General features: G+C 41.1%; 5 protein-coding genes and 2 long non-coding RNA genes across 17 annotated transcripts in view; 3 read left to right on the forward strand and 4 right to left on the reverse strand.

The window, feature by feature from the left end:
- Positions 1–1102: 1102 nt before the first annotated feature.
- sptbn2 (spectrin, beta, non-erythrocytic 2) lies at positions 1103–58903 on the reverse strand. Of its 4 annotated transcripts, none has more exons than XM_085470039.1 (40): positions 58430–58903; positions 36857–37044; positions 17484–17635; positions 17065–17238; positions 16676–16767; positions 16506–16586; positions 15366–15481; positions 14929–15041; positions 14644–14831; positions 14419–14536; positions 14159–14317; positions 13756–14058; positions 12493–12646; positions 11982–12376; positions 11634–11897; positions 11340–11551; positions 10898–11035; positions 10571–10790; positions 9887–10423; positions 9413–9615; positions 9213–9303; positions 8969–9115; positions 8540–8803; positions 8115–8339; positions 7924–8013; positions 7255–7533; positions 7036–7166; positions 6727–6931; positions 6237–6611; positions 5896–6140; positions 5643–5781; positions 5440–5524; positions 4986–5182; positions 4705–4832; positions 4525–4600; positions 3910–3984; positions 2698–2876; positions 2398–2571; positions 2231–2273; positions 1103–2137 (listed from the first exon to the last, which is right to left on the reverse strand). In XM_085470039.1, the coding sequence occupies exons 2-40, from the start codon at positions 37011–37013 to the stop codon at positions 1925–1927; spliced, it is 7137 nt and encodes a 2378-aa protein (XP_085326165.1). In that variant the 5' UTR covers positions 37014–37044; positions 58430–58903; the 3' UTR covers positions 1103–1924. The 4 variants fall into 4 exon arrangements, with proteins under 4 accessions (XP_085326165.1, XP_085326164.1, XP_085326167.1 ...); XM_085470038.1 differs by having other exon boundaries at positions 3910–3987; XM_085470041.1 differs by lacking the exon at positions 3910–3984.
- On the forward strand, positions 48907–53745 carry LOC146700037 (uncharacterized). Its single transcript, XR_014922504.1, has 2 exons — positions 48907–49781; positions 51693–53745. It is a non-coding gene; the product is annotated as an uncharacterized LOC146700037 (long non-coding RNA).
- Positions 58904–61539: 2636 nt separating the features above from the next.
- Positions 61540–64731, forward strand: LOC146700038 (uncharacterized). Its single transcript, XR_014922664.1, has 3 exons — positions 61540–61701; positions 63530–63614; positions 64610–64731. It is a non-coding gene; the product is annotated as an uncharacterized LOC146700038 (long non-coding RNA).
- Positions 64732–71505: 6774 nt separating this feature from the next.
- On the reverse strand, positions 71506–112284 carry ltbp3 (latent transforming growth factor beta binding protein 3). 4 transcript variants are annotated; one of them, XM_085470042.1, is made up of 29 exons: positions 111232–112284; positions 96402–96674; positions 96156–96319; positions 95960–96065; positions 93723–93809; positions 91602–91718; positions 91309–91461; positions 89515–89613; positions 89402–89415; positions 89250–89316; positions 88993–89070; positions 87974–88102; positions 85938–86069; positions 85728–85856; positions 85445–85564; positions 84012–84134; positions 83744–83866; positions 83442–83561; positions 83087–83215; positions 82682–82852; positions 82486–82566; positions 82107–82235; positions 81855–81992; positions 81626–81766; positions 76731–76859; positions 73143–73301; positions 72971–73060; positions 72713–72841; positions 71506–72529 (listed from the first exon to the last, which is right to left on the reverse strand). In XM_085470042.1, the coding sequence occupies exons 1-29, from the start codon at positions 111467–111469 to the stop codon at positions 72378–72380; spliced, it is 3720 nt and encodes a 1239-aa protein (XP_085326168.1). In that variant the 5' UTR covers positions 111470–112284; the 3' UTR covers positions 71506–72377. The 4 variants fall into 4 exon arrangements, with proteins under 4 accessions (XP_085326168.1, XP_085326169.1, XP_085326171.1 ...); XM_085470043.1 differs by lacking the exon at positions 88993–89070; XM_085470045.1 differs by lacking the exon at positions 87974–88102.
- A 6324-nt stretch (positions 112285–118608) lies between these two features.
- LOC146700040 (uncharacterized) lies at positions 118609–123609 on the reverse strand. Its single transcript, XM_085470046.1, has 2 exons — positions 122481–123609; positions 118609–122401 (listed from the first exon to the last, which is right to left on the reverse strand). The coding sequence occupies exons 1-2, from the start codon at positions 123187–123189 to the stop codon at positions 121449–121451; spliced, it is 1662 nt and encodes a 553-aa protein (XP_085326172.1). The 5' UTR covers positions 123190–123609; the 3' UTR covers positions 118609–121448.
- Positions 123610–127635: 4026 nt separating this feature from the next.
- LOC146700041 (LRRN4 C-terminal-like protein) lies at positions 127636–129577 on the forward strand. The gene is made up of 2 exons (XM_085470047.1): positions 127636–127811; positions 128553–129577. Exon 2 carries the CDS (start codon positions 128566–128568, stop codon positions 129280–129282), a length of 717 nt encoding a protein of 238 aa, XP_085326173.1. The 5' UTR covers positions 127636–127811; positions 128553–128565; the 3' UTR covers positions 129283–129577.
- Positions 129578–141326: 11749 nt separating this feature from the next.
- klhl13 (kelch-like family member 13) overlaps positions 141327–144179 on the reverse strand; it is a 44059-nt gene continuing 41206 nt past the window's right edge. For 4 of the 5 annotated variants that reach the window (XM_085470050.1, XM_085470053.1, XM_085470051.1 and 1 more), the window contains one exon: positions 141328–142477. In XM_085470050.1, coding sequence (XP_085326176.1) covers positions 141990–142477 — 488 coding nt within the window. In that variant the 3' untranslated portion in view covers positions 141328–141989. Of the gene's footprint in view, positions 142478–144179 lie in introns of all 5 variants that reach the window. The other variant, XM_085470048.1, reaches the window with a different exon arrangement.

Raw genomic sequence — 144179 nt, forward strand, 5'->3', positions numbered from 1 at the left:
CCATCTTCATTTGAAATGTACAATATGTGAGGAGACTAGCAAACCTAACACCTATCATTTGTTTACATAATCCATAGTAGGTCGCCATTTGATTTATTTTCACCGCCAACTGATTATTACTTGCTCTCCAATTATCAAGTCCAATGTATGTGTATATTAACACATGTAGATGGCATAGATTGGACACTTGGAAGTATAAATCTAGTTGAAATCATGCCACATATTCAAGAGTGCACGGCTGATCAAAGAGAGTTGAGGGCATTCTTCTATTTCTGGGGTTGGTGCCAAATCAATCCACTGACATACATGAGGTCATTGCCACAGGTCACTTTTTAAACAAACTTTCGTATCTTTTTATAAAACTTCCTTGACAACTCAATCGTTTGGTGAGTAAAAAAAAAAAAAAAAAAGTGGGTTTAGTGTATTTGTAGTGGGTTCAAGTAAGGCTCAGGCTCATATCTCTTTGTTGTAAAGCACACAGCGCATTCCTCAGTGCCTATCCAGTGTCACCTTCACGCACCTCACTTCACCGGTAAAGCCATCTGTCAACCCTCCTTTTGTCCTGCTCAGGTCCCTGTGCTTCAGTTTTTTATCTATACACACTGCCCCCGTGCCTTCACATCAGTAGGTGGAGAACGGAAATAGATATCAGATGACTAAAACAAATAACAAATTGTCTCGAAGATCATCGTTAGTGATGTCAGCTGAAGATATTTTCAAACCAAAAGAAAAGCACAGCTCTGGGAAATCATTCCAGTGATATTAATTTCTGTTTCTGCCCGGTTTACCGATTCTGAGTACCGAAAAGCAGCATCCATCTGGCCACGCTTGATCCGAAAAAACATAAACATGCAAAGTCCACAGCACCACAACTCACACAAACGCACCCACGCACACACACACACATGCACACGCTAGAAAACTAATCTTCTCTGCTTTGTACAGAAAAAAGAAAGAAAGTTGAAAATCAAGCAGAAAAGATCACTCAAAAAGAAAGAATCAAATACAGGCAAAATTAGAGATAAAAAAAAATAGTAAAACCACTTATTAAATATATATATTATTTTTCCAAGGAAAATTGTGATCACTTACTGCACACTGCTAAAATTCAATGAGCTTTATTTTCCTGTCAGAACACCTCATAAACTGTCATTCCTAAAAATAAAAAAAAAGGAAAAAAGAAAACAAAGAAAACAAAAAGATATAGTACATACAAGGGCAAGCTGACATTCTCCACAAAACCAAATTTGCTTCTCTCAACAACATAAATCAAGATTATCTACCATCAAATTAGTCTTTGTCAAGCCAGCAACTGAAAAAGATAAATAGTAATAATGATATCAATAATATTGAGATTAATAACATCAATACCAAGAACAGAAGAAGAGATGTAATGTGATCCTTTCTAATAGAGAGCAGTTAAAACTGGGCAAATGAATCAAAATGCAGCAGAGTGGAAAACCATCATCTTTTTTTTTGTTTTTTTGTTTTTTAGAGAAACAGTATCACAACAAGGTTAGCTAATCAAGACTCACTGAAGAGCAAATATTCCTACAGAGGAGGATCCGGTTCACTAGACTGGAACTGTCTCTCTGCTAATGACATCCACCCCCGGTTCTGACTCACACTAATGACCTCTGTTGGTCAAAACAGGGTGAGGGCTCTGATTGTTGGGTGCAGTTAAAGTGAGATGTGGACTGGATGAGTAATAAAATAAGTGACACATAAAACCAGCAAAGAGGGAGAGAATAAAAGAGAAAAAAAAAAACTTTTCTCAGCTACATGACGCAGCTGTTAACAGATTCCTCGGGGCTTGCACAGAGAGCAGTGTGTTTGTATGACCTGTTTGTACTTTCCTTTATATCTGCCTCAGTTTTTTGAAATTTTGACAAATTTAGTTCCCATCCATGATTTTACAAATGTTTTATTTCTTCTTGCCGAAGAAGCTGAACCTCTTCTCGCGATCCTTCTCTTTCCCATCCTTGTTGCGCATGGTAACGCCTCCAGCTTCACCCGAGCTGGGCGAGATGGGCGGCATCGTCATGGCACGGCTGAGGGGCCGTGGAGCTCCAGGCGAGTCTCCTGATCCTTTTGGAATGGAGCTAAGGATGGACTGGATCCAGGAGCTCATCTCCGCCTTTCAACACACAAAAGAGGCTGGTTATGTTTTATATTCCCCTAAATGTGTTTTAATGATTTGAGCAATATAAACCTGTTATGTACATCTCACCTCATCCTTTGCTTGGAACAGGTACTCTTTCCCATCCCCTAACCTGCAGTCACAGGGTTGAAAGGGTCAACACTTAGTCAGGGGTAAATTTAACGTCTATTACACCAATCTTACTATTTCACCGTGGCCTTTAACTTTCAGACACTTCATGCTGTCCGTCTTCTCACCTGAGCTTGAATACGTGTTTCCTTTTCTTATAGTCATGGGCTATTTCACACACAGCCTCTCCCAAGCTGATGGGAACTTCTCCGTGGTATGGAATGCCGTTGCTAGCACTCTTGCCGTCTTTATAGAAACCAAGACTTCCTTTTCGTAGGACACAATACACATTCTGCCAGGACCTGCGGGAACAAATGAACAGGATAAAAGTTAAACTGTTCTACATACAGATTGATATCGCTAACTAAAGCCACGTCAGCATTTCTTTCTCTTTGCACGTGAACAAATCTTCTTATAGCAACGCTCACCTGGTAGCTGCCTTTTTGATGTGAGACTCCATCTCCTGTTTTCGACAGAGCATCCCCTCCATGGTCTCTGGCTCCGAGTCTGCCGCGCCTCTGCTCGGTAAAGTGGCAGACGGATCGACGCGAGACGATGCCAGTCCGCTGTCTCTGCCCGGTCCGTTCACTGACTCAGACTCTGAGCCCTGTGGTTAAAACCAGGACATGAATGGTGGTGAGGGGGGCAGAAAAAAAAAACACAGCTGGATGGAAGTGGTGATTAGCAAAGCAGCCATTCACAGCCATACACGAAAAAGCTATGATGACGTCTGCTTTGACAGCACTGTATGATTACCTGAGATAACAGCATAGCGAGGGTTCAGGAGGTCTACATAATCACACAGCATTCTGACATTGCACAGACTCTTACTGGTAAAACACACAATTAAAATAACCAAACATACAGGAAACAGGCATGCTACACTAAACTAGATTTTAAATTAATTTAAACTGCTCCAAAGAGACCCGAAATCCAACTTGTGAATACATTTAAATATTATTCTAATGCTAATCTCAGCTTCTTCAGTCAAATAAAAAATATAAATAAATAGTCCTACACTATTGCTCAATTACAGTTCACCTCTAAGACTGGAGATGTTGAGATCTTAGAGATACTGCAGCTTAAGTGTTGTGGCTTTAATTGATCTTATAAACCTTAAAAAACATCCACAGACAACAGGATTTTGCTTCTAGTACTGCGACTATAGTACAAAACGGAAACTCAGGGCACCTTTTGTGTCACGTACTTTTCTACAAAGGATTCTCACGTGACTCCATCAAAAGACTGACACTCAAAGGCGACTCACACACATGGATAAAGACTAAAACAAACTACATATAAATTAGCTTTGAACAGCTACATTTATCACCACATTTACTTTGGGCTCCACATTTACAGTCACTCCTGTCCTGGTCAATATGAGCACATATAAATATATAACTGCATATTTGATCCATGAAAATAGTGTGTTCATGAATCTGCATCATGCCTTTAAACAGCGATGGGGCTCGTTAATGATAGCTGTAGCTCATGAATAAATAAAGCGATGGTTGCATCTGTGACAGAGAGCAATAGCTTCTCAGTAGAAGGAAAAAGGCACTGCAGTTGACCAGGAGCTGAGCGGAGGCTGTGAAGGGGACGAGGGGTAGCTACAAAGCTGACCGTGACTTGGTACTCACACGCTCCTGCTGCTTTGGCTTACACACACGTTTAGGCTCTGATTTCTTTCCCACTGACAACGATAGCGATAATGACTGCTGGCAAAAACGCAATAAGAAATTGTTAAGAAGTCTGGGGCAAAAAGATGAATGTCAGGATATGGCTTGCACTTCTAGAACTGCAGAAACACAGAAATAGTTCTCGTTCATTTAGTGATTTTCTCTGTAGCATCAGTTGCAGAGGTTTGCAACAGTGCTGCCCACAAGCAGCCAATCCATCACCTCTGACACATGAAGTCACCGGGTACTTGTTTTCATCTGCCACTGAAGAGAATCACTCATATAACATGTATGAATTTAAAGTGTAACACAGTTTTCTTTCCAGAACCTAACCCAACGAGTGGCTACATATAATAAACATATCTGTCAAGCAAAACACAACTGCTTGCTAATATACAGCTTGGCATTACACTTCACAAGTTAGATCAAACTGTCTGATGGATATGAATTTTAATGACCTATCTAATAATGTGTGAGATGAAGGAAGACAACACGGTGGACTACATGTTAAATTATGCTGGAAACTCTGTAAAAATCAATGAAGCACTTGAAGCATACACACAAAGCGTATCTTACTTGTGATGTGTCATTGTCGCTGTGTACTCCGTTCACTGACACGGACTGATTGAGAGTGGTCTGGTCCAGACTGGTTCTGTGTTACAGAGGGAAAAGAAAGCATGTTAATTTTTCTCTCGTAGTGTGTTTTTGCTTTACACGAACACTCTTGTGCTCTACCCAGTCTTCTCTTTGGCATACCTGGCTGCAGAATCATGTGGTTGAGTTTCTGTCTCAGACTGTGGCACTTCTTCTACTGGTGGAGGAGTAGGAGGTCGCCTCGCTCTCTCCTCTTCCTCCCGCCTCCTCTGATTTTCTTGCTCTTCAAGCTAAACAGTGGAAAACAATTAGCCATTTTTTAGTGTAATACCAAGGGAGTCGGGTTTCTATTGTCTAAATTATAGATGATGCAGAATGTACTATATCCTACACATCCTGCATTTACCAGTGTACTCCAGAACAAGCCAAATCTCTCTACTTACTGTAGTGAGCTTCTCCAGCTGCACGAAGCGCTCTTCCCAAGCCGTGGCGAGTTTCTCAAAGGCTTCATGGCGCTTAATTAGGCTCTCTACTTCATCCACATTTGAGCCCAACTCTGCTGCGCGCACCAGAGGTTCTTGCCCAGCCAACCACGACTCTGCCACATAAGCATCACGTCCGAACTGCAACACCTCCAGCACTGATATGAAGATGACCAAAGGCCACAATATAGAGAGAAAAACAAAGAAAACACAGAGAGGATGAGAAAAAAAGAATTATAATTCAATGTACAATGCTGCAGTTGCATAAAGAGACCTTTAAACCGGAGGTACCGGTTTGCATGTTATCTACCATCTCTTGCGTGTAGCAACTTGCCTACAACACCATGCACTTTTGCCACGGCTCTGTTGGCCTAAATGCACCCGTGTGCAGTCCAAAAATGTGAAGCATGCATACCAATTTGTAAATGGTCCATCTTGTCTTGCCATTTTTTGTTGATCTTATCTCTTTTTTCCTGGAGTTGAGTCAGTTTTTCTCGGATCTGTAAATAGGTGAACAGGTTCAGATATCAGTTCTTGAGTCAACATGGTTTTTTGTTTTTTGTAAACATGCACTGTTCTCTCTCAAGACAACCGTAAATGTGACCCACTGCAAAATACCTCATCAGATGCATAGTGGTTTTTGTTGATCAAAGTATTTCCCATCTCAACACAAGCAGTGAAGCTGTCTGTCCTAGCGTCAATCTCTGATCTGATGTCTTGATGATTGGCAATTACTAACCCTGCAGAAGATACATCCCTATAAAAAAAAACCCCCACAGGAGATAGGAGAGGCAGGTTATATATGAATAAACAAGTTATTGTTGAAGTTATTTTATAGTAAGTGGAAATTTAAGCAAAAAATGACATTTACCTTGGGCTATCATGTGCGTCAATCTGCAGGTTCACACCATCCATCCAGAGCATGAGGTCTCGCACCATGTTGAAGAAGCGGAATTTCTCCACGGTGTCCAGCAGGAGGAGCCTGCGAGCCTCGCCAGCCTCGAGCAGGCCCTCCCAGGCAGAAGTCACAGCATGTTCGCTTCTGTGAATGTCATCCGCTTTCTCACCAGCGTAGGCCTTCTGCAGGCGTGCAGCATCATCCTGCACTTGATTCACCTAGGAGTTCAAAGGAGCAGAGGGATATTTGGTCTCGTATTCACATATTAGTTTCGCCATCTAAAATGAGATCACTTTTAGCAAGTGATAACTGACCTGTCCGCTGAGGGCCTGGATGTCATGTTCAAAAGCGGTGTGCTGTCTGTGCAGATGCTGGACAGTGTTGAGGTCACGGCCAAGTTCAGAAGGCAGTGCTTCCCTCTTCTCCTTAACACGTCCAAGCACCTCCATGGCATCTTGATGGAAGCGGTGCAGCTCATAAGAGGCTGCCAACATTTGCGTGCGTGTGTCAATCAGCTCCAGCAGGTCAGCCCAGGCCTCGTTTAAACCGTCTTTCCATTCAGCAACACTGGCGTTCTCAGGATGACCCGACTCAATCAGATCATCTGCCAGCGCATTTACACCATCCACACGCTCTTGGCCGATAGTGCTGGTGTCACGAGCAAACTCCCGGAACTTGTCCCTCAGCATCTGTACAAAGAAAAAGAAAAAAAACAGGGCAAAAGGGAGCAACATAATTAATTCAGCTAAATCTCTTTGAGCTTTCATGTCTCCAAAGTATGCTACTGAGAGGAAAAAAACTCACTGTGACATGTTCATAGTCCTGTCCTAGTTCATGGGAGCCAGCAACCACCTCTCTCTCTGCAATCCACTGTTCCAGGTCATCCACCTCCCGCTTCAGCTGGGTCAGCCTCAGCCTCTCCTGAAGCCGTCCCCGACGCTCCTCAGCAAGGTCCTTCAGACCTGCGTACAGCTTGTCAACTTGGGCTTGTCGTAAGGTGATTCTTTCGCTGTTTAATTGAAAATGAGAGAGATGAGGTTATGGGTGTCCTGTTCTATTTATAGAAGGTGAAGTGTGGCATCTGAAAATGTTCACAACGTCTTGTGCTCTCACCTCTCTGGGTGTTCATTGTTGACCATGAGACGACTGCTGTTGGCCAGTTGGTGGATGGTTTGGGCGTAGTCTTCAAGTGCCTGCTCAAGGATCTGGTGCTTCTTGACCATCACTAGAGCATTTTGCTCATCCTGAGAGAAAAAGAGAAAATTATCAACTTTCTTCAAGCACAAGATGTAGGAAAAAAAAGCAATTAAATCTCACTTTACACGAGCTTACCTTGGCTTTTTCTTCTGACATCATGTGCAACTCTTGCTCTCCCATCCAGGCCTCTGCCTCCGCAGCATCGGCATAGAACTGCTGGGCACGATTAGCCTCTATTAGACGGGCATGACGCTTGTCTGTCTCGGCGATCAACTGGTCCCAAAGGCTCTGCAGTTCAACTAGGCGATCCTCCAGAACAGACTGGCGTTCACCATCTACCTGGGTCTGAGTCTTGCCTCGTCTGTGGATGTCATCAATGCGAGGCTGATGGCCTTGAATCTCCTTCTGCAAAGTCTGATTCACAACCAGAGACAATATTCAACTTTCTTAGTTGGCTAACATTCCCTACTCCTCAAAATCTCTCTAAACTCAGTCCAAGTGTCTGTTTAAAGTATTTAGATTCTTGCATGTCAAAGTTTGGAACCTGATTACCCATAAAATTACGTCTTATCTCTATGACTGTGGTCAATGTTCAATAAAGACATAAAAATACATTATTTTTGTACTGTAAATTTATTCAGGCTGTTCTCGACTGTGACTGTGACTTATATGAAAATGAGACCACATTTTATGAGTAATCAATACCAAACCTTTGCCCTTTAAGCTACTTACAATGCAACACCTAAAAATAATACTGAAAATTTGTAACTTTTTCAAAATATATTGAAAAAGCTGCAACTTTACCTGGTTCTTCTTGATTAGCAGCTGTACAGTGGGCAGGTCTTTTCCATGGTCTGTGGAGGTTGCTAGGGGCATCCTTTCTGTCACCCACAGCTGAGAGGCAAAGATTGATTATTAATTATCTTAATGTCAGGATATATTTTGTCAGAAACTGTTTATTTTATTGATGGAATCACTAAGGTTATCCCACTCACAATTTCATCCTCCAGGTCTCTGTTGAATTGATGTGCTTCTTTGGAGGCGAGCAGCTGCTGTCTCCTGAGGTTGAGTGGGTCTTGGAGGTTGGCGAAGCTGTCGGTGACACGCCGTTGCTGACCATCTATCTCAGCCAGTCCGGCATCTTCCTGGGACAGAGCCAGAGCCTGAGACTTCAGGGCCTGCACCTCCTTCTCTCTGACCTCCATTTGATGCTCCAGCATCTACATAGAGAGAGCACAAACATTAAAGAAACAAATGCATAACATTTAGCTCCACTAAGCAAACATGGCTACTTGCACCACATTCATTTGATTATATGTAATATTGAACATGTTTAAAAAGTGAGACTTTTTTCGCCCATTTTAAAAATGTATTTGCAAGACTAATTTTAAAAGTGCTTTTTCTGTACTATGTAGTGTACCTGGTGCTTCTTGAGGAGGATGTTCACACTGGTCAGATCTTTTCCATAGTCATCACTTTGCAGCTGACCTTCAAGGTTTTTCAGCCAAACATCTAGAGCGGAGCAGCTCTGTGTGAAGAGCTCTGCTCTGTTAGCATCAAATAAGCACTGAGCCTTCGTACGAGTTGTGCTCTCCAGCTCCTCCCACTGACGCTGCAGGTCCTCCAGGGTCTGCTGGACAACAGGTTTCAGCTCAGGCTTCTCAGCAACCAGTGCTTGACCCTCCTGTTAGAGATGAGACACAAAAACAAGCTTGAACGTTATTAAATGTCCCATTTGGTCAAAGTCAGTGCCATTTTCCAGTTTTTCAAAAGGGAAGCTAAATAAAGAAATTAAATTATAATGACATGGATGTTATGATTATACATTTACTGATTTAACTGGCCACACCTTATCAATTTTGTCGAGCCAGTCTTTGTTGGAGGCCAGCTCTGCCATGAATGCCTGGTGTTTCTGCCACTTGCTGTGAAGATTTCTGGCCTCATCATAAGACATGTCCTGAGCCGTCAGCATCTTCTCATTTATCCACAAGGTGAGCTATGAAAAAGACAACAGCATAATGGAAGTTTCAGTTTCAATGTAAATATCAAGATGCAATAGTTTGCATTAGTACTCAACTAAGCCATATTCTTACCTCTTGTCCATCTTGGAGGAAGTGCTGAAGTTCCCGGTTATCCTTAAGCTTGGTCAGCAGTTCATTTGCAGCCTCTTTATTCTTAAGATGTCTGGAGAAAATAAACGGGAAAAAATGTTTAGCCTTCAAACATCTAATTAAAAATGTAAATAATAAAAAGTTATATAAATATCAGTTTTTCTTCCTTCTTTTACTCTAACCTTTCCTGGATTGAATCAACCTTTTCCTGGATCTTATCAGAGTTTGCATTAGAGTCATTAATGAGGCGTCTTCCAGCTTCCACCACACCAGTTATTTTCTCTTCACTGGCCTCTGTGGTGGTGAGGAAATCCTCGTGCTTCTTAATGGCCTCCTCTGCTGCCTGAAGACTGGTGGGCATCTCTGTGTGGGACAGCACGTACTCCTACGCAGAGATGGACACAAAAGGAATGTTAAACATCGTCTCACATGCAGTTTTCATAGGTAATTATCGAATTCCAGTGATTTTTACTTTTTTTTTTAGGCCTTTTTTCCTGTTTATTTATACAACAGAGTAAGACATTTAAAAATGTGGGAACTGGTAAAGAAGAATTTTTCATAGAATATCAGATCCATTTTCTCTGAAACGTGCAGTTATTTGCTTTGCACCAATAAAAAAAAATTGTTATTTCTTTGTCGAAGAGTATTTTCCTAACCTGGCTGTTAAGGAATGCCTCTGCCTGCTTTGCATCTCTCAGGAAAGTCTGGAAGTCGAAGGCTTGGGCCAACAGGCTGTGCCGATTCTCCCACATGCGCCGCAACTCATGCCAGCCAGTGTCCAATGCCTGGAGCCTCTGGGCCAAAAACATGTGCTGGGCATCTGTCTGACCTTGGGTGACCTCCTCACCAACCGCACGCATCTTTTCATAGTCCTCCTTATAGTTATCCACCTCGTTCTTGATGCTCTCATGCTGGGCTAGCAAACTCTCAGCCTCAGGCAGAGAAGTGGGAATATCCTCTGAAGCCACGGCTGTCTGGGTGCGGGACAGCCAGGACTGGAAGTCATCCAAATCCCTAAGGAAACCCTGTAGCTTGCTAGCTTCCCCCAGTGACTCTTCCCGTCGCTTCATGGTGGCGTTCAGTTCCTCCCACACCTCTTGAATCTCTCCCAAGCGTCCTTGGATCTCTCCTGCTTGATCTGGATGTTCCTTGGCCAACTTTTCTGCCTCATTTCTCAAGTCATCTAATTTCCCCTGAAAAGATAAAGAAAAATATTTAAATTGCATATATTATACTAAAATACCTCATCACAAAACCCTAAATAATACTATATTCATTTTGCCTTGTTTCACTGGTGTTCTGGTCCCACCCTCCACCCATTACATTTACACCTCCCATACCTGGATAGCCTCAAGGTCCCTCTCCATGCCAGTGAGTTTGCGTTGTAGTGCCATCACTCCCGCCAAGTCATTGCCAAGACCCTGAGTAGATTCAATAACTTTGGTCTTTTCCTTCATCCAAGTCTGGATCTCATTACACTCGAGTTGGTAGTTCTGGATGTTGAGAGCCGACTCAAGATCTTGTTTCTTTTGTCCAGCCAGTTGCTGAAACTCCTTCCATCTAGAAACAACACAGACCGAGCTTAAAATGCTACCTGCACGCCTTTTAAATAATACACATTCCTCAGCAGAAATAGGGTTACAATAATTCATAAATGTAGCTCTGACCTGTTGTTTAGTTGGTCTGCTGTCTGGTGGATTTGGTCTTTGTTACAGTTGTCTGAGCTCAGCAGCTGCTCTGCCACCTGGTTCACATCAGTGACACGGGTTCCTAGGTTGTTCATCTCAGGTTCCAGTGTCTCAAATCTATATCCATAAATGAAACACCATGATTAATTCACTCATTCTATCTATCATAGACATTTCTAGACATTATAGTAGATTTAAAAACACTGACTGTTTATTTTTAAGATTAGAGCTTAGATCATTATAATGTACAATTTTCATCTTTGCTTTATGTCATCAACATTAATTTCCGCGATTACATGTAATGTCATTTCACAACTACAAGTGTCCGTCTTAGTCTTTCAAACATGAAAAGATTTTGAAGAAAAATAATTAATCTGTCATCATCTTTGGCATTCGAACCTTCCCTCACCCACAGACTCACCTTTGCTGTACGACCTCCAAGTCCTCCAGCTTTGTAGGGATCTCCATGCCATGTAACCACTGTTCCTTTTCCTCCACCCAGAGCTGACAGGCACCAGCTTCACTGAACATGCGGTAGAGGGCCAGGGCACCTTCCAGAGCCTGGCGTCGAGCTGCTGACAGGGTCTCCAGTTCTTCATAACGTTGTTCAATAGCAGGCAGACGACCATCCACCTACAGTCAGCAATAGGCAGTAATTTAGTACTACAAACAGCATGCAATCATTGAAGAAGTATGAAAAAGAAAGCACACGTACTTCAGGGTAATGTACATAGGCCTGTGGCAGTGCTTGGACCTGCTCGTGCAGAGAGTCAATTAGGGGGTGGTGACTCTGGATCTCCTCTTCTATCTCCCTCTGCTTGCGAGCTAGAGTTTGGGTAGAGAACTCATCGTGGCCCACCTCCTGACTGGATACCTGTCTAAGTGTCTCCATGATCCATGCCTCCATGTCATTGGCATCCGTCTGAAACTGATGCAGGGCCACGGCTTCCTTAAGGCTCTGCTCTCTTTGCTTAGTTGTCTGAGAAGCATCAAAAATAAGAATATTATGGGTAAAAATGCAATATTTGAAGAAAGCACCTTAGAATTGATGATGAACATTTACCTCCTCCAGATGGGCCCACTGTGCATGGATGTCTTGAATCCTCTCAGTTACTTCCGAAGCTCCAAAGTGCCCTTCTTTAACCAGATCTTCTCCAGCAGCAATACTGTTACTCAGGGGGCCATAGCGGGCTGCCATCTCATCCCTGAAAGCCTCATGTTTACTGAGTAGGTGAAGGGCAGAAGTAAGGTCACGGCCACAGTCTCCACTAGCCAGGATCTGTTCCTGCTCTCGGATCCAGGCTGCCTCCTCTCCGAGATCCCACAGGAACTGCCACAGACGCCGTGAGTCCTCTAGGCGCTCTCTGCGATTCACAGCGAGCTGACCAAGTTCTTCATAGGCTTGACCCAGCAGCTCAACCTTCTCACTAACTAGTCCAGGCTCACAAGGTTTATAGGCTTACAATAAAAAAAAAAAGGCAGAAATACACAGAATTTAGACAGTGTGCACAAAGGGTCAGACTAAAATGCATACTCTGTACACAAAATGTGCAAGACCATTTTTTAAGACTTACCCTGCTCATGGGAAGTGAAGCGGTTTGCAGCTCCTTGCACTGCCTTGATCCTCTCTGCCTGAGCAGAAATATCAGCCTCTACCAGATTGTGCTTTTGCAGTAGGTCTAACACATCATGCAAATGTTTTCCGCTGTCCTGAGACTGCAGACGACCCTGAAAACAGAAAGCACAGTCCAGTAGAATATTTCCCAGTTTTATCTTGTGAAAATCGACAATTACCTAAGTATATATTCAATAAATAACGATTGTTTTTCAACTTGCCACAACATAAACGTCATTTTTAAATATAAAAATGCTAATAAATCTTTAGTGCTTGGTGACTTCTCACATATTGGGTTACAAACACATCACTCAGAGCTATAGACAAGTCACATCCAAGTAGCTGAGATTTTATACTACCCCATTCTATTGGTTACTTATAATATCCTTATAGGGTCAGGTCAGCCCAAAATTATATCTATAAATTTTATCTCTTGCCTTCAGTGTGATTTATACATTTAAATCTGCAAAACCTGTGAGTAATTTCATTTTAGAATTACTTTACGTTTTACCAACCACAATCTCTCTAGAGAAGAAAGCATCTGTTTATCAGAGATAAGAAGATGATGCTAGTGACAGCATGACAGAATCTAAGCAGCTGGGCTGTAACGTTAGCTAGCTGCACATATGTAGACAGTAAAAGGAAAATGGTTCCCACAACTGCTATTCCCATTGCTACTGCCATTCATGGAAGTCAGGTTTTAGTCAGTTTGGATTATACAGTATAAATTACATAGCATAAATGATACTTCACACTGTTCAGCTATTTAAACCAAACAAGGGGTCTGATATATTGGCAAATGTGTCAGTGGTAATCAGGCATTACTGGCGCTTCCTTTGGCCAATCAAAATGTGAGCACATTTAAGATAAGTCTTTATTGCCATTGCGCAGTCATTCTTAGTACAATAGTACAACGAAGTTGGAAAACACAGAAGAAAGGTGCGTAATTCTAGTCACTGGAGTCTACCTCAGTCGACCTCAGTAAAGCCAGCAAAGAAAGGTAACACCAATCAGGCTAGGCCTGCACAAAGCTAATTACTGCTATAAAGTGCTGACACTAAAGCTGTCAGGGACATATGTGAAAAACAATTATGTTAATTGAGGATTAGGAAACTCATTTTTGCTAATTAAAACCTCAAGAGAATGCAGGAATCAAAGTAGTAATTCAACACAAAGCGCAGTCAAATTTATGTAAGCTTCTGTTTCTTTGTGGTAGCTTTACCTTCTCATCTGCCATCCAGTCCATGATGTAACGCATCTCCTGAAACAGCCTCTGTAGGTCACGGTGGGCATTCAGACGCTCTCTGCGTGCAGCCAGAAGTTCTTTCAAGTATTCCCAGAGTCGAAGCACATTATCCCTTCGTGCGAGTATGCGCCGCACATCATGATATCCCTCTGCCTCCAGCTCTTTGGCGACAGCCTCCACTGCGGCCACACGCTCCCAGTATGCTCCAATGTCTGTCTCAATTGCCTCGTGTTTACGAGTGGCAGCTTCCACTGCTCCCAGGTCGGTTCCAAAATTATCCTAATATCAGAGAAAAAGAAGCACATGATTGCATTATTGTAAATCTATTTACTGCATTCAAATCAGGAATTCAAATTTTGTTTGTGTTTTTTCAATTTACCTGAGACACCAGTCTCTGGTTCTCGCTCAGCCATGTCTCCCGCATAGCAGCTTTCCGGTCAAAGCGAGCAGCGAGCATCTCCAGTTTCTCCTGGCGAATCAACTCATTTCTCAGTGCCAGCTCACGTTCATGTTCTGCCTTTTCCAGTCGTTCCCATGCCTGCCATGCAAATATAAGCCAGGAAGCCTGTATCATCCAGAATCTACAAAATGAACATTGAGTTGGAAGGCTGTACTTGCCTTTTCTAGAACAAGCCATACCTTATTTATGTCAGAAATGAGTTTTCCCTCTCTTGGCATGTAAACCTTCTGATTGTTTGCTCTCATCTTGCTTTGGATAGTAAAAAGAAGAACCTCCAAGTTTCCTTTCTCTGTAAATCTGAGGACATCAGACACTGATAGTTAACGTACTGCATAGCGTCACCATTTTGGATTATAATTGATGACCAAGCACTGACTCATTCACTTAACCCAGCTGACACTCACTTGGGAGGTTTCTCCACAGTCCTGTAGGAGTTAAAAGCTTGGAGCTGGTTCTGTACAGCACTCAGAGAGTTAGCTAGCTGCCGATCATTGAGTGTCACTATGGTCTGCTCGATCCACTGCAGCAGCTCAGAGGCCAGGGTCTCATACTTCTCTATCAGCTGGTCGGCCTCAATAGCATAGTCGAGCACCTGAAGTGCAGAGAAATGTATTATTTGAACTGGGGACATAAAGTCAGTGTACATCTACTCACTTTCACTCACATAAATGTATACACACAAAACTAACCTTGCCAATTCGTTTGCCCTCCACTGCCAGGGCTTTCATCTTGGAGAAGTAATGATAGTAAGTTGCCACATAGGTAATTATAGACTTTTCATCAGGCTGATCCACATTGACATCTTGAAAAAAATAATAATAATATGGTTAATATAAATATTTACATGGTATTTATATTATATATACTATAATATTTGCATCAAAACACTCTGAATAACACGTGGGAAAGTGTTTATATCTTTAATCATGCTTTTTGTTATGTCACTATAGCTGACTTGCTACAGTGATGCAGTGTTGCCTAATCTAAAATTTATTGCAGTAATCCTTTATAGCCAAACTCTCGCCAATCTGTTTCAGGCAACAGCTTAGTGCCTTAGCAGACAGATCAGGCCATCAATGTGACTTACAAGAGCGCTTTTGTTGTTGTTGAGGCTTTAAACACTCACCTTCTGGGTCCAGCAGCTTGGTAAGCCCCAGTTCCTTCTCAGCCACATTGAAAGCATTTTGGAGATTGTAGTGAGCGTTGGACCTCTTCAGGTTGTCAAACTCAATCAGGTCGGGTCTGCAGAGGATTGGAAAAAATTGTGACTTTAATGAGAAGGGGTTACAGAAGAGTGCAAGGTGCAAGCAAATACGAATATCGGCTGACTTATTGCAACTTGTTGTAGTACAGAAGAAAATGTTTTCAATCCAAGGTGCATAAAATGTTCCTCTAGAACTGGATGAAGTCATCTGCATGAAAAAAGGCTTCTGATCATGGATGAAAACCACACCTGCAAACTAATGCCTGAATGATGCTTTCATTTACAGTTGCTGGTTGGTGGTAGAAAAGTATGAAAGGCGTTCGGGTGAGTATATTTTATTAAAACCTATAGGATATTATAGCATGAATGCATTCACAAAAAATAAAATGAGGACAAAAAGGACTGAGCATAATGTAATTTCTTGCATGATAATGTAAACAACAGACAGCTCAGTGGTTTGCGTAACTACCCTACGGCTCACTAACTGCTCTGAAAGCCATGTTGGCTTTCATCTATCAAGTATCACCCTTATCACCCTCACAGTATGCAGTCATTGTAAGGAACAATATGCTCTCCTCTGTTTGAGTCATATGTGTTTAGGCTACACCTTTGGCTTCTACTTTACAGCTCCATTTAAATGTTAGCTATTCATGAGTTACCAGCAGAGTGTGCAACTGGGGTATCAAGGATGGCTCTTAATAGAAAATAAGTGGGTTATAATTTCTGTGATCTAGGTCATCTTATTCCCTATTTATTTTCATCCTTTCAGGCATACTGCAGACTAAAGAATGGGAGGAGCAAGTGGAGACCTAAATAGAAAAGGGGATAAAAACACCCCAGAGATGGGAAATGGTTCTGCGACAGGTGCTCCTCATTACGAAGGGAATGAAAACCATTAAAATACAACACTCCCTTTTGATCTGGAGGATGACTAAGTTATCTAAAACAACCTTATAGTAAGAAACAAAAACTGCAATTACACTGAATAAGTAAATGCTTAAAAAGGGCAGCTTTTACTGTAGCTGTTATCAGTGATGTGAAATACATGAAGAAGTCAATGACCTGTGTTTGTGCACGATGGCATTGAACGCTAGACCATCTCTCCAACTGGTAGTGAAGTTGTGTATATTCACATTTGGGTATCTGAAAAGGGCAGATAAGAATTCATTAATCATTAGCTCAACAAAGAAAAATTCAACCCTTCTGGTTCTCTTTTACTGCTCCTTTCTTACCCAGCAGTTTTCATTTGGCACCAAAGCAGCAGCGCATCTTTAGCTGATTTCTTCTCCTTATTGTCCTCAGTTTCCACACTGATGTCTTGAATCTGTAAGTATGGTACACATCCAGTCAGGTCGGAGCTTCAATAATAACTGACCTTCAAATGTTATTGCAGTAGTGGGGTGTATAACATTTAAGGAAGTCAAGTAACAACAGTAAGTTCATAACTACAATAATGGCATAAAGAATTACTTTTTAAAATTATGTTAACTTTTAATAATTCAGTTTTTCTGGGCATGGCTAAATCCAGAGACCTGACATCCCAAAGCCCAAGTTCAGCAACATGGTGACTGAGGTGAGAGGGAAAATCTGTAGAGCTCATCACAGCTACTTTATATATTACCTGGAAGCGAAGGATGATGGTCCAGATGAGACCCAGGGTGAGACGGTGATTCCCATCCACAATGTCATGTGAGCCCATATTTTCCAGATGAACTTTTTGCTCCTTAAGAAACTGTAGGGCTTTGTCAACATTTTCAAGGCAGTGGATACGCATGCGGCCCTTAGTAGGTTTTGGCTAGGGGAAGCAGCAGAAAAATACAAGTTGACATAGGTTGACATTGTTGAAGAAGACAGGGCTTGGCAGGAGTTTAAAAAAAGAAAAGCAAGTAGAAGCAAAAGAAGTAAATCACATATTTTTTTAAAAAACAAAAAACAAGAAATGAAGCACATGATTTCTCCTTCCTCCTGACTTGTGAGGGTCATCCTGAGGGTATGGGTCAGGATTGGGACATAAAGCATTAGTTCCTCTGTGATACTAACCAGCTGTTCTCCTGAGAGCACTTCCAGAAGGCGGATTAGCATGCGCCCATCCCGTAGGTCGGTGTACAAGTCACCAATGCGACAGGTCACTCGGCCTAAGTGAGAATTTACCCATTTGGTAAAGGTTTTCTTCTGTACTGCTTCACGTTCATCTGCAAAGGATGAAAGAAAGAGAGGGGGGTTAAAGCCTTTACACATTACAACAACATAAACTTTACTACGAACTGTCTTCAGTGCCATTACTCTGTAGGAAATGCATATTTACAGTAAAAAAAAGAAAAACAAAACAAATGTCTATAGTTTTGATCACATCTGAGCTCAGCCAGGAGACAGTAAGTCATAAGGACTTAAGCCCCTACCCTGTGCAGTTCATTTCACAGACAAGCTATGCCATTAAGTCTTTAGAATCACTAGTGACAGCTTAGTGAGAGGTGCTCCCCCCACAAACCACAGTTTACCGATAGCTCTGCTAATGTGTGCATTGCTAATTACTCTGAAGACGTCAGTTTAGAAACAAGACTGTGCAAAACCAGCATGAAGTAATGGCATTTAGTGAGTACTTTTTATTGTTCCTTTGAAAGAGCAGGGCTGAAAAAAGGAATCACAATAAATTAAGCTGTAACAGCAGCTGAGACATATGGACCGGGGGAGTAAGAAGCTAATCCTGCTCCACCACCTAACAAGGTGACCTCATTTCTAGGATACAAGGTCTCCCTGCCTTTTCAAAACACTATTCTAGCACTGTACTTACAGCACTGCACCTAATGCAAGAACAACTTAAAATTAGACATAAAACAGGGCAGAAGTGCAACTCAAATCTAATGAGTCAAATTTAAGAAACTCTCCATTGCAATCTTGCGCCCTCTCGCTAGTGAGGTCAATCAGTTTGTTCATAAGTTAGTAGTTAATTAGTTAGTTAAAAAAAATCTCAAAGGCGTTGCATGTGGTGCTGTTCAGGAGCACTGTTTGTTTAAGAGACCGTATTAGTTGCTGCATACGCTGAATTTGCATTTTGAAAACATCAACACTTGTTCATTTGTCAAAACTCCCCAAGCAGGAGGTAAGGCCTGGCAATGCAAACTACTTTATTGCTCTAATGAAACATTATGCAAAGCTGAGACTGCCCACTCAAAGACCTGTCCGATACCTAGTCAGTTCATGCAGGAGTGAGAGGCTGCAGTGAATAAGCTTAACAGTGATCCGTGAGATTAGAGGTCAGCATCCCTATGGTAACTTTAGTGGACTAAAAAAAACATATAAATACATATTAAGCTGACTTCATAACCAATTGTTTGCACGACATTTACTGAAATTGACCGAAATACAATAAAAGAAAGTAGTGGAAGGATTACTGAGTCACTTCAAGGTTTAGTCATTTGTATTTCTGATTATTAGATGGATCCTAAGCTACTCTGGAATCAGTGAACAATCTAAGCTGAACAAGCTGCAGTAACCAAAGACTGCTGTTGCGTAATCAACTTGCATTAACGGTAAACTCAAAAAGCAGAACATTTTGAAATCTCATGCACGTCTCCATGGGTGGAACATCAAATCAGTGGTATAATTATTTCAGACTGAAGGTGCTTCATCCACACTGCAGACAGCGCTCTTTGTTTCTTGTAATGTTGCGCGCACAGCAAACTTCAAGTAATCTGTAATTAATTGTCCATTTATAAGTATTTTCATTTAAATAAACCTTTCATTAAGCATGACCTCTCGCAACCAGGCCCATGTGGTGTTTGTTAATATTATATTAACATGGTATCAATGATGTATATAAATCCCATGAGCATCTGACTTGCCAGACTGCCAACTACAGAAGGACAAACTTGTCGAGTCTCATTCTGCCCACTGAGACTCATGTTACAATGTCTTTCTAGCCATTTCACAACCTTGAAATGAAATCTCAAGGACTGATCACACTGCCAAAAAAACATCACCAAGAGAGCCTAGAAAAGACTCTGCATCAGCCTTATGGCGTATGGACTGCATGCTCAACCTAGTGAGCTAAACAGCCACTCCAGTTTTTATACATTTTTAATTAACTAATTAACGTATTTATGTTTTGAATACATTCACTTAGATTGTTTTACTGAAACAGCACTGAACTGAGTGTCTCAACGAACATTTCCAAATAACAACAAGCACTTATCATGTCAGAATTTCACACAAAACCACACAGGAAGATGAAAGGAAGTTAAATTTACATACAACTATAAAGTATTATTTACTGATAATGTTATACCCTGTTGGGTGGGGCAGCAATTACTGAGAACATGTGCATAGAGTCACTAGAGTACCAAATAAATAAACCACTGAGTTAATACTCAAAATTATAATGCAGAAACCTTGGTACAGATTGCCATCTGACTGTGTTCACTGGATGCACAAAAAACATTTCAGTTAACAGATACAAAGATACATATAGGAAGTCAGCAGAAATTAAATAAATCAACACACTGAATGTTATGACAAAACCAAGCCAAAGAGTTTGTAAAGCTGTGATTGTTCCTACTACCACTAGAACTGTAGTAGTACTAGGTCAGAGTAATACTAGTAAAGGAATAGTACTCTATTGATCAGGCCATTGTCTTAGAATGGCTAAACAGAACTCACTCTTAAGTTAAAGATATGACGCGTGAGTCCATTTAAAGGTTAAAAAAAATGTACAAAACTTCATTTAAAGCAACTCTGATAGTGATACTTGACAATATGTGCAGACACCTGGCACTGTTTATTACATGGTTAGTACCATTCTTAGACTAGTCAGAACTACGAGGAGAATGCATTCTGCCCAGACACACAGGTTCCTTAAAGAATACATGCAACCAGAGACTGCGACCACCTACGAACATGACGGTGAACAAAAACATACAGACAGCACAACACCAGAGCAGCTTCAGGACAAGTCTCAGATTTTCCCTGAGTTGCCCAGCCAGAGCCGAAACAAAGTCAACACAATACTCATATTACACCTATGGAGAGAAAAGAAAATGCTTCCCATCCAAAGTAATAAAGGTCTTTACTTTTGTAATTTAGAGATTTAAGTTTTAGATTTTTAAAAACCCCAAACCCCCAAAACAAACAAACATCTTTACAATTAATGATACTATAAAACTGAATGAATGATAGAATGAAGAATCTAATTCAGTTTAGATAAGACGTGAAATGTTTGCTTTTTTTTAAACTTGTTAAATTTTTAATAACAGAGTTATACAAACAAAGACAAAAAAGCAGGTTGTAGAAAGAAATGTTAACTCAAAACAGGCGACAGGGCCGGCTACAGCCATGGCCTACAGGCATATATGGTGAATAGCTGGAACTCAGGCTACCATTTCAGCTATCAGCCCGACAGTCCTGAGGATAGGTGTGTTTTTACCAGTTTTACTGGAACTTAAGAGATACGCTGACAAACAAGGAATAGCATTGTCATCAAGCAGCTACTCAGTCAAAGAGCTTTAGTATAGGATAGTTCTCTAGATGTTGCCATGGGATGAGCTAGTAGTGGATTGTGGTTTGGGCTTTGGTTCTTACACCTTTTAATAATAGACTCTAACAAAGCCTCCTTTATTTGTTTCCCCATATTTCTCGTGTCTAACAATGACAGATTATTCAGTTATTAAAGGATTGCTAATCAGTATGAAGTTGTTTAATAAGCCAGAAAATAAGGACTTCTGTTGCACAGGAGCGCTGTGGAAGTGGCTACATTCCTCTTAAGGCTTGGTCATGTTGTGACATAGCACCCAGCAATGAGGAGGAGGCAGTGGGTTGGTGGGCAGGGGTCCTAAAAACCCCCATAAAATGCTAGTACCTACCTCGCCTGTGCTACACTCCTAATAACAATGCTGCCGAACAAGAAAACCAGACAGACAAACACAGACATCAGTCTCTGACGTGTTTGCTCATTCAAAGCAGTCAAACACAAACCTGTCATCAGAGGTGGATATGGTAGATAAGTGTAAAACTACTGCAGCTGTTGCTTTTGCAAGTGCAAAGCATGACACGTCAACTGTAATGTTAGTTCGTTCACATCTAATTGAAATTTTACATTTTACTAACCTGCTTAGCTTCCACAACAGGAAGTCTGGTGATGCACTATGTATTTTGAAAAGTGTGAACACTGATGCATGATGGTGACAAAAGATAAAGAAAGCTCAAACTATGCTCTACTTATAGTGTCAAATGTCTCACGTCATGTGAAACACCTTCAGGGTTTCCAAACACTGTTAGAGAATTACACAACAGACAATATGAGAGAAGAGTGAGAAAACTGGGGCTTTAGAAGCCAAGTCTGATAATTACTAGTTTGTCTTGCATTGTCTTAGCTCTCTTCTTCAAATAAAAACACTAAAATAAGTCCGCAAACTTCACAGTTTAAAATAAAAGCTCTCACACTACTATTCATTGTGATAACACCGTTGATTTACTTGTGTTTACATACCTGTAATTAGCACTAAATAGACAGATAGTGCTCTGGATGTTATATAAATCCTAGCATATACCCCATGTCAAATGAGGATTCAATCTACTACTATACTATTTATTTTTAATTCAAAAACATATTAAACTGGATACCCTACCACTAAATGATTTCACAGCACATGTGTCTGACATAAGAGTAAAATGTACCCGTATTTAGGTATCACTAAAACGAACATTATAAATGTAGATTTAAGATCCTGCCTATCATGCATTTCTTGCTCACTCTTTTGGAGTCTCTTTGTGCAAGGTAGAAAAACAAGTAATTAAAATTCTAAATGTCATGTTTTTCCTCTATAGTTTACTAATAACAGATCAAAACCTGTGGTTAAAGTCATCGCTAAATGTTTCAAAGGCACATTCGGGCATGTCCAGCCACTTTGAACATGTTCGTGTCTGGTAGTAAGCTTTAAGTATATGTCAGAGTGAGGGAGGTGAGGGCCTGTCTCAGCCAGTGCCCTCTTTACAATTGAAGGTTCGGGGGTTTAGTTTGCTGCTGCTTTTCTATTTCACTGTCAAATGAACTTGGGCACTGTTGATAACGATGATTATCTGCAGGTAATCCGAACCAATATGCCGCCAGACTTAATCCTGTCTGTGTGGCTCATAGTGCCCGGGATCATGTTTGGTGATAACATGGAGACAGATACAACACTAACACTGACTTAGTGGCCCAAGGCTCAGAAGGAAAACCATAAAGACAACAGTCTTTATCAGCAGTGGCAGTTTATGGGGTCATATAAAGTTTAGGATATCATTTGTAGGAAGTTATTGGTTTTTTATTTATTTTTGGGGGGGTTTTTTGTTTTGTTTTTTAATATGCCAGCATATAATGTGCTTTTTTAATTCAGTGGTCACTGCTGCATCAAGGTGTAATAAATAATGATCACAGGTAAAAAAAAATCACATGACTGTGTACATTAAAATATGTTTTTTTTACTTGCTGTGACCCCGCAGTGTGCAGTGTAACTGAGACAGAATATTGTTTGGCTGGAAATTTCACACTCACACACACTGTGTTCAGTTTGCAAAAAACAGGACTATCGTTTCAAAAACATGTTTGCTGCAGCACAGCATGTGATCATCATGATGGTTGCCATCTCGGCCTGTCAAAAAAGCATTCATACAGCAAAATGTACAAAACATTTAAAATAACCCTGAAATACGAGGCAATAAATCAACTGAACAAAATCAGTAATCATCACTTTTTGATTAAGACTTTGAGATTATTATCCACTGCTGACAATGTCACTGATAAAATTAATTTCCTTTACGAGCCCACGTCAAGGTCAGAATTGTTTGTGTGTGTTACTGTATACACAACAGAGACTGGAACAGGACTTAATGCCAGCACTGTTTCTGCCCGCGTCGCTCATCAAATCTTGTCTGTTTGTGCTGTACATCACGAAGACAAAGCATTAGTGAGGGGGGGGGCAGAGGGCAACTTCTAATCCTTTGTTTCTTATGAATTCTGCATCCATGCACTGCGTTGGATGACAGTGCATTCTGGACTCCCAGTGGCATCACTTCTGCACGCTGGACAAGGAGCGACGCCAACCATAAATAACTTTCCACAGTAAGCACTTCAGATAAAAGGAAAAAATGTACACTGCAGATTTTCTTCACCTTTTCTAAGTAGGATCACCCACTGTCAAACACACTGGGCCATTGTGTTGCGATTTCTTTACTTACTCATAAATTCAGGCCCCTTTTCTTTGGAACCAGCTCCCAGTTTGGATTCAGGACACAGACACTCTCCCTACTTTTAAGATTCGGCTTAAAACCTTTCCTTTTTTGATAAAATATTTAGTTAGGACTGGATCAGGGGATCCTGAAGCCTCCCTTAGTTATGCTGCAATAGGCATAGGCTACTAGGGGCTTCCCATAATGCACTGAGGATTTTTCTTCTGAACTCACCTTTTTGTACTTGCTATGTGTTTGCACACCACTCTGCATTTAATCAATAGTTATTAGTAACTTCTTTTCCACAGTGTGTCCTGTCTTTCTCCCCTCAACCCCAAACTAGCTGTGAACCAGGCTCAGCCTCCCTGAGCCTGGTTATGCTCGAGCTTCCTTCCTGTTGAAAGAGAGTTTTTCCTTCACACTGTTGCCAAGTACTTGTTCATAGGGGGCCGTGTGATTGCTGGGTTTCACTCTATTATTGTAGGCTCTTTACCTTATAGTAGAGCTGGGCGATAGAACGATAACGAACGATCTGAATAACTTTTTCTCGATAGAAAAATTTAACTATTGCGATAGACCTCACCGCTCTTGTCCTCTTAAAAAAAAAGAAAAAAAAAAGAACAGCCAATCCAAATTAAGTAGCGCAGAGCTGAACCAATCACAGCGGCTTTTGTCAGACTAAAGTAACTGTTAAAACTGTTTGAAAAGCTAAGCTATACAACAAGGAGAGATTGAGAATTTCCTTTTAGTTCTCAGTTTATTTGATATTGACAAAAGTTAGTCAATTTTGTCTGTTCTTCTGTAAAACAAACTAAGATTTATTTTTAGAATTAATATTTTGTTTCTAAGTGGAATTGACAATTTAGTAGTCTGTGTTTTTTGTTCTATTTTGAAACTTAAACGCTTTAGCGGCTGCCTTTTGTGTAGTTTGCAATATTTGCCTTTATTTATCTGAAAAAGTCTCATGTTCCTTAAGTACATCTACCCTGTTGAACTTATTATGGGAAATAAATATTTAAATCAAAACAAGCTGCTGATTATTTCACATTTTACTTGTGAGCAACGGCACATTTAAATCTTACAAATATAGTTATTTGGCTTATATCATGATATATATCGTTATCGCCTGAAATGAAAAAACATATCGTGATATGAAAAAATCTTATATCGCCCAGCTCTACCTTATAGTATAAAGCGTTTTGAAGTATGTGTTTGTGCTCTATAAATAAAACTAAATTGAAACTGTATATGTAGAGTAAATGAAAAATCAACACTATACTACATCAGGATTGTTGGGTATGTATAAATGCATATTACTACAATATGCATACATTTATTTATGGATGCATGTCAAGTTTTATACTTGATATCTGCCTTTATAACATACTGCATATTTAAGTAATTCTGCATGAATGTATAACATGGCAGCTTCTCAGGAGAGCAGGGTGGTTAGCACTGTTGCCCCACCTTCTATGTGGAGTTTACATGTTCTCCATGTGCCTGTGTGAGTTCTCTCTAGGTACTCTGGCTTCCTTCCACAGTCTAAAGGCAGAGTTGCTGATGTTAGGTTAATTAGTGATTCTAAGCTGCCTGCAGGTGTGAATGTGAGAGTGAATGGTTGTCTGTGTTTTGGCCTTGTGATAGACTGGCGACCTGCCCAGGATATACCCGGCCTCTAACCAAATGACACCTGGGATTAGGGCTGGGCGATATGACCCAAAATTCATATCTCGATATTTTTTAGCTGGATGGCGATATAAGATATATATCTCGATATTTTTTTTAAAGCCATAAGTTGAGAACAAAAAGAGAGTTCTTAGTCACACTGTGTCCCAGATGTCACACGGGCACTTTTATTTACATACAGCGTAGATGTACATGAAGAAATTACTTAAAAATAAATTATCAGCATTTATTAAATAATCATGGTCCATAAATAAAAGAAAACAATGTTGTTTTTGTGCATAACAAAAAGCTCACAATTGTGCAGTCAAAATGTAAACTAATAGACGCTGAGCATAATAACAAAGAGACAGATTTCACAGCTGCACCACGTCTCTGAACAGGTGCCATTTGTGGTCCTTATACACACACAGTACTATCACTCCGCGAGGCTCCTCCCCGGTAGCCGTAATTCTCCGACAATCCATCAAGCGGTGCAGCTCCGTAGCTTAGCAAAGTCATATTAAAACATTTTTTGACAGATTGCTGAGCGCTGTGTACCACATAAAATCGGTTCGCGGTCAGTAAGCACAACCAGAATTCATACATAAGGCGCACTGACGATTTTTGAGAAAATGAAAGGATTTTAGGCCGTGCAGCCCCTCCGGGCTGCATGTCGTTAGCGCGGTTAGCTCGCTAGCGCGGTTAGCTCGCTAACACGTTGACGCCGTCCAGCCCCACGCACGGTAACTCGCTAACGGAGATTTTCCGCTTTCATCTTGTCATTGCCTGCAGGTGAAGCTATGAGGGAGGCGGAGTTGTGTTCAGTGAATGAGAGGCGAGGCAGAGTAACATTGCGTAGAGACAAAAGTGGACGAAAGAGAGGCAAACCTGCGGCTCCACAAGTATAATTATAACATAACATAGACTATATCGATATAAACGATATTGTCACATCTTATATCTCGTATGAAAATATATCGATATTTTTTAAAAACTCGATATATCGCCCAGCCCTACCTGGGATAGTTATTGGCTCGATCACAACCCTGAACTGGATAAGCAGTTAAGAAAAATAAATGTATGGATGGGTGGGTGGGTGGATGGATAGATAGATAACTTTGTGCTGAATCCATTATGTACATAAAACAGCAAGATATTTCACATTCTGTGTCGAATGGTGACAACCATCTAAGGACAAAATATTGTTGGTTGCTGCAAATAAAATCATAAAATTGCAGGTTTTACCACTGAAAATTCTAAAACACACACACAACAATCACACTACAGCACTACACGGGTCATTTGGAACTAATCTGGAAGCGCCATGAAGCTCAGAAATCTATAGTCAGTGATTGGCTTGAACTGTTGGCTATCTGAAATTACAGAGTAGACCCAAGGCACTCATTAAAGAGATACCATGAAGTACTTAGAGAGAAAAAACTCCCACAGACAAAAGCAGCTTGTAATCTTTGTGGTTAGTGGTTACCATTCTGCACTGACACCAGTGGGTGGTTTCAATCAACACTAACTATGGTGTGGGGTGCCATGAGCAATGCAATCGTTTTACAGAAGTTGTGGGAGATGTTGGTGTTTGTAAATATTTTTCTACCAGTACGGGGAAAACAACACATGATGTACTCATTACCTGGAGCCACCAAGCTAAAAATTAACGCCACATTGGCAGAAATCTTTCTCAGTCCCACGCTAATCATTTTTCCACTGTAAGTGAAATGTGTTTCTACCCGTCATTTCACCACTGCTTCTTCAACTTAAAATATCTATCTACTTGGAAGTCAACAATTTGTGTTGTAAATATCTACAGTGTTATAGTACCCTGCCACTGTTTGTGTTTATTCAGTGCCATTTTTATATTCTGGTTTGATTTCATTCTTTGCATTTTTGTGTGAAATAGAAATGTCTTGTCTGTGCAAGTGAGTGAAACACAGATGCGCATGCTTTCACATTCTTCTCCCTATAAAAGCGGAACTTCCCTTCCTTCACTTATAACTTTGAAACTAGGGCTGTAGTAAAACCGCCGCCTTGCCACATGTGGCATGAGTTATTCTTGCACTTTTAGCAGCTTGAGGTTGCAACTTTAGAAGCTTGCCCAACTTTAACGGGTTTGTTATTACAACTGACAGGGAGGGTATGACAGAGAGACCTCCTCTCCTTTTTAAATCGTACTGATGGAAGTGATACCCTCCTTCAGTCACATTTCTTTGTGGAACTTTCAGCTGCACGTGATAATAAAGGAAGATGGGAGAAATCTAGACTGGGCAAGGCCAATCCCATGAGAAAAGAAACATAAATAAGCATCCCTTAACGATAACTTCTGGACCCATGTGGCATGTAACATGTAAATAGGACAACATTCATTATACCATTGTTGTCTAATGACCTCTTTCTTTCTGCACTTTACAAACAAAGAAAGTTATTGTGCATGTCTGCACCTATGTTAAATCTTCACCCTTGCTGATGTGACTCTCAGTTACAGCCAAAGGCCACAAGTCACTGAGCTTTCACTGAGACTTTTAGAAATATCAGGTTACAAACATTCAAAAGTGTCTTGCTAGATTTGATATTTGAGCAAAATGCACCACTGATGTCCCCCAGTATTAATTCATTTTTTTAATTATGCAGAAAAAGTAGATAAACACAACAACATTAGCCACTTCTTTATGGAGAGTCAACAGATTATATGAACTAAATTAGTACAGGAAATACATATCAGGCTGAGAATCAATTATTACACACTACAGTGAGAAATCTGTGGGTTCAGTTCAAAATAGCCTATGCTGCAAAGTATATATGGACACCTCGTCACTTTGTCTATTTGAAGGCTTTAGAGAAAAGTACTTTCTGTTTGAACAATGCCATGCTGCTAAGGCCTGCTGAGTGACAGTACTGCCAAAGTCCACAGTGGCTAAGAAAGTGACCCTTTGGACCAACACTCTGTTGTCTAAATGCCCTTTTACACATTTCCATTAACCTCACAGCATCTGAACCTGTTAGCTTCAGTCTGACTGGGCACCCTGATCCCTTCTCTAAAAGCAGTCTTACTTGGCTGAACTTGGTAACACTTGTATATCACGTTCAATACAAGCACAAGTTACGACGGCATGCAGCCACATTAAACAGGGGCATACAGTTCAGAGATAGACACAAGATTGCCACATACTGATATACTAAAGCATGCAGACGATGTGACTTTTGAATGAAGCCAGGGGTAACACTGACGTAAAAACAAAATGAAATGAATGAATGCTGTCACTAAAACAACAAACCAAAACTGATGAAACAATGCCAAGTATGGCTGTTTGACAAATTATAACTCTTACCCTAATTACTGATGAATTGGGATAGTGAATGAAAAAATATTCATCTTGGCTCTTGCCTGAAGTAAAAGGCTGAACTTTGGTATAGATTTCCTCCAATGTACTTTACACACAAAAGGAATATAATACACAGTGTGATCTGGGCAACAGGAAAAAAAACTTCCCTCCAACCTGTAACAGAGACTACTGACAGAAATGGCGTAAACCACTAGGCCTGGTTTTTCATTAAACATGTCTGCTTTGACCACTGTAATATAGTTATTCAGTTTAACTTTTACCATTTAGCCATCACTTACACAACAGCCAGAAGATCCTAAACATGACTTCTTGTTGGACTGGTACTGGGCCCGATAAAATATTTGCCCTTGTCTGTGTTAAGATTTCTAAAGTAACTGTAGCATATTGCACAACAGAGATGACGTTTGTGTTTAAAATGACAAAGCGCTAATTTAATCTTGCAAAAAATGAAAATTGCAAATGAATGGCAAATATTTCTAATAAAATGTAAATGATGCAATGCAAAACCTTTTTGCAAATTGGTGCTATGACAAAACTATGTGAGTGCACACCATATCCTTCAATTACACCAGCTCTCATGATTCAACATGAGGGAGTGACACAAAGAATGAGCCGCAAGGGTAGTCAAACTGGAAATGCAAGTGGGTGTTGACAAGATGTGCTGTGCATTTAGATACATGTGTATCATTGCATTTATGACAAATTTTACCCAAAACACATCTACGCACAAACACGTCTATCAAAGTAGAGGTAGATCATGTGTAGCTCATAGTCATCTCTCCAACACATTAGACAGAAAGTATCTTTGTAATAGGGAATCATTGCTACTAGCTTGATGACTAATCTCTGAACCCATACATTTGCCTGTGAGTTACAGGCTGAAGTTGAAGAAAAACATGCTGGAATGTACCCCTAGCTTACCAGTGAATGTGGGTGCAGTTTAAGAAAATGCAGCAACGTTTATATATTCTTAAGGAAAGTGATACCATTTGTTATGTGGCTCTTATCTCCAGTGAAAACTAGCGGTGTTTTGAGTTAAGATGTAAACATTACTTCACAGATAAGAAATAAACCTTCTTTCAACAGAAACCGTGTCTATTTCCACGATAATCTTGCGATAATGTAGATATTGGCCAACGTGTTGGTGTGCAACAAGAATGTCAAACCTGCAAAGAAAGTAGAAAGTAGACCTGCCCTTCAAGTAAACTTGAAGGCAGTTCTCCATCCCAGATGGCAACCAGGAATAGACTGATCTTCATGCACACAAATGGCAGGCCAGTGTCCCTCACACTACACACTTTCAAATACTGTAAACCTCCACACTTTAAAAACTGTTTTCAGGTAAACATATTAACTGCTATTTAGCACAAGCTTTTACAGACATTAGTTAAGAAAGTAATTGGATTAGTGTAGTTAAGAGATTAATTTTAAGGGAACCCTGTAAGTTTCAGCCTAAGATTCTTTTCCCATGGCCTCTGATTTCTATAAGCTAGATCTCATAGACTTGGCAGGCTTCAGTGAGTAACAGAGCTGTGTATTGTAATAAGATAAGAACGGACAGGTGGCGCAGTGATCAGGTACCAGACTGACTGCCTGCTTTAGATATGAGCCGAGAGCCTACTGTATCTCTTCCTCATTTCTCTCCTAGCTCAGAAAAGGTTCATAAGTAAGAAGAATTATTTCAACCTCATGCTGATAATTACCTCATCCAGGGGAAAAAATAAAGTCTTTTGCGGCCTTAGTTACAACTCGAAGCACCTGCACCCACAACTACTGCATGCCAAGTAGTAGATTTCTACTCAATATTTCCTGTTTCAACAAACAACAGAATACGTGTTTGCTGCTGGCTCTACAACTGCTTTATCAACATTAGTAACATTAAAAACGGTTTTCATAAGCAGCACAGAGTTATACGGCAGAGTTATCAAGGTTATCAAGTTATCAAGGTATCAGCTCAGTTAAAAAAAATGTTTAAAAATTAAAAAAATAACAACATCATAGAAACGTGTGGTAATTAAAAAGGATCTTCCCTTTCAATGAGATCTAACTCTTACCTTGCAACTGTTTAAATCTTCCTTCGAGGATGTTAGAGTATTGCACCTGATTAACAAAAGCTGCTGGGGACAAGCAGGAATCTCTTTCCCTGTGGTCCCACTCCATGTTTTTTTTTTCGTCCTCAAGCCGTCTTTGTAAAATATTCCTCTCAGGCACAGAATGAATGGGTATTCTCCCACATAGCACAACAGAAGCAAACTTTGCGACTTTTAAAAGAAAAACAAACCAAGATCAAATCCTTTAAAAGGTTATCCAAAAGATACTTTTAGTGTACCACAAAAGCCTTGGTATATCCTCCTCTTTTATTCCCACAACACAAGCTGAGAACTGTTGCCGCCTTTTCTTCTCTTCATCCACCGTAAGGTCCACCTTGTCCAATGACACGCAGAGTGAGTGCAACGGTGGGGGATTTTTTCAAAGAATCATTTAACCAAAACTGAGGAGCAAAAAGTTCTCTTGTTTCATTCATTTCACCACCCCTCTGGCCTCTGAGCAAAGTTACACTCCCTTGTGGTTCTGGTGAGAGAAGAAAAAAAACCCTGGGTATTCCTTCCCTTCAACCTCTGTGCATTTGCTGGAGCAGAACACAGGAGCTGCAGGCAAGCTAACCGGCCATAGTCGGATAGCTGTGTAAACAAAGCCTGCTGGGCTCTCTAAAAATTGTGCCATTTGCATAAGGTGTGTTTGAAGGAGGAGCACATAGATAGAACATGGTGGAAGCGAGGGAGGAGGTGTGAAGGCGGACTAAACCATTAAAGTCCTCTGCTCAGTGTAGCCCTAGGTGGATTATCTAACTCCACCTTAATTCCAGAGAGCACCGGGGTGTGGCTTGCCTGAAAGGTGCGTCACAAAAGTCCTCATCATTTTACATGATCGTATGTTATTTTGTAAGACAACGTTTAATCTTTCCTTTACTGTATGTGGGGGCTGCGTTATGAGAAGGGCGTTAAGACAGGAAGGAAGCTGCTGAGAAAGTCTCAGAAAGGCAGCAAGTGTTTCCTGCCATAACAAGATTCAAAATCTGTCAACTTGCGTGTTACTTCATGAGGCAAAGGGGGTGGAAGTGAGTTGTTAACTCTTAAAAACTAAATGGTTTAAGCAGATCTGACTTCTTACTAGTTTAGAACCAAGTACTAAAATGATTCCCGGCAGCTCTTCAAGAAAATCATTAAATTAATTTCATTATAATCAATTTAGGCGTTTTCAAGCAGTTAAGAACTGATTCTCACCATTGTATAGTTGCTGAATACATACTTGCCATTATTTCCATTAAAGAGTTTAATCTGTGTAATACAGAGTAAGTTCACTGTTAACAAAGAGTATACATTAACAGGAGATTATAAATATAAATTCTTAACAGTAAATAGCATTGAATGGAAACTTCACCTTTAAAATGTAATGTATATTTAATAAACGCCAGCTCAAAAATAACACAAAACTATAAACACAGTGAGGACAAAGGTCATATTCTTTCAGGCTCTTTTAGTCTGGTCAGGGGGGATCATCGTGGTCTGGTCTGTGTTTGTCCTGATGAGCTGGCAGCATCTGGATTGTTCTCATTAGAAGACCAAATGCCCCAGGCTTTCTGTAACTGGGTGTTTATGGAGGGGGGACTGGACTAATGAGATCCAAAGAGGACACACTTCCTCTTGAGGAACAGCGACTATGCTACAATCAAATGTAGTGAGAAAAATAGTGCACCAAAGCTATCCCACTTAAAATCCCATTGGACATATTTTAAACATCGCAATCACATCAAAAATAAAAACCAGATAAATGTGAGCATTACCTCGCTATGCAACCCACGAATGAACAAATTAAGAAACAAGATTAGAGTTACTTTTGTGAAACATGAAAACTGTCTAAATGACATCTGGGAGAAATTCCACACTCAACAAACTACAGGCAGTGACAATGAATAATGAGCTTGTGTGGTTAATTAGCCTGATAAGACAGAAAAACCAGAAGCTGCTGGGGGAGTAAGCACTAAAAAAGGGGAAAGAGTAGACATCTCTTGCTAAACATGTATATTTTATCTGTCTCACAGCACAACCCCAGCTGAGCACCCATGGGAGGACGGAAGAATGAAGTGTACTCTAAACTTTGATCTGAAGGGGAATTCCCCTAAAGAGAGTAGGGTGAACTACTCATATGAGTCCATAAATGTGGCGAAATTTACACAAGCCAAATACAAACACACGTGTCTGTTTTATGTTTCAGTTGATTATTAAAAATATCCTATTAAAAGGCCTACTTTAAATACAGTTCAGGTTTGTTGTGTCTATGATAATTATGCAGATCTATTACAAAACTGAACACAAAGCACACAGATATTGAGAAATCACTCAAATAATTTTCAAAGGCCATGTGTTGTAGCTGTGGACGCGCTCTCAAGTGAACACGCCTAACTGTTTGCGTTTGAAGCAAGCCGTTGGTTTCAAAAAATGCAAATTTGCACAGCTTGCCTTGCTGCCCACACGGTACAGTACAGTCGATAAGTGGTTATCTGTAAATGAAAATGATCTTAAAACAAGAGAAGCTCTCCACTGTAAGAGGTACGCACTGCTAATCATGTTACATAGAGACAGGCACAAAACGTTTGACAGAAATTGAGAGGAAGACGTGAAAAGAAAAAGCACCTTAGAGACTGCACAAAGTCTTGACATTTGGGGAGAAGTCATAAACGGTGGGCCTAAGCTAAGCCTGGGGGGAATAGCTGCTAGAGCATGTCAAAGAATGTGCACATCAAGTCCACACTTGTAAAACTTAGACAGTATTTAAAGACATTCACATAGAAGCGCACACATACACACACAAGTTCTTGTTTGATCACAAGTGCAAACAGTATTACAGCATACTGCTATATAATAAAAAGTTACCTGACAGGACATGACTGTATATAAAGTGCAATTTCTATATAACGGCAGCTCCTAAAGGAAATGAACTGTGGTGCACTCCTCCCCAGTAAAATGAGGTGTATATCTGACAAACACATTGACTACAATAGTGCTCAAGATCATTATAGCGTGTGGTTTCGATGTGTGCGTGTGCGTGTTTGTGCATGTATATATGTGTGTTGGCGACTGCCTGTTGCTCCCCTCTGCTGGGTTCATTATGACACTGCATCTTGTTTTTAACAATAGAGGTTTTAATAGAGGTGAAGCCAGGCCAGGCCAGTTAAATAAACACACACAAACACACCTCCAGCAGATCTGATAAAACAGCCAATAATGTGTCACCTTATTTGACGCTTCCAACAATGGCAGACTGGCCTGTGTTTGCACAGCTTTGAGGCTTTGGAGTAAGCTACTGAATAAAACTGTCATCGAAATTATTATTATTATTGCACTCTTAAAAAGGATAGCATTAGGGCTGAACGATATATCGCATTTGCGATAATATCGCGACATGATCAAGTGCAATTTTCTAACCGCAAAGGCTGCGATTATACTCTGGACATGTCCAAATTCATGGGCTGCATCCTCCTGAGGCCGCATTTGTAGACCGATTACGTCACAGCGACGCGCCGAAGGCTGTCCAAATTACTACCATATCCCAGAATTCATAGCGCGGCCCAGCCAAACTCCAGTTTCCAGCAATGGCGGCCGCTACTAAGTTTTAAAATTACTCATACTAATCTTTCAGGGTCACAAAATAAACTTTTAACATATTTTCAGGCGAGAAAGTAGTTGTGTAAACATCAAATATCTGCTCGGTTTATCAAGATATCCCATATTTGCAAAAGTGCTTCGACGTTTTCAGAGGCGTCTGCTACCCACCAGCTCGACAGCTAGCCGGGAGCTCGAGGGTTACTGATGCGGCCGAGAACGGCACAACTCCCGGCACATCATTTTCAGATCACCGCGGAGTTTCGCTGCTCGGGTTAAACGTAATATATAAGTCACTTAGACAACCTAAAAATGTTATTGTTGGGCTTTTTTCAGTGTTTTGTTTGTTCGTGAGTAAATCGGTTTGGCTGAGATTAAAGTTATTAGATTAGATAAAATAAAACTTTATTAATCCCCCGGGTGGGTTCCTCCTTGGTTTTCACACAGCTGACTAAACGTCAAACAGAAAACTTATTAAACAGAAGTATGAGACAGTCGAGAATTTACACCAGTGTCTGGTTATATTTTAGATAGCAAGAAGCAGACGGCCGAGTTTATTAAACTCCACCGAGACAGCGGTGACGCTAATCAGAACTAGACCGTCCAATTTCACGCCTTTAAATTTTAAAGGCGTGTTTGTGTGTGTGTTTATACAATTGCTATTATGTTTGCACTTTATGTGTAATGTTACTGACTGCAGAGATCAGTAAGATGTGTGTATTTTTTATTTATTAGTTTTATTTATTTAATATTATTTTTTTAATTGAATGACTGTCTAGTAGTTCACAGATGTCGAAAAACTGAGTGTGGTAAAGCCACTGATTTTGTTTATGTATATTTCTGCAATCTGCACATTGTACTGACTTTCATTTTAATGTTTACACCAGGGTTCCTTGTCAGCACTTTATGCTCAGATGTTTGTAAGCTAAAAATAAACTATTGTGTATGTTCAAATATACTGTTGTGATTGAAGAAGTTAAATAAAAATGTCAGTCATCAATTCATGCATCACCTCATGTCATCATAACAGAGGTCTGTCTTCCAGGAAAGAACAGTTTAAAATTAATGTAATATAGTATTGGCCATGCTATATGATGTATTGCTTGTCTTTGTTTAATAATACAGAAGACAAAGACCTTAAAAAATAATCGCATATCGCATCGCAATCGCAATATTGGGGCAAAAAATCGCAATTAGATTATTTTCCATAATCGTTCAGCCCTAGATAGCATCTTAATTCATTTCAGTAAGATCACTAATCAGACATAACATGAGTTTAGATGCAGAAGCACTGGTGTGAAAAGAACCTGCACAGAAACAGATCAACCTAGCCACATTTCTCTTTGCTCAACAGACTATACAGCTTCCTCGTTTTGTCCTCCTTTTGGAAGTATTTCTGTCTTGCCCTATAAAGACAGAACTGAGCCTTTGGGGACAAAAAATAATGAAACCTGTTCCCCAGTCTACAGAGATTTCTGCAGTGTTAGTATCAGGACTGATCTCAAGTGAATATTGCTAAAACTCTTGTTGGATATTAAAACGCATGCTTTACAAAACAGTTACAACATTGGGGTAAGTGCAAAACGATCTTTCTCATAACATATTGGGAATAAAAGAGTTTTCTTAAACTCAACTTAAAAAGCTCAAGACTTCACTGTCACAGGTTTTCTATTCTCACCTTCTCACCAATTGTTTTACAAGTTACATTTGGCATTGCTTTTAGCCATAATACTCCTCGGAGTAAATGTCTTATTTTCCTCAATGAACCTTCTTTCCTCTCCCGACTACTTCACCAAAGAAACTGGTAGGATAAAAAACTCTGTCATGTCAGAACATTGTGAGGGCAAAAAGGAAGCGCAGAAATATCCCATAATAGGTCTGTTTGCAGACCTATTATGGATAGATTTAAACTGCCTGCTAACCAAATCTTGGAATACAAGAGCATCAGCATGTGTGCAGACACTTGATCTATAAAAGTCTTGGTAAAATTCGAAAGATTTTCTAAAAGCTAATAAAAAATTTTCCCAATCATGTATGTAATGTATGTATGGAATGTCACCATCTTTAAATAAAGACTTGTCATATGGTAGCATTTCGGTATTTGAGACCAAACGTCATTATTGAGTTGTATCTTTTGTTTACTTTTTTATGTCATTTCGTTGTACTTTTTTAATCGTCACACAATTTACATCACACTGTAAAGCTCAGCACACTTTAATGGATCCATCAGTGCAATTTTAAAACAATCCATTCAACAACAACCTTAGCTAGTCAAGCCTTCAAAATTAGTAGAATTTAATTCAAGTCTCTCCTGGGCAATTTTTATCCCTGGATACCTGGCATGCACTGGTATACTTAATAAATTGTACTTACAATTTAGCCTTTAGTGTTACAGTATCCGGCCTCTAAACAGACATGTGACACTCTTGTTTTCAATTGTGACAAAATGTTTTAAACAGAAAGAAATGCACGTACATGGGTGCACATTGACAAGCAACACTGGAAGAATGTACACTGATGTGTAGCATACCTGCGAGGGCCTTAATACGAGACCGTTCAAAGAGACGTGCCGAACTGTTCTCATTGTCCCAGTCAGTCTCTGCTGCCAGGTCCCAGCGATTGTTGATGTCATTGTACTGCTGCTGGATCTCCAAGCTGTCGAAGTCTGTTGGCGAGATTGTGCTCATGTTGTCCAGGCTGGAGAAAAACGCATTCAACCTACAGTTCGGACACAGAAACACAGACAGTCAGTGCATGGACAGCAGGGAGAGGTCATTGCATAATACAAGAAGCTTCACAACACTAACCCTTGAAATATTTGAAAGACAAAGTTTGAAAATTAAACTTCAGAAACAAATGGTCCACTTCTATTTTCCATATAAAAAAAAGAAAAGACAATGCACGTCAACCACACACTGAGCACACAAAGCCTGCCAGCTGCACTCTAGTTTTATATGCTCAAATGTAAGTCATATGCAAATGCAAGCTTGGACGGTGCAACTGCCAGTGTGTAACAGACTTTGAGATAAGTTTAGCAACTGTCACGAAGTCATTATGCTAGTCGATTAAAAATGAGAGCTCCTGTAACTCCAGTAATGTCATTGTATGCTGAGTCATAACGGCACAGCAGTGTCAACCTACTTAGGTTTCAACTTTTGCGAGTATATAACTATAACCTAGCAACCAAAAAAGATGAAGACATATGGCAGTATAAATACACTTACACAGTGTCATACTGCATTAAACCAGGGTTGTAATGACATAAAAGCTGCACATAAAAAAAGCACTCTCTCATCGCATGGCTTCACTTCTAAAATTAAATAAAGGTAAATAAAAAACTGCTTATCTGCTAAAATGTCAATACGTATTGTATCATTGCAGCAAAACTAAAATTGATTGTTTTTACAAGATACTTTAATGGAAAAGGGTTTATACCAGAAATCTACTCCCCTGCTTTTGTAGTCTTTTTATGCCATTATTGCATCTTTTGTAAAGAAACTGCACTGAACTAAAAAATCTTTCCTTATGTCAATATGATAACAGTTCAATTATTATATATATTTACTGAATTTCCCAGAGGAACTGACTCAAGGAATTAATAAAGTTCTGTCTATATATTTATTTACCCATTATTGTAGATAAATAAGAAAGGTTAGTTAAATGGCACCTGTTAAAAGAGAGTCAGTCCGTTAACAGGTGTGGAGTCTTGGAACTGAAAGACATTTTGTTAACATTTCACAACATAATTATGAGATGTGTGTCATTCATGCATTCCTGTGCAAGTGCTGGCAGATTATATCACACAAACAGTAAGGGGCCTCATCAAAACATTGCTCTACATCGCCACAGCTCGCAAAGTGGTCTAAAACCTCCTCAGAATAAATTAGTCACCTCGGTCCTTTAATCACTGCTAAGAACGCAATATCTTCCCATCCTGCTGTTTGTACGAATTCAGCATCCAGTTATAAAAAAAAAAAAACAAGGCTTCCTAATACGGCAACAATCAATACTTCAAACAGAATGAGGTCAATCCCACCCTCTTTCTCCAGCTGGCTAGCTCTCAGAGTTTGGTCGAGAAGCAGAAGCATCTTGTCTTTTCTATTCAATTGAATCCTGAGTGTGAGACAATTATTCTGCACAACTACAGCACAAGAACTGCTGTACAGGCATGGTGACTCACACCTTAACCATTTGACATGGTAAAAATTCTATATGTAAAGGCTTAACTGTATATACAGCACTAACCAGACACAGCTTGTCTTTAGTGTTATGCACAAATACACACAATGGGGGACCTACATTAAGATTAAGCCCCCTGCAATAGAGATCCATTAGCTAACTGAAGCCATTTGCTTAAGAGCATTGAACAGATTAATAGACATGGTTGAGTAGTCAGTTTGTTAATACCTGTGAGTTTAGCTTTAGTTGTGTCTACCAGCTGTGGCTAACCTAATCAGAGCCATTAGATGAGGAGCAGTGATGGGAAGAAATGACAGATTTTTACAAAAATAATTGTGCTGTTAAAAGTAAGTAATTAAAGGCTAAGCATGACTGAGAACTGCTGAGCCCTGTCCTTTTGTTCAAGGTTTAATTTATTCATTAAAGGATGCAAACTGCCCTTTCCAAATATGGACATAAATACTGTCCATCAGGTTTATGTTTTAGTTTGGTCATTATTAGATCATGTTATACTGCAAAGAATAATCAGGCCATATTACACACAATTAGTATGCAAATTCAATTTCTGAGTCACCCAGGTATGACTTAAAAAACCTGATAGCAGCCAATGGAATAGATTTATCTGGTTAAATGTAAAGCTGCTGTTAATATATCTGGGAGAACTATTCTTGAACTTGTCATGCTTTGCCAAGTTGATGTATCCTCTAAATCACACTGGAAATCAATAACAGACAGCTACCAGATGGGCCCAATCTGAGTGTACACAAGAAATACAGGGCCAGATTGCATCTATACATGTTCCTTCCATCGCTGATTCTAGAAAACACACAACAGGCAGGCTATAACATCCCAGAGCAAAGTATAATAAAGGAAAAAAGTGCACATTTTAAAAGCCTAGCATGAACTCTAAAAGGAATCAGAACTGAACCTTTGTATCTTAAAATTTTAAAGAGTGTTCACTCCGTAAATATCTGTGGCTACACCGTAGCAACCTACTGTGTGACAGAGCAAAAGTATAAGGCTTCAGTCAGTTTTGTATTTTCTTTACAAATATATTTTTCCTGAGCAAATTGTACATTTACCAGTTTTTAGTATAGCTTAAGACAGAAAAGAAGAGAAGAGATGCTGGTGTTGCACTTTCTGGTGCACCGTTGTCAGTACTGGGATATTGCTAATTATGATTTTTATCTTCGTTTTTAGATAGTTTTCTTCAAGTCATGCACAGCCATTTCTGTTGTGCAGCAGCTGCGTACTTTAACATAAATTTGATTTTGTAAAATATACATAGAAAAACAAAACAAAAACAAATGCTTGGAAAATCCTATTAGTGGTTGATTAAGAAAGTGGATGGGAATAGAAACTAAATGCATGGATTAGAGAAGCAGGAAATACAACGCCTTGGAACTGCTCCTTGATTTGTCACCTATCTGGCGCCCTAGGAGTGACTTGCCTTTTCTCTACAACTCACTGTATGCATAAGTAGTCAGGTATATCACTGAGTCTTCAGTTGAAGATTGGAGCGATGTTAAAATATTTGTACTATGACACAGTGGTTTCAAAAACATCCAAACACTGCTCTCCTCCTTTTCAATTCATGCTTTCTTCTTTACTCTGGCATATTATAGGACTAATAATAATAATAATAATAATAATAATAGAAAAACAAAGACACTACTACACTATGTGACTGGTATGGTATCAGTCTAGCGTTACTGATAAGTAGCTACATTTAAGATTTCTACATAGCCCAAATTATAAAAATGCCACAGCATGGAAGCAGGAGTCACACAGAAGACAGACTATCCAGGACAGGCCTGGCAGTAATATAGTCCAAGGCAATCTGTTTGGGGGATTGGCAGGAGCTGGAGAGGGGCAGGACCAGTGAGGTCACAAGAGTCTGGCAGCGATAACAAAGCGCCAATCCTCCCCTTGTTGTGAGTATGAAGAGGCTTGGCTCAGTGTATGGACTAATCGCTCCTCAATGGATCAGACTAACAATCCCCTGACCTACTATGATACAGCCTACTGTACTCATCCTCCCACACACACACGCACAACACTGGGTGACATAAAAACTGCACATACAAGCTGACCTGACCTATTACCGCACACCACCCCCAACAGCCCTTCTACATACAGTATACACATGATGCTTTTGAAAGTGACACTTACAAATCCACCCACGCAGCATGCAACCATATCAGCACTCAGCACACAAAATAGATTGGTCCAACACCAACAATTATGCCAGCCTGAGTGATGTGCAGCCACCTCCCCCAGTCCAGACAGAAACAAAATCAGATAAAGAAATTAACCCATAAAAATGCCATGCAGGAGCCTTCAACCTGATTTTTTTCCCCTAAAAAAGCCTATTTTCCAAATCTTCAGACATAAGATTTAAGCCCCAAAGCTACTTAAAAATAAATAAATAAATAAAAACACAGCCTGGCAGACAGATGTGGCACAAAAAGGTCACATAAAAGAGTTTCTATGAAAGAAAATCCCCCCAAGGTCTAATCCACAAATACAAAACAAAGACAAACATTTGTGTATGAAATATTTAGAACCTGTCACAGCCTTTATATCTTAACATGCTTTTGAAAAATTATTACTGTAATTAAATCAAAACAATATACAAATGAAAGGCACATGACACAGATACATAGTGCTTCTGTACAATGGGAAAAAGATTAAAGTAGGGCACAAAGAAATGCCTCGTGGCTAAATCGAGCTCTATACTGGGCAGACACACATCAGGCTATTACTCACAACAGAACGACACTGGTTAAGAAAGGAAGGCAGAGCTAGCAGTATGATAGGCAGCGCCACCACCTCTGCCTATTTTTTCTTCTGTGTCACCCCACCTCCCCTCCCAGAGCTGCCTCCCTTTGCCCAGCTGGGCTGTTTGTCACTGCACCCGTTAATCAGGGAGAGAGGAAAGAGAAATAGAGCCTGCAATCAGTCACCCTCAGGGAATTAGGCTTGTGCACATTAACCAGCCAAACTGCTACCTTGCACCAGGGGAATAGGGTAGACGGTCTCACACACACACACACTCCTTATAATGGCAGACAAAGGGGCGATACAACTCATAACAAAACCATGTTAAAACACAGTCATTCAAAACACACAAACATAAGATTTTTAACATTTTACCAATTTCATTGTAAAAATCTTTAAGTGAAGGAAAAAAAACTAAAATTTAAGAAAATGTTTTGCTGGCATTCTTTATGAGTATACCGAAGCCATGAGCTTTGCATTAATGAATATTAATATATTCAAGTGAATGTGGCACCTCTGCTTTGCCCCAAATCAAGCTGCCTGTGATACTTAGTTGAGCCTGCAGGGTGTGGAGGCAGATCCCAAAAAGCAGAGGACAAAGCGTGCCCTGCCAAAGTGGCCCCACACAATGGAGAGTCAGCAGAGGGATGAGGCCAGCCGTTCAAGCCTTTCCTGTTTGCAGAGATGAGGCAGCCAGAGGCACATATGCATCAGAGGCCCTTCCACGGCCTGCTGATCCTGGCCTGAATGCCCTGCTGAATAGGACAGCAGAGATCCTTTGTTGACCTGTAGCATCACATTTATCAAACACTCACGCAGCCAGCATGCCCTTCACATATCGACATAGATATCAGCCTAACTCCAGATAATATTTTGTTTTGATGTCATTTTATTCTACATCCGTATTATCTTTTCATTTTCACAAATGACACACTAAATTAATTTTAACAAGTAATCATATTAACAGTCAAACTAATTTATTAATCAATGCAACATGGCAAATACAGAAATTGTTTTCCAGAGCTGAATTACTATTCACTGCAAGAAGTCACATTTCCCTGTAGTCTTGGAAAATGTCATCAAACTCAGTGACGGTTTACAACTTTCTTATTAGTCTGAAAACACAGAAGCGCTACTATATACTTTAGGTACTTAATGGACAAAAACATAACGATCTAGTTTATAAACAATGTCAATCCTCCACATGACCTCTATATTATTGAAATCTGTATTATCTGACAGAAAACATGGATGCCTATGACCTACATCTTCTTCAGTGATTTGTCACATTTACAACAAAAAAAGAATAATTAATAGTCCCATTGGTATCATTAATGTTCAGTACAGAGAGATGCTGCTATACAGGCAAGTTAAGGCCCAGTGAGAATACTGGCCCATCCACAATATGGCTTATTAAGACTAATACTAAAAACAGGCAAATGCTATAGTGTTTGTGCTCCCCTCTTGCTGCTGCAGCTGAATGAGTCCTGGGCTTAGCCTTCATTTCTAAATACATTTGGCTGGGAGTTACAATAGCATCAATCTCCCAAGCTGCCAGAAATCCAAATTAAAAACATCAGTGAATTAATTATTCATGCCATTTTAAAACACACAAGAACAAATGCAGGCACGAGCTCGGGCATCACGCCTGCATGTGCTAATACACAGTGCTTCGGATTCATACAAGATCATTCATATCAGTGAAAATAGCTTCATCCAATCAGAAAGCTTTACTACTTGATGGACAACTGGCCAATACAAAAATACCTGGAACCAACAACACTACCCAATATATGAATAATGTGGCTGAATGTGAGCTATAATGAGAAAATAAAAAACAAAGCCTTGCTCTCAAACATTTCAGTTACCATTAAAAATCCTAATGCGCCAATATAAAAACACACCAGGATTTTCTTTTAAGATTTCTACCAGTGGTGTGTAATATTTTTGTACCACTTTACTTTTTAGTTTCTAAACCATCTGAAATGTAAAGTTTTATTTAGCAACATCCTCTCTCTGTAGGAGTTTGATAATTGTTACCCCGTGATTAACAACAACCTCATGAAATATGTTCATCTGGGTGACAGAAAATAACACATATTTAAGGTCTGCGGCAGATTTAAATCACCACGTTGGTGTTACTTATAATGGTGGTGTCACACAGCTGTTCTTTGAAGTGTTTTGAAAAGGACTAGCAAGCATTCATTTAGCAAATTGCAACCTTTGGCAAAAACGTGATCACTTTAGTCAAAAAGCAGTCTTGCTGCACTAAGATGCTGTAGTTCCTAAATGTAATTTCAGAGTACCCAGAGAAAAGCAAGAACTGATAAGCTGAACGCATACACTGAAAGGTATTCATTTAATTTTAAGATAAGTGATTATCAGCAAATGCTCCTATCCAAGTACTTAACCACTGTCCATATCAGTATTGCTTGCTAGCTCTATGATTTGAAGTGGCAGTGAGACTTTGCGCGTTCAGATTTCTGTGGGGGTGTGTAACACTTTGTGACCTTGTGAAGCACTGGCGAAACAACTGTTCTCCATCTAAAAATCAGCCCCCATAAGTGGTGCTGACAAAAGCCTTCCAGACCTCACCTTTAAGAGAGATATTTATTCATTAAAAGACTCTAGATGCAGGTTTAATAGAGTACAAGCTGTCATAATAAAAACAGCTGGAAAATGTCATGTTAAGAGTTGTGTTTTCCCTGTTTTCTACTGCATCTACTACAACATCAATGCTTCTGGCAATATTATAAATAATATAAAGAGAGTGCTGGTACTCGTTCAGTTTACATAGTTGGTTTTCATAGAATCTGAGATACTGTGTAAAATTTAACTGAAAACTGTGCAAGCAACACATAAGGAACGCAGGTTACTAGCATTCCTGATGCTCCTAATAACCTGGAGCATCAGGTTAAAGAACATCTGTATCACTGTGGTGCATCTTAAAAACAATCTATAAGCATTAAGTTCAGTCAAGTTCTTGACTACAGTCTGGTCGCCACATTGTACCAACCACACCCAAAAGCAAGCAAGCACACAACTAAATAGCTATGCAAATGTGAATTTAATATTTCTTAATGAATCAAAATAGCAAAACCAGCAGATCATCACAGTCAACACCTATAGTACACCCATGTGATGCTGCCTTGTTTCTTAGCGCAGGGAGCTAATTTTTATTAAGCAAACCACTGGGTATACATGACATCATAAAATGTTTCAGTGTGAATCCTCAGTGAAAGAATGGAGTACCAATGTTAGGCAAGACCAATGTTAAATGCTTTGGCACCATAAAGACAGCATAAATTTATATTACCCTCTTATTAACTGATAGTTGCTGATTTACTATAATATATTGCTTGATACAATAAAACAATGGTCATGATCTGGTCATAGAGATATTTATAAATCTGGTTTTTATAAGAGCAAAGTGCAGAGCTGCTATTGTACTGAGTCCGTGTATAACTTCAAGAGCAGAAAATGGCTGTAGCCACTTGAAAAGTGATAGAACTGGAGCATCTTTAAGTGCTACTTCATACTGGCTGCAAAAGTAAGTCAATTCCCAAAGAGCCCTAAGTTAAAACTATACAGCGTTAAAAAGAATGTTTAGATCCTGGTACAAAAAGTATTTTGTTCTCTATGGATGGCTTCATATATCTAGGCAAGGTGAATTTTATTAATCCATCTGGACCCTGGAATTTAGGTTTTCATTAACAGATATTCCAGCACAAAAAACACTGGGAACTAATCAGCCTTTTCTAGGCTTCATGTTCACTAACTAAAATCACTGAACAGGACCTTTGTAACTCGTTTGTGCTACTGATACATTTTTATGGCTTGCAGTGTGGCACAGACTGTCCAAGAGGTGTTTCCCTCAGTTTGGTGAGTGAAATGTTAGTGTTGTGAGTCAAAGCAATGTTGTCCATTTCCAAACCTGTTAATCCACATTTAAAACTGAATTAATGCTGGAAGTCCACTGTAGAAGCACTTCAGAAGGTTCAGTATTGATGGTGCCCTCACAGATGTGCACATTACTTTTCTACATGAATACACTTCCATTACATCACCCTTGCTTCTGAACCCGCCAAAAGCACATGAGGCCTAAGCTGACACTACACATTGGCATAAACTTAACCATATGTGAAGATCTGTGAATAGTTCTCCAGCTGTTATGTATCTGTGCAAACTCCTGTTGGAAGTGGGGATAAAACTCCCCGGTGTCCATTTCTCCCTCCTCTTGTGTGCAGAGTAGCCACAGCTAAATTAGCAATTAGCATCCACACAGCAAAAAGATGGACAGCAGTATTAATTTGTATAATTTCACTCGATATAATAAAAAAATTTTGGAAAAAGGGTTGGGAGATAACACTAAACTTTATGTAAAACAAAAAAGTTACAGCTTGCGAGATGCTTTTAATGATTATAAAGTCCACCCAGAAGCACTTGACAGTTATTTTGAGTATTAAGTAAATTAACTTTAGTTTTAATGGTCACAGGGACGTTAAAACTGCATGCATAGAATCACCAGCCCGATCTGATTAAAACAAATAAGTTAGGCAATTCTAGTTTACAATAATGTTTTAACAACTTTTTCCCTTAGAAGTTAAAACTGTCATTATCTTGGTTCTTAGATAATTCTCTCATAGATTTAAATTTAGAACCATTTCAGTGCTACATCTTCAGCTGATAATGTCTCTGGCTCTACACACCACATTTCTTTGTTTTAAAATACTTTAAGTTGATAATCACACAGTTGTTCAGAGAAGCAGCTATATTCTAATGAACGGAAACCTCAATTTAACCTTAAAAATTTTAACTGCTTAGGTGGTTTGCATATGACCCAGAATTTTTGCCTAGTAAGACCGACTCGACATTTAAAACATGGGCTAATAAAGTTGAAAGACGGAAAAATGATGAGTTTCCAGGACCTTAAGAATAAGTATGGGTTGCAAAATCAAGACTTTTTTTAGATATTTGCAACTGAGGGACTTCTTGAATAAAAAGCTAAAACATCCCCAGTTACTGACTGGGAATGAAGAAATTCTTTACATATTTGAGAATGCATATAGAGATGCACCCTATCAAAAAATTATTTCCAAATTATATCGTTCACTGACCAACCCAAGGGGTCATGATACAAGATATGTTAAAGCAAGATGGGAAACAGATGGTAATCTATCCCTAACAGAAGAGGATTGGGATGGGATCTGTATGCAGCAGTGGTCGGTAACAAGCTCCCCCTCATGGAGGGAATTCAGTTGGAAGAATATAATTTGTTATTTTAATACCCCGGCTCGAAAATCCAATTATTCCCATAAGACAACATGCTGGAGGCAGTGTAGACATGCAGCAGCAAATCGGTTCCACATCTTTTGGGAATGTCCTCTTGTGGCTCCATTTTTGAAGGAAATACATAAGGTCCTGGAAACAATCTTCCAAAAGAAAATACAATTTCATTTTGCAGTATTGTACCCAGAGATGGGCAGTAACGCGTTACTTGTAACGTGTTACTGTAATCTGATTACTTTTTCGAGTAACGCGTAAAGTAAGGGATTACTATTGCAAAAACGGTAATTAGATTACCGTTACTTTCCCGTAGGAACGCTGCGTTACTGCGTTACTAAAACCGTGATTTTTTGCGAGAATGTCTCACGACAGTGACGTAAGCGAGTGCGCCGTTAGTGACAACAGCTGTGTGCAGATCAACAATGGATCACATATCGATTGTGGGAGAGAGTATGAGCGTGCAGCGCGTTTAAAGCGTGGAAGTACTGACCTTACTTTGAGTTTGATTCCATAAAAAGTGACAAAAACATTAGCGTCCGTTGTGCATGGGAAGAAAACTTCTTTTTACAGCGAAAAAAAACCCCTAAACTTCCAAGCAAGTACCGAGTGCGCAACGACGTAATGGGAAACTCGCAGAGAAAGTCGCGGATTCTTCAACTGACCGCGGCACACCTGCACCAGGGTAAACCTCCGCCTACCGCAGTGCTGCTTAATAGGTGAAAATAGAGCAACAGGACCGCTGAGTCTTTGACCTTATTTATGTTCTGCTGTGTTTTACTTGCATCTATTTGAAAGACTGAGTGTAAACACAAAAAATATTTTATTTTATGTGCTGGAATGTGTAGAAAATAGGTTTAAATGTTAAACTAATTTATTCAACTCAGAGAATGTTGCATATAATTAAATTTTTGCTTGATGCATAAAGTTAAAAGATTAAAACTGATAAAACAAGTTTAAAAAAAGAGATTTTTCCATTTGATTACATTTTGTATGATGGATTATGCAGAAAAAGTAGAATTGGGCTGAAAGATCTATCGCTTTATCACCTCTTCAGGTTGTAAATCGTGTTTTTAAAAAGTAACTAAGTAATTAATTACTTTTGAAAATAAGTAATCAGTAAAGTAACGGGATTACTTTTTGGGGGAAGTAATCAGTAATTAGTTACTGATTACTTTTTTCAAGTAACTTGACCAACACTGATTGTACCTAGGGAACTTAGAGAGTCTTAATCTATGTAAACTGGATAAATATTTGTTCAGTGTGCTGAAATGTGCTCATTAAGCCAACCCATTGTTGGCTTAATGAGGATACTCCTACTATAAATGAGTGGATTGACGTGATATATACTATTTTTGTTATGGAAAGAAAAACTTTTAGGCTAAAGTTGCAGGCGGACTCATTTGACGAATACTGGTCAAAATGGTTGAACTATGTACAAAATGGGAGGCCTGATTTTGTATAATCTCGTTGTATTTTCTGGTTTGCTTGTTTGTTTTTTTTGGGGTTTTTTCCTTTTCTTCTGTATCAAACGTAGAAAGACTGGATAAATGAACCACAATAGATAAATAGATTATATATTAGTACACTATATCATGAGATGCTCCTGTAGTTAGACCTATAAATATGAATTGTTAAGAGATACACATTAGAAAGCAGCCATAAAAGGCTTAAATTTGGTTAGTAATATGGTTCACTGCCGCAAGATAAAAGCGTGAATAGCATGAATTGAAAAAGGCTTGTCCAAGAGGGATTTTGAGAATCAGCACTACAGGGGGCCCATATTCAAAGTCCCATTCTATTGTTGAATGCTGTTCATCAAGGCAACCAGCCAGCCAGCTAATAGCAATTTCTTATCCATCTATATCATCCTGTCTGTGTCTCCATCAAAAAAAGCTCCACATTTTTTGGGTGTTTTTCGTATGATCTGGATTCCACGAGGTTTAATTGGTCAACAAGCACATTTTACTCCAATGAAAGGATTTTAGTGCATTAATCTATTTTGTTTTGTTATTTCTTCTTCCAGGAAACAGGATATAGCACTAAGTGAAACACTAAGCACAATGTCTAATTACACAATAATTGAGAATACTTTGACCACAACAACACACACCTCTTTCCTGAACATAAATGCTTATTCAGCTGCCAGGAACATGGCACTTTAAAAAATATTTTTAAGCTCACACATTAAATGATATATATAGAATTACTGGTTAGTTATATCAGTTGAACTGAATCTATAACAATATGCTAATATAGTTTACATATATATGTATGCTGATATTTTCTTCAAGTCTAGTCAATGCAGTGATTACAATGTGTATTAGCAGTTGTCGAGGAGGGAAATTATTTTACTGCTATTGTTAAATAATTGTTATTGCATTAATAATATAATTTGCAGCATGGATATTGCATTCCAAGGTTTAGACAGTGTCTCTTTCAGAAAGACTGAGTTGCAGGCTGACAGGAAGTTGTATGCAGAAAGAAGCAGGAAGTTATTTTGAGCCGCAGGCTAAGACGAGGCTTTAACAATGTAACAGATAGCTTTATCATTTTATATTAAGGTTTTAGTAGAGGTTCTTGGTTAAAACATTTATTTAGTAGAAGACATACACATAGTCTCAGTGAGCTTCTGGTCTGGTAAAAGGTCAGAAGTGTGAGAGGTGACACAAAGAGCATGTGAGGTCGTGACACACACACATAGAGTTAAATTTATTTAGAGGAACCGTCCTTGTTGTCTCGGCAAGAAAGAGGAACAATTCATTTTAAGATAAGAACGGAAAGTACCAAGCCATGAAAATAGGAGATGATTTTCTAGGTGAAAAGTCATGATGTTGATCTGATCTATGTATAAAATGTATCTGTGACGTATGAAGGGGCGTCAGTAAATAAACCCTGATGCTATAAAATATCTGTTCATGCTTTGATTAAGTTGAAGACTACTTCCTGTCTGCGTACAGAGTTGTCTTCCCACACGTGTGTTCATTAAAATCATCGTTTGACTTCACCCGGCCGGATCGGTGTGGTTATTCTTCGATCACCTCTTGTACCCTTCCTCAATACTGAATCTTAACATTTGGGGGCTTCGTCCGGTTATTGAGGAGGGAGAGTTGGAGGTTTAGACGGAGAAATCCGGGGTCTTAGGTGGTCTGACGGGCAGACATGAATTCCAGTGGTCTAAGTGAGTGGGCATAAGCCGGCTTATCCAAAAGGTAAGGCACTACCTGTTGAATTATTTCCAAAGTGTGCCAAATTGGATATGATAAAATTTAAGTCTACTCACTGAAGTTACTGGTGGATGTCTGTTTTGATTTTGATGAGAATGTCATGACAGTACTGAGGATTTAAAGCAGTTGGACTGCTGGAAAGGATTTAATGCGGTTAGACCGCGGGAAGCAGTTGGACTGCTGGAAATGATTTTAGTATGTTAGGGAATTTGGTTATTTTTTGGTTATAAGGTTGGACCTGCTTCAGTTATACACTTGTTTTGGGTGTTGATTGTTGTTTCAAAGTATTATAAATTATTCTAGAACGCCAGTTGGACTGGTAGGAAGCGCAGAGCCCGGAGGTTACGCTCCCTCCTTGTCGTGGACGCGCGACATTGACCTCTCGGCGAAGAGGGATAGTTCAGTGTGGTTTAACTGTGGGGTACAGGGCATCCTGGAATTAAACTAGGAGTTAGAATCTCCTTACCGTTTGGAACGGTATCTGCGCTTTTTTGGGCAGCAAAGGTTGGACCTTGGGTGTTGGACACTTTTAAATTGAGTTAGGGACTTTAGAGATGAGGCCAGAAACTGTTGGACAGATACTGGTTAATTGATTACAAAAAAGTTGGACTTTTATCGGTTAGACCGTTAACTTAAATTTTTCGAAATTCGGTAGGTGTTAAAAGGCATAAAATCTGTGCAGTTGTAAATATAAGACGTCTTTGTGAATATAAAATAATAGATCTCTGTGTGAAAGGAGTCTGAGGCAATACTGGAGCTATTTTCAGACGGTGTGTGTGTGAGTGAAAATGCAAATGAGTAAGCAGTGAACTGTTTAAGCCACAGTTGGTTTTACAAATACTGCTGCAAACATTGTTGAGTGTGTGTTTCAAATGCCATTTATGTTTATTAGAGGACTATAAATAAAGTTTTGAGTTGCCGTAGTGGATGTATAGTAATTGACTGAGTTTGGATGTAGATATATAAATATATTGAGTGCACTGTATATACTTAAGGCTAATACATCACTTTCAGTAGTAACTGTTCTCCAGCATTAGTTGCTGGTGGGTTTTATTTTTTCAATTTCTTGTGTGTGCGGTGAGAATTAATGGAGGTTTCAATTTTTGTTTGTTTGTTTTTTACTTGCTCTTTTTGATTATGACAAGCATGTCTAAAATACTCTTAGGAAAGTGTGTTGAGTTATATTCCTTAACTCTAGTCACAGTTTAAGTGTGAATGCGGTGACTAGAAGCTTTGACATGATGAATAAAGGTGTGAGAGGTATTTCTTGGGTGATGTAAAGTAGGACGTTTTAAACTTTGAAAGTGTTTTTAATTTGAGAGAGGCATGAGTGATGTTATAAGAGTTTAGTTTATTTAAAAGGTGTGTGTGAGAGGATTATGAAATCATTGTGTGAATGATGCTACATTTTAGGTCAAAAGTTAGTAGAATTACAGAGGGTTTGTAGATTGTAAATACAAAATAAGTTTGATTAGTCTGGAGAAACAGCAAAGCAGCTTGAGCTGCTCTGAGCAGCTGCGTGCGGTGTGTGTAACAGGAAATGGTGTGGGTGACAGGAAGTTTGCATGCCCATATAAGGTGATGTGTGAACAGAGGAAGTCTGAGAGAGAAGTGTGTGCGTAGGCAAAAGGCAGAGTGTGTGCGTGAAATAAGGGAGTATTGTTTTTATATCAAGGTTTAGTAGAACTAAAGTAGAATGTCACAAACAAACAAAAGAAAATAAAATAAAGAGAGAAAATAACTGATAATTACATTGATGAATAAGAAAACACACATACACATAGTGCCATATGTGAAATTATTCTAGGAAGGAGTCAGAATTGAGATAGCTTATTATAGAGATAGTTTAATATAAGATGCAATGAAGGAAGCAGCTTACATTCCTTTAATTCCCAGAGCCAGTGTGTTCCCTCCCCTGCCCACTTGGGCCCCGTATCAGGCGAGTATGGAAGGCTGGATAGCCCATGACGGGTAAGATCCCACCTCGAAACCCTGGGACAACCTAAGGCAGGCACAGTCACGATTACTCTCGGCTTCAGTAAGAAGACGGGTCCTGACGGGTAAGGCCGCTGGGCTAGGGTGGAGGTGGAAAGTGGCAAGTGGAGCCCTACCTTCTGGCTGAGGACAAGGAATGCTGCTATTTAAGGTAGGAAATCAGAATTTGGGTTAGTAAATTTGGGGTGGAGAAAATTGACTGTTTAAAGGCAAAATTATGAAGGAGTCTGACACACTGTGAAAGCACCATATGCAAATTCACACACACAAACAGGAAATGCATTAAACTTATAAAGACAAGACAAGCTCATGGAGTTTAATGCATAGACACTGATTAAACCTGGCTAAGAACACAAACATAGGCAATGAAGAACAGCTTGCTATTTTGTATGAATGATACAAGGGTGTGAATGCTTAATAAAATACATTTGAGTTTGTAGTTGAGGAATAGAATAAGCCATATGACGAAGGGAGTTATGAAAACGAAAAAGGGATTAAGGTAGTTTTAAAAAAGAGTGACTTAGGAGTGCTCTCGTACTGAGTGATCAACACTAGTGATCACTGTTGGAAGAAATAAAATGATTTAATGAGTTGGGAATGTTTAAACATATGTTTCTGTTGTTACAGCTTCTTGAGAGATGACTCAGTATGCAAATTAGCTGGAGTGTGTGGTGACGAAGGAACTTCCTGAGTGTGTGTGTGACTGTGGCTTTCAGGAAGAGGAAGCATAGCAGAGACGAGAAGTGCAGATTGGGGTAGGGAATTTATAGTTTAGTGATTATATGATGTCGTAAGGGGTCTTATGCTGAATTTAAGAGTATAAGGGGGTGATTTTTGTGTGCAAATTGAGTGGTTTTAATGAGACTTTTGGTGTATTGAGGAGGTGAAATTATGTGGTGGCAAATACTTGTGTGTTTAAGGTTGTTGAGGTTGTTGTGGTAATGGGTTGATTCGGTCAGTTAGGTTTGGGTTGTTGGTGTTTTTGTTTTAAATAGAGGGAGTTTTAGGAAACATGGACATGTCTGGGAGGGGCCCATTATTTTGTAACAGTGCACTTAAAGAAAACCTGTCAGGTGATTTTGTTTTGTTTTTATGAGCTACCAATCAGCTCTATTTTTCATTTCTGTTTTAAGCAGGCCTGCAATAGCGCTGAAAATTCTCGGGGAGAGCAAATACAAGGGGGGCTTTCCAGATTACAATTGGCTGAGGAGAGCTACCTGTGGGGACTGCTCAAGGTCGTAAGTCCCTGTAAAAAGGATTTTATGCGGGTCAATCCAGTCCAAAAGCATAAAGAAATATTTTCCTATGGAAAATAAAAAATGACGGAGCTCATTTTGCTGAGGGTGGAGTATCTGATCGTGCGGGAAGCTCCACTATCAGCAAATATATGGTGTGACTGCATGTGAGTGAATGTGTGAGTGAATGTGAGGGTGAATAAATGTGGACAAACAATTTGCTTTTACCAGAAAAATTTTTGTTTTGTTGACTGGGGTTAGATTATGGGATTATAGTATATTGTTGGGAGAATGCCAAATGCTAAAGGGGAAATATTTTTTGATGTAACTCAGTTACCATTAATTGTAGAAACACATGACTGATAACTGTTCTGTTTTAAGTTTATTTTTATGACATAGATTGGATCATGAGTGGGGAAAACTGAGCATTTTTAAGTTTTGTATAGTATCTTGACACATGAAATGTATCAAGATAAAGGGGGGTTTAGGGTTTAATAATTTAATTGTTTAATAATTTAGGATCATTTTAGGACCTTTTGGGTTTTTGATCATTTGGATATGGTAAAACTGAAACTGTTATTTTTAAGTTAAGGTTAAAGGATTAAAAGTGAACTTGTCACGGTTTGCGAGGCAAGCCGTGTGGAGTTGTAGAAAAGGACCCAAAAGGCGGCAGCTCTGGTGCAGGTGAATATTTATTTACAACGGTGGGCACAAAACAGCACTGGTGGAAAAACAAGAAACCGGAAACCTAAACTGGGTAAGCTAATAACACAAACCAGAAACGAGACGCAGGGAGACCGAGGGGAAACAACACAGACAAACCAGCAACTACCATAACAGAAGACACAACTTAAATACACCCAGAACACGGGGAGAACACAGACATAACAGGCTGGGGGAAACATGGAATAAACACAAAGAGAGACGAGAGCTCATAAATACACAGAGGGGCACAAGGGGGTAAGAGTCACAAAGGGAAAAAACACTTAGGGAACACCACAACAGGACACCTCAGAAAACCTGGCCTAAATAAGGAGCGAAAATACAAGGAACCAAGAATGCTGGGCCAACATGGCCCAGGACCATGACAGAACTGAATCCTGTTTAGAAGATACAATGCCGGTTTTTCAAAGCTGTGAATAATTGTTAGAGGAAAAATTAGTGAGGGTTGAAGGGGTAGAACAGCTTTGATTTCTTTTTGATTTCTAGAAGTAGTGGTTATAATGTAGGCTTACACATACAGATATTATATAGGAGGTATTTTTAGGATAAAAGGGGGAGCTTATAAATAGAAATGATTTTTATACATATTGCATTTTGTGCTTTTAAAGGAGTTGTGGCTCAAATTTGTCTCTGGAGGGTCACGAGCCTTTGGCTAGCGCTATGATTAGCCAATCTACTGTGAGGATAATATGAGTTCATGAAGGATTGCACACGCTTACAGACACAGAGTTAAGAAACACACATGACAGTATTGATTCCAGGCAAAAGGCCTTAAATTCATTTAGCTTTTAACTGAACTTAAAGAAGGACCAAAGAGGAAGGAAAGCATATATTTTGGTTAAGTCTGATAAACTAGAATTAGGAGGTATTGTTACATTAAAGGGAGCAAAATGAAATAAAAAGGCTATACCAAAACAGGTGATAACATAGGAAATGTGAGGTTTTAAAATGAAGTTAGTGTTAACACATAGGAGTTGTTTCAAGGCAGCATTTAGCTATGATGAAATGTATACAGGAGTAATTGCTTATATGCTTAAACTTAATTGATTAAAGTGGTTGTTTTCGTTTAGAGTAGAGGAACTTGCAGCAGCGACAATTTGTGCACAGGATGTTGATGATCAGATAAGGGAAAAATAGAGCGAGCAACTGGACGTGAAACCAGCGCTTAAAAGAATTTTAAAGTGATGAGTAACATTGAAGAGTATACATAAATACAAGTCAATAAGTTAAGAAGATAATTAGGATCAGGCTTTTGATTAAAGAGTCCCAGATAGGATAAGTTAGGGAGATGCAGGAAAGGTGTTTTGTTTCCTTTGCAGAAGATCTCGGCGACCACAGGAGGGGCGAGGATCCTGGAGATCTCGAGGTTCGAGACCACCAGAGAAGGGTCTGCGTGAGGACACAATGTATTGTGACCTCTGGTTTTCCAGAGGTCAAAAGGGGGAGTGTCGAGGAGGGAAATTATTTTACTGCTATTGTTAAATAATTGTTATTGCATTAATAATATAATTTGCAGCATGGATATTGCATTCCAAGGTTTAGACAGTGTCTCTTTCAGAAAGACTGAGTTGCAGGCTGACAGGAAGTTGTATGCAGAAAGAAGCAGGAAGTTATTTTGAGCCGCAGGCTAAGACGAGGCTTTAACAATGTAACAGATAGCTTTATCATTTTATATTAAGGTTTTAGTAGAGGTTCTTGGTTAAAACATTTATTTAGTAGAAGACATACACATAGTCTCAGTGAGCTTCTGGTCTGGTAAAAGGTCAGAAGTGTGAGAGGTGACACAAAGAGCATGTGAGGTCGTGACACACACACATAGAGTTAAATTTATTTAGAGGAACCGTCCTTGTTGTCTCGGCAAGAAAGAGGAACAATTCATTTTAAGATAAGAACGGAAAGTACCAAGCCATGAAAATAGGAGATGATTTTCTAGGTGAAAAGTCATGATGTTGATCTGATCTATGTATAAAATGTATCTGTGACGTATGAAGGGGCGTCAGTAAATAAACCCTGATGCTATAAAATATCTGTTCATGCTTTGATTAAGTTGAAGACTACTTCCTGTCTGCGTACAGAGTTGTCTTCCCACACGTGTGTTCATTAAAATCATCGTTTGACTTCACCCGGCCGGATCGGTGTGGTTATTCTTCGATCACCTCTTGTACCCTTCCTCAATACTGAATCTTAACACAGTCCAGAAAGAGTCTATTTATGTTGATACATCTGAAGAAAAGCCACTAACAAAGACAAGAAGACTGACCTATTCTTCATATTCATCATGTGAAAAGCAAAATCTATTTGTAGCAAGAACTGAGATCAACTCCACAAAGAAAGAGACAAGCACAATAACTGGCTAATACTGAATAATTCAATTAGTGGCTCCATATTTGTCTTTTGTTTTTTTACAATATAATGGCAGGTATGATCCAATTCTGAAACGTTAGGTCAATGCATGTGTTTACCTTTACAGCTTTCAATGGGTGACAGCAATATCTTTGCTTGTTTTGTTATTGTTGTCATTCATCTCTGTTACATACCACGAAAAAGTGACGAAAAGAATTTTTTTAGTCTTATTGTGATTGTGATGTGACAAAATTGTCAGCCACTGCCATCTGTAAATGTGTTTCATTTTTTTATAAGTGGCTAGTATTGACTGACAACAGCATAAAGCCAATATATCAGTACTTCCCTATTATTTAAGTATGCAGGATTGGTCCTGTTTAGTTTTCAAGCAACAACAACATTTGTGTTCATCAATAGCCATAAATAACAGAAAGTGCAGAGATGTATGTTAAGTAAAGTAGCACAGACTCATTGCCTCAGCTACATACAGGCCAGTCATGTTTATGTGCCTAGTGTCACCCTTATGGCTTATTTCAAGCCATAAAAAAACCTTAGTATGGCTATATAGAGACAATAGTTGTACAAGCCTTAATACCAGGGATAGAAAATATATGAAGTAGAACAGTAGAAATGGTAGAACGGCACAAAATCCGGCACTGTTTCATAACACACTGCTGAATGTGAAACATACACTCACTACCAAATCATCTCTGCCATAAATTTGCCTTTTACAAAGCTTTAACATATTCGAAGTTGTCACAGTAAAAATCATGATTACGTTTATTATTGAGGTCATAGTGGGTTTTAATGATGTACTGGACTACCCGGCACTGGAAACTGTCCCTAAATTTTTTGTGATGAATATGAACTGAGGACATGCAGAATGATTTCAGGCCTAGCTGACAGGAAGGGTCTTTACCAATTAAAACAACTCAAATCCTACATGAAATTAAAATTACATTTTAGAATACATTTTACTTATTTTGTGTTGACTTTATAGACATGAATTCAAAAACAACAACAACAAAAAAATCATACAATTATATCAAACATTAACATCCGAACCAGTTTTCAGGCCTATGATACAGGAAAGGGGAGGAAAGGCAATGGAAATATCACAGAATTAATCTGCTTTCTAACCTACTCTGTAAAGCTAGAGATTCAGTCACTGAATATAAACTGAGCCACAAACCAGAGCTGTACTGTGCTGAGAACAACTGGATGACTGTCTTCTAATGAAGAGATCCTCACTTTGGTTTCAAACCATTTCCTTGCAGACTCTTGTAGCCCTAACAGCAGTTAAGTGACATCAACAAACTCCTTAGCTACTGTGTGGTTTACAACACCTAAACGTTTTAGCCCTGCATGACTAATTTGTGCTTTAAGGTTTAAAAAAAGAAAGAAATACATACATAAAATCAACAAAAACACCCCATCATGGGTGTTACCCAGTACCAACATTAGACAAAAACATCAAATTGCAAATTCCTCATCAAGAATACTGATTACAATAAACCATAAACCAATCAACCAACCATGTGAGGTTTTTTGTTTTCCAACCATTTTCAGTGCAGACGTTTCTGGGCCAGTGAAACATGGATCTACACGTGGTGGCCAGTAAATGCCAGCTCCGTGCTATCTGCTAGTTAAAAAGTGAGGCGCTTGATGTCCATATAGCAAACTTGCACATTTCAAAACAACGTGTTAACTGGCTTTTGATTGCAATCATCTCTTCCCTAGTGAGCCCTCATTTTTACTTTTACCTGATGCATCCCAAGCTATGACTCACAGCCTAGGCCAGGCACGCAGAATAAATCTCAAATGTCATATGATAACATAACATAACCACGAAGCCCACAGCTTTACAAGATGCCAGCACTGTAGCATATCATGGTATGGTACGTAAAAAACATAGCCAGCGGCAAGGCTTGGTTGGTGTAGAAGCAGATGCTGAATCAAAGATCCACAGGCAGGCTGGCTGACTGGCTGTGCACAACACGCAGATAAAATGTGGCTGCATTTGACATCGATTCAAACAAAGGCAAGAAGAGGCAGACGTACACAGAGATGTTCCCAACGACTAACACAACGCGCTGCAGTTGGACACTTCCCAACCAGGCAGCTAACATAACAGAAATGTATGCAGGCTTATCTCCAGTCACAGAAATGTAAAACAGAAAACGTTGTCTTTTGGCATGAAAAGCTCATAGCAGTGGCAAGCTAACAGCAAGTCACCTGAATATCAGACTCCCCCCTCATTAGCTTTGTTACGGGTTGCTAGCCTGCTGGTGGCGGAAAATAAAGAGACAAAAAAACCCCAACAACACACACACTTACCCCTTATTTTCTCTTCTGTTTAAGAGGCCCTCGATGTTTTGTTTTTTGTCCTATCGCGTCGCTATATGCGAAATTTAACCAAACATGTGAAAAATCTTCCTTTGCTCTCGGACGCGTCCGGCTACGCTAAATTAGAATATTAACGGTTTAACAAAAATCCCAGGTGACACTGGTAACGTCTTCCCTTTAAATCCGCATCCTCGAAAAACCTCTTTCCCTCCGCGCTGCTAGCGGTGCAGCGCGTTACGAAACCAAGCCAGGCTCTCTCTTTATTTAGCTTTCACACAGCAAAACGGTCTGCTGGGGGGGGAAAAACATATACAGGCTGAGAGGACCCCGTTTTGAGGCAGGTATGAGACGGATATCCGCAGCAGCTTCTTCTCTCCCCCCCCCCCCGGCAGCCGAGCATCCGAAGGACCGTCCGTACCTCACTGACTCCAGCTCCCTGTGCTAACGTTCAACAGGGAGAAGAAAGAAAGAAAAAGTAGATGTGGTGGTGGTAGCTAGGGATGTGCGTGGGAGGGGGTTAGGTGGCGGGTGAGTGGGAGGGTGTGTAGGTTGGGTTCTGACCCTTCACAGTCGCGCAGTATTCTCACAGTATCAGTATTCTCAACAATAGCAGGAAGATAATGCTCTGTCCTTGTGTCTGGTGCTGTCCCTGGTGCTAAAACTGAAAGCTTTCACTTTCATATACCGGTACCGTGGTTTTAATTAGACTCTGTCTATCTACAGTGCTGTGCAAGTGTCAAACCAGCCCCCCATTTCTTTATATTATGCTTGTAAAATTGTAAATTGGAGCATTTCATTGAAACGTGCAATGGTTTTAATTCTTCAACAGCGTTTTTTAGGCTTCTTTGACTTCCCAGTGCTCTTCTTTGGATGCTGGCTGCTTTTTGTTGGTCACTCTGTCACGATGATCCCACACTGCTTTGGTATTGAGATCTGGGGAGGCCAATCCATGACTTATAGTGAGCCATGAAGTTTCTATGTAGGTTAGGTATGCTTTTTTGAAGGGGCGGGGGGGGGGGGGGGGGGTAGTTTATCTTTATTAACCCCAAGTTGCTCTCTGATGGGAGTGAATGTTAGATGTTAATGTTAGGAAGCACATAAGCATAGAAAGGGGCTTAAATGGATGGGTGAATGACGCTAGTTGTATAAAATTCATACTTTATACAACTTTATACAACATACTTCTCATTATGATCCTTATATAGAACTTTTCTAAGAACTTTTTTATAAAAAAAAAAACCAGTTCATTAACCATTTACTGTGCTGGCAGTGTGTCTGAGGTGTCATTGTCATGCTGAAATATCCCAGTCAAATGTTCTCCAATTGACCTGACACTATTTGCTTTATCAGTTCTGACCGGATCCCCACCACGAGCTGAAATGCAGTCCCAAACATAACAGAGCCTCCACTGTGCTTTATGGCTTTATGGCTGTAGATACTCACTGTTGTACCTCTCTCCTGGTCTTCTCCATGCATACCAATAGCGGTTTGAAGTAAAAATGTCAAATTTCATCACTCATTCATCACTCCACAAGACCAGCTGTCACTGATTTTCAGTCCAGCTCTTGTGAAATTTGACACACATCAGCATTTTCTCTGTTTCTCTTCCTTAAGAATGGCCTTTTGACAGCCACCCTTCCTCTGAGACTGTTTCTGATGAGGTTTTGGTGATCAATAAATGGATCAATTGAAGGGCCAGATGCATCACTCGGGTCCTACGTTGGATCTTTGCTGGATATTTTCCTGTTTCTTAAGGACATGACTTTCAAATGCTGTTTATCTGCTGTAGATAGTTTCTTAGGCCTGCTCTGTGTCAAAGCCAGAGCATACGAACTGAACAGGCAACCAACTTTGACAAGAGGGCATCTGGTTCAAGTCACTTTGCTATTCCATTAAAAAAGTCAGTCCTCTGTGATTACTAAATCTATACACTGTGTCAGTCTACACAATAAATGTAAGAATAAACGAGCCACTTTAAACTACAATCACAAACTGGTATGCATAATAACAACCATAGACTCATAGAAACAGGAATCCACAGTTATAAAAGTGTAAAAAATATCTGTCTTAGATTGCAGAAGCAAATTAGGAGACACGTTTTCTCTAGGAGCAGAAGTGGATCAATAAATCACTCATGCACAGACACTAGGACAGCTGACTGAGAGCACAGACTATCTTCAGCGCATTTCCATTTGTTTTAGCAATTTTCAAGGGAGTTACTTGTTTTAAAACTAGCTGCGTAAGCTGATGAAGGCCCCTTTTTTAGTTTCAAAGACACATGAAGGGTACTTCCCAAGGTTTAACCTGCACAGGTCCATCCGCACAGTGTTCTTCATTCTGGTTAACATGATTGATGCAGAAGCACTAAACTACCAGTAACTGGATAAATGAATTGATTTCTCACTGCAATAATTTATCAGCACTGTGAGTGTTTAATTTTTTATAACCATTCTGTAGGAATTAATGTAACTTATAGTTGAAGTATGTTAATAGAATTCAGCTGAGGGAGCACTGTGACCTTTATGGATGGACCTCCATCCAGTGTTTGTCCATAATGCCAAGTACATATCCTTAAACCAAAGCAAGTAATATTTTTTCCTATTAAATTCAAGACAAGAAAGTTGTTTCTACTGTTGTACAGCTGATGCCTCCAAAACTGGGAAACTCATACAACAATAGAGGGGATGTAGCTACACTGTATTTTTTGAGTGAAGTGCCCTTTTAAGGTGGGCTTAAATTCCTTTTATAGCTCTGACAATTCTCCAGTCATTAAGCAAATCATTTCATGACAAAGGGTAAGCATATTCAAATTTATTTTGGTGTATAATTCTCTTATTACTTGAAATATGTAAAATATCGTTAAATGCTTGGAGTATTAAATGTATAACTGGACCCTAAAGCTTCAGATTCTCAAACTAGGCTCCTTCTCCTTCTTTGTCGGGATTTCTTAGGATTAGGATTTCGTTCCATATTAATGCACTATACTGCAAGAATACATTTTACACTTTTTGAAATGAAAGACCTATCCTCAACATCACATTCTTGATCTTTATTTTTATACATATTTATTTTTTCTTTTCAGATTTTACTCCAGATTTTACTTAAGTTCAGAGGGTTATCTTTGAGGAACTGCAGTTCTACTAAATAATTCCTGAGACACTATGCAGCACCTGGCTGGTGTGCAACATAAAGCAGGTCATTGAGATCTGGGTTATTCATAAAGCCCCGGAAGATGGTCATGAAAGAGTGTCTCAGCACCATGGGTAAGTGTTTTCCTGTGTGCTTTTTCTCTGCTGCACTACAGTGTGTGCAGTGTCTTAATGGTTACAGCAGTTAGAAAAGATGAACACTCTAGGGAGCCATTCATTCATGTTGGTTCGCTATTGGCAGGAACTGAGGAAGGCACCCAAACTGACACCTAAATCAGTTTTGAGTCTTGGTCTAGGTCCGGCCCATCGACGGGTGTAGCGAAACCAAAAAAATGGTGGTGGTGGTGGTGAGGGGTTTATGGGATGATGGGTCTCTTAGGGAGGGCTCAGCAGTTTGAAGAAAAAAAGCATGCTACTCATTAAAGGCAGTTAGTGGTAATGAAAAAGCTCTGCTGTGTTGTTAGAGTGGTTTGAACACTTTGCAGTGTGGACGTATTATTGGAGTTTTCCAAACGAGCAGCCTCTTTACAGCTGCAGCTAGAAAGGTTGTTTTTGATTTGCAACATCTTTAACTATATTTAATGCAAAAAAAAAAAAAAGTGTGAAAGGAAAATTGGGAAAAGTTGTTGATTTGAAATTTGAAAGAAGAATGGGGATATAAACCATATGGATAATAGATTTGCCTGTTTAATGAGGTGGCAGTGGGAAACCATAAAACAGTTGAAATGTGTTCAATAAGTATTCAAGTAGAATTTGATTGGCTTAAAGTAATTATTTTGTGAATTTGGAACATTATGATGTAAGTTTACAGAGGTTTGAGCTTTAACAGTCAGATTTATAACAGAAAACTTATTGTTAACCACACAAATGAGACCATGTCACATCTGGAATGTAATGTAGGGTAACCTTGAGTAAACTGCTCCCTTCTTAGGATGACCGAATAACACAGATAAATGTTACCAAATATTTACCTATTAATTAAAAGCTGTGAACAGGTTGGATATAAAACTGCTAAGCTGATAATGCTGTATATACAAGCTCATCATTGACACCTATCAGGGCACGTTTCTCTTTATCTCTAAAAAATTTTTGGCTTGAAAGAATGTGACTTGTAACTACACAATGATCTTAATGAGGCCTTAAGACACTAGAGTTAAGGTGGATTTAAGTGTGTAAAGGAAACCACGAGTCTTTGACCAGATGCTACACAGCAGTGTTTAAGAATAAAAGAAAGCCCCGGGTCTTCAAAAATCACTCAACTGAGCTGCATGCTTGTGCATCAGGAACGATAGCTCTCTCTTTCTCTCTCTCACACACACACACATGCACAGAACCTGTTTACGCCCTCAGTCCTAGTCACCCACCTCTGTTTAAAGACCCACACCCAAGCAGACAGCTCAGCCACAATCCACCATGACAAAGGAAAAGAGCTGAGCGTGGGATATAAGGCTGCCACTGGCTGCCAGAGTGTGTCCAGCACAGTGATTTCTGCAGATTGCAGCAGTTTGAGATAAACCCCCTTCTGTCTGCTCACTATAGATGGGACCTGGGTGGGTGGGGTCATCATTGGTGCGTGCAGTGAGCGGGGTGGTGCTGGAGGGTGGTGTCTGATAAAGTCTGTGTATACACCACCACCCCCATCCCCCACTCCCCATCCAACCTCAAAACAGTCTGTGTGTTTGATTAACACTACCCTCATTAAAGCTGGGTAATTGAGAGGGGTCTCTCTATGCGCTGCAGCCTTTATAAGCTGAAGAAACAAGACTGAGCATTTATTCCAGATAGATCATGTCAAACAGATCACAGATATGATATGTACTGCATAGTGTCCATTTTGCAAATTAATTCAACAGCCTCCCAATTAATTGAAAATATAAATTGTAAGAAAAAGGTATATTTGCAGGTACTAATGCAAAATAAGCCTGCAATTCCTGCCCTACAGGTGCCTTCCTTTTATGTCCTACACAACATGAAACATGGAGTGGAGTTGGGTTGCAAAGAGGCTTGCAGACATGGAGCAATTGTAGGTAAGTTAAAGCAAAAAGTAAAAGTAAATGTATCTCATGAGATTCAACTGCTGGTAGAATGATGAGCTGGGACGCTTGAGCAGTGGCCTGCCTACGCCAATGCTATTGTCAGTTTATTTATATTAAATCTTGAAAGTTTATCTATTGATAAACCTAAAACAAAAAGTATTTTTGCTGTTTTTAATCAGCGCTAGTTTCTGCCTTTATGTAAAATAGGAGGAAAAGAGGAAGACCACAGTGAAGACTCATCAATATAGTGAAGGTCATGCCGAGGGTTGGTGTGATGATGCTAGTGACAGGGTGACATGGAGGCAGGTGATTCGCTGTGCCAACCCATAAAAGGAGTAGCCAAAAGAAGGAGTAATAGCTGCCTTTATGTGTGACCAGTGTTGAAAGTATATACAGTAGATAGAGCGTATAAATCAACCAGCGTTTATCCACAACAGTGCAAACAGATTCTCCAGACAGGTAACAACACATTTCAACCTAGATCATCTTCCCCTTTTTATTCTCTCTTTGCATTAATCAACCTCTAGACTTTGAGCATATTGACGAGTAAACCACCCTAAATAGCCTCACATACTGACATAATTATCCTGAAAAATCTGGTGAGACTTTATGACTCAGTCTTTATGAGTTTTCCCAGTAAATGTTAAAGAAAAAATGCAGATCGTCTTGCTCTGTAATTGCGAAGTGGCAGATGTGAAATTTGCTTGTCATTTCCAAGCATCACCATATGCCGTATTTGTCTCTCCGCCTCCAAAGTCAACCAAAACTGTATTAGACCAACAAAGAGGAAAGTTTAGTAGCTGCAGTCTACAGCCAGCGACACCCAGCGGGTTATACTCCGGTCAGCATGACCCACTAACAGATATTTTTATCTCCAGCACAACTTTTTGAGTTTTCTCCGGAGAACACCTATGCTATTTCTGGTTCGGTTCTTGCTCATCTGTCTTTGCTGTCCCTTTTCTTATCTCTGTTTCTCCCCAAACTAGTTGCTGGAGGTCACCCTGCTGTTCCAGTTTAAAATTATATAATAATTAGACAGAATGAAACCAGGACACCAAGGAACTGTGGTGCCACTATGGTGCAACGTGACTCACAGACCGCACAGAAATTGGGATTGACTACAGGTCTGGACAAATAGGAAGCAAAGCTGAGTGGGGGAGTTGTGACAGTTTTTTGTGGTTTGCAAATCAGAAGATGAGCTGTTTTACAGGCAGTTAATGTTTATGAATCCCATGATAATACTGTGGATCCACTCACATTCTTTAGCGTTTCATATAATTTGTGTTTTTAGGAGGTCACAGCGGGCATGGGAGTCTACACATGAGTCAAGGCAAGTCATGATAACTGTGTACTTTTTGCAACCACTGTGTTTATCAGACCAAATCCTTTTGCCAGACAAGCAGACTGAAATAAATCAAAAACTGAAATCGTTAGTAACATTCAAGTTGATGTTTAATTTGTGAATAAAGCACATACAGCATGTTTCCCCCACAAAAATCAAATTAACAAGTATGCAGGAGCAGCTAGACTGAAGATTACTGAAAAAAACATTCAGTGCTGTACATGTACTAGCAGCTCCCTCTAGTGTGGGTTTTATTTGAGTTTATGTTTTATTTTTGCAGGGAAGGGATAGTCAAAAGTAAACTCTTTGTAAATGCAAACATTTTAGGAATTAATTTTTGATCATAAATCAAAAAAAAAAAAGTCAAATGTCAAAGTAATAATGCAATGCAATGTCAAAGTTCAGATTTGCATCATTTATTTTATTGAAAAATAATTAACTTCAGTGACTAAATGAAATGAATAAGTATGGTCTTCAGTGCATATAGTATTCAAAGGTAGAGAAGTAGGATAGTCAGGGAGATGAAGAAAATAGTGGCAAAGGAAAAGGAGAACTTGGACAGATGGAGGGAATGGGGAAGGTGGGGAAGAGCTGTTGCTTTAAATTGCGCCACTAGATGGCACTGCTCCTTTTGAGGTACCGCTGTGAGTGCAAAGAACGGTAGATTGCATTGACGCCTAGTTTATGAGCACTGGTGTTTGCAGGGAATATAGGCTCATTATCTTGAGATAATATCCTTTCAAACTGTGTGTTTTTTACTAATAAGTATTCAAACGCGTTGAATTTGGGACATACTTGGGGTTCTGTCCTTGAGTGTAACCGTGTTTGGGTGGATGTTAATAGAAGTGTGGAAAGCTGAACATCGGTTGTGAAAGAGGCCACCCTGACCATTTGTCCCTTGTGTAATCCCCTTTCTTGATCTTCTGCATTGCTGCACTGTTGAGATACTTTTTTTTGCATCCTGACTTAGAATTAAGCCTCACGCAGACACTTCACTTTGTCAGACAGAGACGATGGTGACGACCAGGATTTGGGGGAAACTACAGAAAGGGACTCTGTCACTGAGCTTCAGGCCAAAGGATCAAAATGGGTAATAACTGTTTTGAGTTGTGGAGCTAGCAAGTCATATGTTTATTTGCCATGGGTGCACCACATCCAAGAGCAATGGATGGACGTTGACGAGTTTATTGATCAAGTACCAAAGCCTCTCAAAACTAGAAACCTAGGCAAAGATGACCAGGTTGACTTCATCCTGTCCCCCCTCAGGGGTTCCACACTTGAAGACATCTGTTTATGCACTAAGGGAGAAATATTGAGTTTTCTCAGAGAAGCCCAGTATAGCACAGCTGTTGGGTACCTTTCATAGTCATCCCCAGCTGGAAGGTGAAGATTTCTTTGAATACTTGCACACACTGACCCAGATTTTCCACTCATCCCTTAAACAGAAGCCTGACACAGTATCTGATGCAAAGATGGCAGCAAGAGAACAGTTTGTGGAGGGAATAAGAAGTTCTGCACAGTGAAGGGAGCTTCACAAGATGGTGAGAGACAAGACAGAGTGAATGCTTTTTTATGTATTTCAGTGAACTGTTGCTTGGTCTCTAGAAGACAACAGTCTTCTAGTGCCTAGTGGCACTAGAGGTGCTAAGAGCATGACATCACTGGGTGAAAATGTAGTTGAAGGAAGTCCGTCTATGTATGGAAATCAAGAAAAGCCATCTGCTACCTTAGATAAAATTGTTGAGGTGGTATGAATGTGGTAAGGAAGAGTGTTACACTCAGACAAAGATCATACAAAAATCCCAGACCAAAGTTTCACTCCACAGACGATCGAAAGCCTTTTTCAAGTGATTTTCTTCTGAAAGAGTAGTTAGTATATGTCCAAAAGATGAAAATGAGGGAGGTAGGTAAAAGGCTAAGACCTTTTTTGATACAGGGATCAAACTTAGCTGACCTTTTGGTGTTTGCAGTGGTCTGGCGACTTTGGAAAGACTCATGCATGCCGCTGTAAATGCCTTTTAGTCTTTTCATGCTTGTATACTAAAACAACATATTAGTCCACTCATCAACATTTGAATACCATTTGGCATGTCTTCAGACAGTGTTGCAAAGATTCAGGGACACCGGGTTAAAGTTTAAGGCTGTAAAAATGTTACCTCCCCTGATCTAGTATACACTTTAGAATCAGATCTCAGCTGAGGAGCTAGGCATGGACCCAGCCAAGATAGCCGCTGTGAAGCAGTGGCCAGTACACACCACAGTAGAAGACTGGGGTGAATCTTTGGACTTTATGTCAAAAAAGTTATTACAGGAGGGTTTTTGTAGCTTGCAGGCACTACATGAATACATTAATGTGAGTGTTCGGGAAAATACCCAGCTAAATGTAAAAAAACCAGTTTGAAAGTTTGAGGACACCAAGAGTTTTTTGAATAGCTGAAAGAGAGGAGGCTTACGAGTGCTTCTCTCCTCGCTTTTGCTGATTTCTCGCTCTCATTTATATTTGAGATGGATGCCAACAGCTTAAGACTGGGAGCAGTTCTTTGCCAGGTGCAGGGTAGCAGAAAACATGTCATAGCATATGCCAGTAGGAGACTGAAGAGTGCAGAAAGAAATAACAGAAATTACAGCAACATGAAGTGAGAGCCGCTCTCAAATGGGCTGTCTGGGAAATGTAAGAAATATCTCCTGGGCTGCAAATTCACCGTACAAACAGAAAACCACCCTCTGCTCCACCTTTTGGGAGATGAAGAGGAGTTTGATGGCTGTATATCCATTTGTAACTTAATCAACTGAGCAACAGCTTTAGTGCCAGAGATAGTAAGCGTAAGGCTTAAAGTGTTGTCAGGTCAGGCAAACTCATGTCATGGCAACTGAGCAAGATAGTCACCTTAGAGACTCCCAGGGCAATACATCCACTCTGGCAGGTTATGCTAAGTAAGAGCTGCACAGTTCAGGCAGTTTTGAGCCCAAAAGAAAAAGCTTACCCATCACCAGAGAAAAGGTTTGGCTAAACCTTTGACTTCTCTGCTCTGACAGTGGCCCCAAGTCAGGAAAACTGAAGGATTGCTGTATTAAGTAATCAATGATGGGCATTTAAGAGAGTATTGTTTTGTTTACAGGAAGCTGTTCTGGAGAGTGTACAACAGGGACTGGAGTGCACGCAGAATCTGTTAAGACAGACTTGAGTTGGTATGTATGATGATGTGGATAAATGGGTATAACAGTTACAGAGGTGTGTGCCCAGTAAGTTGCTGCAGCCCAAAAGACGTGCTCTCATGAACCCTTTTCTAGCCACTAGACCTGTTGATTTGAAGTTCACGCTGACTTTCACATGACCAAATACTGGTACAACTGCCAAAGTCCTTCTCTGAGAGTGGTTTATTAAGTGGTACTGTGTGCCTGAGAGCATTCAGTTCAAAACAGAAATTTTGAAAATGGGGTATTTCAGGAGCTGCACAGGTTATATGAGGTCAAGAAAACATTGAATCATCGTCAAGGTAACGCACAGTGTGAACGTTTTAACAGGACGCCTCACGGCCTATCACGACACAGCTTTCTACTGGAGAAGAAACACTGTCGGCCTGAGTATTTTCAAGAACTATTAAATGTGCACAATGGAACTCCCCATGAAACGACAGGTGACTCACCACATTACCTCTGGCTTGGAGTGCAGTCACACCTTCCTGTAGATGCTTTGCTAGGTGAAAAGCAGGTATAGAAATTAGGAAAAGAATTATGGCTCATTTATGATATCATATTGGTTTTTAGGCTGGACATAATTATTCCACAGGTAACTGGCAAGAGTGTGGTAAACGGGCTGCAAGGTCACAATCTTAGAGAGGGGGTGGCCAAAATTCAGTCCCTCTGGGCGCTGGGGTGTGAGGTGGTAGCAAAGAAAAGACAACTTGCAAGGGAGTGTGAGGTCCACAGGATTTGTTCCTTGCCGTGTTGTCTAATTTGTCCAGGTTCATTTGTCCGGCAGCTTATTATGCAGCATGGAAAAATGAAGTTTAAATGTTAGTGCTCTTTGATTTACTGAGTAGAATGAGTTCCTTGTGTTCTCAAAATAATGATCTGTCAAAGGTTCACAGTAGCAGTCGGCTATCCTAGAAAAAATATATTCTAATGCAGTAGTCATTCAATGTAAGACATGTAGGACACTGGGCTAAGAAGATGAGGTTCAACACTAAGCATGTGGCAGTGTGTGACATTCTCTCGCCCATCTTTCGCTTCATCATCCTACTTTCTCTTCCTGTGTGTTGCCGATGCTGATGTAGAGGGTGCTGACAGTATGCCTTCTTCATCAGAGTCATTCCCACTGCTAGAGGTGGTGTCTGACAGTTCGCTGGAGGGCCTGAATCAGTTATTGGTGATCTGGTCATTGTCATCATTATCATCCTCTTTTGGCCACTTCCAGGTACCAGGCTAGAGAGCACTAACATCATCCTCAGAATCATTTTCAGTGTCACGTTCAGCTTCAGATTAATTCCAAATTGGCTTCTCACCATTACTACCCTCTTCATCGGCCTCTTCTGCAGTATTTTCATGATTGTCCTCAATAATTATGTTGGAAATGGCATTGTGCTGTAGTTGTTCAGGAAAAAGAGAGTTCAAAATACAGACCATTTCCTCATGTAACAGGTCACACATTATACCAACCCACAGCCAGCTGACCAATAGACAAATTTTGTCAATTTCTGCATATCGTTTCTCTAAAAGTAATGCCTGGAATATCCTACCCCTATAAAAACAAATAGATAACTATTTTACTGTTTTAATGCTCAGATAGTGGGAAAACACTTTGTGAAATCTGTGCAAATCTCTGTGAAATCCAGTTGTATCTGAGAGCTAAATCAGTTTAGCTTTCACATTTCAGCAGCAAATTTCCCTTAGTGGTGCCCCTGGCAATAATGTCCACAACACTGAAGGAATTATAGTGACACAAAGAGACCACAAGATGGTGCCATTATTTAAGTAGCTGATAACATTTGTGGGCTTTTAAGTTTAGGATATCATTTTCACCACTAGTTTAGCCCTAGTTTAAACTGATTGTGTTTGAAACTTGAGATTAAGATTTAGATAAAAAATTAACTTGTAGAAAATGATTATGGACAAGACTTTCAAGCTTTGATATCCAACATCTGTAGGACCTCATTTGCAGCACTTAGAGGAATGGCTACATTTGTCTTGTGTTACTACTTTAAACTTTTTTATTGAATATAACAAAATCTATCTATAAACACTTCCTGATGCTGCAGAATGTTTAAGCCTACAGTATTTAAAATCTCACCACTAAATATGAGAGGATTGCAGATTGCAATCAACTGAGTTCTGCTGTCTTACTTACCAGTTGAACTGCATAATTAAGTTCGTAATCCAAGCTATGGTAGCCACCGTAGGACAAACACTCTGGCCACCATTCATCTGTATTTACTCTGGAGGACACTGTAAACTTTGTGAAAGGTGCAGGATACAAGTCGAGGAGCTAGTGAAGCTCACTTCTGCCTCATAGCGATACTGAGGGGAGTTGTTGAGGATATCCTGAACTTGTCATTAAGCGCTGCTGTTTCTGCTACAGTTAAGTGCTGTTAGCCTCTGTTAGCTGCTATTAGCCCCTGGTAGCTACTGGTAGCTGTCGTTAGTAAACTGCTGGACATTGTTGAACTCACACACTTATTGAAAAACTTATTGAAAAACAACAATCTTAGGTTATAACCAGCTTTTGTTGTAGTTAAAATGGCTGGCCAATGAAATTATCAAAATATTTGTAAAATACAAAACTTTAAACTTAAAAACTTATTTTGTTAAATATAATTCAGAACATTTGTTCCAATTCCAAGGAGTTACTTCTCCGTCGTGCTTATTTTGTGTGAGGATACAATAAAAATCTTGCTCGTGCTATTGAAAATGGTATTGAGTATTAAGCATTTTCCTGGTTTACAAGTCTGAAATTCTAGTATCGGGAAAACCCCAGCTAGATCCCTGACTTTAACTCACTTGAGGTGAGGAGGAAGAAGATTGGCAGGTTTGTACACACATATAAAAATGCATTTAGATTGAACTGTATTCAAGTTGGTGGGGCAGCATGATGGCTTCCACAAGCCCACTCCTATGTTTTTTTATGAATTATTTCTAAGCTCATGAGAATAAGCATGTAATTACACACTAATTAAGGTGCATTTATGAGTACAACATTCTATTTTTCTTTTTAAATAAACTTAAAAATGATCTGACTGTACCTTTAAAATGTGAAATCAGTACTGTGTGTGGAGGAAAAAAAAGCACATGAACATAAATCTAATGGAAGATCTTGGGAGACTCTGCCATCCACTGGGTTTATTTGCTTTCTAGGCGTGCTTGAAAGGCAACACTGAATCATCCACAGTCCGATCCGGCATATTTCTGAACATGACTGTGGGAGAACTTTGTGCCTCCTTGCCTGAATGTGTCTGTCTGAACTTAAAGCATTGCTGTTTTCCACATATCTTCATATGTGTGGAAAAAAACATATTTCCCTCAAACAGAAGAAAAACAAATGCATGAAAGGGTGTCATTTTTTTAATCAAATTCTTCTTATCACAACAGCATCTTTGGCTTTCTAAATACTTTAATGCAGTGTTTAATGGCAATAGGTGTTAAACTTGCTTGATTTCTTTTTCAGAATAAGCTATATTTCGCGAATATTTCCACTATATTTATTGCTAAGTGCGTGAAATGTTTTTATCAAGCTTAAGTCCACTTAGGTGCACATGTCAAATTATACAAAAACCTCAGGTTTCTCATATTTTACATAAACAAATAAAGAAGGGGAGGACAGGGACCAATCCACGAAACAAACTGTACAAAAAAAACAATGTCAACAACGTGTGGCAAAGAAATAAAATCCAGATGACTAAAACATGAAAGAATGTGGATGCAACTGGGAATGTAAATGGGAATACCACAAGGCACTGCTACAATATACAACTACTGAATAGGTTAAAGACAATTATAATACCATAGAAATGTCTGAAACTCATTTCCTCATTGTTTGAATCAAAAATTCAAAAGAAGATAAAAGCAACTGGGAGGTCACAAAATGCACAATTTAAACTACAAAAACAGTTCAAAATAAAAAAATAATTACAAAATACTTTTAGCGCACAAATAAACAAACATATTCCTTGTCTGTGTTTCAGATCTTTTAAAATGTGGACAGGCCAATGAAAAAGGGGCTGACAATGATATGTTTTGTACATTTTATATTGTTATGACGTGGCTCCCGATGACAACATGTTTGTATGTTTACTGCGTTCACACAGTCCCATGTATGTACCATGAGAGAGGAGTGTAAGAGCTGCACGTGCTGGTTTGTTTGTGCACGCCGCGTAGATGGGGAGAGACGTAGCGGCACGCAGAGCAACGCACAAAGGTTACCGAGTTCTGCGACGGATGCACACGTTTGGCCTACGCGTGTGCACAAAGCCTTGCTTGCACAAGCACTTGTACGAGCCAGAAGTGTTCACACAGCGAGCGTTCTTGCATGGACTAACACGGACATCTGGTTCTGCACACTCGTCAATGTCTGGAACAAAGAAAAACAAGTATTCATTAGTGACAATGAGCCATAAAACAGAAATCCAAACATTACTTGACAGAACAAAGTTATAATCTGCACATTGGCTGCTGTACATACACTAATAAGAGAATCTAGGACTCTAAAAGAATATGTGTATTTGCATTTTTGTAGTGTATATGTAGGACAGACCTATACAGCGAGCACGCGAGTAGTCTAGCCTAAAGCCTGGGTTACATTCACACATAGTGCCCAGGTAGGAACGGACACAGCGGCCATGTCCGCAGCTGCATTCGTCGGAATCTTCTTCTGAACTGTCACCTTTTCACAAAAAGAACCAGGGGAAAAGAGAAAATAGGGGCAGAAAGAGGTAAATAAATAAGCCTTGTCTGAGGGCAGGAATGTTTCAGCTATCACTGATTTTTAACAAAAACTGTCATTGAGTGTTACCCGGGTTGTAGTTGGGAAAAGCTGCCTGCAAATCCTGTTCCCCGTCTGACTCCGTCTCAAGATGCATCCCACACAGATGGCTGAACATTGCTGGGTAAAACAGATAAAATTCTTGCTAATTCAATAAATGGATTAAGTCCTAAAGAGGTCTGGTAAATTTTCAGTAGCTCACCTGAGTTTCTGGGAGGGCAGCTGTTACACTCGGGCCCCCAGCCACGACCGAAGTGACAGCAGCACTCTGAATACGTCACCACCCGGTTCTGGGGCTCGCTGCAGATCCAGCCCTCCTCAATTCGCGTGAAGCACACATCCTTGTGAGCTGCAGTCCGATCTAGAGATGGAAAAAAGGATAAAAAACAAGTCATGAAATTTTAACTGATCTCAGTGTTCAAGTGTATTTAATAAGAGAAGGTAAAGAATACTAATCTTAATATATAATATTTGAAAAAAGTCAGATTGGTTCACATTGCAAATTACACCTAAAAACAGTAAATGTACATTTTTATTTGTACTACAAAGTAAGCACACAAATACTATTTTTTTACAAGCTTGTAATATCTGGGAGTAACAAGCATCAGGCGCCCATTCAGACATGTATATCCATCTACACCATATGGACAAAAGTATCGGGCCACCCACACACTTAGGCTACGTTCACACTGCAGGTCTTAATGCTCGATTCCGATTTTTATGTCTGCTTGTTCACACTACAAATAAAATGTGACAGCAAACGCGCTCTAGTGTGAACCCTCAAAGCGGCCACATGCGCAAAAGAAGACGTCACACACAACGCGCTCTGTTTAGACTCGAACCAAACAGTATTGTTTGACTGACGGCCCTTAATATAAAGACTTGTTTCGGACTTTACGTTTCCCAATTTTGCTTTAAGTTATAAAGTTATTTTGTTATTTACATATGGCCTAATAATTATCCTTATTGCTGTTTTAGAGAGGAGCGGTGCTTCAAAGGATAGTTGCAGATTTCTGTCAGAATCTGCAGATTATATAGTACAAATGAAATGTTCATGTTTCTCCAACGTTGTCTTCCCAACAGTTTCACTGACATCTACATGGGATGGCCAGGAAGCGTTCGCGATGTCTTATCGGGCGCTTCTCCGGCGCTGATAATTGTCATCTGACGGATTTAATGCAACATGACCGTTCAAACAGCAGTCGCTTTCTAAAACATCAGATATGTATCGGATTCAGTACCACATACGAAAGTGACCCAGATCGGATTTGAAAATATCGGATTTGTGCCGTTCACACTGTCATACCATGATCGGATATGGGTCGCATAGGGTCAAAAAAGTCGGATTTGATGCGCTTTCGCCTGCAGTGTGAACGTAGCCTAAACCTACAGGAGCTGCTCAGCCATGAAAACCCGGGCCATGAAGCTCCCAGCACACAGTTTTTGTGCTGTTGTTAAGGCGGAGGAAGTTAGGAACTCTGCAGTTATTCAGTCAGCAGGGTGTTGGTGACATTTACACACAATGTGCCTCAGCACTCGGCCACACCGCTTTGACTTTACATGGTCTGCCACTTTGTGGCTGAGTTGCTTTTGGTTCCTAAACTCTTTCACTTCATAATAATACCGCTACTGTTGATCATGGGATCATGTAAAAGGGACTTTTTGTGTCATCACAGTGGCATCCTTGTAGTACAATGCTTAAATTCAGGGCGATATTTAGGGAAACCCATTGTTTTGTTTGTAAAGGCAGACTGCTTCTCTCTTAAGAGAAGTAAGAGGTGTGGCCAAATACAATTGCCCATACACAGTCAAATGAAAATAAGACTGCATGGAGTCCTGTGAAAAACTAAATACACCCCATGATTCAAACTTGTAAAACAACTTTCGGCCCACTCTTCTTTATGACATTGCTTTAATTAACTGAAATGTGTAAGCATTTGTTTATGCACAACTCTCTTAACGTACCGCTACAGCATTTAAATCAGGTTGAGGTCTGGACTGGGCCACTGCAACTCCTTATTTCTTTTCTCTTTATAAAAAAAAATTGCTTGTGTAGTTTTTATCATTTTCCCCTACATGACCCAGATTCAGCCAAGATTTAGAGATTGCCTCACATTTGACTCTAAAATACTCTGCAATGATTTCACGGCCAACTCAATGAGTGAAGGTGCAGGCCCTGTGTCCGCAAAACAAGCCCAAATCATCACCCCATCCACCACCTTGCTTGATGCTTGATTTGAAGTGTTTGTGCATATGCTGTGTTTCATTTTAATCAAACGTGGTGCTGTGCATTCTGGTCACAGTTCCTGTCGTCTTGTGGTTTGTTAAAATGCAAGTTTGCAAATCTAAACTAAATCTAAATCTTTTTAAAGAGAACAAGAAATGCTTGTTTATTCTTTCTCTGATTGTGCTTGTCATTGACTTTAACATTACCATGGTAACTGAGCATGTTGTCTGAGTTGAGGCTCTTGACTTCTTGTATTTTCTCTGGGCTGTCTGACATTGTGATGAATTTGCTAAGATGTCCACTCCTGGGAAGATTGTGGCATTATGTTAACAAAGACCTGAATCCTTCTGGCCAGCAAACATCCAAAACCTCTGCTTTAATAGAGGTGCTCACATTTGCTGATGATCAGTTAATCAAGTGGATTTATTTAGAAGCACCTGGCTGCTACTTACCCTCTTAATACATGTGGAAGGGTGTACTTAGTTTTTCATTGGACTGCAAAGAGTCTTTTTGTATGACTGTAGTGTACGTCTCAAACTACATTTGGAGGATGGAGACCTGATCACGCTATATACTTCAAACAGATTCAGTTATTCTGTTCAATTATTCATAACGTCTTATATCTAGGGATACGTGATAAGCATTGAGTTACCAAAACCATAAAAACACCAACAATTGTTGCTTTTACTAAGTTATTCATATGTGCAGGATACTGACAGGCTGACAAATAACAATTCCTGCAGTGTCTCTGTTTGTAGTGACAAATGATGGATGTACAAGTGTAAGACGCTAATACGATGAGATGAGAAGGCTAAAATATATTATAGTTCTGCAGAATTATTGAGAGTGGGTTGTCAGCCTTTCATGCACTGTGTTTAATAGGAAACAACACTCTTGTTGTTTGCCAGACAAAAAAGACAAACGGCTGAAGTTTAGCTTCATTAGGCAAAAACCGAATAGTTACAGATCGTTTGCTTTTGGATCTGTTTGTTCTCAGCCTCTACATTCTTGGAAATAAAGTATTATAATGTTTACTTTTAATGTTTGTCACACTTAAAAAGTGCAGCGGTGTTAATTGCAAATATTAAATGACTCCATTGGCATTGAAAACTAATGCTGTGAATCGTGTATCGTGCAGGCCTTTCTCCAGCAAATGAGAAGCTTTCAGATGCTGACTAATTCTGTAACCTAATAAATGCAATTTTCATCCACAATTTAAAAAACCCAAAACAAAAAGGATGCACATGTTTCTTTGTTGTTGTTGTTTTTTTTTATTTAAAAATGCAGACGGAGTTGCGCAAATTATATGGTTACTGTCACACACTCTGGCATTGTTTGTGTGCCTAAATAAGTATATTCACCATATTTTTCATAACTACACAAAGAACAGGAAACTTTTTCTCTATAAATTGGGTAAAATGCCAGATAGAGCCAGTAAAGGCCAGATGGGACACAAATTGGAGGAATTACAGTCGGGAATTACATAAGCGGCAGATGACGAGGTAAGCCAAAGCTCATTTTGAGTGGTCAGGTTCAGGTGAGCTGACGCTGCTTTGTACCCACCGTCATAGACGCACTGTTTCAGCGCTGCACTGAAGGTGAGGGGAGGGTCACAAAAGCAGTGAAAGGAGCCGGGCGTGTTCTCACACCTCCCGTTCTTACAGTACGAGGGGTCCTGGCACTCATTCACATCTGCAAAGGGCACCACAGACACTGGTTACAGTAGGAACATCTGCTTGGGGCCGGCTATTAATTCCAAAAGAAAAAAAAAACACATTACGATATTCAGAATAATTCAGTCTGGCAACTAGTATTTTTTCCACTTATTTCCTAGAAGATGTGAAAAATACATTTCCTGCAGATGTTGCTTTTTGTTAAGGCTGATGTGAGCTCTTTTTGTAAGGGTAAGGTTTATGTCTTAGTTACCCTGTATGTCATATTTGCTACCTGTTTACATTTTTATCATAAATACTAAACATGAGGTTTTTTGTGATAAAATTTAGCCATGCACAGTACAACACCTAGAACTCCTCTGATGTATCAGAAAGTTTAAAATAGGAGGCTCGGTTCCAGCTACATTTCAGTCTGCCAATAAATTTAAAGACACTTTAAAAGTAAGAATGTACTGTTATGCACAGTGGCTGAACTAGTTCTTTGATCACCTGCTGTATTTGTAAGTTTGCTCACTTAATAAATGAACAGTGTCTAATTTTGATGGTAGTTTAATTTCAATAGAGAGAGAAGGAATATCAACCAAAAAGCCAGAAAAAACACATTACATAAAAGTTAAAAACGGATCATTGAGTGAAATAGGTATTTGTTCCTCAAGCAAAACATGACTTAGTTCTTGAAGGAGTAGCACTGTTGTCAAGTTTCTTGTAGTTGGTCACCAGGTCTGCACGCATCTCAGGAGGGATTTTGGCCTGCTTCACTTTACAGAAACTTTCTGAATCCTTCAGGTTTCTTGGCTTTCACTTAACTTCAAAGCTTCAACTCCCAGCAATGAGTTTCTATAAGATTGACATCTGGAGACTAGCTAGGCCACTCCATATGCTTCTTCTTTAGCCAATCCTTTGCTGTTTTGGTGGTATGCTTTGGGTCGCTGTTGTGCTGGAAGACCCATCCGTGACCCATCTTCAGTCTTCTGGCTGAGTGAAGGAGGTTCTTGTCCAAGATTTTAATTTATACGGCCTCTCAACGTAGTAAAATCGTCCTGGATCCTTAACAGAAAAACAGCCCAAGGCATAATGTTTCCAACTCCTTGCTTGAGTGTGGGAATGCATCTCCCAAGGCTTCTCTGAATCATTTAAGCTGTTCACTGGCAAACAGCTTGTTTATGTGGCTTCTTGAGCAGAGGGACCTTTTGGGCGCTGCTAGATTTCAGTCCATTAAAGCACACTGGTGGTGTTTTTGGTAACTGTGTTCCCAACTGCCTTCAGATAAAGAACCAGCTCCTCCTGTGTAGTTTTGGGCTGATTCACCACCTTTCTCCTCATCATCCTCACCGTATGAAGCAAGATCTTTTACGGAGCTCCAGACCGAGGCTGACTGATGGTCATTTTAGATTTCTTCCATTTGAATAATGAATAATAACACTAAGAGCTGGCAGCTTCACACCAAGCTTCTTACTGATGGTCTTGTCGTCCGTTCCATCCCTGATGTCCTTTGACAGCTCTTTTGTCTTACCGATGGTAGTGGAGAGGTTTGATTGGAAGAAACTGATTTTGTGGACACGTGTGTTTTATACACATAACGAGTTGAGATCAGGAGTATCTGTAATTGATTGACTGATTGCAATCTGTGTGTACCATAAAAATTAGAGACTGTTCATTTCTTTCTAAGTAAGGAAACTTATAATAATTATTTTCCCCACTGTAGGCCATTTACCTGGATTGGAGTTCTGCTTATTATTACTTTAAATCTCTGTTCTTTTCCTTGAAGCTTGAATTTAACAAAATATGGTGGGACTACTGTAGACTAGAACCTACATAATAGGGTTTTACCAAATACTTAGATGTCATTCTTAAAATAGAGACCTAATCACAGTGGATTTTCACAGTTTTCAGTTTCATACGCTTGATTTCTATTTTCAGTACAGAAGTACCAAGGATTTTGTGAAAAGCATACAGTTACAAACTATTTTACACAGGCCTTATGCTTTCCAAAATTAACATTTTATGACAAGAGCATATGTAGAAGTAAGTTTATTTTAGACTCATCAGTATCCATCCACCTGTTCCTGAGTAATTTATTTATGTCGTGGTTGTAGTGGTAACAGGCAGACCCAAACCATTTATACTTCGTACTCTCATGAGTCCGGGTCCTGTTATCTAAGAAGCTTTCTCTATTTTTGCAACTCTAGCATGTCAGCCACAAAAAACTGAGGTGGACTTTCCAGGAGCTGCTAGAGCCTTGTTTTGATGACATGATGCAATGGATTGGTCTTGGTAGAGTTCTTTTAATTTTAGGGATTTTGACTGCTTGTATCCTGCTTGAGGTTTATGACCACTGGTGGGACTTAAATTGACAATTCATGTGCATGTAGCATTTTAGTTTTGTTGCTAACATGAGAGCTGGTCAGCTTTATAGGAGCCGATGTCCCGAACCACAGGTCAGTGCCAAGATTCTTAATATGATCCTGTGTTACCTGAACTCCTCCACTATGAGCTATTGCTTCCCATGTCACCTGTAAGGTGTAATCCTCCATTCTGTGGGACAGAACCGATCTGAAATTTGAGGCAACCATCTATGTCCCAACTGTACCTTATTCAGCAGCAAAGTGCCTCTGTGAACTTCATCTGCACATCTGCAATGGTGCGTCATTGCTGCAACATGAGACACACTCCAAACCCACAGTTTGGTTGTGTGCATAAATATAGTATAACAGATAAAACAAGGATACACATGGTGTTGAGAGCCCACTTTAAAAGACTGACCACATTTACACAGGAATTCTGGCAGTATGTTCATCGTACTGCCCCCCTAAAGTCATTCTTCACTGCTGAATTTCAATACGACTTTTTTACTTCATTTGCTTTGCAATTGTAATTCTAACTGCAAGGCCTCAGCCTTTGGTCATAATGGGAAAAAAAGCTATTTTCCTGTATAACACAGATTTTTCCACCATGATATTAGCAAAATTACACTCCATGGGACAGTTAGGCCTATCTGGTAGCTGATGCAGCTCAGCACTGAGTGATGACCAGATGAAAGCCCAGTTATTTTTTCCATCCACAACATTAACTTCAAGATTTATGAAACAGCTACATGATAAGTCATTCTTTTCCAGCGTTGTGTAACACCAGGAACTCAAAACCTTCTTTTTTCCAGTATAGAAAACAAAGCGACTACTTCAAAAATCTCATCAACATGCAGATTTCTCCTTAACAAATGTAATATTTGTTCAATGTTTGACACTGATGAGCCACAGATCCAAGCAGCAATCACACTGGACATCACAAAGACAACCGCTGACTGGAGTTATCTAGATTAGAGAACATGTAAGCATTATTAAAGCCAAACCTAATACTTGTAGAGGAAAAGGAGGCTATTTTTAACAACTCTGTCTGTTACAGCACTGGACTGAGACTGAGTCTACAGTCTAAATATAACATTTTTCCATCACAAGCACAACTTCACAGGTTGTTGTGAAATTCACAACTGATTTACGTGGACAGCACAAGCACAAGGTTTCAATCTTTATATGCTTTAGCTCTGTTGACTTGATAAAACATCGCTCTCATTATATCACCATTGCTACATGTAAAAAAACAAAACACAGTCAGACAACTTACAGTATTGTGCAAAAGTCTCGAGTCTCATAACATTATATATTTTTCTAGAAAAATGGGAAATGGTTGTAGCTAATTATTGAAGCGTGTGTTAACATAACTGTAGAGTTGGCCACCTTTATTCTTCAGCATAGCCTGAACCCTCTTAGAAGAGCTTTCTTGTAATTTCTTCTCCTTACCTCCAGCGAACACAGTGATGATGATTTGAATCATAAATTTTAAATTTGGATTTATTATTCAATCAGTCTGGCTTCTTGATAGAACTGAGACTGATTCTGATGAGGCTTCACTCAGATGAGCCATATGCATCACTGTGCCAAGTCTTTGCTGGATTTTCCCCCCCATATTTATTAAGGCCGTGAGGTTCAGATAACGTTCATCTGCTATAGACGAGACAGAAAAACTTGTCAAGTTTCTTCAAATATTTTAAGGACACAGTGCACACCATGCCAAAATACATCAAATCTTTGGCCAATAGCTCTTTAAGGATCATCTGGCTGGTGCAAAAATACAGGTTCCTGGTAATAAAGTAAATAAATATTTAAACCAATTTAAAATTGGTTCTGTAAACACAACAGTGGTAGATCCCTTGAGTTGGGTGCCTTTTTATGCTTGATCAGTGTTAAATGGCTTAACAAATAAAAGAAACACTTCTCTGAAAATGGACAGGTGCAAGGACTGGATTGAAAATAAGTGAAAAAGCAGCTGATTAGCCAAGAAAAACTTTGAAAGACCTCCTAAAAGGTCACTACGAGAAAGGTCTGACTCCTTGCAAACAAAGCATAAAGAAAGGAGGGGTGAGTCAAGACTTTTGCACAGTATTGTGTGTTTGAAATGACACATTTATTACAGCAGCAGAATATATTCGTTTTGCACCTAGGCTCCAAGACCATCACTCCCTACAAATATAATATACAAAACTTGGGGAGTGAAGCGTAAATATAACCCCCCCAAAGGCTTTCAAAGTGTATTATTGATATATGATGTGAGGAGAGAGTGGGGTTTGATATGTGCATGATGCAGTGCAGCTGCAGTAACCAGCTTAAAATGGCTCACAGACGTTATTCATTTTAACCAGGCACAGAAATATTTTGTCTTACATAAAACACTTACGTAACATATAACACTGATCACTGGTCTCTCCCACTGCAGGGAGTCTGCACTCACCAGCCTGCTCCTCAGGAGTCACACAGCTGTTGCGGTCAGTGGCCAGGGTCCAGGGTGGAGAGCAGATGCAGTAATAGGAGCCCGGGGTGTCCACGCAGCGGCCGTTTTTACAGTTTTCTGGGTTCTCACACTCATTCACATCTGCGCAAAAAACCCAAAACAAACAGTGTTCAGGATTATTCCTATAGTATCCTGATAAATGCAGTTTAAGCTGGGCGAAGATACTAACCTGCTACTGTTACCATTACGCACTTTTTCCTGTTGGAGTCTGGGACCCAGGGTTGATTGCAGTTGCAGTAGAAGGACCCTTCAGTGTTGATGCACCGGCCATTAGTACACATAGACTCATCGTGACATTCGTTCACATCTGGGGAAGAACAAGAAAAGAATCCATCAAACATCTTTTAGAAAGAACCTAAAAATCTCTGTTTTGATTTTTCAAAATGAACCTTTAATACATATTTTTATGGGAGGGATTTACCAATGCACTCAAGGAGGTTGCTATCGTAGTAGAAGCCCTGTTGACAGTAGCACTCGTAGCCTGGAAGCGTGTTCTCACAGCGACCCTTCTTACAGATTTCTTCAGCAAACAAGGAACACTCGTCAATATCTGTGGACAAGGAGAGAAAGATTGCTTCCTGAGCGGCAGATTCACAGCTGATTCTCAGAGGGATTAACTGACAACTGTGACTAACAGCAAACATTAGAAACTGTCAGCTTCTTTGGACATGGATGAAACAAAGGCTCTGCAGCTGATTAAAGTGGAGCTCAGATTGTTTTAACATCACAGAATGGATTAAGCACTGTGTAATTCTGGTGTGCAGTATGTGATCTTGGCTCTGACTTTACACAATACCTACCCTGGTAGGCCGGGAGGTTGTACTGGAGACTCTCTTCATAGTAGAGACCCTGCCCATTTGGACAAAGGTCGTGGAACTCGGCTGGGTTGGAGAAGTAAAAGTTGAATTCACAGTACATGATGTAATTTCCACGTGTTTACTGAACACAAATATAAGTTGACTTGCTTTTTGTGTACATGGTAAGGTTCACATTTACCTGAATGGGAGACAGGACAGGGATAGATCTCACAGTGATCTCCCCATCCCACTCCGATGGAGCAGCAGCACTCCTGCTTGGTGACATTGGTGGCCAGGACGCTATCGCAGAAAACGGTGTCATCAAGGTTCAGGTAGCACTCTTTCTTCTCATCCATCACCACTCGAACAGCTGCAGCATGAGGAGGGTTTAGTGTGGATTTCCAGCGACTTCACTGGGCTACAAACGGCCTTGGGTTTAACTCGGTTCAATTTTATTTATAAAGCACCGAATCACCACAAATCACCTCAAGTTAGACCCTACTATAATGCAAAGCCCAGATGCCCTTTCTTTTTGACCTTAACAGCTCATACATATACAGAATATGATGATTTATGTCTTCTGAGGAAATCAGAGCAGACTTACGCTCACAGTAGTGTCTATCCTCTGAGAGGATGTAACCGTGATTGCAGACACACTCGTACGAGCCCGGTTTGTTCCCACAAAAGCCGTGGGGCTGGCAGAGACTTCTGTCCAAGGCGCATTCATCAATGTCTGAAAGAGAAATCAGACGGGCTGCTCTAAATATGGGAATTCATACAACACCTGAGTTGTGAGTAAGGAAAAAGTGTGCTGTTTGTGCATTAAATGATCCACAAAAATGATGACCTTTCAAAATTTTAAATAAAAGGCCAAACGTGGTGTTCAATCCAATTCACAACATTATCATTTATTACACACAATCCTGTTTTCTGGTTAAAACACGACGTGACCGACTGACCTTGGCATTCCCTGCCTCCGACCAGTTTGTACCCCTGCTGGCACTCGCAGTGGTATGTACCCATCTTGTTGATACAGCGGCCCCCATGACAGCTTGATGGATTTTTACACTCGTTGATATCTGACGGGAAGGAAACAAAAACAGCGCCAGAATGTGAAGCATGTGATGGGAAGCTGGAGCTCTGTTCTTTCCTCGAACTGGTCAAGGCTTCACTGAACTTTTTTTTATGTGCTCTTAATAAAAGCAGGTGGTTAAAAGATTGCATTTCACTGTCAGCGCTATCTGAGTGTATGGTTTCATGCCTTCACAGTGGCTGCCCTCTTGTGTGCGCTGGTATCCTGGGTAGCATTGGCATTTGAAGGAGCCGTCAGTATTGATGCAGTGGCCGTTAGCGCACAGCCGAATGTCCGCACACTCATCGATGTCTGCGTGGGAGAAATCATTTCAGTGAACCCAGCTGGTGCAAACACACCTTCTTTTATTGACAACTCCTCATTAAAATGCGCTTGTGGGGATGAGGTTGCTCAGTTTTAAGACAGGCTTGCTCCAGGTGACAAAAGCATTACTTACCAGTGCAAGCTTTGCTGTCTACAGATGGGAGGAAGCCCTCGTTGCACAGGCAGCGGTAGGTACCAGCCAGGTTCTCACAGTGACCGTTAGGGCAGATGCCAGGCTTCTGACACTCATTAATATCTGGTGAAACGTGGGAGAGATCCAAACAACTTAGTGTGATGCAGTAGCCACAGATCGCTGCTGCTTCTTTGGATTCTTGCTGAGTTTACCTGCGTATTATCTTGATGTTTGGGTTTGACAAGACTTGATAACCGTTCCTGTCACTCTACTACAAATTCCTGCTACTGGAAGTATTTGCCACTTATTTTGGGGGATTTGACATGTGATTTATGTTCAAGTTCTATATTTAGTCCTTTGACTATGATATCATTTCCTAGTGCTTCAGAGCTTTGTTTCCTACGCTGCTAGTTACCTTTCCTGTCCATTCTCTCCTAGCCTCATCTCTGTGTTTTGGCTTTTAGCTCTCCTTTGGGAAGTCAGCCCTGTTTCCATGTCAAGTTTGGATGTTTGAGTCTGTGTCTCGGTGTTATTTATTTCCTGTTTTATTTTGACAATCTCTTGTCTCCTGTGTTTTGTGTTTAGTTCTACTTCCCTCAGCTCGTCCTCGGCCCTCACCCCTCATTATCTCGTGTGTATTTATTCTTTGTTTTGTATTCCCTCGTGGTAGTGTGTTCCTTTGCCCTGTATCTCCTGTGTTTTACTTTAAGAATCAAGTTCCTGCCCAGTAGCTGTTTTTGGATTTGTTTTCCTGTGGACTTCCAGCAGTAAAGCTGTGCTTTTGAGTTCATTCCTGGTTTCCAGAGCCCTGGATTTGGGTCCTAATCCTGTCTGCCTCACTGCCGAATCCTGTTGTATGACTTCTTGTCTTATTTTGTGAGTCTCTTGTGCCTTGTTCTTAGTTCTACTTCCTGTGTCTTTGATTAGTTTCCCAGGTGCTGTCACTTCCCCTAATTGCCTTCTGTGTGTTGTGTATTTACTGCCTCAGTCCACTTTTGCTCCCAGTCATGTCATACTGTTTCGATCCAATTATTTTGTTCTTGAGCATAACTCAGCTGTCATAAGACAGGTCACCAGAGAGAGAGACATTCATGCTTAAATTCACAGTTACAGCCAATTTCGATTTATCATTTAATCTAAGTGCATGTGCTTGGACTGTAGGAGCACCGACGCAGACACAGGGAGGAAAATAAAGCCAAATAAATGTCTTGCTTTTTGTTTTTAAACTCTTCTCTTGCATCCTGCATTTAGGTCCTTAGTGTGCACACTCCAAACCTTAACCTTGATTTATTCCATAAATTACAAGGCGGCAAATGAATGTCACGCTTTTTTTTGTGTCTCAATCTCAGCAGGTTTTGGTTTTCTTAAAGTTTTAGTGTAATGATTAAAGGCCACTAGTGATCAGTTTTGCTGTATGGCAGAGCTGCACTTACCATAGCAGATGCCAGCACGGGCTTCATGACCAGGCAAGCAGGGGACACACTCGTAGGAGCCTGGCGTGTTCTCACATTGCTCATTGGGGCAAGTGTCGGGATTCAAACACTCATTTATGTCTGAAAAAGATGTGGAGAAGCTTACACACCGTCTAGCTGTGCACATATTAACAAGTAGAGCACGGACGCATGCATATTGTAGCAACACACATAGTAGGTGCTGTGTCAGTGGGAGGCCTGTGCTCTAGTATGCACAGTGTCACAATGACCTGTGTTTTTTTACCTTCACAGGCTGGACTACGGTGTGACTTGCTCCTAAAACCGCTGTGACATTCACATTTATAAGAGCCTGGTAGGTTCACACAACGACCCCCGATACCACAGATGTCCTGGTTAAAGCACTCATCCACATCTGCAACACAGAGAGGTCAGAGTCAGTGCAGGGATATAGAAAAAAATCATTTTAATATTGGAAAGGCTCAGCTTAACTTACCTACACACTTAAGTCTACCATGCTGCACCATGTGTTTGTAGCCTGGGCGACAGATGCATTTGTATGCTCCCTCTGTGTTGACACAATAGCCTCTGCCATGGCCGCACGGCTCTGACTCACATTCGTTATCATCTAGACAACAGGAGTGAGAGAATGAGTCAAGTGAAAGCAGTATTTAATACAGACAGACAGCAAAGGCTCATAAAGCTTAAGGGACAGATGGCTGGAGTTTTTCACCACGAATGAATGTCAGTCGTTTGGCGAGATCAAGTGGCTTTTACTCAGGAAATTAAAAGCATAGTGGCTAAAAATATGAGTTTTTCATCATAGAAATTATAAACATACCCGTTTCCTTAAGAAAGCATAAATTATTTCTATTTGCACACAATAATAGAATTATTTCAGAAAATATAAATTACCAAGGTGAATAATATAGCTAAACCTTTTATTGCAATGATAAGCTTTATCTTTTTAATAAAGAAAGTTAAAATTGATGTTAACTGGAGAAAACGTTGTGCCAAAAACCAAAGAAATCAGACTGAAAGAAAAAGAATTGTTGATGCTCACAAAGCAGGAGATGTATATGTAAAGTTATCAAATGTCAAGAACTGGGTTGAGAAGCATCATCTGTAAATTCAAAGAGAGACACACAGTACCGAACAAGCGTGACAGAGGTAGGAAGTGAAAGATTTCAAAGCCTCTAAAGAAAACTAGTGAGAGTTTCAAAGACCCAACTTCAAAGACACGTGAGTGACTCAGCCAAATCAGAAACCAGAACTGTGGGGAGGAACGGACTATGAGGCATCAGAGCAAGAAAAACTCCACTTCTGCAGAAGAGACACCTTCAAGCCAGACAGTATGCTAAGGACAACCTGGAGAAAGATTATCCATACTGGAAGCACCGTCCGTACAGTGTAACATAGTGGTGGGAGTATTATGATGTGGGGATGCTTTAGTGTGTCTGGAACTGGGAATCTTGTTGAGGTGGAAAGAATCACGAAATAAGAAACCTCGAGCTGTGTCTTCGCTTTGGTGGTCCAACAAAACAACAACATATGTGACCCCAGGCTGTTAGCCCTGACTTGAATCCCATTGAGAATCTGTGGGGTGAACTAAAGGAGACCATCAAATCTGGAGGATCAAATCTAGAGATTTGCTAAAGAAGAATGGGCTGAGAGCGCCAAGGAGACGCACGTGAGACTTGCTGAAAAGTACAGAAAATGGCTGCACCCAGCAAAAAGATACATGACAGACTATTAGCATCATGGGAGCTAATAGTTACAGGTGTAAACATAGCTGTTCAGTGTGAATAGGCCTGCACCATGAAATTTGAGTTCAAATCCAATTCAATACAGCTGCTATTTCTGCTATAACAGGAAATAACATGTAAAATATTCCTGTTATGTGTCTATTTTTACACTTGAAACAGCTCAAGGCACTGCTCATCAGGAAAACACATGCAATCAGTGAAATACGCCTCAGATAGCAGAAATGCTTCCAGGGCACAAATAAGTTCTTACTGTGGTTTGGGATGTGTCATTTTGCCATTCAGTGTTTTATGCCTTTAAACACATTTGAAATTGAAGTTGGTTCCATTTTAGCTGAAATTCTAACACTGCTGATGACTTTAATAATGTCAAAAGTCACAAAACATTAATGACAAGCAGACTTTAACACATCTTTGTCTCACCGGGAAACCTTTGATTTCTGGTTTGGAGAGTATTTCTGTATTTAGTCGTATGTTGTCATAGTGATGAAGATGCTCAGTGTATTTTGTGTTTAATCTATTTGCAGGTATTTTGTAAGTTGCAATGTGTTGAGCTCTTGCAGCCACTGTAATGTTTCTCAAAAAGAGATTTTTGTTGCCGTTGTTGTTTTGTTTACATAATATTTAACATAATAATTTTTATTCTCTAAAAGCTGTGCCTTTCCATTCCTATATGAGAAATATTGCTTGAAAAAAAAATCACACACTCATATGTGAGGTGAGAAACTACTCTCTGCTGGCTCCTCCTGTCTCTACCATTGTCTCTTACCCTCACAGATGTTCCTCTGCGGGTTGAAATGGTAGCCAGGATGGCAGTGACAGATGTGCCCGGTCAGGCTGTTCTCACATTCTCCATGACCACAAATGTTTCTGCTCAGCCTGCATTCATCTGTCGGTGCTTCAAGGAGGAAACAAAGAACGACATCATATATATATACATGCATATATATGGATACATAGATGCAGAAAGCTGAAAATGTCCATGCCGTGCCTACATTTTTCTGTCACTGGCTTTGTTTGCATTCTAGCAGACACTGAAATGCGTCAGACTTTTTCCAAATTAAAGCCAGTGACAAAGCTGAATAGAAAACCACCAACTGAAGCTGCCATGAAAGAGAAATTACACTCAAGGAAGACTCTAAAAAAAGTCACACATCTGCATAGAAGACAGACCAGATGAAAGCAGCAGAAGCACAAAAGCTGAGCCCTGTGAGTGCTTTGGATTCCTGCTATCATTCAGCACATTTTTTTTCTTTTTCATTTCATGGAAATGGAGTGTGACTCTTACCTGCTAACCTGCTCTTAAATACCAGCACACTTCACCTCCATAGAACCGAAAGACTGTAAACACGGCCTTGAGGCTGGTTCATGCTTCATGGTTGAATGCATGTGACATGCACGGTGCCCCAAAGCATCAGGTAATCACTAAAGCAAAGCATGCGTCAGATCAGATTGGCTTACTTGACTTATTCCCCCCCCCCCTTTTTGTTGGATTGTTTTAGCCTTTAAAGTGGAGTGCTAAAACAACGCACAATAAAAAAATAATTTAAAAAAATGGAGTGCATCACATGACAAATGCTGTTCACCACACGGAGAAAGTCAACATGTCATTTGTGAGAAACAAGCGCCCATCAGGGGATCTTCTCTTACTGGGGAATGTGGAGAGCTGGATTTTTCTACCTTTGTGGTGCATGAAACATGAGCCAGCATTTATATTCAGAACCCTTTAAGAGATTAATAGAAAGAGATTTTTTTAAGCTGGTTTGACGGCTTGTGTTTGAGACTCACGGAAGACTTTTGTTTGTGTTTCGAAGGGGTCATTGCCGGGGGTCATTCGGATGATTGTCGGCGGGGTGGGTTTAATAACTGTGGAGAAATGAAGTGGGCAGACTTCAGGAGGATGTATGACATGTTCAAGTCCTGATGTTTGATCATTCTTCACAGCATTCAGTCTACAATGTCTACAGATGTTCCCTGCAGTGTGCATTTAGTGAATGAATTTTCATATGTATGACTCATGCAGGCGACCCTCGAGGTGCGCTTACCAGGCACACGAGGACGGGTGGTACTGGTGGGGACCTGGTGCGCAGTTGTCGTTGTCTCTGCATGAATCTGATTGGAAGAGACGATCTGATTTTTAAACGGCAACAGCGATTGCTTTTTATTGCTGTATTAAAATGTAGAAACTATATCTTACCCTCTTGGTGTGCTCTGAAAGAAACGGCAATAAAGGGAAATTTAAGCTCTCAATTCACATGATTCATATAAAGATTTTTCTAAAAATTGCAAAGAGATTCTTTGTGCACTTACCTTGGTTTTCATGGTCGCTGGGGACGGTGATTTGCACCGTCTCTCTTATGTTTTGCAAAAAGTAGCCTTTCCCAGCAGGGCAGAGTTTTTTGAAGGCCACTGAATGCCGTCGGGAGGAAAAAAGAGGAGAGGACTTAAATGTTGCTTTAATTCTCACACCCTGTAAAATAGGTTCAGCCAACTAATAGTAAGTTTGGAGAATCACTCCGTTGATATGTTTAAGTACAACCAAAAAACTGCATTTTGGACTCCAACCCCGCAAAGAGAAATAGTTTAAAAAGCATATGGAAATCCCAAAATGCAGATTTTGTAACTTTAAGAGAAAAAGAAACTACACTGCTTAAAAATAATTGATCTGGTCAGTTGAGTAACAGAGGGGGTGAATGATGGTAATGAAATTAATACCAGGTGCACTCAAAGGGCAACAATGAGACAACCCCAAAAAAGCTGACATTTTCCCCATCAGCAGGACCGGTATCAAGTGCTTAGTGGAAGGAGGGACAGGATGAGTACTGCTAGGGTCACAAAATGACCTCCAGCAGGTCACTGGTGTGAATGTCTCTGACCAAACAATCAGAAACAGACTTCATGAGGGTGGCCTTAAGGCCTGATGTGCTTTATTGGGCCTTGTGCTCCCTGCCTGGCATGGTGAAGTCCTATTGACACAGAGGGACACACACAAATCTACAGGCCTGACTGCCATTAGGCATCAGGATGACATCCTTGGACCCATTTTCAGACCCAATACTCCTCATGCGGAGTACGCAGGCAGTTCCTGGAGGATGAATCATTAGATACTAATCACAAGGCCCCAACACTCGCCTCACCTAAATCCAATAAAACAACTCTATTTCAGTTTATCTGGCACCAACACTTTGTACTGTCCAAGAGCTCAGTGATGACCTGATCCAGATCTAGCAGAGATTCCACCGGGACACCGTCTGTCCTCCCATTAGGAGCGTGCCCAGATGTTGTCAGGCATGTCAACACATGGGGGCCATACAAACTACCATTCTGAGCTGCTGCAGTGAAATCTCAGCAGAGCCTTCTGGATCAGCCTACTGCATAATTTTTCACCTTTTTTCAGGGATCTTTGAATTCAGCCTTTTGCAGGTCAATCATTTTTATTTCATCATCAAATGCTGTGTCATCCTTTCATTCCTAACACATCGCCTGGTCCATATCAGTATAGATATCCAGCATGAGTGTATTTCCCCACTGAGCTCTTGTATGTTTTCATAGTTTGACTTTAATTTGTTTGGAGCAATGTATGAATGTTTATCTTTTTAAATTAAATTATGAAAAGAAAATTAAGTATATTCTACTTAGTTCACTTAATGGCCAAACAGTTCAAAATATCCTGCTTTTTTTTTCTTATTCTATTCATCCCATCAGACTGAGGAGAGCAGAAACTGTTTACATCTGAGAAGCTGTAACGATTTATTTTGTGCAACTATTTTAACTAATTATCAAACACGGCAGCAAACTGTATCTTCAAGCATGGGCAACAAAATGGAAAGCTCGAACGCTTTCTTTTGTTATTATTATTTCTATTTCAAACTTTCATGTCATCAAGAATGAAGAGCTGAGCTGCATAATGACCTGGAAAAATCTCTACAATATATCTAAATGAAAATAATGATTATTTATTTAAAGAGGAATTCTCTGTTGATCATAAATAAGTAACTTTGTTTCTAGACTATGCTGGTGTGCAGCGAGTGGACTGATGTCCCCGTGACAAAAACGAACACGACGCTCGACGTGGCAGGAAGTAAAACCCGTAAACTGACTCACCTGTGCCCTCCTCAGGACATCTTTCACAGTTTCGGCCCCAGGCTTTGCCCACTGTGCAGCAGCATACCACCTGGGTGTGGGGGGTCGGCAGCGGGTAATTGCAGCTCCTGTCGTTGGATGCTATCCGGAAGCACTGACCCAGAGGGGGATACTCTAACACAGGAGAAAAGTGTTGTGGCAATCTATCCCGACAGTACATTGCACGTTTGGAACGATTGTTTCATGTCTTGTGCTTTGTGGCTGTGCAATACAAAGCAGAGAAAAGAAGACAGCCAGAGAGGGTTTATATTCACCAACACATCGATTTCTCTCCAAGACAAAACCAGATTTGCATGAACACTTGAAGCTGCCCAGTGTGTTCAAACAGTCTCCGTTCTGACAGACGCCCTGCATGGAGCACTCGTTGATATCTTCAGGGTCAAGAAAAGATAAGATTAAAATTAAAATGGCAGAAACAACTCCTAAACTTGGCTTTAAACTGTTCTTTTCCTTGTTATAAGCTACTCCTGGATTCTGTAAAAAAGTATTTGGCCCCTTCCTGAATTTTAAATTTGTTTTTGCACATTTACGTAAATGTTTCACCTCATTGAGCAAATTTTAATATTAAACAAGGACAACCTGAGTAAACCCAAAATGTAGTTTTTAAATTATGTTACCTACTTGGATCTGTGTGAAAAAGTAATTGACCCCAAAAGAACAGCAAGAACTGCAGTCAGGTGTTTGTGGTGACTGGCAAAGAGTCTTTCACGGGCCACACTGAAGGCCCGAACGGCCAGGTTGAAGTCATGCCAAAGCATCTCAATGGAACTTTGATTAGGCGGGTCCAAAACCTTTACGGTGGACTTGCTGGTCTTCGAGCAACTTAAAGAAGTCCAGATGCTTTATCTTTAATTGTTTTTGAAATATTCATGTTCAAATATTGGCTCCGATTTTAATGTGTGAAAAAATGGTTTGAGAGTGGGTCAATGGAACACTTTGCAAATTAAAAAAAGAGAGCAAAATTACCCTGAAAAACATTTAATATATAAAGGAAAAAATTCACTGACCTTATTACATGAAACTGTGTGTGATCAAACTGTGGGCCATAAAATGTTTACGCAAATTTGAGATGACGCTCAAGCAAGAAATGTTCTAAATAAATGGCTGGTTTGACATGGAGTGACCCAAATTTGAGACGGGCCTTTGTGCTCTTTGTGGTCAGCAGTGGTTTTCTCCTTGGACTCTCACACGGCTGCCTTTTTTGTCCAGTCTCTTTCTTATTGTTGAAACATGAACTCTGACCTTGACAGATGGAAAGTGATGCCTGAAGATCCTCTTGGATGAGTCGTCGCTGCGCTCTTGGAGTAATTTTTGTCAGCTGGCCACTGCTGGGAAGCTTCACTACTGTACCAAGATTTCTCCATTTACGGATAATGGCTCTCACCGTGGTTCATTAGAGTCCCAAAGTCCCTCATTACTGAGGGGAATTACTTTTTCACAAAGGGTTTGGATAACTTAACTAAGGTCATATTTTAAAAACTGCATTTTCTATTTACCCAGGTTATCTTTGTCAAATATTAACTAGAGATGGCACGATACCACTTTTTTATGTCCGATACCGATATCATAAATTTGGATATCTGCCGATACCGAAATGAATCCGATATAGTGTTTTTTAATCAATAAAACTGTTTTTTAATATCTTGCTGCATTTTGTATAAGTTCATACTCAAGTTTAAATAAACAACAACACTGAAGCTATTCTGTTATACCGGTATGTAAAATATACACTGCACCCAAAATATTTCATAATTCAGCAATACTGATCAGTCTAATAAACTTAAACCTACTCCATCCTTCCTATTCTGGTACTGTTATCAAGCTTAAACGTGCTGCTGGTTTCCTCTTTCTGGTACAAAGTGGGCCAAAAATAAAGAAGAGAGACAGACTCGCGACAGAAAAGCCGATCAGCTGATCATTAATCAGTTTCATGATTGAAGTAGCAGCAAGAAGAGGCACTTGCTCCATATATTGGTTGTTAAGCTTAACGTGGGAATGCTTTACAAACATTCAGAGATGAACTTAAACACTTGCTTTACTTCTCTCTGGGATCACTTCCTCGGAAATGAAATGCTGGTTTGGTAGCGAGGCTACAAATACACACAGCCGCTCTATCACATGATGCACACTGCTCCGAAGTGCTACGGTTATGAGCTGAGTTACACCGTGTCGCAAGTTTTGTGAGGTGCTTTTTTGATATTTAATGGATCGGATTACATTTTTAATTTCTCTCCGATATCCGATCCAGTAATTTACGTCAGTATCGGACCGATACCGATACGTAATATCGGATCGGTCCATCTCTAATATTAACACTTATTGTTTAAAGTAAGAATTCAGGGAGGAGGAAAATACTTTTCACGGCTCTAGTTTACCTTTACAGTGAGTGCTGTTGAATCTTTTATAGCCTTGGGGACAAGTAGAGCCATAGTCTTCCACAATGTTCTGTTTGACTGATGCATCTGAGGAAAGACACAGCAGAGCACACAGGTAAAGGTATATGAAAAGCAGATAGTTTGACATCAAATTATACAAAATGTTTAGGCACCCACCAGGTAAATGCACCGCAGTTGCAATTTTTTATACCTCAAATAATACAACAGCCCTTTACAACTAATCAAGCAGCTGTGAAACTCCCACATCACCTGTACCTCAGGTATTCTCGTCTAAATCTCATCAGTAAATCTTATATAAGGCTTTAGTGTCTCCCTACTGTTGCTACAGATCTGCAAACTGTTTTGCAACCCAGCTCCACCCCTGCCTCTCCTTTCATGCTGTGTCTGACAATCAATACTGTATCCTTTGTAATGCCTGTTCTGTTCTGCCCAGTGATCTGGCTGCTGTTCTACACACCTCCAGCTTTCCACACAAGCAGGTAGAACAGGAGGAAGTTCCTACACTACCTATAGCTTACTGCAGGTGGAAATGAGAGCTTTCTTTTGAATGTAGTGGCCCCGGTTATCTGTTCATGCAACACTTTTTCACGTCCCTCCCAAACTCTTTTCTGAACAAAACCGCTTCCATGACTTTTTGAACGACTGTCACACAATCAAAGCCTTCAAGCAAAGCGTGAGAAAAGTGAGAATAGTTTTGTAATTATTGTAGAGGTGTGGGAGTTGAATTCTTGATAGGAAAAAACACAGAAGTCCTAGTTTAAACATCAGTAATTGGGGAAAAGCACCTTTTTACTGCGAGCTAAGTGACAGGGCTGTCTCCCAGTGTCTGTGGAGGCTCTCTGCAGGTCTCCCACAGTCCAAAGACACGGCAGTCCAGAAACATGAGTTTGGACTGTGGAAGTGGTGTTTCTAAATCACCCATAGGCGTGAATGAGTGCATGAATGAGTGTCTGTCTTTTTGTGTTAACCCCTTTTGACGGACCACCTATCTGGAGGGTACCACACCTCTCACCCAATGACAGCTGAGATAGACTCCAGACTGAAGGGGATGGTTAAAAACTATTGCCTGCAATTCAGTTCAATTCAGTTTAATTTATATAGTGATAAATGTCAACAACAGTTGCATCAAGGAGTTTTATGTTGTAAGGTAGGGAGCCTACAATAATACAGACAAATACCCAAACTTGAGCAACTGTCATCAAGAGCAAAACTGTACGTTTATGTCTCAGTAATTGCTACTTCTCATTTTTTATGTATTTGTCTAATTGTGTGGTTATACAGATCAATGTTCCTTTAATACTTTTTAGTTTAAGTTCCATTTTTGGGTCTGGACAAACCTTCCCTTTCTTTTTGTTTTCTTTTCTAATCATAGTTGTTTGAAGTCTTGGGGTGGTAGCTTGCAAGAGAACTGCCTTAAATTTTCTTTCATGAGACCTGAAATAATAAACCACGGTATTCTCCTCCTCCTTCTTACTGTTCAACTTTCCATCAGGGAGTAAAAACATGCAAAGCTGTTTTATGACAGAGCCGTGGAAACACTGCACATTGTGAAATCACAATGGAAACAGAGGCAACACCGCAGCTTACCTTTATCATCTCATTGAAAAAGAAAAAAAAAGATTAAAAATACAACCAGGTGTAACATAACAGATAGCACTTTTTGCAAAAACAGCTTTTAAAAGACTAACCAGGATCAGGTTTTGTCAAAGGCCACATTGTCTGAAGCCAGAACTGAGAGAGGGAATAATAGCGGAGTGGAAAAAGCACGAGTAGCCAAGATTTTCATGAAATTTGATCTTCTGCAGCGTGATGACAGCGCTGAACTGGGCAGGCCCATAGGAACATGCTTAACTAGAGGGTTATTTTCCACATTCTCTTTTTCTGTCTCACTGTCTGTGTGTAATTCTCATAATTTCTTCCGTTTCCCCCACCTTACCGCTAACTTTCATGTAGACGTTCAGACACTCGTTTTTTTAATAGAGGTACAAAGTGATTGTTTTAATCCAGGGCCATAATTTCAGAAGGTGGAAGGTATAAATTGGTGGGAATGCTTCACATTTTTGGCTCAATAAACAGTAATTTTATTCCCGGGAACACACAAGATGCTGATTTTTTTTAAAAAAATCTTAATACTGTAGATAAAGATGAAAGCTAGAAACCCTAGATGTGTGACATTTACAAAGCTGGTAAAAAAGGACATTTCTTGAGGTACTCACTTGGTAATTTGGGGCACTGATAACATTTGTTTTGTCCCCATGAATTCCCCACACTCCCACAGCAATCCTCCTGATTGGTCAGAACAGGAAGCGGGGTGCTGTTGCACTAAAAGACCAATATTGAGAAATATTAACAATGGGAAAACAAGGAACGCATCTATATTTCAAGTTCAAAACTTCTTACAACTGAACTCACGGCTTGTTTGGGCGTGGTCTCTTGAAAGCAGCGCCCCTTTGGTTTGCGCCTCACCAGGACCTGGCGTGTCCCCGTTTTGTGAGGAGGTTTGATATCCGTTGAGTCGAGTGAGTGAATGATTACGGAGGTGTCTGGCGTGTGGTGAACACGTACATTAAACTGCACTGGAAGAGAAAAATCAGATATGAAAGGAAAGGGAAGAAGAGATATTACAATGTGAGAAGTGCTGAGGCAGACGATAGGTACCTTCTGAGGAGTGATGCCCCGGCTGTGATAAGGGGACGTTGAAGATTGACATTGACGACGTGTGTGTAAACTGGCTGCGGCTTATGCTTGACTCCATAAATTTCTGGCCGTCTGGCTTTAAAGCTACGGGGTACACAGGCTGCTCGTTGCCTCGCGCTGCCTGGGCTTGCTGGAGAGGAAACTGGCAGAGTCGACCGGTGAAGCCGGGAGGGCACAGGCAGTGCTTCCTCGAGCTGCATACTCCTCCATTCAAACACGTCAAGGGACACACAACTGCAGAGAGGAAAAGGCAACAGGCGCAGTCTTAGAAATATAAGTTGATAAAGCATGAATTCATTGATTCACTAAAATACAAGTATTTCATACTTTGAAATCCATCAATATGTATTCATGAGTTTTGTCAGACTGAAAGTGCTGATTTAGGATCCCCTGAGTCAGAGGCAGACTTTTATATGATCTTTCATAGAGTGATGTGAACAGCCTTATGATTCAGTAATGTACAGCATAAGTATGGAAGACAGACCAACGGGTTTGCAGCATAAGCAGGGCAGCGTAAAATCTTCACTTTGAACCGTGCCACTATAAAAAAAAATGAATGAGTCCCTGAAGCCAGTCGGCCTGAGCAAGAAAGCAGGTAAAGTCATTGATCTGTATAACGGCTTCACTGTGGCATATGGGAAAGATCTTGAAGTTCGTGGGAAAGCGGCTGGCCTTAAAGGCATATACAGTACTCACTGCAGGTTTATTAGGTTCCCCGCTGTGTTTATTTAAGTGCAAAGTTGTTGAAATTCCCACAATAAGAACAATCGCAGGAAAGAGATAAGAGAGAGAGAGAGAGAGCAGGACTGTAAGAAAACAGCAAGCAGTGATGAATCCACAGAGAAAGATAAAACCCAAACAAGCTAGTGAAGTGGGAGTGAAAGCTTAGTCATGAAGGCCATCTCGTTATTGTGCTTCGATCCATGTTAGGTCTTTGTAACATCCCAAATGTTTGTGATACCTGAGCGTCAGTAAGACTTCCAAACACATGCACTGCAATTATGAATTAACATCATAAGCTACACGTATACTTAAGAGCAAATCAAGACAGTTATTATTAAATGTGCTGCAATTACATCACACAGCAAAAAATACTCACTGGACACTTCATTAGGCACAGCAGTTCGACTGCTCATTAGTGCAACTTGTTTAATCTTATCAGCCAATCACATGGAGCCAAATCAATACATTTTGTTCAAACTGTGCATCAAATAGGAAAAGAAAGATCGTTTGAAACTGCCGCGGTTTTTGGTGCCGGACGGGCTGAGTGCTTTAGAAACTGCTGACCTGCTGAAATTTTACTCCACAGTCGTCTCTAGTGTTTACAGACAATGAGCCAAAAAAAGAAAATATTCAGTTTGTGGCAGAAAATGCCTTGTTGATGTAAGAGGTCAAGGCAGAATGACTGCTTCAAGTCGATAGGAAGGCAGCAGTAAGGTTAGCAGCCATTTGTTACAATCAAGGTATGCAGAGGAGCATCTCTGAACGCACAAGGTGTCACGAGACACTGCAGCAGATGTTGCCTGGTCTCAACATGAAAACATGGAACCATCCTGTCCTGTGTCAACAGCGTAGGCAGGATAACGCCCCATGCCACAAAGTTAAAAACATCTCAAACTGGTTTCTTGCAACATGATAATAAGTTCACTGTAGTCAAACGTACGTCAGAAGTCATCAGCATCATCTCATGTGATGGAATAGGGGATTCACATCACAGGTGTGCAGCCGCAGCTGCGTGATGATGTCATGGCAGTATGATTGACATGAAACAGATGCTTTGGGAAAATGACACATTATAACTAAACACATCCAGAAAAGGTGTATAGGGTGCATAACAATGTGACTGTTAGAGCGAAACATCTGAATGATGATGCTCACACAGTAATCTAACAATGAGTTAAAAAAAAATAAAGGCGTGTTTCTTCAAGGCAGGGCTCAGCGGTTTGATAAAGTGCACCATTTTTTTTCCACAGTGCCGCATAAAGATGTTCATCTTTAAGACAGTCTAAGCTTTCCATCTTGTATTACATAAGGATTTTTTTTTCAGTAAGAGAAATACTGTGTCTGAGCTTAAAAAAAGGAGTCAGTCGGTTAATAAATTCACGCATTTTGATAGTAAATCAGGCAGCTGGCAGCAACCTGTGGAAACTCCAAGAGGTTTGTGGTTAAAAAGCAGCTGTGGACACTACTCGTCAGGTTAAGAGCTTTAATGATGCTGCGATTGTGTCTTTAATGTGTCTTTTATGTAAGAGAAAAATCTGAGTATTATTAGCTGTCATCAAAGTCTCTGCCAAAGGAATGTGTGTGCTTTCCAAAATGTTGACCAATTCATTAATTTTAAAAAAGCTAGAGGTCTGTTTGAACAACAAAATCCGACTGCATTTAAGGCCCTTTTTTAGGTTATAAACCAACCAATTAGTCAAGAAAACAAACAAAAAAAAATAGACTGGATGAAAGCAACTGTTATTTCCTAACAAGCAAGAAAGAAACTAGACTTCAAATGACAGGGTGCTCACTTGTGGTGTTCACACAATGTTTTTGTTTCATTTTTCAGCTCCATTGTTCTCACTTCCTCACACCCTCCCTTCGATTACCAAGATCCAAAACTTTTCTCCTATTAATGCAACGCCCTTTGTCAGAATGGTTTCCCCTCGGTTATTTTCCTGCCGTGTTTTCCTCCTTTGTCTCTTTTCGTGTCACTTGAAGTTGAATTACAGCCTCTTTGTTAAATGCACTCACTGTTGTCTTCCTCCTCCTCACCACCGCTTCAGACTTCTGCCTAAATATAGAGTCCACCATCTCTTCTACACGAGTTCTGCTTAATCACTCAAAACTTAAAATCCATTTTTCACCAAACAAACATTCACTATAGAGCTTACCCCTCCTGTATCGCTACAACATTAACTTTGAAGAGGAGAGGAGAGGAGGCCTCTCACTGTTGCTGAGCCAGGTTCGCACACGTGGAAGTAATTAGTTGCGGACTGCCGAGGAGTCTGGGCTGTGGGGTAATTAGGGGACTAGATCACTTTAAGCACAGCAGGGACATCCTCATATGGTGAAAGTCTGGCAGAAAAATGAAAGAACTTCAATGAAACACCCAACAAGTGGCATAAAATATTTTCACTCTGAAGCAACATGGACACTTCAGAGGAAGTCTGCCTATAACACTTTGTGACAGAGGACTTTAACCACTAGGACTGGGTGCAGGCAGCAACATGCAGAATCAGGTGGAAAGGCTCAGGCACAGACTGAAGACTACTTAACTCTGACATAAGAGCTCCAGTTTCCAAGGTTCACATTTCATCTCAGAACTGGATTTCGAATGAGAGGAAACTGGGAAAATGAGGGCCTTGAAAATTGAGATTGCAGACACAGAAAAAGAGCCAGAGGACTTTTTCCCCCGAATCTTACATTAGATTACACAATCTAAACGCACAGAGGCTGTGGAAACGACTAACTGTAGACAGTCTGGACTTGAGCTGGGAATGTGTCTGAATGAGACATGATCCAGCTCCTCAAAAAAGAGAAGAGAGAACATTTTTCATACCTGGAGTTGAATTTCTTGGACTCCTGTGAATAAAACCTCTTGATGTTTTTAGCCTGACGCTGCGCCATGCTACATGCAACAATGCTGATTACACAAACAATACTCTGTGGATAACACACATCATCTGCTTGGTGCATGATTATATATATCACATCTGTTGTTTCTGTGACCGGTCTATTTTTACACTGAGTTGTGAAACACACTGGTTTATCTATTTTAAACAGAAAAACAGTCAAAAACGCCAAAAAAGGGTCATTCACAGCATACAGAGATGACAATTCTATGTTGATTTGTTATGACAGATAGTCCAGTTTTTGGAGGGAAAACTCTGTTGTTTGTGTCTTCTGGCTGTTTAAAGGAACAAACTCCACCCTTGAAAGGTTGTAAAATATACTCCTGACGAAGAGCAAAGTGAGCCTGCAGCTCTAATTAAACTGTAGTTTAAAAAAAAGAAGAGAATTTCATTTTAAAATCAAATCCGGACACACCTAAACAGCAAGAGAGACTATAGATGTAGGAAATATCATCAGCTGTGATATTGCAGATGACCTTATTCCTTCCTTTTTGGGCTTCCTGACAACTGTTAAGATGTTCTTCTCTATGTGTTACATGCTGCTGTGAGCGTTTTGTTGTGTAATGTCATAGAAACCCCATATATTTATTTACAAAAAGCATTTCATGGCGCTTTAAACAGAAATGTCTGAGTTAACAGGAAAAAAAAACAACCTGCAACATCTGGAAATTTCAAATTAAGCCAGAGTGAAAGAGCAAAAATCTGAAGATCCTCAAAGAGGCCATTTCAGACAGGCTTTAAAACTTGGTCAGCCCCTGAGCTCCCATGTTATAGTGTTAAAATGCCTAACTTAACAGCAGAAATAAACATATAAATTTGTTTTTTAGGTGTTCGTAACTGGCTATAACTGCCCAGAGATACTGCCATGATGTCTGCTGGGTGGCAAGACGACACAAGCAGCCAAGATGCAACTGTTTCAGGACTTTATTGAAGTCTGGTAGATGATCGTGGGATCCTTTCCATGGTAAACAAAAATGCCTCCATAACAACCAGCCAAGTGTTAAAAAAAAAAAAACCTCTGCAGGAGGAGGCTTTATCACTCAGTGGACCATTTAGGTATATGATGTCAAATCTATCGGAACATGAAGACTGTATACGGGAGCAAAGAGGGCTCAGCACAAAGTGCATTCTGCAACAGCATTCTCTGGATGACTGAGTCTGTGTTCAGGAAGGAAGAACTATGGAGGTTTTGAATAGCTCATGGCCTTAAGCATATAACATCATCTCTAAAACAGTGGAGTCAGTGTGATGCATGTGCATGCCTGGCTTCCATTGGCACTGGGTGACGTGTTTATTCGTGTTTATTCATGATATGACAGAAGTGAAAATCTGAGCGCTACTTTCTGCTCGGATTCAGGGGTGAGGAAGGTTTCCAGGGTCACAAGAGTCACGTATCAAGTTAAAGCTCCGACGGCAGGTGGTATTACACCTGCACTTCGTGCCTTTATTATCCTGACGCACAAACCTCCGCTTCACATCTTCCTCCTTTAAGTTCGAGCCATGCACAGACTAATGTTTCCTGCAGATTGTTTGTAAGTGGGTGTGTTTGTTTGTGTGAGAGTGCTATTAAGTCAAGGGTGTATCGCCTCCTCAGAATGCTGCTGCGGTGGAGCGACTGCACCACATTACAAGCTGAAATGGGCACAACGTTTAAAAGCTGAGATCATAACAAAGGGTTTTACTCTCCGGCGGACTTTCCCTTTAAATCATCACCTCGGCGTTCATTGGCAGAATTTATGACCCAAAATCGCTCAGCGACTCTGTCTGTCAGCTAGCTTAGCCTCTCGGAGACAGACGCCCTCTGTTTTCCACCACACCTTTGTCTTTACAGATCTAACACATTCCTGAACCGAGAGGTGGTGTGTTATTAAAAATCAAACGTGCTTAAGAGTTATTTGGTGGTCTAGATGAATGTGAGGCATGAACAGGGCTGGCTGTGTCAGTGGCGGGATGTGGAACATGTGCATCTGAAGCAACTACTCTATCATGAACAATATTTTCCACATGTTAAAAAAACAACTGAAGAAGTAGAGAACAGTCCATGATTTCAACATTACTCACTGCTAATCCATGCCAAATCGATCCACATAAAGTTTTTAATAGATAACTTTGTTCACTTCAGATCATGTAGACACACCGCACTGCCATTTCATATTTTTGATCTATCTTTCCAAAATGTGGTTGGAGTGGAGCTAAGAAAGCATTTGAAGTTGACCTTGTGCTTTGCTGTTATGCTTTCAAAACCTAATTTAATTTTGAATGCCAGCTTCCCCGTACGTTCCAAGAGTCAGGAAGCTTATAATTTTCCCACCCACTGCTGACTTCAGAAGAAAGACACGAACAGCACAAAGAGACAGGAGGGAGACTCCTTGTCTTCAAGCTCTTATCATCAGCACTTCAAGTGATGGACAAATGAGAGGGAACAAACAGTGTATTTATTATATATAATAAATATATCATATTAAAGTGAGGGAATAAAGCCACACGAGAGAGATGTAAAATCCACAGACTAAAAAATAAGTGGATTATTGCGATTCCCAGACACTTATTTCTTTAAGAAAAAAAAACAGATTGGTACATTCCTCAGCTCCTACGTAAGCAAGCCCAGTGTAACGAGAAAGACATAAATAATGTCCAAAGAAAGCCCAGGAAGACTCGATCAGATTCAAAGATCTGAAAAGTTTAATGATGTTAAAGAAAGAAACAAAGAAAGAAACAAAGAAAGAGTTGCCCTTTGAGTACCCTGTGAAAAACCCACCCACTCACTTCTGTCTGTCTGGAGATGACGCATCATCAGCCCCCTCCCTCCACGGCGTCCTTTCAGCCGCAGCCGCACCCTCCCAGCACAAAAACAACAAATTACAGTCCTACAGACTGCAACTCACTGAACTGAAAGCTACCCCACATAATCTTGAGCCATACAGATGATACAATGGCCCGATCTGTCCCCGTCTCTCACTACTGTCCTCTGGCCAAACTTAGCAAGCTAACCCGTCTGAAAGTTGGTGATGACTCCCGCTGAGTCACTTTCACTGTGATTCAGTCCCTGGATGGGTTTTTGGTCCCAGATCTTATTGGCCCGTACAGCTGCAGGAATACAGAGTGTGACACCACCAGGAGTTGTTTTTAGACTGGTGGAGCTTTCAAATTATTACTGAGTAATTGTGAAGCATGACACAGTTGGTAGTTGGTGTTTATCTTCAGTGGAAGTAATGATTACATCAAACTGAGTGTAGAAATATCTAAAAATGTACTCCAACATGTTTTTTTTTTTAATATTTCTTCCACGTAGTGAGTAATTCTCATCAATATTTTATGAAAATTCCACTTGGTGGTTTATTAAAGTGGACCTTTTCCTCATTTATCGCTCCATATTCATAGTCCTGGACTCTACTACAGTAGAGTGGGTCAGTAGCTTTATATGAGTCACAACTGCTTATTTTTCTTATACTGTACCTTAATGCAGCCTCTCGGTTCACCCATGGTCCAAAACAAGCCATTTAAGCCTTAAAAGGTGCCTTAAGGCCACCCTTCTTTCAGGTCAGCTTTCTCTTAATTGGCTGTTGCTTGGCTTGGCTTCAGATGCAGTTGTTTAGTTTCCACAAACACAGCCGGGTGCTTGAGGGTACTGCCACTAAATCAGGTTCTAAGTAAACTAACTGCAAACCCACTAAAAAACATAATTTGTCAGACTTGATTGGGCAGTCTTTTAAATCCATCCATCCACAGTCAAGGCCGAACCTGATCCAGAATATAGGAGCCTACAAAGATTACAGCAGGAAGTCTGAATATTTGGTACAATAGGTCAGCTTTAGTGTTCACAGTGAAACATAAACACTGCTTCTTTGTTTTTCATGGCCTCTGTGGTCTCATTCTACTATGGAATATGAAAGTGGTGAAGCTCAACCTAGCTTAATGCCTGCGAGTGGAAAACTAGATTTAACCCCGTGACCCTGTTCTCGTCTTTTAAAAAGTGCTTCCAGGATTATTTCTGGTTATATTTTTTTCTTCTCGTTGACCTGAGAGAACTGTGACTAAACAACACCGGCTCCCATAAACAGTTGCCACAAGAGCCGGTGTTTAAAACGAGAAGAAGAGAATGGCTATCATCATATGACGTGCTTCCCTTTACCATCAAACCACGTCCCCAAATACACCCACCGTCAACTGGCACTGTGAGACCACATACCACGCCAAGCAAGGGACGACGCATGAAGTGGGTCAGACTCCCGCAGCTGAGCCAGACACTGGGAGTAAATGACATAATCACCGCCTTATGAAAACACAAACCTGCGTACACATTCCTCCTCCTCCTTCTCCTCCTACTCTCCCCCTGTAGAGCTCCCGCTCCTCCATCAACCCCCAGAAACTCTGGACGGCCTCACTTTCAGCTATCCAAACAACAGTGCTGCCCTTTGCCAGAGTCCAGCACTGTCACTGAAGGCTTTCATTACCTCTCTCTCTCTCACACACACACACACACACACACACACACACATAAAGGCTAAAACAACAGTTTGTTAACATTACAGAGACGGGATGATGACAACGACGACTGCTCCCGAGAAACAGAAGCAGCCGTCATTAAGGGGGATCAGTCTGAGTATAGGGAGGGCCGCGATTTCCCAGATCTAAATCAAACCCTGCCTTGCGCAATGTGGTTTTCACATGTCATGGAAATATGCAACCACACTGCGCAGCTTTTTAGCGGGCACAAATCCAGCGTTACCCCATCACGCCCCTCTGGCACATACGTTTTGTGGAAAGAGAGCAAGAGAGTCAGATAGAATCTTGGCACCGGTGCAGATGATGTCATCTAATGACTATCTAAAAGCCCCGGCTATAAGGACTGCAGGGCAGGCAGGTAAGAGTGCTGACTGTGCTCTGCTGAGATTATGTCAGATACCTGTGCTGTGAGATACTCAGCACTGGAGTGCGTGGCAGGTAATGTCTGCAGGGTGCTCTGTCTCAGGCCAGGGCAGGAGGCAGCGCTGGCGGAGGCCATGTTATTCTATTTACCCTTCCTAATCGCTACAGCTACAGGGTCTCTGCTCGGTGTGGGTACAGTCCCCAGCATTCCTCTCAGTAGCTTTAAATAACTGCTCCATTCCCCCCTCTCACTACACAAATGGGAGGAGAGTGTTAAAGATGGCAAAGAGGGTTGTTTGTTTGAGCTGGGTTCATTCAGCACACCACTCCTGGACACAGTCACATGCAAAAAATATACACGCCGTTGCCCTGAGACGATTTAAAAGAGAGCACCTCTAATTGCTGCTTTGTTTCCACAAAGTTCATTTAATGAGATGCTTTTTTTTTCTCTTTTTCTTTGCGCTGAAAAGTAGGATTAAAGCGTTCAGAGCGGCCTGTAAGACTAGAAAAGCGCTACATAAATGCAGGCTATTTAGAGTCTGATTGGATGGGGAACTCCGGCTTAAGATCATGTGGATGTTGGCTCTGAGTGAGTGTTGTGGTGCAAGCTTGACTAAAGTAAAATTTAAAAAAAAAGGAAAAACTGACTGTGGAGTTAACCTTTTTAAAAGGCCACGCTTCACTGAGGGGAAGCTGCACTGAATCAAAACAAAGTGACTAAAATTGGGTGTGTTTATCTTTTAAAAGATAAAGCATTTTCACAGCTTTACCAGTTGGATCCACTTTTATGAGGGGAGCCCACAGTGGAAACAAAGGCAAAAAAAGAAAAGGTTAACGAGAACACAAAACCTCCCAAATAATTACAAGCATTATTTAAATGGACACACGGAGGTTACACTTATTTAGATTAAAACTCAGCCTTGGCAACAGGGTCAATGGCCAGCCTGTAAACAGCAGCCAAAGGTAAGAAGCTTTCGTGATTATTAAGCTGGGAATGAATGTGCCCGAGAGTCCATCGCTCATGTGTGTTTGTGTGTTTGTGAGTTTGTGAGCACGGGAGCCGTGCCCAGCTTTGCCTCTGAGCTCAGTCCAGCCTGTGGCAAAAAATCCGGAGTGCTGCAGGTTTCTTGGTTGCCTGTGTTAGACCGCTTTCTCCAAAGTTTGGCATGACAGAGAAAAGAGCGTGTGGGGAAGAGCAGAGGGCTTTGAAAGGTAAAATAAACTTGCCTCCCTAAAGAGAAAGAAGGAGAGAGAAAGCAGAACCAGCCTTGACTGCTGTATTTAACTGACTTGTGTTCATCTTCAGGCTCCCATGGACCTCTGACCCATGCCAAGGGAAAACCAAAACAAACCACAAGGCTACTACTGTCACTTTACCCTAAATACAAAACCACATGGGAAATCCTCAAATAGCCATTTCCACTTGTCATGATGCCCATTTTAGGGGACGCAAGCCCAGACTGAGCTATGATAAGAACCACTTCCTGTGCAAACGAGGCCCCGCCCCCCCTCACAACATTCCCTTAGATATTCCAGAAAAAGATGAGAATCTGGAGCTGCCTGGCAACAGCAGGCCTGATAAAGAGGAGATGCAGAGGAGAGAGGAGGCTCAGCGGGCTGTCTGGGAGCTGAGCAGCTGCTGTCAGGAAGGCAAGATATATTGGATGCCTCCGTGCTAGCAACAACGAGAAACATTTAGACTTGGACTAAAAAAGCACGCCTTAGTCAAAGCAACCACAGTATGTGCACTGCTTTTATGTAGCCATTGATTCTGAAAGAATATCTCCTAAAAGAAATACATAATTCTGACAAAGTACAAGACGTATAAACTTTGAGGCGCAATAACCAAGAACCAAGATTGAAAGTGTTGGGGATAAAGGAAGTTTTTAAAAGGGGTCATAGCATGTGATCAGCATAAGCTAAGGTCATTCACGGGTTTCTCTGTGAAGTGAGTCACATGTAACTCTTTCATCCTTTTTAATATTTTCCAGTCTCTGAATGCTAAAATTCAACTTTAATAAATAAAACAATATGTATTCTGCAATAGTTTTATCGCTGTCATAACCACCTAACCCCCTGCAGAGCCCTGTGATTACTTACATAGGCACCATGTGGAGTCCATGAGGAGGGCAAATTGTATGTTGCTGCAAACAGTTCTTTTTTCTGCCTGCCATGCCTGGAAGGAATTCTTTGCTTTCATCGGTTTTATAAAGTGCAAAGTGAAATGCAGATTCATTTATGACACATGTAATCAGCGCAAGCGTATCGACAAAACAAATCGGATGTCGTAATCTGATGGCCGATCCTGAATGGGACATACTTAGCAATAAAACGATGTCCTGTAACGTCTGCCTGTGTGCAAACGTTCTCTTATAGAAAGTCCAAATGAGCAGCGTGCTGTGCAGGTGATTTATATTCATGTCCTTTAGGTTATTCACACTGAGACAATCTGCTCTGTCTGAACATCCGGGTGGTCGCCTCTCCGTCTGTCTGTCCCAGTCTGCAACAGCATAATGACATCCCGCGTAGATCAAACAGATTCATTATTTCTATTTATTACTTGATTTACATTTTGGATAATTGCTGTTTATGAACTAGTGTATTTTTAAACATAAAGAAGCTCGGGCCTTTACGCAAACAAAGCTTCTGTGGTATATTGCTGGAAAAACAGAGTAATTGTTTAAAGCTGCTCTAATCTATGCCATACCTTTTTATTTTAGTTACAGTACTGCGCCAAAGTCTTAAATCACCCCTCATTTCTTTATGTTTTGGATCTTTCTGCCTTTTTTTTCAGTTCTCTCAAGATGATCCCACACTGCTTCATTCATGTTGAGGTCTGGGCTGTGGGGAAGCCAATCCATGACTACCAGAAATGTAGCTCCAAACCATGATAGATGGCTGTAGACACTCACTGTTGCTTCTCTCCTGACCTCCTCCATACATGCTGATGGAAATTTAAACCAAAAGTTCCAACTTTGGATTCATCTCTCCATTAGACTTGCTGTCACTAATTTTCAGTCCAGTTTTTGTGTGAGCAAATCTGAGCATTTTCTCTCTGTTCCCCTTGCTTAAAAATGGCTTCTTAACCGCCATCCTTCCACTGAGACTGTTTCTGATGAGGCTTCGACAAACAGCACATGGATCAACTGAGAGATCAAATGAGTCCTGTGTCAGGTGTTTGCTGGATTCCTTCTTACTTCTTAAGGACATGACTTTCAGATCAAATACACCTGCTGTAGATAGTTTTTAGGCCTTCTTCTGTCCTCTGCTTGTCCAGTTTCCTCAAATTTGTTTAATGACACGCTGCACACCATGGTGAGTTTTCAGCTAATAAATCTTTGGGAATCCCCTTGTTGGTGAAAATTTATTCTTTTGTATTTGTTAAACTGTGTTATCTTTGCCATTTTTCATAGATTCAACTAAAGAAATTAGTAAAAAAAAAAAAAAATTGGATATTTTAGGACATTTTGTTAGTAACAAAGTGCTTACAGATAGAAATTGGCTCTTTGCTAAGTTGTCTGTTATGTGTAGACACAACATTTGTTCATCCCTTGAGCTAGCTGCCTGTTTTATGCTTGAATGATACATAGGTCAGCGTGAAGTGACTTAACAAACAAACAAAAACAGTCAGGTACAAGCACTGTGCTGAATATGTTTGGGGAAAGCAGCCAATGTCCAAAGAAAACCTTAGAGAGATCTTCAGAAAGCCTGGTGAACTGTTGCTCGAGACCACTGGAAAAAATGGTCTGGTTTCTTAGAAGCAAAATATAAAGAAATGGGAGCCAGCTCAAAAGTTTTGTACAGTAACGTACAAAGAATACAAATCGTGCAGAGTGATTTCACATCCTTTAGCTCAGCCGCTTTAGTTTTAAGTGCCTGTCACTGGCTGAAAAGTCAGAGGATCAACAAACTGAGGAGGGTTTTATGATCACCATAAATACACGCACTGTACCTGTATTATTTAGCTTTTGATATATTTAACTTTGGATAACTTCTTTGGCCTACTAAAACAGAACAAACAGAAGTAACGAACAGGATTTCACTTCCCTCTTTCAGTTTAATATAAAATAAATGACCTATTTTGCCGTGGAAACACAAACTTTTGAGAACATGTCAAGTAAAGCAAAGCAAAAAGTCTCAGTGAACTACATTATGACTAAAAGTGTATCTTGGTTCTGAATGTGTTTGCTCTTTAAAGACTCTTCTTTACTTCTACAGACTGACAGGAATCATATTTTCTTTTGTGGAAAAGTTTTGTTCAGTCTGGGCGTCAGGCTCGCCGTTGCTTACATCATAACTGCTCAAATATGGAAAAGTCTTCATATTGTTGCTGCTATAGCCGTGGCCGTTTTAACACGGGAGAGAGAAATTTCCACTTGTCCAGACCACATTCCAGCGCTCGCGCTGAACAGCACACATCTCCTGTGCAAGCTGGAGTCGACTCCTCGGTCCCTCTCTGCAAAATACTCCGATAAACGGACGGATAAATCCGGGAGACGGGACTGTGTGACGACATGATCTCGTTATCCAGACACACTGCGAAACAGCATGAGGCATTCCAGGAATCCGACGCGTCTCTCTTGAATTACTTTACACAGAAGCTCCATAAAACGTGACGTACCACAAGGAAATCGGGGGGAGAAGAGGGAAGACTGATGCCGGAGCCAACTCTTTGCCTCTACACTGTGTCAGAGTGGAAGAATACTGTCACAGCAGTGCAAGTACCATTCACTTGGCCTCAATTGAATCCAGCCTGCTTCGACTCCAGCTACGACTCTACACGCAACTGCAACTCTGTGCAAACCTGTGTGTGATGAATGCAAAATGCACCACAACCACAACCTGCTGATGCCACTCCTCCCTCCCCACAGGCATTGTTTATTTTTCATCCAGCAGCTCTGCATCTTAGTTTGGTTCTAAGAATTCAGCCAATAAAGGAGAGAGAGAGCACATAAGTGGAAGAGGAATCTATATTTAGAAATATGTGAGTTTTAAGAAAGAAAAAGAAGAAAGAAGCCGTATCATGTTAATAAATATATTTATTACTGAGCTGTGCCGTGCAGCGTAGTGTATTAGCTCACTTTCATTACTGTTATTGAGTTAATTCACTGTCAGACTGCGTTAAAAAGCTCAATCTCACTCTGTACACCGAGCCACTGAGGGTAAATCCATTTGTGGAGCGGCACACTGATGTAGACTGCAAGGCTCCAAGTCTCAACCACAGCTGATCTGATACAGCACAGAAACAGCTCCACTCATGCCAACCAGACACTGGAGTGAGGGAGGTGGGGAAAGTATAGATCTTAAGAGTACATTTATGTGCCATGTAATGAGCCGTGCCTTACTAATTAAAGTGTAACCCAGGAACGTTTTCCAGATGCAGCGGAGGGTAAACCTCAGCTCACCTCATCTTAGCCACCTATTTATTTGCACAGTTTCCTCACATGAACCCACGGAGCCTATCAGCAGCAGGTATGGAACCAAAAGGCCTCGAGATGATCAGATATGCTGGCTTTGAACCAGTTATTTTGTGGATTATGGGCCATTTTTTGTGACATGGTGTTGGTTTTGATTTTTAGGTGGACTTTATTGCTTCAACTCGCGCTCGTGCTATCAACTAACCTTGAAATGAGCTAAAAGTGTTTCAGATTTTCAGGCATAACCTTTTCTTATAGAGACGCACAGTTGGGCCAGTTTTAGGTGTTTTATGGAGCTCCACATTGGTATAATAAGCTATTAAGAAAGTCAGCTTTTAAGCAAACAAACAGGCCTCCCTCACCTCTCTACAGGGGCGATGTGCCAAAAAGTGATTTCCATGGTTTCTCCTTGTTTCTTATGTCTAATATCTTTACTTATTTTGGTAAAAAGATGGAGGGCAACATGATGCTGGGGAAACTTAAAGTATGCCTATAAAATTGTAATGTTATATTTGTTACAGTTTCTGCTGTCCTGTTGGCCAGATCCCTTATGAAGATTGTTTTTTATCTGCATAAATAAAGAATATATAAAAGTCACTTTGCCAGCTCCAGCTTCGCCTTGTGACAGAAATGTTCCTTCTGGCTTTAAATGGCAGGACATCAGTCATGATATTAGATGTGTTTGGCATATTTTTGACAGATTGAAGGCCAAGGAGGCATTTATAATCGTTTAAATAATCGCGATCATTTCTTTTTGCAATTACCGGAAATCCTTTTTTGGCACAACAGGGATAACCACAACGTAAAAGCCTGGGGTCAGGACAGGGCTCTCACTAGACATTTAATCGCCCCCAGCCCTCATAAGAAACTGCCTCTGTCACTTACCGACCCTGAAGCCCGGTCCGGTGAGCGTGTCGGCCCCCTGCCCGTTCTCCGCGATCAGCGTGGTGTTGTTGCCCTGCTCGCAGGTATCCTGGCACTGCCCCTTCAGGCAGACCCGCTTGCAGATGAGAGGAGCGATGACCACCTTGAAGCGCTCGCGTGTGGAGGAGCGCTCCGTGCACCACACCAGCCTGTGGACGCTCAGCCAGATGACAAGCAGATGGGAGATCAGAGAGGGCATCCTGGCATCCTTTCACTGCCCTCCACAGAGACCCCGGGACATTTAATCACAAGCCGAGGGTTTCAGCTCCAGCTCAAAGGCGCCTGCTTTGTTAACACAGAGGGAAACTTTTGACGTCTCATACGGTGGAGGAAAAAAAACAAAAACGTGTGTCCTCCCTCCTGTTTTCTTCTTTGGGAAAAATAAAATCAGTTCCCTCGCGTACCCATGTGATCCATCTGCAAAACCGACGCGTTTGGCATCCTCGGTAGCTTCTCCCAGTTGCGCTCGTTCCAAAAAGTTGCAGGAGTTGCTCTTTTGCTTTTGTCGCTCTTCCTTCTTCTCGCCTGTTGCTTTGGAGGGCTGGAGAGGAGTGCGTATGTGGGTTTGGAAGAGAAAGAAGAGAGGGAGGAGAGGAGGAGAAGGGGTGAGCCAGCCCTCTCTGGAGAACTTGGCCGGAGGCCAGCCAGGCGGTGCAGGAGCAAAGCTGAAAGTGGTTTCCTTGTTGGTTATTTCTCCTCTAACAGCCCTCCTCTGCTCTATTGCCCCCGCACAGACAAATCACAGCTGCACAGCTGTGCGTGTCACTCTCAAATAGAAAAAATAAAACAAAACATGGACACAGGCTAATAATTCACTCCGTGTTCGTGAGATTCTAGTGCGTGAAAATGCACTGGCCTCTCCGAGGTTCCTCTCTATGTCTGTAAAAATATCAGCCAGTGTGCATACACTGATCATAACATGTCATTACGCCGCAGTGTGTCACTGCACTACATCAGTCATTGTATTTGAATATTTTGCTTTTCACTTGAAGCTAAAAAATATCAGTCATGTGGATTTCTTCAAGATTTTACAGGCAGTCTAATATAAGATAAGATAAGATAGAACTTTATTAATCCCTCGGGTGGGTTCCTCTGGGAAATTCGACTTCCAAAAAAAGCACAGCAACGACCAAAGTTACAGTTACAGAACTGTTATATATATACACATATATACACACACACACACACACACACACACACACACACACACACACACACACACACACACACACACATATATATAAATACAGAGACAAATATAAATAAAATATACAAAGGGGATAAATAGAATAAATAGGAATAAAAAATAAAAATACAAGTGAATTGCACATTTCAAGTATTGAGTCTATTGCACTGTTGACTATTTACAAAAAGTATTGCACAAGGTATTGTACAGTGAGGTGAAGAGGCACTACAGCTTAGTTGTTCCCCCCTCCTTTGTCCTCCTGTTTCCCCTCCCTCTCCCCTCCAGAGAGGAGTTAAACAGTCTGATGGCGTGTGGGACAAAGGAGTTTTTAAGTCTGTTAGTTCTTGTCTTGGGGAGAAGCAACCTGTCACTGAACAGACTCTTCTGGTTGTTTATGGCCGTGTGCAGAGGATGCCCAGCATTGTTCATAATGTCCATCAGTTTCTTTAATGTCCTTTTCTCTGCCACTGTCACCAGAGTGTCCAGCTTCATGCCGACCACAGAGCTAGCCCTCCTGATCAGTTTCTCCAGCCTGGATGAGTCCCTCTTTGCTGTGCTGCTCCCCCAGCACACCACAGCATAGAAAAGTACTCCAGCAACCACCGACTGGTAAAACATCCTCAGGAGCTTCCTGCAGATGTTAAAAGACCTCAGCCTCCTGAGGAAGTACAGTCGGCTTTGGGCTTTTTTATACAGGTGCTCTGTGTTGCATGACCAGTCCAGTTTATTGTCCATCCACAGCCCGAGGTACTTGTACTTGTTGACCACCTCCACCTCCTCCCCCTCTATCTGAACTGGCAGTGGACCTGCTCTAGACCTCCCGAAGTCCACAACCAGTTCCTTGGTCTTTGAGGTGTTGAGTTGCAGGTGGTTTGTGTGACTCCATGCGACAAAGTTCCTCACCAGACTTCTGTACTCCTCTTCCTGATCATCCCAGATACACCCCATGATGGCCGTGTCGTCTGCAAACTTCTGAATGTGGCATAATTCAGAGTTGTAGCAGAAGTCAGAGGTGTACAGGGTGAAGAGAAGAGGGGACAGCACAGTTCCCTGTGGTGCTCCTGTGCTGCTGACCACTGTGTCAGACGTGATGTCCTTCAGCCTGACGTACTGTGGTCTGTCGGTGAGGTAGTCGGAGATCCAAGCCACCAGGCAGGGGTCCACCTCCATCCTGTTCAGTTTTTCATGGAGCATACAGGGCCGGATGGTATTAAAGGCACTGGAAAAGTCAAGAAACAGGATCCTGACCGTGCCTTTTCTCCCATCCAGGTGTGAGTGGGCTCTGTGTAGGAGGTACAGGATGGCATCCTCCACTCCGACACCCACCTTGTATGCAAACTGTAGTGGGTCCTGGGCATGTTGTACCTGTGGTCGGAGGAGGTTGAGGAAGAGCCACTCTAGAGTCTTCATAAGATGTGACGTCAGTGCCACCGGTCGGAAGTCATTCAGCTCATTGGGCCGGTTCCTTTTGGGGCCCGGGTCGATGCAGGATGTCTTCCATAGGGCGGGCACTCTCCCCAGTCGCAGACTGAGGTTGAAGACTCGTTGTAGCGGCTCCCCAAGTTCAGCAGCACACGCCTTAAGCATCCTAGGACACACCTTGTCTGGGCCTGCTGCCTTTCTGGGGCGAAGCTTCCTCAGTTGCCTCCTGACCTGATCCACTGTGACACTGGGAGATGTTTGGGAGGAGGGGAGGGGGGGAGATGTCTTGCTGCTGAGAGAGGGATTGGAGGAGGGGGGTGTCATGGTGTCAGGAAGGGGGGGAAGCGAGGGAGGCAGGAGAGTGGGGAAATACAATATTTCTTGTATTGTGTGATGAGCTTCTTTATATTTCACAGCTCAGATATTTAAATAGCCGTAAGGATGTCCAGAAGCACGGTACAGCTGAAAAGCCAGTATCCCAAGGACCACTGGTGCTGAATGACATATAAATGCTATATACATGCTTACAGCCATTGTGTGTGTATTCCAACAGCATTGTCTTTTAAGAAGAGTTCACCAGGGGTTTGAAACATAAGGCCCGGGGACCAGAATTAGCCAGCGTTTTCTGTCCAGTGGGCTGGAGTGTAAAATGACAGTCTTTGGCAGGCTGATATGAGGCCTTAGGTTTGACACCTGGTCTAAATGCTGGCCTACCTACAGTCCTGGCCTATCTATGATGGTAAAACCTTCCACTTTCAAAATGACAGCAATGGGTCTCCTCTGTTTCCAAATGCTTACAGAGTGCTGTTAATAGAAGAGGTGATGCGACCTGGCATCAAATCAAAACTGAGCATACACTTTTCAGAAAACACCTTTCTTACTTTCAGCATTTAAATTTGTTGGCTCCGCAGCTAATAGATGCTTTTACAGTCTGGGGTTATAAAAGCATCTATTAGCTGCTGAGGTTTTTGCAACAACTGCAACAAATTCCAGTTTTCCATTCTTGCCCTCGGTGTGCAGATAAATAGCGCTCAATCTCGCAGCCGCCCACGCCGACTGAAACAGATTAAAGTCAGACGGCCAACGTGACACCACACAGTCTGCAGCGCTGAGACCTGCCTAAACACTTAATGCATGATAAGTTCAGCTGCGACTCTCGCCTGGGACGAACGAGCGTGCTGATTAATCACACTTCAAAAAGTAAAAAAAAAAAAATATATGAAGGTGCAGCACGGGGGCTAGTCAGTGTCTGGGGGTCATGTGAGCAATGGGTGAAAGTGAGAAACAGACAAAGGGAGGGGAAGAAAGCAAGCTGAGTCACTTCCTCTCCAAAAAAAGTGAATGTGTTTACTTTTAGTCGCTGAGGAAATGACTGCATGGGCCTACAGAGAGTTCACGAGCCGTTCTCACATGTCTCTGAGCCTCTGCTGCTCACCATCATAAGGTCACCGACTGCCAAGACACACACACGCGCACACATCCACGCACACACAGAATGAAAATACACTGCAGGTCAGACAAGAACCCATCCTTATTGTTAGTACAATATAATTACTTCCCATCTGAAAACTGAAACCCTGGTGATATTCTCTGACAAGCAGACAATAATAACAGACAGCACGGACAAATAAGCAACCTTATTACACAATCTGTGTGTAAAAAGAGCTGAAGATGGAAATTCAATCCTTTACTTGGATAAAAGCAGCAACGCAACATCCAAAAGATGAAGAATGTGAGCGACTAAAGCAAAGACTACTTAGAGCAGAGTGCCCCGAACAATAATAAACCCTTCTGCTCAATGTGTCCCGGGCCTCTAAGTTAATCAACACACAAAGTGCAGTGAGATAGTTAACATATTAGACTGCGTCTTTATTTCTACAGCAGCTCGTGTTTCTCTATGGAAACAATCAGAGCCATTTCCACAGACAATGCCAAATTTTTAAAGCGATCACGAGGAACTACACTCAGCGGCGTTGGAAGTTTTATCAGGTTTGGCCACGAGAGAATCTCAGTGAACACTCAGGAGCAATGACAACAGCTTAATGGATCTATGGCAGCCTCTGCTGGATCACTTGCCCAGTGGTTTAAACAAAGACGTCCAAAGGGCACGTTGGCTCCAGGTGGAGTTTTCTCTACAGAACAGTAAGAAGAAATTAGTTTCGGTGCCGTGCACAAAGAGTCTTATTTTTTTTGGATCAAGCCTGTGAAGCATATTGGCATGATTTACACTACATGAACTATATACGGTTTTTCTTAGGAGCAGATTAGACTGTGTATCAACACAATTTGTACTCTGGATTTTGTGCTTTTATCCCCAGAACGGTCAGTGATTATGACTGTTTATCCTTTACAAGGTTAAAATGTGTAGTTTCTTTTCCAAACTGGTCTAAAACAAACCCACAGCTGCACAACTTGAACTCAATGGTGCATTTTGAGGGAATATTCACTGCAAAAACTTGTCCTGGGAGATTAGCTTTTAGACCACTTGCCATAAAACTCATCACACTGGCTATTGTTCCACCAGACAATAGATTGCAGTAAGTTTAGTGATCCTGTAACTTTTTTATCTACTGCACGTTGAAATTTCTCTTTGTCCATTTTATTCATTTGTGACCAAACAGATACAACAAGGTGCTGGAAGCATTTCTCAGAGAATTTCGTCCATATTGACGTGATAGCATAACACAGTTGGTGCAGATTTTTGGGCTGCACATCCGGCATGTGGATCTCCTGGTCCAAAGGTGCTCCGTTAGGTGTAGATCTGGTGGCTGTGGAGGCTTTGTGAGTATAGCAAACTCACTGTCATGTTCAAGTAACCAGTTTGAGATTATCTGAGCTTTGTGACATGATGTGTTATCCTGCTGGTAACAGCCATCAGAAGATGGGTACACTGTGGCTGTTTAAATGATGCTCATTGGTCATAAGAGGCCCAGATTGTGCCAGGAAAATATCCCGCACACCATTACACTTCCAGCAGCAGCCCGAACTACTGATGCACAGCAGGGTGGATCGATGCTGAACCGCTACCATCAACACTCATCAGCAGGTAACCTTTTTTCCAATCTTGTATTATTCAATTTTGGGGAGCCCACATTCTTTGACCCAGTGTGGTCTTCTGCTACTGCTGCTGTAACAAATCTCCTTTAAGGTTTTATGTGTTGTGTATTCAGATGCTCTTCTGCACACTGATTGTGACCAGTGATTATTTAAGTAACTGTTACCTTCCTATCTGTGGTCGACTCCTTTGTCACGTGGTGTGAGCAGAATCATCTGCAGCTCAACGTGGCAAAGACCAAGGAATTGATCGTGGACTTCAGGAAGACCAGGAAACACTTGACCCCTGTTTCAATCCAGGGGGTCAATGCTGACATTGTGGAGGACTATAAATACCTCGGTATACACATTGACAATAAACTGGACTGGGCTAAAGACACCACAGCACTTTACAGGAAGGGCCAGAGTCGTCTCTATTTTTTGAGGCGACTGAGGTGCTTCAACATCTGCCGGACAATGCTCAGGATTTTCTACGAGTCTGTTGTGGCCAGTGTGATCCTCTACGGCCTTGCATACTGGGTTGGGGGGGGGGGAGAAGCAGGCTGAGGGTCGAAGATGCCAACAGACTCAATAAACTGATCCGTAAGGCCAGTAATGTTGTGGGGATGGAGCTGGACTCCCTTAAGGTGGTGTTGGAGAGGCGGATGTTGTCCAAGATAAAGACAATGTTGGATAACACCTCCCACCCACTCCACAACATACTGGTCAGTCACAGGAGCATGTTCAGTGAAAGACTGAGGTTACCAAAGTCTACATGTCTAATTTAACTGAATTGCTGCCATGTGATTGGCAGATTAGACATTTGCATTAACAAGCAGCTGAACAGGTGCACTTACAATAGCTGGTGAGTGTATACCAGAAAGTACAGTTCTTTGATTGGAACTGTATCACAGCATTAACTATCCTTTCTCTGTGTTAAAGGCTCATCCAGCTTTGAATGGATAATGTTTGCGTGAGACGTCCCAAATATTTTTGACAATCCCAAACATGTCTTTAGCAGTATTTTATGCAAATGCGTTCTGGGAGCTATGACTGCTAATTATATCAAGACGTATCCAATTTACGCTTACGAATCAACACATTTATGTGCTATGAACCTTGATGAGCGTGACCTCCTCTGGAGGGGATATAACCAGGAGGGACCTTGATCTGTTTTATGGCAAATATTACAAAAAGAAAAGAGTTTTAAGTCTTATAGTGTAGCCAACAATGTTATGGAGGAAAGCATTCTCATTTTTTTCAGGTCCATCTAACCTGTTAAGTTTCTGTAATCGTACCAAAGGCTAACTTATACCTTAAACAGCAGTTTGGTGTTTTTGAACACAGATGTCATTACTCAGCACTGCAAGGAGAGCAAAGTGTTATTTGGGATCTGTGTCTGGGTGTGACCACACCACCTACACAATCTATTCTGGCAGCGTTTCAGGCAGTGTGGAAACTCTCCCCCCAGGCTTAATGCGGTTTTTCCTGCCATAATAGGACAAAACAATAAAATGAAACAAGATGAAATGGCAGCTTTACATGGCTCAGTGAGCAGTTAGGCGGCTGATCGAGCTCACAGATTATTTACTACCTACACACGATATAAATTATCTGGGTGTGTTTTGGCTTTAAAGCAACTTTTTCCCCTTTTTCCCCTAAAAAAACCCCCCAAAAACAAAACAAAAGAGAGAAAAAACAATTATAAACAAGGCCCTTTAATATAGTAACATGTACAGTATGAATGTGAAGTGGGTGAACAAATAAGCATAAAAAAGTAATTCATTTCACATTTAAACACTGATTTCTTAGGGAATAATGCCATTTCTGTTCAAGCCTACATGCAAAGGTCCCCCCCACCCCTCAAACCCACCCATGTGTAATACAAAAAACAATAAATATGCTTATCTGGGGCAAAGACTACCTTCTTGGTATACACAGTGACAAATATTTAACACTTTTAGTGTCACTTTAAAATGACTTGTACATAGAATAGTTACATGGAGGTCGTTATAGTAGTACACATGTTAAATAACACCACACAGTTTAGCTCAAAGGGCTGAGAAGATTAATGCTCTGCTGTTAACGCCTGGTGCGTTGTAGCATCAGGAACAAGTGTAACTGGGTTACATACATTTACATGGTATGTTAGTATACTGCTGCTTTCAGCACAATGTGTGTTTCCTTTAAAAAACAAAACTGTTGCACGACAACTTAAGCACAACCCTTACTAAACCGAATAAAAATGCTCTAACTACATTCTTATATACACAAACAGCTGAGAGGCATTGTTGCCAGCGGAGGAACAGATATGCACATGCAAGCACCAACATCTGTCTGCTAGCGACTGCCTAGTAACAATGATACAAGTCCAGAAAAAGAAAATCTTTCCAGACATACAGTAGCAGCGTGAAAAAAACAAAACAAAAAGAATAAAATAAAAATGGAATGCTAAACTGAGGTCCACGGGGAGACGTTATTTAGCGAGAAGAGAGAATAGGAGAGTGTTTGAGCTCCTGATGTGGTGCACAAAGATGCCAGCTAATTGCCTTCAACTAGTCCTGTATGATTTGATAAACAAATAAATGCACTGAGTGATTTCTTCAAAACAGGATGTCTTCGACACAGATAATTTCCGTTTGATAACATAACAATTGTGGACCGATGAGGGCTCTGCACAGTGACGGGAAGAGATAAGAGAGGAGAACTGGCTGAGAGAGAGAGAGGGGTGATGGCTGACTGAAATTTGGCTCACGACACACACACACACACCTGAAATTACACTTTAGCTTTTGGTCTGTTAGTGTTTTATATGGCATTGCTACAGCCTTTCATTATAAAAAGGAAACAGCAGGGACAGCAGTGGTGTAATAAAAACAAGCATACTGTTGTCGTTTTTTAAAGCAGCATATTTTAGATTAAAATGTTACCGTTTCCACCTATAGAGGGCAATAAAGTATCTACCCGGGGTTTTACTGAAGTTGTCAGTGAAAGAAATCAGATGCTTCATTCACTCACATTCAAACTCTGATGAGCTTTTTTGCCCAGGGATGCTTTGGCGTGCACACTGGAGCAGCCGGACATTAAACCATCAACTTTCTGATTAGTGGATGGCCCGCTCAACCTCCTGGTGACTGTATCTCAGAAGGCATATTACTAACAATGTTACCAAGAACATGAGCCCTAGCACCTTCATAAAAGAAATCAGGATAAAAGTTGGTCGACTGGGCCGATTGTGATCCGTGACCACTGAAACAGCTTGTGCATATAAATCTGGCTTTAAATAAAGCATGAGCATCAAAGATGAAAGGAGCAGAGGTGGGAAGATATTAATATACCATGAAAGGAGACCATCTTGGACTACCTTGGCTATAAAGCCATCATAGTTTACGCAATTTGAAAGTTGAGTGTTAAGGCCTTTATACATTAAACATGTAAAATTCACACAAATATTTTGTGCAGCCTCGCTTGTTCTTAATGCAGCCGTTCATACCAACCAGGTATGATTTTTTTCTAATTTTTCGCATGTGCATAAACAGAGCTGACCAATCAGATTACTGCGTTTTCCAACAAGTGTGCTCAAAGCGCACACCGGTGCTGAACATACAATTATATGGAAACAAGAAAATAATATTATTTTACCTCAGACACACAACTAGACGCTGCTCCGGGTCAATCTGCTCACTGAAATGATTTCTCTGCCTCCTCAGGTGTTAAATGTTCTTAAATGTACGAAAGCTGCCGTGATACAGCTTCAACTCCTGGATTAAACCAGCTTGTGAGAACTGGAGAAAATCAGAATCATTGTTTCTTCTTCTTGATGTCGATTTGACGTTACATGACAAATTCGCATCCAAAATAAATTCGGATTTTTGTGACATTTTTCCACAATGTGCTTGGTGTGTAAAGGCCTTTATCTGGTACTTCAGCTGCGGGAAATTCGCCCACATTAGACATTGGTCAGTTTCATAGATGTGATTATAAATGCCCAAACCTGATCAATTTATTATGATTTAAAAAAAACAAAATAAAAACCTACAAACTAAATATGCTGTTACCAAATCCTTTTTCTGTAACAGTAAGGATGCCTTCATTATTGTGAGTGTTTTATAAATTCATGCCCAGCTCCGAAGTTTTTTTTAAATATTCTTCCTTTTTTTTTTTTTCTTTTTTTTTACATTTTTTGGCTTGTGCCCACATCTGCAATAAATTTCCCAAATTATTGCCAGAAAGTTTGCAATCCAGCAACTTCCCGGAATCTGTACACTACCTGCACTGCTCCATAAACATCTGTATGAAAGAACAGCTGCTGCTGAAGAATGTACCGTGGTAATTTAAAACTAAGCTTCACATCTAAAAGTGTAACACTTTAATATCTTGGACAAACTAAGCTCCAAGGCTCTGGTTATATGTAGCCTGGTTCATCACCCTAACACTGCGGAGTGAAGGTGACCTCGTGGTCCATCAAACGACACAAACACATCAGTCTGTGCTTTTTTTAAAAACACCAACAGCGAGGCACCTCTTTAACCTCCACCTAGACACAGTCTACAACTGAGCTGTCATCCTCCTCAGCTCCCCACTCCCCAAACCTCATCTGCGGAGACGGAGCTGCTGGATGGAGGTTATTAATGTCGTCCATGGCGTCTGGGTCGGCGTCTTCATTGGTGCCGATTCCCATGTGACCGCCTTCCTCGCGGTGCGTGCGGATGTGTTTCCGCAGAGCCGCAGGCTCTTTGAAAGTGCGGTTGCAGAAAGGGCAGCAGCACGGCCTCTCTCCGGTGTGGATCAGCTGGTGGTGTTTCAGGTGCTGCAGGCGACTGAGCCGCTTCCCGCAGATGGCACACACGTAGGGCTTCTCCCCCGTGTGGGTGCGCCGATGTTTACGCAGACCATCCAGGTGGCGGAAGCAATTTCCGCACTCTGAGCAAGAGTACGGCTTCTCCCCCGTGTGTATGCGCAGGTGGGTTTTAAGCGCCCCTGACTCGCGGAACCGACGGCCGCAGACTCCACACGGGTATGGCTTCTCGCCTGTGTGGATGCGGATGTGCTTCTTCAAGCTGGAGATCAGACGGAAGGTCTTTCCGCACTCCAAGCAGTGGTGAGGCCGATCTCCAGGGGGCTCGACCACTGCCGTGTCAGGAGCTGATGGTCCTGCAGAGTCATCAGCTCCGCCCGATGAAGCGCTGTCACCTCTTCCTGCTCCAGGAGTCCTAGCTAACTGTTTCTGTCCATTAAGTCCGCCCAAGGCACTACTGCATTCACGCATGGGTCTTTGGTGACGCAGTGGGTGAGGGAAAGATCGCTGGGAACCTGCCTCTCCTCCAACTTGACCGTAGCCAAGATCTCCCACGTTATGTGACGACCGTTCTCCGTCCCCCGTCGCTATGCTGTCCTTCCTGTTGGGTTGAGTGGAGCCTGAAGCTGGTCCCTGCTCCTCTTTAATCTCAAATCTGGACGCTCCACCAGGTCCCTGAGACTGCCTCTCGTCTATAGACAAAAATAAAACATGTACATCATTACCATGTTTGAACACAGTCATCAATCTTTGCAAAAGCTCCACACTCACCTGGTCGGCCAGAATCGGAGCACATATGAGATGCATTGGATGTGAAGGAGTCCAGAGCGTGGTTGGTCACAGAGCCATCTGGCTGGATTGAAAGCTGGCACATTTTGTACTCATCTCTTGGTTCAAACCCATGAAGTGACTCATCCACAGAGCCACCAAGACCCAAGTCGACACCCGCTCCATTCACGTTTCTGGGGTTCTGGTGGTCCCTGTCCAAAGTCATGGAAGCCATGGAAGACAGCGACGGGGCAAACACTGACTGACTGATTGACTGAGGGCCCGTGTAGGACACCTGAAGCTGATCTATGAGCTTCTGAGCACTGCACAGGCACTCCTGCAGGGTCTTCAGCTCCCTCTCAGACACTTCCAGGCGCACTTTGAGCCTTTCGTTCTCCTGCTCCTTATGCAGCAACTCCTGCTGAGTCTCATTGAGCACTAGCACCACTTCCCCGAGCAGAGTGTCCACTGCTGCGGACATGGCGGTTTGGATGGTCGGGGCGAGACGCGATTTGAGCGACGTTACAGTCACACTGCCCTGCGAGCCTCCGTATCCACCCTTGTCGGCTTTGCGATCGTAACAGGATTCAATCCTGTCGGGGATGCTAACAGCGCTTTGTTTGCGGTTCCCACTGTGGAGCGAGCTGCTGCCGCTGTTTGACGGAGAGGAGGAATCCATGCTTCCAGCATAGCCCGTCCTCCTGGAAGTCATTATTATTATAATGCAGTTAGCTAGCTGGTATTCAGTCAGCTAACGTTTACACGCCGTGCTCCTGAAAACAGCTCACAAATATGAGCACCAAGAGAGGGGAAACTCGGCGGGTTTTGTTGCTTTACTGTGTGAGAGCAATGACTGTCAATGACTACATGCGCCTCATTAGCTGTTTAACTGGCGCTGCCGACAAAAACAATGTAGGTAACTCTCCGCTGGGCCTGGCTCTGGCCCGCTCTCTGCAGGAGTAACAAGGCCAGACGGCAGAGGACCACTGCTAACGCTGCGGCCCCGATGGAGAGGTGTGCTGCCGCTCTTTAGCTGTCCTAATAAAGTCTACGAGTTATTGTTCAAAACACGTCCACTCTGCACAGCGACTCACCCATCTCCTGCCTCCGTCTGCAGCGACTGTAAGCGCAGGCCCGTCGCGTGTTTGTGACGTCAGAATATGGGGGCTCGTTTTACCCAGGGTAGGGACTCGCAGGAGGTTCTGCGCACCTAGTGACTTATCTTGCTTTAATCTCACAAAACATTCGAGTTTAGACACGTCCCAGTTCGTACATTTTTTTCTTTCGTTTTCTACTTCTAACCTGAACTACAGCTACAAAAATGAATATCAGATTCATGTTTTGGGGAGTACTTTTTAAAATATGTTCTTCAGTGAAATAGAAAAAATCCCTGTAAGTTCTTCTAATTTTTTAAACACCCAACTGGCCACAGTTTTGTCAGCACTTTTGGCAAAGTTTTATGGGCAGAACTTTGTTCTACCAGAAACTGGATTTGAAGAATTCAAGTTACAATTTAGATTCAATCCGAGGAATTCAAATTCAAATTTAACTTATTCAAATTCAGTTTCTGATGGCACAATGTTCTGCCCATACTTTTAACCGTTCTTTTTCCAGGTTGGTTAAGAATGTACAGCATCTGTAATGACTGTAAAAAAAACACGTATTGGTGGCACAAGTTTCATTTTATTTTGGATTCTAAGCCACACAGCCTCAAAAGTATACATACAGAATATACACACACACACACACACTCACTAATATTTGGTTAAATATCTCTTAGCAAGTTGCACCTCAACCATTTCAGTAACCATGAAGAAGCTTCTGGGATAATTCTGGCTGTATGTTTGAAGAATCTTATTGTTAAAATAGGTAGAGTTCACTTAAATTGGTTTGGTTTCCTAGTATGGTCCAGACTATTAAGCCTAGCTTTTAATCCTGACTTTGGGAAGGCCATCCAAGAAGTTCAATGTTAGCTTCTTTATCCATTCAAAACCTCTCTTAATGTGTGTTTGGGGTCATTGTCCTGCTGATTTAAAGTGAAGTTAAATAATGTGGAGGTAGTAGTAGTCCTACACATTGTGCTCACATTTAGGCATCCAATACCTAACCTGTCATTGTGGCCAAATGTCTTTGTGCCTTCTGTCCATAAAAGTTTTCACCAGAAGGCATTTGGATTGTCCAGTTAGGTAGCTGCCTGGGACTTTCCGGAACATCTGAACATATTTCCTTTCAACTGAGGGTGACAGTTTGAGTCTTCTTGTTTGGGGCGATCGTGGCTCAAGAGTTGGGATTTCGCCTTGTATTGCGAAGGTTGCCAGTTTGAGCCCCGGCTTGGACAGTCTCGGTCGTTGTGTCCTTGGGCAAGACACTTCACCCGTTGCCTACTAGTGGTGGTCACGAGGGCCCAGTGGCGCCAGTGTCCGGCAGCCTCTGTCAGTGCGCCCCAGGGCAGCTGTGGCTACAGTGTAGCTTGCCATCACCTGTGTGTGGATGACTGGATGTGTAAAGCGCTTTGGGGTCCTTAGGGACCAGTAAAGCGCTATACAAATACAGCCCATTTACCATTTAATGAAACTTTTAGTCTGCCTGGTGGTTTCTGGAGCAACTAGAGCGAAAAGTGTTTGTTAAAGTGTAATGGACAAGTGTATCCTGATTTACAGCCTTAATCCCATGTTTCAGGGTGAAATTGGCTCCACAATTCCTGGCAGTACAGCAGCCATTTGATGAGGAGAAAAAAAATAATAGATACAAGTAGCGCTCACAGTCTGAAGTACGCCCAGGTCACCGACCTCTTGGTCAGGCTGACCCTGTGGAGAAAACATCTGCAGTCTGCTCCAGGCGAAGCTTCACAGAACCACTAAAGGTCCACTAAATCTGAGGAAACTGGCCAAAAGCACCATGAACTTTATGTTTTGCAGATGTCAGTGCAATCCATCATGCACACTAATTAATGTCAAATCCACCCATTGCAGTTACGGCCCACACAGAACAAATCTGCTGTAATCAAGATTTTTTGTGTGTTCCCTCTAAAAAATTTTTTTAGAGACACAGGCTGATGAATGAGCCAGATAAGAACCTGGACATTGCTTTACAATCGGACCGGCTCCTCTCAGACACGAACACCCTCAGGACTTCAGCATATGTTCCTTTTTATATTAATACTGGTTGTTCACAAAGATTGTGTGAACTATCGGGACAATTTCCACTTACTGTTTTCTTTTCCTGTAGGCCGTGGAAAAAACTGTAAATGGTTTACGTGACCACATGTGGAAAGAAGGCAAGCACCATTATTAACCATACCAAGATCTCCTGTGGAGATCTGTTCCAGATATAACAGGACCTTGGAGTATTTGTTTGTGCCGCTTTAGTTTCATATATAAGAATAATCAATTCCTTATAGAGTCATTTCTGATGAGGAAAGCAGACCTATCCCCAGCCGCGGGCAGTGTTTTTTAAAAGGAAAAACTGATGTGATCTGTGGCAAATAAAAAAGGGTAGACCATTTCAGGATTATGCAACAACCCATTTAACAGTTACCATCTGCTGGGATTTGTGTCACTTCGGGGAAACGTTTCTTACTCAGGGACTTTACATTTGTCATATTGCCTGTCACACCCTCTCTGCTTTCATTAAATTCTAAAGACAGTTAAATGTTTTATTGACTTATTGTGAATAAAATCCCCCTTACTTTGTTATAGAGGATATAACTTAACAGTATAATACTATCAGCTCTTTAGCTGCCATCACACTGAGTCACATGATGTGATGCCGTCACATGATTCAGTATTTGTATTACACAGAAATAAAAAGTCAGCGTCAAGACTGTGCAACCACCCTGAAGATGAATGTTGTCTGGGTGTGATGAACCCCGTCCAAGCCAGAGAGGTCAGCTTTTTGTTTAACACTGATTTGACCCACTCAAACACCGGAAGCCAGACTGCACAGTCACAGCAATGAAAATGCAAACCATGACTTAGACTATACCCATTTATTAATTACTTGAACGTAAACATTTACACACTAACGAGCTTCTGGGCCCAACAAAGTAAAACAAAAAACAAACCCCAAAACATAAAGTTAACGTACTTTATTATACAATAAGTGAACAGTTTCCTGTATTTTCATAGAAATTTGTTACAGTGTGTGAAATGAAGTATGGAGGAAAACTGACGCAGGCTTCGCAGTATTGAACTCGGATATAATAACAACACACGCTGCACAATATAAACAGAGCATTACTCAGAAGCATCCTGGATGCAGATATATATATACACGTGCCCCCTTCACACCCACACGCTCTCCTATATATCCAAAAACATGTTCACACATCCACAGATAGAAGCGAGAAGCGACAAACACTTATACCGCACCTGATAATGATATAGGAAATAAAACTTTTAATTCATCCATCTGGTGTCTGCTGAATAACGGCAGGAATGATGTATTTGGGTATTTGAGCGGGATTGTGACTCATTCAGCGCATCAGTTTTCAACAGACTTTATCTGAGCTGTAGGTATCCCTCAGGTACAGGACGGTGTGCTTTGTGTTTTTCTGTGACTTTAGCTCAAAAGCAGGGCAGAGATATGAGAGAACAGTTGGGTTTAAAGCCACGTGAAGTTTTTAACAGGTAACAAAAAATAATCTCATACAACTGGCTTTTGACATCCACCACGTTTTCTACTCAATTTATTTTATGCTTTCATTTTTTTCTTCAAGGAGAAATAAGTACATACGTTACAAATGATTCCCAGCACAGGTCCGGTCTGTTTCCTTATTAGTAATTCGGTGAACAGCTGCTAAACAGTTTCCTCTATTTGACTCTGGAGCTGTTTCAATGGAAGTCACAGTCTACGTGTAGCCACTACGTGTATGCCAATGATGAAAAACATTTAGATGAATCAAAGCTAGAGCTTTCCAGTCCTCTGTAAATCCCTTCTCCCCTAAAAGGGAAACGAGCCTTCATTAACAAATGAGACATGCTCTGAATAATGTGCTTGTTGTGAAAGAATGAGACAAAAACAAAAATGTGGTCACCAAATTAACCAGTGGTGATGTAACTAATAGCAGACTATAGTATTTCTCCACTAAATGGCGTGCACAGCTGCTCACTCACAGACACATCACTAAACAATTTGGCAAAGAGGGAGGTGGAGCTGGTGCAGAAGCCAAAGCATAAGGAATAAGGGAGGACAGAAAGAAGGAGGCGATTGTTGGGCAGAAGGAAAACATATAAAGAGGGAGAGACCACACCGGAGAGAGCAACTGGAAGAGAGGCGAGGAGAAAGAAGCTCATTGGTGTTCTGATAGCGTTTTCAAACTTCTCCGAGAAACAGGTAAATGGATATCTTTTTATTACACAGTTTCAGTGAGTAGCGTTAAGCTGCAAGTTGCCAAAACAGCTTGCATAAAGTAGATTAGTATTCAATGGGGGCTCCTACTCCGTTCACCGCACTGAGATTTTTGAATGGTCCCATTGTTAGGTTGCTATGCAAGTTCACCACACAGCATATTTCAGGTACGCTCGTGTGGATTCTCAAGAAGCAGCAGCTTTCCTGTAACTAGATACAGCTGACAAGCCTGCGCTGATTCCTGGCGTGCAGGCATTTGAACCCTCTTGTGCAATAGGCCAGTGGAATGCTAAAGTGGAGTGTGGAACCTCCAAGTCTTAACAAATGAGGACTATTACTTGCAGTTTGATATACAACACTAGACATCATTTATAAGCACTTTGCAGAGCACTCAATTTCAGCTACTTAGGTGTCGGCATTTTGTCATTTTGCCTATTTGAAAGCTATGTGGGCTGGGAAAAAGTTTTGATTTTGACCGATTTATTTTCCCACTGAAAATAGCGCTTTATTCAAGTCAGTCGATTCATTCGAAACGGTCCTTTGCCTCTGCAGGTAGATCATCTCCAAAAGACACAGAATCAGGGGGAAATATGTTCTCATTCTGGCTCTTTCATACAAGAGACAAAGCAACTGACTTACTAAATGTACACACAGTTAGAAGCCCGAGGGGCTTAAAAACAGATTCTAAAATATTCTGATGGAATTCTACTTTTTTATGTTTTCCAGTACAACGGCTGCCATGAGGGACCTTACTTTCCCACTCGGGATCATATGCCTGCTTTTCATCAGAGGTTACTGCCCCCTGCCTATGAGCTCAGAAGGGATGCATCCCATGGGAATTCACGGCCCATACGCACACTCAGACAAGGATTCTCTTGTTGACGATGAGGATTACAGTCGATATGAAGATACAACCACTAGATCATCCAAGATGTTGATTCCAAGTAGAGGGACCCTTAAGCAGTGTGACTATGATCCCTGTCTTGAAGGCCAGATCTCCTGTTTTGAGCTTGCAGCCTCCTCTAACTGCTTGTGTCCGGGGTTCACTTTAAATAATGTGCCCCCAGAAGCGCCCAAACTAAGCTCAGTATCCTGGAACGGGTCCGAAGTTGTACTTCAGTGGTGCACACCTTATTCATTCGTCACAGCCTATGTTGTGACTGTCGGAGGGCAGGAGAGGCAGAAGTTTGAGGAGGACCGGAGAAGCGGAGGAGTGGGCGAAGTTGGCAACATAGCAGAAGTTTGCGTGGTGGCCGTGAATGATGCCGGAGCCAGCGAAGGATCTTGTATGATGTACCATCCCAGAGATAACAGCCTGCCTTTGACAGCAGGGCTCATCGGGGGAGCCCTGGGCTTCCTGCTGCTCCTCTTGCTGGCCGTCCTGCTGTGGAGGCACAAGAGGCAAAGGAAACAGGAGGCCACCATCTCCATGCACAACACAGCTGAGACGAGGTGAACAGGAAGCACCGCAAGACTGGACACTCGTCGAGAGAAGTCTGTGCTCTGAGACTCTTCTGCATTATTGCAGTTAGCTATGAAAACACGATAACATCTGAGGTTTCCTGCACCACGAGGCTTTCTCAAAACAAGAGGAAGCAGCGATGTATTCATTTCACATGAATACATCCAACTGGTTATGCTCATCGCCTGATGCCTCCATCCTGAAAACCCCTCGGTGCGAGAAAGTCCCACAGCCACAACAAATGCATAAAATTACTCGCAGAATTCATTACTTGCAAATTTTTTTTTTTTTTTTTCCCAGAAATGAAACCCTGAAGACAAACATCAAGGAAAACATCCCAGCATGTGGTCCCTGCTTTCAACTTGCTTAGCTGAGCAGCACAGTGTGTAACTGCTAATAGTGGGGTAAAAATATTTGAAGCTTACATGATAAAAGTTTTAAAAGCGCCACTATGGTGCTCCACGACTTTATTACTTGACAGAAGTGTATCTTTCCTAATCTTCTGTGCAAATTAGAGGTTTCTTGGAGTAGTGTTTACAAAATAGTGACGTGTATTAAAGTGTTAATAGCATAAAGCACAAGTAAAATGACAACAAGCACAAATTCTGTTTGAAAGAGTACAGCAGAAGGCATAAGAGATGGTAGCAAAGGTTCAAATGGCACTATAATTTTTTATATAATATAATTAGGGTTTGTTTGCTGTTGAGCTCTGTGATGGGATGGCGATCTCTCTGGGCTGTACCGCCTCCTCTGCTCTATGAGGGCTGAGGAAGGCTCCCCCAGGAAAGGAAAAAGATGCTGTCACTTACTGTTGTAGACATCAGCCTACCTTTCTGACATGTCTCCCCAATGTGATGTTGTGTAAAGTTGGTCAGAAGGTTCCTTTGTGAGTGCGCATGCGCCATTAGCGTGCTGCCTGCTGTAACCCCTAATTTCCCTCGGGATGAATAAAGTATTCTGATTCTGATTCTGATTCTGATCAAAGCAAGCTGTAATGAAATCTTTTCATTGAAACTCTCTGTGAGAGCTCCTCGTGTAATGGAAGTAATTAAAGCGTGAATGGATCGATTGTTGGAAACTGACTTAAACTGTATTTATTACAATTGTGTTCTTTTTTCGCCTCTGGACGTTAAATGTGTTTGATTGACCACTTTTGCTCGAGCCTGACTATTAAAATTAAGTAAAACGTCGCCTTAGTCACCACCGCTGTGTCGAAACGTGTCATTTTGTATCATCTTTTACTTGGTAGGATGGGTGTGCTTTTCCATCTGTCTTATTGACGGAAGTTATGTCAGCGCCCTGGACGAGCACCAGTGTTCGATGATGTTTTTTCCAGCTGTCACACAATCTCTTTTTCAGAGGGATATGGATTTTGCGAGGGCTGTCTCATCCCATCTGAGACTTCCCGTCACGCCGCATCGGGCTGATGAGAAGCTTGAGGCTTTTTTTTTCTCTCTGCCATGATGAGAAGAAAGTCCAAAATTTTAATCCCCCCCCTCAGTTTATCTCATGTTCAGGCCTCCATCTGCGTTTCTAGCAGCAATGTTATAATTCCCTTTTGCTCCGGCTGCTGCCATGGAGTTGTTCCACAGCCCTTGGCGTGGCGTCTTTCTTATTCCAACTTGACTGCACAACTTACACCACAGAGCGCAGCATCGAAGTCATCTAACATCTGTAATTTGGAAACACAACAGACTGCTCGTTTGAGTGGCTCAAATGGCCTCAAGATGTTTGCTTTTATGACACACATTGCTGTCACTGTCAGACTGGGAGGGAAATATCTGCATGAATGGGCCGCTTTGAGATGAAACCCAAAAAAACACGAGCTGGCAGCAGCCTGTTTAAAATAGAAAGAGACGTTCTGTGCTCAAAGCAAATGCAGAACACAAGAAACTTTGAAACCAGTAACAGACAGTTCACACCGTTTCTGCGATGGCTGCAGAACAGAAGAAGAACATGAAAAATACATTAGTATCTTATTTCAACATGCACACGGCTCGATTTATTTCAAAGTACACTACTTTTTCAAACCCTGAAAATGTTTTTGAATTTTTGATGAAATCAAAACGAGTGCCGAATCCAGTAAAGTTCTAAGAAGAAGAAAATGAAATAAGGTTGTGTACAGCCCCCCGTGGTCAAGTATAAACGCTTCTGAGTCCTTTGATGTTTAAAATGAAAAGGCTACAGATCTATAATGCCAATAAAAGACATAAAGTCACACTTTATGTCTTTTCCTCTTCAAGAGACTTTCAAGATCTTGTATGGAAGTATAAAACATCCGTATTAAAGGCGAGTAAAGTTTCAACAACTAATAAAAAATGATATTTGAATTAGATTTGCAAAATTCTAAATCTAAACAATCAGAATGAATTTACATGGTTTGAAGTCTTCACTTTGAAAATTCGAGGGTTTTTTCCAAGCAAATTCATTTTTATACTTAATTTTAATTTATTTTAATACTGAGCATCTGATCTGCTGAATCTGTGAACTATTAGAAGAAGAAAAAACCCAAAACACAATAAAATAAAGTCAAGATTTTGCTTTTATACCTGCGTTTACACCTGCAGCTGATCCAAAACAAGTCAGAGCTATTTTCTGTAAGAAGTATTCTTTAGCTGTGGTGTTACAATCAGGCATTTACATGAAATTTGTTTTTTCAATAAACGTTTATGATCTCCAGCTCTGAGGAAATGACTTAATAACTAACTACATAAAGGCTCAATTGGGACCTAGATGATGCACAGACTGTTCTGTTCTCTGCTAATCATTTGCTAATGTGAATATTTTGAGGCTCCTGATATATGACTCTCCCGCGTTTTGCAGAGCGCATTTTGAAGCTCTGTACAGCACGTCCCAGGGAGACGCAGCGCCTCTCCAAACAGATTTTGGATTTTACTTGAATAAAGTGGAAGATTATCTGGAAGAAAAACAGATGTGAGGTGCATTTTCCGTGCTGCAGAGCTGCTTCTCAATCTTCAATTTTTAGATGCAATGGTGTCTTGGTATTTTGTTTTGTTTTTTGTTGGCAACAGGAGGGAAATGTTGGAGTGAGGTTAGGAGCACTGGAATGTGCTGACAGATGCTACTCACTTTAGAAGAGTCATGCTGAATCATAGAAATCTCATTCAGTGATCCGGTGAGTCATTTTCTGGTAAAGAGGTAAGATATAAAGAAGTGAATCAGCTTCACTGACTGTGTCAACAAGAAGCTTCGTCTCTACCTGACACCTCTGTTACTGTAACCACATTAGTAACCACATTAGTAACCAGCAGACAGAACGAGTGTTTGTTTGGTCTGTGAACTGATGCTTAACACGTTTACGTCGGGGTTTATGAAGTTTGGGATTTTACCCAAAAGTCTGATGTTATGTTATGTTGCTAATGATATTGCAATGTTTAGAAGCGCAGAGTTGCGAAATAGCTCACAAATCAAGCCGTTGCTTCTCACAGTGGAGCAGACACAATGTCGTAATCCAGGACTGCCATTAGTGTCATTCAGTATCCACGACCATTTCTGCATCAGGGACAGATTTGATTTAGTCATTTGATTTGTGCTGATATGACACAAAATTTACACTCACCGGCCACTTCACTGTTTGTTAACACAAATATCTAATCAGACAAAAATGTGACAGCAGCTTAATGCGTTTAAGAATGAAGTCATGGTCAAGACATCCTGCTGAAGTTCAAACTGAGCTTCAGAATGGGGAAGAAAGGTGATTTAACTTTGAATGTCTCATGATTAACCCTCTCAAGGCAGGCGTTGCCGATTTGCAACAGTTAAAAACTAACAACCTGATTACCCCACATACATATTTTATGATTTTTCTTTACTCAGAAGTACCACTGCAGGACTTGGTTGTGCATTAGCAACAAAAAGTTTAATTTGAGCCTGAGAGGGTAATGGCCAAACAGACTGGTCTGAATATTTCTACTCCTCATCTATTGGATTTTCCCATAAAACCATCTCTGGGGTTTACAGAGAATGATCCCAAAGAGAGACAACATTCCTTGACTGGCAGTTCTTTGGGGGGAAACATGTTGTCGATGCCAGAGGTCAGAGAAGAATGGCCAGACTGCTCTGAGCTGATAGGAAGGGAACAGTGAGTCATTACAACCGAGACATGCAGGAGAGCATCTCTGAAGACATGACACAACATTAAAGCTGATACGGTTTACAGTAAGCAGAAGACCACACCAGGTGACACGCCTGTAAAAAACAGGGGCTCATCAAGACTGGAAAAAGCTTGTCTGCTCTGATGAGTCTATATTTCTTCTGCGTCATTCAGATGGTAGTCAGAATTTGTCATAAATAACGTGGAAGCATGGATCCATCATTCATTTAACTTTTAACCGACGTTAGGCTTGGAGAAGTAAATGTATCGCCTAGAAATGGTCAGAAAGAAGAGGCCTGTCTGCTTGAATGGGCAAAGACTCAAAGTTGCATACCTGTAATTAGAAACATGCCTACCAAGTGGCATTGCATTAGGCCCAGTGCTGATTGGAAACAACATGAGATAAAACAGATTCCTCGAGGTCGAGTCACCTCCACTCAAACACTGTGAGCACACAAGTCAAAACAACACCTGCAAAACTAGAGGAGGAAGGATCCTTAAAGGTCAAATGAAAGCTGAATAATCACTTGTGCTGTTTTCTCAAGTTTCACTCTCATCTATGTCGTTTCCCGATCCATCAAGCAGCTGTTTTCATCACCGTACGGGACGCGCACCACTGCGCAAAAACTGTCAGGGTGAATATCACGTCAAATAAACCGACGACGTGAAAACGACAGATACAGGAGCTGCTGCAGTTGAGCTTAACCTTCAGTAATGTAGCAGAAAACAGGACAAAGGGGGCCGAACATGATAACTGCCAGTCGGATTTGACCTTTTATTTGGCAGCTGCTTTGGCAAAAAACAGATTCTTCTTTCAGTAATTTCTCTGCTTCTCGCATTGCGACGGCACCACAGAGAATAAGGACTGATCAATTCATGATTTGATCTTTCTGCTGATTGTGCTGCAGCACGTAGGTGAGGCTTTAAGAGGCTTTTCTGCAATGAAAATAATTGGAAGCTGTAATACTATATTCATCCCATAACATTATACAGGTTCCCATTCAAAACTGTCATTCACTTCCAGGCAGTTAACATTTGTGAAAAATTAATTTGCATTTGGCACTGGGGGGAAAAAAAAGAAAAAAAAAAGCACTACGTATGTATAAATGTTATTATTAATATCAGTAGTTGTAATCCACCAGCAGGGGCACTAATGGTTGCTTTCTCTGTCCGCTGGGGTCAGGTTTTACAGGGCATAAAATGTTCAAAGTAGGTCAGACATCCATCAGTGCCCATTATTGGAAATGGTGCCAGAACACATACTGGTTTGATTTAAATGCAGAACTGGTCCTCCTCCCCTTTTAGTCTTTTAGGCACTTTGACGAGAGTACAATGAAGAAAATGAAAAGGGAAAATGAAAGGGTGTCAATCAAAAACCTCTTCCAAATGAGCTGGTTTAGTTTAGTCGAGTGTATAAGCAGCTTTTTAAATGGGGGGGGGGCTTCATCAGAGGAATCAGCGGGTCTAAGTGGGTGGTTGTGACAACTGATCTCCCCCTGCAGGCGTCCCATCCTGTTTACTTCCGTGTCTGTCTGTCTTGGCTACAACTGCAACCCTGTAAATAAAAAGATTACCTTTTGTCTCCAAGTGTAAGCCTGATGTCACTGGCAGGATGATGACGGGGGGGGGGGGGGGGGGGGGGGTAGTAAATGCATAGATGATGATATTTCCCTTTTTTGCAAATGGAAAAAAAACAAAGAGCAAGAGCACGAGTGGGACTTCCTTTGCATCATCCAGACATCTCTCCAAACAGGTTCAGCCCGAGTCTCGTTTGCCTTCACTGGAAACCACTAGAGGTCATTATTGCAAAGAGCACTGCAGACATTAAAGCCACCTCTGGCATGCACTCAGTGATAATGTGCTGGAAATGGAAATTAGTTGTTCTTACAGGGATGAAAATGAGTTTGCAGTGGTAATCAGCTCAGACACATTTGTGCATCGCAGGGGGAGTTCGAGGAGAAGAGTTTGTGTTTGAAGAGGAAGCTTTCCATCACTGCTGCTTTCCTACCATTTTTATTTTTTTATTTATTTTTTTCTCGTATATTCAGTGTTTGACAGGCAGGTCAGCACTCCCCACTCTCAACCCCCCAGGAAAGCTCCGCCACAGCATGTCAAAAGATGTGGAGGAGGAGGAGAAAATACCCCCCCCCAACACATCCCCGCCCCACTCCCCTTATTTTCTTGTATGAAGAGCTAGGGTAACCATGGCAACCTGGCATTATACAGGAGGAGCTGACGAGGTTGAGTCTGAGCTCAGCTTGGCGAGGAGGGTTATCAATCACTTTGGCATCGGCACTGTCACACATGCTCCCCTGCTCTGCTCCTCCACCCTTCATGTGACCTCGCAGGCTTTTCATCATAACCATTTCTTCATAACCATGTCCGGTTTGCCAAATGAAGTATATTTAGTCAAGTAATGTACAAGGGCACAGTTTTGACATACATCACATTTCAAAAGGTATTGCTGTGCTTTTCACAGAACACCATTTAATTGGACCAAACTTCGATAAAAAGCATACAACTGTATACACTCACGTCTGAAGATCAAACCGAGCATGGGAATGAGGAGAAGAGAGATTTAAGTGACTTTGAATGTGGCATGATTGTTGGTGCCAGACATGCAGGCCTGAGTATTTCAGAAAGTCCTCGTCTGCTCTGCTGGAGTTTTCCCACGCAAACATCTCCAGGGTTTACAGAGAGTCGTCCAAAAACCGTGATGAGCCTCGATTTGCTGTTGCTGAATGCTGCTACAGCCACATGGTAGGGTCAGAATTTGGTGTAAAAAACATGAAAGCATGGATGCATCCTGCTTGTATCAACAGTTTACACTGCTGGGAGTGTAATAGTGTGGAGGACCATTTAAGCACCACAGCCTACCCGAGTAGTGTTGCAGACCATGTCCGTCCCTTTATGACCACCCATCTCCTGATGGCTGCTTCCAGCAGGATAAAACCCCACGCCACAAAGCTCAAAGCACCACAAACTGCTTTCTTGAACATTTCAGCGAGCTGTCTCTACTCAAATACCTCCAGTCACCTGGTGGAAGCATTTTACTACAGAATACACTTTGACTGTAATACTTGCTAGTGTTTCTCATTTTTCATCAGGCTTATATTTTGCATTTCCCTCTTTGCTCTAGACAAATTTGCACTTTCTATTCTGTGAATTCTTGTGCAGGCACTGCTTCAACAAAGTACATATTGTCCAACCCTTGTTTTTAAATGTGCTCTATAAAAAGGTGACTTGACTCGACATTTCCCTTTACGCGTTCTTAAGATCTGAGTGCTTCTTCCTCCACTAGTGAACTTTCATCCTGTTTAAAAAAAAAAAAAATCTTCATGCATTGGACCTTTATTATGAAAAATATGTTGCAAAAACCCCTAACCCTAACTGCAGGTCCCCAATATGACAATGCATACATGATAAATGACAATTATAGAATTCAAATATTTTACAAGCTTCAAATCTGCCGTGTCTATGTTTCAAAATGCCACAGCATGTGTTTTACAAATGTCAAAATAAATTACTAGAATGAGTCAAGCGGATTTTTTTTTCCAAGGCTTGCTTTCCTAAATAATCTTATCTTGTCGCAGTTTCTGGCTACAGTCAGGATACATTGCTTTGTATTGCCGGGTATGCTTTGAATGTTTGACCAGTAATTTGTTTTAATTGAGTTTGTAAAAAGCTTCATTTGGAGCTCAGGTGCAGAAAACCTGTAGGGAAGCTAACCGGGAGCTGTATTTAACCCATGCGAGGTCAAGTAGTTTTCCCAGAGCGGTTGAACTGTTCTAGATCCACGCTCTCTTCAGCTGGTCAAAGGGAAGAGACTTTTAAAGCAGTTTACCTGAGGCAAATGTGTGATAAATGCCAAAGAGGGTTAATTACAGTTTTTTTGTAGCCAAATTTTACACTTTAAAGCTCTAAGTGTGCAAACTCCACTGTTCTCTACAAAATTCCCAGTTTCATATTCTCTACTTTCTCCTGCTTGTTGTCAGGGGGGCACTGGAGCATATCCCCAGCATGCATGGATTGAAAGCAGGGAGGCACCTCGGAGAGGCTTCCTGTCAATCAAGTCTCCAGTCGACTTTTTGCATGTTCTCCCACAGCTCAGTCTTCACAGACGAGTCTGAAACCCGAGCACTAGTGCACCTTCACAAATGTCAGCACAGAAATATGACTTTTAAATACAAATGCAGTGAGGTGGTTCAGAGAGGCACATCATGCCCTGTCCTTTAGACGAAGGACAGAAGATCAAACTGAGGGAGAAACGATGTGCTTTTTTAAAGATGCAAGTCAGATCCCTACATACAATGTTTTACATGTGAGATACAACTGAGGCGAAATCTAGGACTGATACATGGCCAGATGTTGAACAAAACAAATCCCAATTAGGCCTACCCCTCCCATCTCTGCTATATTAAAAATACAGCCAGGGCAGGAACAAGCTCTGGAACAAGAGATGAATCAGGGACATGTTATTCAGGACACAGTCAGGGGGGATAGAGAGCTCAGGAGGAGCACAAGGACTTGACCTTTTGTGAATATTCATGATGAGGGAGAGAAGAGAGATGTAAATCTCTTTTTTTTGGAGAGAAAAAACCTTTGTGGAGTCTAATAACAGAAGGCAGCTTGCAGTTCACTGCAAAAATAAATATATCTAGCAGGCGTAACATCCAGATATCTTGGCTGTCTGCCAGTCAGAAGGATCAATAGCCATTAACACCATCATGCATGCAGTCAGAGGACAGCAGGGATCTGTGGCTCTGCACACTATTTCATCATGACGGGAGGTGGATAGGCGCTTTGGTTACAGTAAATAGCGCCCCACTCCTCGCAGCTGAGAGCGATGCTTTCTGACTGACAATGTCATCAGCGCTCAGTGTATGTAAACACATCCAGCAGCCTGGAGAATCTAGGTCATTTTCTAACTGGGATGAGATGAGGAGGAGTCGTCGTCGTCTGGAGACACACGGAGCCACAAATGTGTGCCGCGTTCATGTGTCAAGAGTCAGGTCGTAATTCACTCGCTCTTCTTTTATCTGCTTCATGAATCAAGAGAACATGCCTCCAGTGGCGAAGAAATCCACCGAGAAACACAGGTAGTGAAGCGGAGGGGAGGAGGAGGAGGAGGAGGATGGGTGAACGCTTGTAATTTTTTGCTCCAGTTCTCTTTGGTTTAGCACCGAGGACACATTGTCCAATAATACCTAAATGTTCAGTCTTCAGAATACACAAAGCTCTGCATCATGCAATATTGACTGCGGCTTGCAAAAACACAATAGCGCGACCCATTCGAGAGGAATTACACGTTTAATGTGGATCATCGCTCATTGCATCACTGCACAGGCCATGGAGCGGTGATATTGGCTGGAGAAAATCCTGCCTTCTCCTGAATACAGTGGAACTAAATGGTGCTTGCATTGTTGTGCTCTAAGAGCTAATAATACATCAGGACCTGGTTTTCAACACAAACCTTACTAAGAGCACTTTCAGGAAGGAACTACTTTCTCCTTCACTAAACTACACCTGGTCATAATAGCAGAATGAAGCATACGTCTTTCCACAGTGAGAGCAGGATGTAAACATTATTGGTGGCTAATTGGGTTCACACACCGGCCAACACTATCCTGGCTGCTTTTAGGTAGGCGAATGTTTGGCAGATCCTGGAGCCCACCAGCTAGTCCTCATGTTCTCCAGACTTCATTATGTAGTAATACATGAGACACTGCTAAATTGCACCAAAAAGCTGTCCAGGATATCCTCCAGGATGCCATCCATAACCTCATCCCAGACATTGTCAGAGTGCATACAGGCATTATGATTGGTTCAGGCTGTGATTTCAATAACAATAACAAATCAATGATCTTGATTTTTGGTGTAATTTTGAATCCAACCATGAAAGCGTTGATGATTTTGGTTTTCCATTATGACCATTAAGTCATTTTGTTCTCAATAAATTACACAAATTTAAAGGCTGTAAAGATTTTCAACTTGAATGTTTTGTTCATAGAGATCCTATGTGTAATTTAAGTGGTGCCTTATTTTTTGCAGTAATATATTTTCAGTGTGTAGCTGCTATGTGAAAGAAATTTTTTTGGGATAAAACGGTCATCATAATAAGGTTAAACATCTATACTATAAAAATCTTTGAGGTTTTCTTGAGCCCTGAGGGATTATGAGCTAAATAGCTTGCTAACATTAGCTTGCTAACATTAGCTTGCTAACATTAGCTTGCTAACATTAGCTTGCTAACGTGCTTAAAAACTAGAAACTAAAACTAAACCATTTCAAACAATACAAACAAAACTGAAATAGGAAGATCCACTCAAGAAACTACAATTAATTAAAAACCAAAACTAATTAGGAAATAAAAAAAATAAAACTATAATAATTCTGATCCAGAAGAAATTATTTTACCATTTACACCGAGTGAATTACCAGTTGCTAGAATATACAGATAATAAAGTCCAGCATCAGCATGGCTTGAAAATTCTTTGCCTTTATACTTTCAGTTATTTGCTCAGACTGGCTAAGACTGCAAGCATAATAAAAAGAAAAGTACCACAGCATAACAACTAAAAGAAAGATTCTTTAGCTGACAAACTTACATAAACTCGTTATATCAGGGACATATTCAATTAGCAGAAAATGTTTCTTAGCAATCAAACTTTACACGATAGGAGGTGGATTAGGTTATTAGCCTTAAAGAGTCTCTCAGTCTAAATAATCACCCTTTTTCCCAGCATGCTAACTGAAGCGGTTATCATCTTATCTTACTACTTTCTACCTGCAGCATCACTCCACCCTCTTCTCTTTGCTCTCATTACTTCTCTCATATTCAGCGGATCCACAGGGTAAATGGTAACCAGTGTAAGGGTTATTTTCAGTTAAATGTCCAGGCAACAACAGCACTGAAGTCCTACTCCTGCAACCTCATCTAGCAGCTGTGCGCATCACATGTTTTGCTCCTCTGTGTATTCAGTGGCTTTCCATTAAAATGATTACAAAGTGCCTATTTTTAAAACTAGATGAATGATGCAGACTGTTACATTTAAAAAGGACTTCATAATAAGACTCTTTAGAAAAGAAAAAAAAAAGAAAAGCTTTTTGACGTGTGACATTAACATAACCCTCAAAAAAACACGACCAAGCTAAAATGTAGCTAATGAAACAAGACTGACCCGTTTAGCACATAAGAGCCTCAAAATGAAACATTAAAAAAAGGCACAAACGCATATCAATTCATAACATGTTAAAACAATCTAATTAAAAGACAGACCTATAGTAGATTATTGCTCTGGAAAACACAGAAACAGGCATTAAAATCTCAAATCTCAAGCACCATTGCAGCATCTCATTAAAGGGACATAATGGGACTATAATGAGGATTTAAAGCTCTGGAGCCAACTCACCTGATGATTACACAAACCTTTTGTTCCTAGTAACAGCTTGAAGCCGACGTCTCGGACACCATATGCTGCTATTAAGGCTTTAATGATCCGGGAGCAGGTGGGCAGATTGTGGGCGACATTACCGTCTGTCATGATGGCAGGAGAAGAGGTGACAGCGGTGGAATTGCCAAATTCCAGTTAACACTTGTCAGCAGTGTAGTTTGCATCACTGGGTGGACAGTGCTTCAACAGCGTGGCTCTAAAAAGAAAAATCACACTCTATGTCTGCGGTTATCCTTTACTGCATACAGTCCAGCTCCGCAGTATAAAAGCGAAGTCATCGTTCCCCACAAACAGACTGATTGATCTTTTCCTTCACGTCATTCACAGCTCATTCATTACAGACAAGTTTACAAAGCAACAAAGGAAGCCAACTCTCTCTCAGCTGATTAATGATCATGAATCCTGTATAAGAGATTTTAGATTCACTCAGACATCAAAATACGACCTGGATACGTGCAACTTCAAGCTGTAGCCAGTGAAGAGGACAATATTTGATTACTTTCAAAATTATGTTTATTAAATTTAGAAAACACCATTTTTGTTAACAGTTTCATACCAACAGCAGGAAAGAAGTGAAACTGCAAGAGAGACGAAGATGGGGCCTGGGCCAACCCCTGAGTTAAAAACCACTTGTCTTTCAAAAGCTCATCGGTCCCTATGCGTTTGCTGTCTGAGGAGGGCGTCACCTGCATCTAACCTGGCATAGACTAGAAGAGAGAGTCAGTGTGGTAGTCAACATCTCAAGGTAGAACACCAAAAGAAACGAGACATAAGAAAAGTCTGGACATCAGGTAGAAAAGTTGATTTGCAAAGTCACTTTTCAAGTGGAGGTTGTTTTTTTTGTTGTTGTTGTTTTTTTTCCTGCCAAAATATACCAAGTATGCAAAATTAACATGTAATTAGGTTGCCAAACCATGTTGGTATGTAGGTTTCATCACGCAGATGTGGGAGGCGGGGTTCTGCACAGCTTTAGGGGATGTGGACTTGGGGGGGTAATTTGGGATGCAGTACAGATGTTGTCCATAAAGGAAGTGCAAACAAAGTCTATAAGGTGTGTTTGTTGAGGGGGGCTGTCGGGGGGTGGGGAAGGGTTACGGGGGTATGAGCGGAGTAGGGCTCACCCCCTTTGCTCATCAAGGTGCTGAAAGCGGCGACTCTCTGGAGGGTGAGCCCGACATATCATCAGGGGGGAAAACTGTGAGTGTGCAGGCTCGGATCCCCCCCAGTGACTCGGGCAAGTCGAAAACTTTGTGCCATTCGTCTTTCTCGGGGTCGTACTTCTGTACTATTTCCACCATGCACCTATTGTTCCACGAGTAGCCGCCCACCACGTAAATCTTATTCTCAAACACGGCCACGCCCACGTCGCTCTGACCTCGCAACATGGCGGCGATAGGTGTCCACAAGTCGAGGGCGGGGGAGTAGTATTCGCAGCTGAGGACGTCGTCGTAGTCGCTGGTGCCCCTGAAATGATTGCCTCCGATCACGTAAAGACGGTCGCCCACCGTGCACATGCAGTGGAGGCCGCGAACTGTCGTCATGGGCGCTTTCTGAGTCCATTTATCGGCATCCGGGTCAAAGCACATCAGCTCCTTCTGAAAAGTGTCGTGAGTGATTCCACCTGCAGCAAGAAAAAAAATATAAAATGAAACAAGAGCATGGAAATTAGGGCTCAAGGCTCATTAGTTGGGAAAAGCTGTCACTCAGACAGATTAATGACTCGTTCGCTCAAGTCAGCCAACCTTTTTATTCATCTGGGCAATGTGGAGCATCAGCCAGCTCTGACGCTGGAAGGCCGCACATTAAAAAAAAAACAAAAACAAAAACAAAAACAAAAAAAAAAAAAGACCTCTGACTTCTCTTTGATCCCCTTTTTCCACACCTTCACTCGAACCCACCCGCCAATTTGCAGGCTAAACACTGATTTCACAAACCGAGGTGACATCAATAGCTTTTCAGCCTCTTTTCCACAACATGAAATAATGCTGATGAGGAGCGCTCAGTACAAAGTGGAACACCATTACAAAGCGTCCACGCATGCACGCGCATTCACGCAAACAGTCTGTAGACACCGCAACACACAATGCTGAGGGAAAGTGGGGAAGGAGGGAAAAAAACACAACCAAAAAAAAACAAAAAAAACAGGACATGTCTACAGGGAAGGCTTAAAATAAAGAGGAACACAATCCCAGCATGCATTTGGGTGGAAGCCAGCCTACCCCTCCCCCCCAGGCAGATTGACTAGGAGCAAATCCAGTGAAGATTTGCATAGCACGCCGAATACAGGCAGTAACCCTCTTTTCTTGCTGCCCAGTGATCGTGCGCTCGGTTTATTGTTCAGGCCTAAGCCGTCTATTCAGCTGCCATGACTCAGATCTCTGATGGAGCAACCCCTTAGCTGATCAGGTTCAAAGATGGCCTCACCATCCATTTTCCTTATCCAAGTAGTCCACGGAGCAAATCAGCTATTAAAACCCTGACAAGAGAACAGTGCTGGAGTCAAAATAGCCTCCTTGTAATACCTCTCAAGGGAGTGTGCTGCTATTTTGATTCAGTTCAATAGCTTTGGCCTTTCCCTAATACCATAATGTCTGATCAGTTTTCCAGTATCTTTGTCTAATCAGCGCCATTAGAGAGACACTAAGAGCAGACAAGATTTTGCCAAATTGATCCCAGCTCTGACAAACTTGCCGAGGAGCTTTTGCCCTTCCATAGGCAGCTTAGGGCAGACTGCGATATTGTTCATAATGTCTGCTACATATGCCCTTGTTTTACCACGCCAAAACATTTCCCTGCTCAGCCATGCAGATATAAAACAACTGCAGAGTCCCCTTGTAAAACCAGCAACCTGGTTGAATCAGTGCCAACATATGTGGGACTCACAGAAATGATGTGAAATAGACGGGGAGGTGGGGAGGGGGCTTAGCAGATTCCAAAAATACCCCATAATGAGTTAGAGAGCCCATATGTAACGATCTATGTATCCATGTATTGATTAGCGTTACTGCAGAGTGGTTTAAAATATATGTAGACTGACATTAACATACAAAAGGCAGCGCAGGCTTGATGAAACCAGTTTTTACTTTCTTCTCACTTTTCAGAGTGGCTTGAAGAATGGAGAGGTTTGCATTTATGGCCTCTGTGTCATGCAAAATACTTTCAGTCACTTGCGTTTCTCCATTGAGCATAATCACCCTCTTGAAGTCGTACTGTCAAGTTCATTTTACAGCCGTATGACATCTCACTCTGACTATTAGTCCCTGCAGGAATATGAGCTCTAAATGGCTCCCCTGTTCCCTCTATTCACTATTCCTGATAAAATA

This window comes from Copadichromis virginalis, linkage group LG10 (assembly GCF_057382275.1).
Source record: "Copadichromis virginalis isolate Kocher_CV1m ecotype Utaka linkage group LG10, C_Virginalis_male_GT1.1, whole genome shotgun sequence".
Taxonomy (NCBI): domain Eukaryota; kingdom Metazoa; phylum Chordata; class Actinopteri; order Cichliformes; family Cichlidae; genus Copadichromis; species Copadichromis virginalis.

Bases quoted from the DNA above. Each gene is read 5' to 3' on its own strand.
- sptbn2 (XM_085470038.1), bottom strand. From the start codon at position 37,013: ATGAGCACAATCTCGCCAACAGACTTCGACAGCTTGGAGATCCAGCAG. The intron at 16,768-17,064 runs GTAATATATAAA...CCATACTTACAG, and splicing joins CCATCATCCTTCGCTTCCAG to ATTCAAGACATCAGTGTGGA. The intron at 16,587-16,675 runs GTAAGAAAGGAG...TGCCCTTTTCAG, and splicing joins TGCCAAATGAAAACTGCTGG to ATACCCAAATGTGAATATAC.
- LOC146700041 (XM_085470047.1), top strand. From the start codon at position 128,566: ATGAGGGACCTTACTTTCCCACTCGGGATCATATGCCTGCTTTTCATC.
- ltbp3 (XM_085470042.1), bottom strand. From the start codon at position 111,469: ATGCCCTCTCTGATCTCCCATCTGCTTGTCATCTGGCTGAGCGTCCAC. The intron at 96,320-96,401 runs GTACCTATCGTC...TTTCTCTTCCAG, and splicing joins GGGGCATCACTCCTCAGAAG to TGCAGTTTAATGTACGTGTT. The intron at 89,071-89,249 runs GTAAGCGCACCT...ATTTCTCCACAG, and splicing joins CACCCGTCCTCGTGTGCCTG to TTATTAAACCCACCCCGCCG.
- LOC146700040 (XM_085470046.1), bottom strand. From the start codon at position 123,189: ATGACTTCCAGGAGGACGGGCTATGCTGGAAGCATGGATTCCTCCTCT. The intron at 122,402-122,480 runs GTGAGTGTGGAG...TTTTGTCTATAG, and splicing joins CTCCGATTCTGGCCGACCAG to ACGAGAGGCAGTCTCAGGGA.